This window comes from Maylandia zebra, linkage group LG9 (assembly GCF_041146795.1).
Source record: "Maylandia zebra isolate NMK-2024a linkage group LG9, Mzebra_GT3a, whole genome shotgun sequence".
Taxonomy (NCBI): domain Eukaryota; kingdom Metazoa; phylum Chordata; class Actinopteri; order Cichliformes; family Cichlidae; genus Maylandia; species Maylandia zebra.
The window spans coordinates 21120006-21260792 of NC_135175.1; the positions used below are offsets into that span (position 1 = coordinate 21120006).

The following is a 140787-nucleotide window of genomic DNA, read 5'->3' on the forward strand; positions in this document are numbered from 1 at the left end:
TCGTTTCAAAGTGTGCTGACTGAAGTGAAGAAGAGAATTCCAGAGTGAGCACAGGGGGGGGTTCGAGCTGTGATCACTGTAGTATGAGAGTGAGTGTGTGTGTGTGTGAGTGCTGCACAGACCTGACTACACTTGTCCCGTCCACAACAACACAACAACAGCACAGCACTTACACAGCTGCACTGGAGGGCCTACAGGCCTCAATGGACGGGGGTCAATACAAACCCTGTGGGGACCGAGGCATAGCAAATCAGGGGGAACAGAGCAGGAGGAGGGGGAGGGGGCGCACTTTCCTCCTAAAGAACACCAAAGTTTAAAGAAAACTTCATTTTTAAAAAATATTTTCTATTCACAGTTATCTCCATCTGCATTTTAAAAACACCCCTACACATTTTACTTTTAAGCACAATCTCTGCAAAGTCCTCATACGCTGTGCATACGCTCTGTAGGGGCAAACGGCGGTGCAGTACCTACCCAGCTCTGGGAGTTTGGGAGCCAGTCCCTATTGTTCAGATCCCTCCTCCTGCTTGGGAAGTGGGAGGACCCGAAAAGGCGTCGCAAAAGGGAGAATTGTTTGAGAGCTCAGTCATCCAAAAACGGCCTTTCAATGTGAGAACTTGGGGGAGCCGAAGAAAATGTCGGTGGCATCGCAGTAAATTACTAAAGCAGCAAAGGCTTTAGAGGGAAAAGAGAAGCGAAAACTGTTGTGTTTTTTTTTCCTTGGGGGACTTAAACGCAGGAGAGACGCGAAGAGAAGATCGCCTGGTTAAAACGAGGTGCGAGCGCCGAGCAGTGCAGTTTTGGTAAGTTTGACCGCTTCGTGCGCTCCGTGTTTTTTACGCTGTTGTTACAGTTTTATACATGAACGTATCGGCTATGTTGCGTGTTTTCCGACTCTTGTGGGCACTTCACCGGCTCATCCGTGACTCTGTTTCAGAGAAATGTGCGACTCTTGGTGTTTGATCACTAGTTCGTTCATGCTGGCGTCTCTGCTTCGATAGCCGCATTTGTTTTGCTTTTTTCCTCCGCTTTCTCCAGCCTTATGATCCACAAAAACTCTGCTACAAAGTTCCCGTGACACAGACGTGCATTATTGGGACGCACCTCGAGGTCAGATTTTGGATTTGAAGTTGCTTTTTATATAAAAAAGGAAAAATTTGACTTTGGTTTCGGACTTAGCCTGCGCCCTGATTGGTCTCGCGTCCGTATTTTCCCCCAAAGTTTTCCCCCACTTTTCTGGCGACTATTTCACCACGATGCGTGTTTATGAAGAGCTACGGACCTCTCGTAACACGTCGCGGAGATTCACGGCTGTGTGTTTAGGTATACTTGCGTTTTTCTTTGGGAAAACGTGTCTACGTTTTGCAGGCCGCAGCCTATAGTCGCTCCCATAGGGTAACAGGAGACAGACATGGTGAGCGCTGCCAGATTTACCCCATATCATCAACATCACCCTCATGCTCAGCATCGTTGTGGTGAGGTATAGAAAAGCGGGTGAGCAGTGACCTCCGATGAGTAGATTTGTAAGGAAGTAGAAAGAACGAGAGCCAATTCTCAGAGTTCTTATAAATAATTAATTTCTTTTTTTACGGTGCTGCTTAGCCATCTTTAAAAATCCTGCCCCTTCCCTCCCCCTGAAGTTTATGTAGTGCTATCAAAGTTGTTGGATCTTAACATAACAGTTTGGTTACGTTTACGCATTAGACCGCAATCTTCTATTTTTTTCCCACAACCCTCCTCCAAGTGCTCAAAAAAAGCCCCGACCAGATTGTATGTTTCTGCTGTCATCAACAAACCCAAACACTGCTACCTGAGTGGAGTCCCACTCACTCCCTCTCACCCCCAAACCAAAGTCCTGGTGTCAGACTAACCTCATTAAAGCCTCCAGTAAACTGGCACCTCTGTTGGTGAGAAACCCTGCATCCTGCCTCGCTGTCAGGAGAGTCTCCCCTGATGCCTTCCCCTCATCCAGGTCTGATTTAATGACTAAATGTTCGTCTTGATCCCCCCACCCGAGTTTTGAGCGCTGGCCAAAGGCTGCATCACCGTGAAGGCTCCCAGGGTGGAGGGAAAGGAGGTAAGGGGTGGAGAGGAGGCGGATGGAGGCCTGCAGAAACAGCCGCAGGGGCTCGAGTTTCCAACCCCAGGTGTCGTTTTGTTATTTGGATTAGTCTACATTTAGCCTCCACTGCCTTGCATGGAGGACGGCTTCGCGATTCAGTGACAGACATGGCATCAGACAAGAGGGCCCGATTGTTCCCGCTGAATCAATGTCACTTGGATTAAAAGTCGAAACGAATGGCCTGGCCTCCTCCAATTAGGCGCACAGCTTCTGGGCGAATTAATTGGTCTCAGTAAAAAAGGAGCCTCTTGTTTGGTAGCAGGGTTTGTTGTTTTTGTTGATCATCTCTGGCAGGCGGGTGGATCAAAGCTGAACTAAATGATTCCTGTCTGATTATCTGCCTGTTTCTCACAGGGCTTTGGCCCCTTTGATTGCTGATGTGGGGAATGGGGGGGGGGGGCAATTATGGGAGTTGCTAATCAATCTTGTGCAATACTAAGCAAAAATATTGGAGCTGCTGCTACTGTGGGCAGAAACTATCATTTTCAAACAGTTTATTTCCCCATAAAAGTTTAAATACCATCATACCATTATTGACTTGTGAACACGAACCACGTGTTAAAGATGGGAGAACACATTTTTGAGCAAACATTTCAGATATTTCTCACAGAAATACGAAATAAGTTCTTAGAAATAAGTCTTCTGATACCAAACTACATTTTCAAAAGTTTTTGGTTATGTTTCTCAAGGCGGTGCCATTTCTCGTTTGTAGATGGTTCGTAAATGAAGACTAACATGCTTTCATACAGTAAAGCAGACTCAATGTATTATGCTGCACCACAGGCATGTTTCAAGCCTCTATAATATGTGTATTACACTGTAATTAATGTTAAAAAAACCATACAATGTTCCTATTAAGTTGCTTTTCTTCTTCTTTTTTTTTTTTTTTTACATTTTTAGGACTGCGAATGAAGACTATATGGACAGGAAGCTTGCTTTATTGTCTTTCGGTTACAGTTTCATGTGGCTGTTACCGGCAGAACCTTCTTTTTCTTCAGTGAAATTAAATTTCATTGATCTTGGTTACCTGCCAGACAGACAGTTTTCCCCTATTTTGCCTGTTGCTGGATAGTTTTCATCCATCCTATAGGAGCTGAGCTTTCGTATGTGTTATAGCCTGTGAGGAAAAGTTACTGTGTGGATTTGGGTCTGCCGCCAACAGAAATAGAGTTTCTCACTCGTATCTTAGCTTTGCTTCCAAATTGACTTTGCCATGTTGAGGTATGATGTAAGATATGAAGGCAAAGAGGACAGGCTTTAACTAACCCCTCATGCAGCCGGGAGTGTTTTCACATCTGGGTTTAAATCAAAGTCTGCAGACATAAATGGATTTTAAAGATGCATTTCAAGATTGCGAATAGCCAGCAGATCCATAAGGACCGCTGTGCGCTCGCACTCGGGTTTTGGGAGCCAAAAGTTTCTCACTGTGGTTCTGAAAAGCACCCATTGTTGTAGTGGGCCATTGTTGTAGTGGGTGTAACATCCGTGTTAATTGACAAAGGTGAAGAAGAAAAAGCTCCATCCTGGGGGCACGCTTTCATCTCTGACAGCAGGTACGCTCATGCAGTCATAACAGCCTGCAGAGAGAATCTGTAGGCCTTTGCTTGTGTGTGTGTGTGTGTGTGTGTGTGTGTGTGTGTGTGTGTGTGTGTGTGTGTGTGTGTGTGTGGTAGCTACCCTCCCATCAAGATCATCTCCTTGCACTGGAATGTATTACTTGTCACCTGCGTGGTGGTTTTGAGATTAGTGCATTAGAAAAAGGGTTACTAAAGACTTGAGAGAGAGAGAAGTGTGACTAGTTTACTTGATAATTTCAGCAGATGTTTTTCTGGGTTAATGTACTTTTCATAAACGAGCGAGGAACACACTCATTGCCAAATAAGGCTGCCTCATTTTCCACTGCCAGACATTATTGGCCTGTTGACATACGGTGCATTAGTCCTCCCGCACTGACAGATTGGAAGCTTGGACTTGAGCCTCGTTCCCTCAGGAGGGTTTCTGTGTCCAGTCAGACATCAGATAACCAAAGAGGGACACCTGGACTGGCAGGTGGCCGGGGTCTAGGCACCTCCCCTGGGGCTGCATACCTCTGTTCTCTTGATCCTGTCAGCCAGGACCACAGAGTGAGAGGGAGAGAGGAATGTGAGGAGGGAGGTGGGCGAAAAAAAGAAAAGGGGGGAACTAGAAAGTTTTGACAGTGTTGGAGATGCTAATTTGGCTGTGATCAAGCAGATTATTGAAGAAGGAATGAAGATAAATTAGATGCAATGAAAGAAAGGGAAAAAGTCTGTTGAACAAGAGATGGTTGTTCAGCTTTTTCCATTACAGAAGCCCGCTTTTAGGCTACGTTTGCAAAACCATATCTGCACGTCTGTGTTCAGTTTATACACATATATGTATATTAAAAACAGCCAGTGTCTTAACAGCTTTATAGAGATTATCCAAAGCCTTTAAACTAGTTGAGTTGATCTGCTTAAAGTAAAAGTTCTTGATTGGATAATGAAGTTACCCAGGGCGTACTCTCATTCTCGCTCTCTTACACAAACACACACACACAAATGCACATTGAGAGTGCGGTATGAGTGTTGTTAGATCATTGATCAACTCCAGACTCTGGTAAGAAAGCTGTGTGTGTGTGCAGACAAATAGTCCTGTGTGTGCAAAGCAGATATTTGGACAAAGATTAGGGGGGTGTTATTACGAGCCAAAAGCAACCCAGACGCTCTAATAGATCATTCACACACATGCTTAAGATTGCATTCTGACTGGAACCGCTCGGTTTAAGCCTCGCAGTCACGTTCCTGCTCTTTCTGCTCTCTTTCATGCACTCAGTTGGAAAAGTTTCCTCCCTTTCGTTGGTTTCCTTAAGTTTCTCACCTTTTGCGTGCGGGCTCGCTGAGTGTGGCGCGCTGAGCCTGCACGCACGCTGGAATAATAAGTGCGTTGTATTCTTTTCTCCAGCTTGTGTTATAGGTCAATAAAAGCGGCAACAACAAAAAAAAAAGCTGGAATCTGGGTTGTATCCCAGAGCTACAACCAATAATCAGATTTAAAGTGTTGCCCCAGAGAGCAAGAACTCATCATCGAAGAATGTCAGACTGGCAGGAGAAGACATGATTCAACAGAATAAATCACTGGGCACCAGATTAGTGAGGTATTGGGCCCCTGAGGTTATCAGTGCTGGAATTTTCCATCGACAGCGCGGCTCTGTCTGCTGTCCAAATTGTATCTGTATGAGGTTTTTATTTTATGCAGGATAATGCACATCCGTGGCCTTGAGTGACAGGACAAATGGTAGCTCTGCTTTACTGCGTCTCACAAATCCTGCTCCTGAAACTGAGAGCTCTCCTTGAAAAGAGCCTCCTCCAGCTGTTTCCCTTCCCAAGAATGTCTTTGAGATGCAGCAGCTTTCACTCGATAACCATGAGCTAGGCGCTATTGCACCATCTCAAACTCAGTTGACGCAGCCGAACCCATCGCCTTCTCTTCACGTTCCTGCCTCTTATCCATTTCCCAATTCATCCTCATGTCTGTTTTTTCCTATAACCTTCTCATTTGGCCTGCTCCTTCTAACTTTACAGTCTTTCTCCATTCCCTCATCTCTCTTTCTGTCACCCCCCCACCTTATCTCAATTTCCTAATGCCTCCTCGTATCTGTTTTTCATATAATATTTCACCCGCTCTGCTTTTCTCTTCCTTCCTTCATCTCCCACTGAGAGTTGTAGGGCCAGTCCCCCCCCCCTCCCGGTTCCTGCTGAATAATGGGGAGAAATTGCTCTTGATTTATAATTGGTTCCATTCACTCTGATGCATGAGCTGCCAAAAGAGTTGGGGGGCCCCCTTTAACCCACCCCGTATCCCTCCTCTCTCCCTCCCCTCTCTCCCAGCGCCGCAGGGACACACAAAGAGCAGGCTGCATATACGTACAGCTATGAAAGTCTATATTGGCATGCGTGAATGCCGCGGCGTGCGTGCGTTTTATTTCTCGGGCTTGGGATAAGTGGTAGCCTGTTTTTTAGCGTGTTGACATTTGGTGTTGGAAAAACTTCCTGAGGTCTGCATATTTATGTGCCTCTGTGAGTATACTTTTACCATGTAATAGGAGTTTGTGTGATTGCTTGCTTATGTGTCACTGAGTGTGTGTGCTTCTTGTGCAAGGAGAGAATGGTTGTGGGTAAATGAAATATGTAACTGCATGCACGCGCGTGTGTGTTTGTGCGATGAGTACTGTGAAATCCTGGGTATTATCCTTTTTTCTATCGGTCCTCCTTTCCTTCTTGGCATCCTTCTATTCTTTTTAAAAAAAATTATTTCTATCATCCTTTTTTATATCCATCCTTCTGTCCTTGTATCCTGCCGTCTATCTTTCTAACATTTTTGCTATGCTTCTATTTGCTTTTGTATCCTTAATTCTATCATCTGTTTCTATCCATCTTTCTGTTCTTCTAGCTTTCTATCTTAATCATTCTCCATATCCTTATTCCATAACAATAATGGATACTATTCCTTATTAATATGGAGTAAGAATATGGAATGGTCTCAGTGTCCTTCTTCCTGTTCTTCTGTACATCTTTCTCTATTCTTTTGTCTTCCTAACCCTGGTATTCTATCTTTTCTACTCCTTTCTTCCTCGCTCCCATCCTTCCAGGTCTAACTAACTCCCCAGGAAGCCTCTATGATCCAGCCCTGTTCCCATGGCCTTGGTGGGCACGCTGGCATCCCACACCAGGCAGAAGAATGTGGGTGGATGTGCTCACCATGGCACCATAATTAGCTCTCCGTGGTTAATTCGGCTTCGTTATCTAAATTATGCAAATGCTTCAGTGCCTAATTGATTAGAACGCCCCCTCCTCTACATGGCAGGCCTGTCCAGATCCCTCTCGTTAATCCCCGAGACGCACTGTAGCTCGTTAGTGTCGGTTTGGGGAGGGGGTGAAGGAGGGCTTGGACGGGCGTATAGCTCGTTAATACTTTGTGAAGCGTGCGTGTGTGTTTGAGAGAGCGTATTATGAAGGAGGAGGGGGTAGGTTCTCAACCTCGTTAGGGATGCTTTTGATGTGTAATTTTTGTGGCATGAGAACGAGTGATGTTTTGAGTGGAGGATTTGAGCTGGCCCCCTCTCCACCTGTTGGGCAGCATTTTTATGCCAAAGGGGACTCCATAATGTCCTCTTGTCTGCGGGGGAGTGGAAAGAGAGGTGGGAATCGATTTTTAGACTTAGACTCTGCCAAGTTTTGGTGTTGAGTTGGCAGAAGGGAAAACAACGGAGGTTGTCCGCTTCAGTTTTTGCATTATCTGCATTATAGTAGAGATGGGCAACATCCAGAGGTACACGCATTAATACTAAAGTAACTAACACAAAACCGCATGTATTTCTGCCCAGTTCTATTCAGATTATATGTACATATTTGAGTTTTGATGTTTTGGGTGACCAAAAAAAAATCCATGTGCAGAGTTAGTGCGGAAACAGCTAAGTGAATAATCTGCAAAACTAGCTGGTTTAACGCTGGCATCTCCAGTGTCAGCATGTGCTCCCTCTCTCCCTTTTATTATTGCAGAAAATGAAGTAAAAATATTTTTGCTTTCAAACTGCGAGTTTGACAAAACAAGACTTTTGATTCTGTCTTTTTGGGGGTTTAGGAAACTATAAATGACTTTCTAAAGTTGGTTAATCGGGTTAGTCAATAATCCATGTAGCTTTTGGGTGAAAATCTTTAGGTGTTGGACTCTAGGTTTAACAGAACAAGGAAGTCATTGACCAGCAGCTAACATGTGACGCCTGTCTCAGTGTTTTCTTGAGAATTTGTTGGAATAAAAATCCCCTTCTCATCTTTTATGTAGTTGCCCTGTGTGATGGTCTAATGGTAAACCGGATGTGGTTGTGTTGGACCATGCGCGTCCTCCTCCTTTACTCAGCACCAAAACCCCGGCCAGGCTAAGAGGCCAGCCAACAGATTGACAGAATGAGGAGAAAATATGTTGAGACATTCAGCGACGCTCTCACACACGCTCCCTCGAACACAGCCGCTCATTGATGAGGCTCTGCTCTCTCCTCCTGCTCGCCTGCCAGTTGACATCCTCTCTATTAATTTGAGTCGCTGTTCAGCTTTCTCAGTCAACCTCTCCACCCACCCACCTACCCCTGCATCCATAAAACCCCCTTCACCCAGCTCACATCAGTCTTTAAAGGCACCGAACTCTCTCTCCTCCTCTCTGCCTCCACAAACTCTCCACACACCACTACAGAAACCTCTTGGTCATTGAGCACCCCCCCACCCCACCCTCCCTCTTCTCTTTGGTCATTGAGCAGGGCCCATCAGCTCTTCCCCGGACCCTTCAGAGTAGCGTCTCCCCTTTCTCCAGGGGTCTGCGGGGTCTTTGTCTGTGCACCGGCTCACTGCTTTACAATGACTCTCCACTCTATTAAGGTGCGTTCTGCCTGTTAGCGTCGCCAGGGGCAACCGGCCTCCCGCATGACAGCTATGCGGCGTGGCATTGTGGGCTGCGGGCCCGAGCGGGGCAGTTGAACCCCCGGCACTCCTAACACTTGACACCGCATGTGTTTATCTAAAGGGGGGGCTTTGTGGTGTTTGGAGAACCTTAAGGGAGGATAGGGTGGGGTGGAGGGGAGCGCACGGGTTGTAAAAAGACGTAAAAACTGGGGGAGGAGGAGGGAGCGCAAGAGGGGACTTTGGGGAGGTGATAAATATTCAACAGCTCAGCTCCTCACGAGAAGTTACTACCCTGATACCCCTTCACTGCCTCCTCTCTCTCCTGTTCGTCTTCTCCGTGCTAGAAAGCAGATGGAATGTGAGAGCTCGGGGAGGAGGCTCCAGTCGGGTTTTATCCAATTAGCAGGGTTGTCAAAATGAATTTATCCACAGAGGCAGGGGCACAATGGGACCGGCAGTGGCCCAGGAGAACGGGGGCCCCGGTGTCTTTACTTAGCACGCTCACAATGAACTTCTGTCAAGTGTCTCTGCCCCACAACGGCATATGAGACACCGGCATACCTACAGCTCGTGATGCATGCCTGCACACCACCGCCACAACCTCTCACTGCCTGCTGTTTGTGCTTTCTCCTCGCCCTCTCCAAACAGGTGTTGGAGTAAGAACCCGCACAGAGTAGCTTCTTCTTCTGGTTTCAGAGTATGCAAAATGGGCCAACATCCGTTTTAATTCAAGTGACGCTTATTTAGGTATCCGAGGGCGAACACGTGACTCTGAGCAGACATCCGTGTGCTTGCCAATTTTTCGTGACCTTGCAGATGCTGCACAACAAGGACACAAAGAATGGATGCCTATTCAAGGCGGACACCATGAGGACACAAAAATGGTATATTGCTAGTTTGGCTGTCCACAGCTATCTGTGTCCAGTAACCAATGGTGTTGGTCCACCGCATGGTAACTCTACTGGAGGGATGGAATGTAATTCTTCCAAAACATATTCCCTCATTTGTGATATGATGAAAGCACTTTGTAAAAGGTTGGCCATCATACAATTACATTCATAATTTTTTCATATGTTTCTGCCCCTGAGGACACTCCCACCTGGATAGAAATGTTTAATCGTACTATTAAGATGATCACTCCTTAGTCCTGAAGGCAAGTTATTAAGTGTTCACAGCAAATTGCAAGTCAAGACACCTTTAAGATCTCCCTGAGATGACCATTAAAATACCACAGCAGTCGAAGATAATCCCTTAAAAACTCCTCCCATGAAAATGAACTTTTTAATCACGATAAACCAAGATGAGTTTAAAGGGTTTGAACAGAACTGTCTGGAAAGGATTTTTTGTGCAATACATGGATATGTGCCATTAAAACATTTTCTCTATTGACACCTTTATAGATGTAATAAGCATCAAAGTCTTTTTTTTTTCTCCCTAAATTTCAAAGGGAACATGAAGGCACTGAGTAGGAAAATCTAAACCTGCTGAAACCACAAGAATGGATCTGATAGAAGAAATCCTGCAGAAACTCTGTTTAATATGGATCTGTAGCAGTGTATATGCACAATTATGCTTATAAAAAGTTGATTTTTCACATTTTATTTAATGCATATGTTGCATGGAGGCCCACCTGTTGCAGGGGTAGGTTGAAAATCTTTCAATAATGTCAGCAAGTTTAGACTTTTTTTATTTCAATACTTAAATGAACAAAATCCTTAATTGAACTAAAAAATAGCTATATTACCCAAAAGATAAATATTAAAACAGCTACCCAAAATCTAAAAATCACAGCGCTGTCATCGTTTGCTGTCTCTTTTACTGGTCTACATCAAAACTGTAGCGAGTCGAGTTTCAGGTCCTTACTGTGACTACAGAAATGGTTCCACTCTAGTCATACTTGTTCAGTGGGACTGGCAGATTTGAACAGTTCACAGAGTTCCCTCTCTTGCACTGTCACTAAAGTATGTCTCATATACCGCAAAGCTGTTCGCACAATGTGTTTGCCATGCGGCGTCGTTCCTCATGGGGTAGGGCTGTAACAAAACAGTCACAGGCATATGTGCGCACAAACAGACACACCAGTGCACATGCACACTGCTTTTAATTTAGGGGAGCTGTCTGTGTGTGTGTGCTCTGTTTTTTATCAGTGTCGCTGATGCGTGGGAGGCTCCTCTTTCCCTCTCTGGCTTCTCTGGGAAGGAGTGATGGAAAAAGTTGGACATGGATGTCAGGGCAACTCTTCATCTTGACGCAGGGTATCCGCTAAGCAAACACAGGACCCAGCTCGCTAATGAATCAGACCAACAGACACACTCAGAGAAGCATGGCTCTTTTTTTTTAAGGGAGTGATATTGTACGAGGTGCCTTTGCAACAAAGCTCTGTCCTTCGTCTGATTGCTAGTGCTTTTATTTTGAAAAGAATGAGAAATCGGACATGTGGGAGGGCTACGCGCTGAGGTAGCGTGTCCCGCTGTGCGTGTAGTTGGTTTATGGTTAGTGACTCTTACAGTCGGGACAGGTGCTCCACAGAGATGTAGGTGTTTTTTATGGGCAGCTGTACTGAGTTGTGTCCATATAGTGACCAGCCACAGAAGCCACAGGCCTTCAGCTCTGCTCCCTCCTGGTCCCCACAGTAGCATGCTGTTTGTTTACAGAGTGATCCCGCTACTGATGAGCCACTTTGTGTGGACGAGTGATTAAATGAAACTGTACATGTATGTAGGGCTGACACTAAGGGTTATCCTCATTCTTGAGGGCTTGTCACAATGAGAGATAAACAGAAGGTCTACACATGTGTGAATCTAGAGAAATCAGTGATTGGAGTTTTTGTCTAACAGGGTATTAATACAAATTTTGCATCAGTGCTAATAGCATTATGTAGAGTTACCACTCAAATCCAGTTCCCTTTTGCTTTTGCGGGGGTTGTAGCATCTTAAAATCCAACACCCAGCAGGAAGCATACAAAAACAACTGGAACACTGGAGCGTTTAGCAGCTTTAAAAAAAGAGAAAAAAGTTCTGTTTCTTGGTGTAAATAAACTCGATTCATTACGGGGCTGACTAATCATTACTGCGCCACGCTGTCTTTTCCACGCAGAGCGCTGCTTTGTTGCTGTTGATGGCATGAGAATTAGTCATCTGAAATTGTTTACACATTCATAATGTGCAATTAAAACGGAGCAGAGAGTGATGTGTGGCCTTGTGGAGCTGTTGCAGCTGCTTTTCCATCACCCTACCGCTCTGCTCGTTTTCATGTGCCAGGCAGCCAAACTTATATATATCTTTTTTTCTTCACTGCTACCATTAGATGATGAAGGTGCACTGTAAAAGTTTCCATTCTCTTACTGTCCTGCCTTGGGACCCTTCTCTGTGTGTGAGCGCGTTGGTGTGCAGGCAGGCTTCATTAATCATCCCCTTTGCCTTATTAAGCTCAGAACAAAAATGCATGTTCAAAGTTGCGTGCCGCTTCCACTTCTGCAGGTTCCTCACGGGACCGTTGTATGTTCGAGGACATGCGTGCATGTGAGGGAGAGAGCGAGTGAGTGGGGAGAAAGGGGAGATTTAGTTTTGCAGGACCACCCTCCTCATCCTGACGGGAAGTTGTTAGTTTAACCTGACAGGAAAGAATTTGGGAAACTTGGCAGCAAGGGGAGAGAGAGAAAAGCTCCCCTCTTTCTATATTAACCGTTAATAGACTAACCATTACCAGCAACTTCTCTATTTGTATTTTAAGTATCCATCTTATCCTCACTCCTTACTTCTAGGATATATATACATTTCCACCCTGTGCCTCCCTCCCTTCTACTACCTCTCATTAGTTGCTCTTTGTCCAAACTCTTGAAAGCAGCCTGTGTGTTTTAGTCTTCTCCTCTATCTTCTTCCCTCTCTTCATACCGCTCTACCTGTATCGGTTACACCTGAGCAGGAAGGTGGAGGGGTCGGGTTACGGCACGCAGAATGAGGGCGCCCCTTTGATGAGCGTGGGCTGGATGGGTGCGGGCGCAGCGGGAGGGGATGGGGTCAACGGTGAGATGGGGGCTGACAGAAAAGAAAGACTTTATTTGTGTCTGGAGTTTTTCTGCTGAGCGCGCCGCCTCGCCTGGCTTGTGTTTCGTTAGCGGCCGCCTGTTCGTGCACGTGTGTATACAAGTAAAATTCAATCAGAGGGAGCTGCGCGCTGTTTAGATGGAGGATGCGTGTCTCGGTGCAGTTCTGCCTGTTTGCTTCAGTCAGGTTTGACTGAAACAAACTGACTAAAGCCTGTTTTGCTCAGAGTCTGTACGTGACCTTTCTAACCACCTCCTGTTGTTGTGTGTTTCAGGGGGTAGTGTATGGAAGATGTCTGGAAAGCAAGACTGGACTCCGTGGATGAAAAAGAGAAGGGCTCCAGTGTTGTGCGCTCTTGGCGCAGTACTGCTGTGCTGCCTGCAGAGCGGCGCTTCACTCACCGGTGAGTAAACAACATTAGCTTGTGAAGTACTGGACCCCACTCTCACTGTAATCCCAGTGCCTATTTCCTCTCTCTGTGTATTAACAGTAAGCAACGTAATAATGAAAATGTTTCCTTTTTCCATCCATCTGTCTTCATGCCCTCAGTCACAATTTGCTGTGGCAGTTTTCTACCTCACTCTACCCTCAGTTACTGAGTGCCTTTACACACCTGATGCACAGTAAGTCCTTGCCAGGGACAAAATATTCTGGCTGAGGCACAGCGAGTGAGATGTTATGTGTCTGGCAGCAGGTACAGCAGTTTATTTGAAAGAAATTGGAAGGCGGGAATAGTGTGCATGAGCTGTTCTTGCCACTAAAAATAATGCAAGTATTGTATGTGGAGCCACGGCGATTAGCTCATTCACTGATTCAAGCAAAATTTGCAACCAAAGAAGCCAAACATTTGTCTGGGAATTTGCTGCTTTTCTTGGTCTGTTGTAGGAAATTTTGTGGTTTAATCACGTCAAACTTTGCTTTGGATTTCCAACTAATCAAGAAAAGAAATGATGGCAAACATACATATCAGTTCCCCGACGTGTAAATATCTTTTATACGCATGCTCACATGAAGAGTTTCTAATTTGCATCTGAATCCTTGTTGTTAATCGTTTCCTCAGACGAGGTGCCGGCGTTCAACGAAGAGCCCACATCCGTGGTGCAGAAGCTGGGAGGCAGCGTCACCCTGCATTGCAGTGCCCGTCCCGCCTCCGCCAACATCAGCTGGCGCCTCAACGGCCATGAGCTGGTAGACGGAGATTTGGGTGTAGTGCTGAGGCCCAGCAGCCTGTTCATCCCAGTTCTCTCCAATCAGACTCTTGGCAGATACCAGTGTGTGGCCAGCACCAGCGCCGGAGCCCTAGCCAGTGTGCCTGCTAACGTCACTGCTGCCAGTGAGTAGCCACCCACACGAAGCTGTGACAAATAAACACAAACAAAGGGGCCCCTTTTTGGTTTGTCAGAATATCCAAAGAACGCGTTGGACTTTTTTTCTTTCTCTCTCTCTAAGTAGAACAAAAGCAGTGAAGGGGCGGCATTTGTTTGCTTTAAACCTTTACCAGTACATCACTGTAAACCTCGTACTTTTCCACTACTTGTGGTTTTGGGGAGAAAAAAAATATAAACCTACTGCAGTTTTGGTCCTTCCAGTGAGAATCTGTTGCACATCAGTAATAAGTGGATTAACTCTGCACAGTCAGGCAGTTTTTCTTCTGTGTACTCAGACAAAAAACAGCTGCGTCAATTTAATAGTGTTAAAATAAATGATTCCCCATGCTGACGTTTTTAGTGCTTTGCTAGTGTACGGTGTTGTATTTGATATCCATTGTGGGACTGAAAAGGGGGCCTGAAACTGTGAAACCTGAGCTGGAGGAATGAAGGGGACCCAGGGGCCAGTCTGAGCAAGTGGGGGGGAGGAAAGGGGACCAGCAGGACTTAGCTTGGAGGCCCCCCTACCTTCATTGGCCCTTTGCTTTCCCCACAACACCACATTCCTCACTGCAGTGCCCGACAGCAGGACTCGCCAGAAGTTATGGCCCCGTAATTGTGCTGAGGGCTGAGTGGAGATAAGAGTGGACAGAGGATATAGGTATACGCCCCAGCAGAGCACACCATTAGCTAGGGGGGTGGGGAGGGTGCTTTTACCAGTATTGTTTTACGCGTAGGGATGTGATGTATGCGGCTGCAGAAACTGGAAGCTGTTTTTAGGCCAGTCGAGACAAGATCCTGACACGAGACGAGACGTGGTGTCACATTCTCTGCCTCCTCGGATCCCTCCACAATCATCTTCACACGCATTTCCCCTCGCACGTTTTTCACTCTTCACCCTGTCACTTTCTCTCAGCTCGCCTCCTTTCATTATCGCCGTCTCCCTCTCTCTCTTTCTCCTCCTCATCCTCCTCTTTTTGTCATCTTCACCTCTCTCGCTCTTATTTTTCTTTGGGTTTTCTCCAGAGGCTGTAGCTACAAAGGCATTAAAAGTTATTGATTGCTCCAATAGTGGATGAATCACACTGGGACAACCACATGTGGAGCCAGTCTGTTCGCCCCGCCTTCCCAAAAAAGCCTCTTTAATTTAATAACTGCTTCTCCTCGGCCACCCCCAAACCGCCTAAGGAACTGCTCCGTGGGGAGTGTGTACGTGCTTGCCTTTCCTTGTGAGCCCTCTTAGTTGTACGCACATGTTTTTTTTGTGATCAGGATACGTTGGCTCCAGACCCTCCACACTATCCGACTCCGAAAAATCTGCGTCTTCTTGGCATCACTTAAAAGCTCCCCCGCTTGAATTCTTGTGCAGACAATCACCCTCCTCCTTTTTTTTTTTTTTTTTTTTTTTTTTTTGCCGTAGAAACATGTATCTGCACAACGTGAACGCACAACACGTTGCTATAACGTGTTATAATTCAGAGACGTGCGCGCGGGACTCCTGTTGCTGCTGCACATAAAGATGATGAATGTACTGTCTCTCTCTCGCTCCTTCTCGCCCTGCCAAGCAGCCGTGGTGCGGGAGGTCTGCTTCACTTTATGAATGCCATCAATCCTCCATCCATGCAGGATGCACTCACAAGAAACATCACATGCGCGCGCTCGCGTGCACACCTGAGAGGCACCCGTGAGGGGATTTTTCTTTTTCCTGTGAAGAATGCGGGGCAGTAGAGTTGTGAGAGGGGGCGTTAAAAGGTGTATATGAAGGAATTTGGGAGAAACAGCCAAGAGAAGGAGGAGGAAGGTGGAGTGGGGAGATATGAGGTGGGGGAAGGGGTGTCTGTAAAAACAGCACCTGATTGATTTTGCAAATGGAGCGCCACACTGCCTATCCTTGAGGTTTTTTCCCCTTCAACACACCCCGCTAAGCTTGACATGTCCTGGCTGGGATTCTCATCTTTCAGAATAAGAGCTGACACAGGCATAGGGTTGTGTTGTGTGTTTGTTGTTAATGTGTGCGTGCGTGTTAGACAATCTCCCCCATTACGCCTATTAAAGCTCCCCCAGGCGCCTGCAGAGGGGGCAGATCCAGCGTGCGTGGTGGATAAATCGACTGCCCGCAGTGCTTTTAGTAAATCACTTTAAAGCCCCTATCAATAGATACTGTTAACTAAACTTTGCTTATTGAATTAATAATAATAATAATAATGGATACTTTATTGATCCCCATGGGGAAATTACTTGTTTTTCTCTGCATTTGACCCATTCACTCAGTGAAGCAGTGGGCAGCCCACTAAGCAGGCGCCCGGGGAGCAGTGTGTAGGGACGGTACCTTGCTCAGGGGTACCTCAGGGTAGCCGTTAAGTGGATTCGAACCGCCGACCTTCCGATCATGGGGCGACCACTTTACCTACTGAGCTATCCCTGCCCCCTTTTAGAGACGTGCGCGCGGGACTCCTGTTGCTGCTGCACAGAGGTGTACAAAGACTCATCAGCTGACTGTGTGTGCATACGGGCAGCTCGGTGTGCCGGGTCCAAGAAAAACACCCCAGTTATAGCAGCTCTGGAAAGAATGGAGAGGCTGTGTTTGTTAAGAATAAATCAACAAAGGCTGGCAGACGTTTAATTACGTTCCTGGAGAAGTTTTATTTATCTTTCATTTCACTGTTGGACGCCTTAATGACAAATTTCTTTGGGTGTTATTTTCCCCTCCTGTGCTGTTCTCTTTGCTCCTGTTTCTTCTCTCTGTCTCATGTTAGGTTCTCTCTGCTTCAAATCTATAAAATGGCAATGAAACCCTATAGGATGGCGCTTTCTCCCCTTTGACCCCTCCCCCCAATGCCAGGCCTCCAGGCCGCTCAGGCAGGGGCTTAGAAGGTCAGGGGGCCAGATAAGTGTCTATGCTGTGCAGACCGTGTGTCTGTGGGACACAGTCACAGCACATGGCCCCGGTAATCCCCACTCCCACCATTTCCCACAGAATCTGACCCGGCTCCAGTCCCCCGGTATAATGTTTGACAAGATTAATGTGGCCTACTCAAATGTTACTGACACCAGAAAAATTAGCTTGAAGTGCTTTCCTAAAATTCCTGCGAATTTCAGCGGATCACGTAAAGACGAGCAGTGGGAAAGAAGTGGAGGTAGAAGTTTTTTTTCCAAAAAGAGGGAACATTAGAGAAGCTGTGGGAATGTGGTTACAACACAGCAAAGTCGGACTGACATGAGAGACACCCAACATGGGAACAGCACAGTTATTATTGCTCTGAATATTGCGGTTTTGTACATCTGAAGCCGAGGAATGACTGTATACATGTGCAGTTAGACGTGATTTACACTGCATATTAAGATGATGAAAGAAGGGTGAAATGTGTTGTAGCTATGAGACGGCGCTGACTTTTCTCCTCATGTCTTTGTTGTTTTTTAGAGCTGCGGGACTTTGAGCCCGATGACCAGCAGGAGATCGAAGTGGATGAAGGCAACACGGCTGTTATTGAATGTCACCTCCCCGAAAGCCAGCCCAAGGCTCAGGTTCGCTACAGCGTCAAACAGGAGTGGCTGGAAACATCCAAAGGTAACCAGCTGCTTTAATCCCTCAAGATCTTTTATAGCATTCACTCTCTCTCCTTAATTCCCATACTATCTTCGTAATTTACCGGAATGCTATAATCCTGCTATCTGACCCATCGTAAAACCACCGATAAGGGCATTATCTGGAGAATGTTGAAACATGGGAATGCAGTTGTTTATTTTTCAAACTATTTACTTCTAAGTTGCCTGGAAGAGAAGAAAAGCTCCAGTGGTTTGTAGCTGGTATGCTGATGATGCCTGGGAGCTGTAGGTACTGATATCTACCTTATCTGTGAGGAAATGAATACCACGTTGAAGAGCATTCACTTGGGTCAGACTCGACAGTGCCACTCTGTGGCTTCAGCTGGAAGTGCAGCTATGTATTGGAATGGCACACAGGGCTCATATTACCCACGCTGTTTCACAACATGGACTCGGTTTTTCTGTGGTTCCTCTTTGTCTCTGTGGTATTTCTGATTATTTTCTCTGCTTTTCTTCTGCACCCCTCTCACTCAGACTTATGTTTTTGTTTGGTCCTGCAGGGAACTACCTCATCATGCCATCAGGGAACCTGCAGATAGCCAATGCCACACGTGATGATGAGGGACCCTACAAGTGTGCTGCCTACAACCCCGTCACTCAGGAGGTTAAAACGTCCACCTCTGCTGATCGTCTGCGCATACGCCGTGAGTCACTATTGCTCATTCAGCATGGCATTCTGGTCTTGCGGGGACGCATTTTACTCGTAGGTGCTCACGCGCACAATGCCTCGATTCTTTCAGGCTCCACATCAGAAGCGGCTCGGATCATTTACCCGCCGGCACCCCGCTCCATCATGGTGACTAAAGGCCAGCGGCTGGTGCTGGAGTGTGTGGCCAGTGGCATCCCAACTCCCCAGGTCACGTGGGCAAAGGACGGGCAGGACCTGCGTCTCCACAACAACACGCGTTTCCTGCTTAGCAACCTGCTTATCGACGCAGTCGGCGAGGGAGACTCGGGCACTTACGCTTGCGGGGCAGACAACGGCATCGGCTCGGCCAGCTCTGCCGTGGTGCTCTATGACGTCCAAGTGTTTGGTGAGTAAAATGAAGTGTTTTTTGTTTGACTCTACAAGGTACTTTTGTTTTGTTTTAAGTTTTTTCCGTGTCATGGATTTAATAATTACATCGACTCCTGTTTGGTGGACTGGCAAGACGGGGTCTGTATGTACAGAGTGTGTGAGAGAGGAGCAGTGTGGGCGGTGTTTTGCAACACAGAGTTGGTGGAGACAGAGCTCTCTATTCTGCACCAGGACTTGATTGAGTGTGTCTAGGTTATGGATGACTGTTTTTACAGTGATTTTCTGTGTGTGTGTGCGTGCGTGCGTGCGTGCATGTTTGTGTATGAATGTATTGTGGGCTCGTCTCTCTGCAGCTGGCTCTAATTAAAGCCAGAGTGCTGCTGTAGCTGTAATGAGCTCTGTCTTTTCCCCCATTCACAAGCAGCCAACCATCAACTAGCTGGCCCAGCCTGGCTCCACACACACACACACACACACACACACACACACACACACACACACACACACACACACTACAACTGTGTTTTCAGAATCGATTAAGTCACTTATCAAGCAAGAACACGAACCATGTTGTTTCCAGCTCATAGTATTTCCACTATAGTTAGAACATTTTGGGGTTTGGATGTTTAGCAAGACAAAAATAGTTATATAAAAATGTAAATATTGGAGATTTTTGGCACTTGTAAAGCAATCTTAAGGAATCAGGAGATCAATTAAGTGTTTTGGTGAACGATTGTATTCACCGAAGCGCCGAAGTTTACCTCGATTAGTAGTTTGGTCTACAAATACCAGAAAATAGTCAAATGTTTCCTAGATCCACACAGATGCATATGCACAGAGTTTCAGGTCGGCCTCCTCACCTCTCTCCTTTGTGTGTTTCTTTTCCCTGCAGAGCCTCCTCAGGTGATGGTGGAGCTGCAGCAGCGGGAAGTCGTGTACGGCGACACGGTGCGCTTCATCTGCCAGGCCCGCGGTAAGCCCGCTCCCTCTGTGATGTGGCTCCACAACGCCCAGCCGCTCGCCCAGTCTTCTCGCCACCGCCTCACCTCCCGGGGGCTGCGCATCTCCAAAGTGGGCCCCCGGGATGACGGGCTGTACCAGTGCATGGCTGAGAACGGGGTGGGCAGCTCACAGGCCTCCGCTCGCCTCATCACCGTATCAACCGGTGAGTGGGTTCAGTTTGGTAATTTGTTGATGATTTTCTTTTATTTCACAGATGTTAGATGTCATCCTTCTTGTTTCGTTACAGGGACTTTATCCCGAGGGAGGCTGCCTTCCATTTACCGCCCGCTCAGCCCAGACAAGGTGCTGAGAGAGCAGCCGCCTGTGAGGCCGGGGGTTGCAGGTGCCATGTTGCCTCTAGACTGCTCAGAATTTCCAGGGTACATGCCTGCAGAAGCCCCCATCATCCTCAGTCAGCCACGCACAGGCAAGGCTGACTATTATGAGCTCACCTGGAAGCCGCGGCACGAGCATGGACCTCCTGTACTGGAGTATATGATAAAATACAGAAAGGTACTGCAAGAAGCTCATCGTCTAAACTTTTTAGAGTCACACATGTGTTCTTGTGTTAGTAACTGAGCCTGCTCTGCCTCTCAGGTGGGAGAACTTCTTGCAGACTGGACCTCCACCAGTATCCCGGGCTCTCTCCATAAGCTGACTCTATCCAAGCTGCAGCCGGACAGCTTGTATGAGGTCGAGATGACTGCCAAGAACTGTGCAGGGCTGGGACAACCAGCCATGATGACCTTCAGAACCGGCAAAGGTACAACAACAGCTGTTATCCTACTAGATTCCTTCAGTCGTCGCGCCAGGTGCTTTTTTTTTTTCATGCCGGGTACTTGTGGTCAGTTCACATCAGCGTGCTGCTGCATAATCTGCCTGTAAAAAAAATAGTCCCCAAGAAATTCCCTTATTTGTTCCGTTTTGAGTCATGTTTGCTAAACACTGAGGCACTTTAAGGTAATCATTATTTTGACAGCTTTAAACACATCTTAACTTTTGACTTCTCAGACTCAGGGAGTCAGAAAGTGACACCAGTCCTTTCCTTTAAAAATGACTTGGAGTATATTTCTTTAAGATGATGTGGTGCCTTATCTCTTTTGTCCACAGGTCGCAAAAATCTGGGAGTGTCAAATGATCCTCCAAAGACTCCCTCTGTCCCCTCACCAAGCCTCTCTCGTAAGCTCTCAACAGTCCTGTGTATTACTGAGACAAACTCCTCTCTGATTAACAATACTAATAAATCTATTACTTTGATTATGAACAGAGCTAGATACAGTTTCACCTTCTCCTTTCACTAACAAGTCTCACTTTCTCTTGCATTTCTGTTCCCTGAAGGATGAGCTCCCAGTAAGTCCTGAACGTGACCGTTGTTGAACTTTCTCTCACTAGTTTGAGTATATTGTCCCTGTTTGTAGCTTCCATTTGACACTCTTCCCTGCTTTTCTTCAGCTCCCGAAGCCCCCGACAAGCCCACGGTCTCCACAGCGACTGAGACGTCGGCGTACGTGACTTGGATTCCTCGCGGTAACCGCGGCTTCCCCATCCAGTCGTTTCGGGTGGAGTACAAGAAGGTGAAGAAGGCAGGAGAGGACTGGGTGACGGCGGTGGAGAACATCCCCCCGTCGCGACTCTCCGTGGAGATCACGGGCCTGGAGAAAGGTCAGCCATCTTCACACCCTCTTTTCAAAACCGTAGCGTTGTTGCTCAAAGCTGTTTACTCTGGCTCGGTGGGGGTGGGGGGAGCAGTAGGACATGTCGTACCATATCATTACAACAATGATGTCCACATAATTACATTCCCATGGTCTGCAAAATTTATCACCATAATGAGTGTTGTTTCAATCATCTCAGTAATTGTTGCCATCAGTCAAAAGCACAGCACAGCATCGCATTTGCTCAAAGAAAACAGACAGTAAAGTGAAAACAAGCCTCATTAATCAGCACAACAATGGGAAAGCGCCACTGGCTGGTTGTAATCCCAGAGATGAACAATGCCCGTTCCTCTCCCTGTAGGTACGTCCTATAAGTTCCGTGTGGTAGCGGTGAACGTGATTGGTTCCAGTCCTCCCAGCGCCCCTTCCAAGGCATACACGGTGGTTGGCGGGAGAACACACGAACGCCCCGTCGATGGACCCTACATTACCTATAATGAGGCCATCAACGAGACCACCATCATTCTCAAATGGACGGTGAGTGTCCAGAAGGAGATTGAGGATTTCAAAAACAAGCTTGCAGTGATTTATAATGTGATTTATTCTCCCCCTCGACAGTACACTCCAGTAAACAACACGCCCATCTACGGTTTCTACATCTACTACCGGCCGACAGACAGCGATAATGACAGCGACTATAAGAAGGATGTGGTGGAAGGGGACAGATACTGGCACTCGATTACGGACCTGCAGCCCGAGACCGCCTACGACATCAAGATGCAGAGCTTCAACGAGAAGGGAGAGAGCGAATTTGGCAATGTCGTCATCCTTGAAACAAAAGGTGAGGTGCTTTGTTGGCGAAAGCTTGTCGCAGTCAGTCGGTCTTGTCTTTTACAAAAGAGTTTCTTTGCTAATAGTTAAATTTTTTCCTCTTTCTCCTTTTTTCTACAGCTCGTCCTAACTCCCAAAAGCCTCTCCCATCAGAGACTCCCACTGACCCTCGGTATGAACCGCCCGGTGTAGGTGTGCCTCGCCCCGGCGACCTCCCCTACCTCATAGTTGGCGTTGTCCTGGGAGCCTTCGTCTTCATTATTGTCGCCTTCATCCCCTTCTGCCTGTGGCGGGCTTGGGCCAAACAGAGTGAGTGCACTTTGCCGTTCCTCGAGTCTTTACAGGGATTAACGTCTTCCCCGTCCACATCCGTGTAATTCCTGTTTTGTCCTCATTTCAGAGCAAACAACCGACATGTGCTTCCCCGCTGTGGCCGCCCCCATGTCGTCATGTCAGTACACCATGGTTCCTCTTCAGGGACTTGCATTAGTGGGCCACTGCCCGCTGGATACTCACATGACTGCTCCACATGGCGTGTACCCCGCCAACGGAGAATACACACCAAATGGCAAACCTAAGCACTGCCTGCCTGGCCTCCAGCAGGTAAAAAAACAAAACAAAAACAAAACTAGGTTTTATACTATCCACGAGTTTTTGTTTGAATATTTAATGTATGCTCGTCTGTCTGTGCAGGATAGTGTGGATTGTGATATGGAGTGTGACACGCTGCTGCAACAGCCCAATGGACACCTGCCTGTTTACCACTATTCTACCAGGTGTGTTTTCATTATAACACTTATTTACTTTTTAATGTACTGGACTAACACCGTAAAATAATTCTACCAATATGAACTAGTGACATTAAAAAAACCTTTTTGTCCTGATTTGATGAGCAAGAAAACTGAATTTTGACCAACAGGCTCAAGAATTTAAACTGAACACCTGGATAAATGTTGAAGAAATTTGTTGGCTGAACATCCCAAACGTCACAACTGGTATGGACAATAAAAAAAAGTCTAATAAATATGTTTTTCTTGTTTTCTTCAGTGGCCCTGATCATCCTGAGCACTCCTGCTATTCTCCAGATGACTCCACTCTCCAGCTCCTCAACTCCCCACATCAGCTTTTAAACTCACAGGACGCGGGAGGTGATGGCGGCTTCTGTGGTGGAGACAAAACGGAGGACATCGCTCCAAGTATGTGAGGATGTCTCCATTAATATCTGCTCATAATGTTCTTCTTTTATTATCAACCAAACGAGCATCTTTTAAGGATGGTGTTGTTGTTGAATCCTCCTGTCATCTTCTCACCATTCCTCTCTCTTTACCGCAGAGCCGGCATCTTTCCCGCTTCTCTCTCTGGAGGACGAAGGGATTTTCACCACATCCTCTTCAGCAGCCACAACGCCACAATCCCAAGATGCAGCTATACAGGAAGTGAACATCCTCCCAAATGAAGCGTCCCCCGAGGACGAGGGGACGGCCAGCGTGACAGATGCATGAGAGACTTAAATAAACCGTAAACAAAAAGAGAGAAAATATTTATTTTTGTATCACAGATATTTATATATTTATGCTTTTGTACATAAGTGTCCGATTATACTGTATATAAGGTTATTTTCATATTGAAAAGAAAGTGACTTTTTATTCATAGATCTCCTCACGCTATGTCACGGACAAAGGGAGTAGTATGTTGTCTTTTTGTCTGTCTGCATTTGAGACCTTTATTCCTTGTGTGAAGAAGAGTCTGGAGTCTCCAGGGACTTCCTCTCAGTTCAGCACTTCACAACTAAACCCTCCCCACCAATCATGTCTTTCCCAGCCTTCCTCCATCCTTAGTCTGGACCTTTTAGGTACTTAGCTTTAGACAGAAACACAATCGGACCCAGTCTGATGCTGTCACAAGGTGCTGTTTAGCTCTGCGATATCACGTTCTCGGTCATTTCTGTATAGCAGTAACACAAATGTATTATGCATTGTTCGTCATTAACAAACTATTAACAAGTGTATGCAACATAAATCATTGTTTCAGTAGTGTACAAGAGATTATATATTGTATAGTTTATTTATTTTGTTTTGGTATATTTTTTTTAAATCACTGAATGGGAGAGATTCTGGAAAATGTCTTTAACTCAGTCATTGATAAGCTGAACTTTATACTGCAACCATTTCTGTGTTTACTTGTTTGCTGGTTACCAAAAGACTGCCAGGTGAGGCTGCTGCGACAGGTGTGTCAGTATTATTCCTCCCTCACTGGTCGGTACATAAGTGTTAGTCTTTGACAGAGACATCTGCAATCAAAATGAAGGAGATCCTGAATCTACACTCCCTTTTTTTTTCTTTTTAAAGTGTAGCTGTTCTGTGGTTGCACATGCTGGAGCACTATTGCATGTAAATAAATGCTTATGAGATTGAGTCGAGTCGTTTGTGAATCTTGAGCATTAGTTCTTTAAGCTTTTTAAAAGTCTTTCAGAAAATTTCTTTGGAAATTGGCTGCTTTTTTACTCATTTTCAGAGAAATGTTTTTGTTTTGTTTTTTGCTTGTCAAGCCACTTAACACTCATAATGAATCATCCAAACATACAAATGGGTGAACCAGGATTGTCTACACACTTATAATTTTAGCAAAAACTCAATTTGTTCACATTTCTTTAGTTGAATCCGCAACAAACTTCACCGATAACAGTTGACGGGTATAAAAGTTTTTTTTTTCCATTAACAAAATGATTCCCAAAAAGCTGTTGACTGTAAAATGCATTCGCAAGACTCAGCAAGGTGTGCAGTGTTCTTCAAAAAAGTGAGGAAATTAGACAAGTGGAAAACGAGAAGTAACAGACCTAAAAACCTCACAGCAGATAAATATTTGGAAATCATATCCTGAAGAAAGAGGAAGAAATGCACAAAGACCTGATTCCTGACCTGAGAGAAGTCCAGTCCTTTCATCCACGGAGTGTTTGCTGAAGCCTCATCATATTGTGAAGGTGGAAGGGTTCCTGTCATGAAACCATTCTTAAGGAAGGGAAACAGAAAAGGCTGCAGTTTGCCACATTACAGGACTGAAAATTAGTGTCAACAGGTCTGATGAAATGATGAATCCAAATCTAAAACTTTTGGTTTAATTGATCATCACTATGTATAGATCAGAAGAGAGAGTCAGGAGTGAGCGGCGGGAGGCTGTCGTTTGAGCTAGAAAAATGTTTCAAATGCTGTCATGGACAAGAGAATAAAAAAAGCACACAGTTTTCCAGTTGGCAGCAAATACAAATGTCTCCTTATAAACTTTATTAATCAATCTTGTATTTACAAATACATACATAATCTAATAATTCTGATATTAAACATTGGTATTTACAAAATAGCTCTTGGAAAAACAATTCTGTACAGCACAACCTGATAAGTTAGTAAATTACATTAGTAGGTAACTGTGCAGAAGGTTTCTCAATGACCCAGGATACACTGAACTCAAGTTCTAAACCTAAAACTGATTTTGTTTTACTACCAGTCGGTTTAACCAACATTTTTACAACAAACTTTAAAGTGCCCCTGTTATGCTTTTAACTTTTTTCTTCATCATTCAATCCATTTCATAATTTGACATGTTTGAAAAATCCACACCAAAGAGAATTAGAAAGGTTTTATGCAAAGGTTTGCTTGCAATGCCTATTAACGTCTCCCTGCAGAACAGGAAGAAGTATGATAAGGACAACTCAACCGTGATGTCCACAGCTGTCCATTCTCTCCCACAGAACACATGACTATTATTATTCCACTTAAAACTTGACACCCATGTAAAAAACTGGAATAATTTTTCCCATCCTTGAGGAAGGACAGAACGAGCAGTGACCTCAACTCAAAGATGGGCGATAACTCTAAAATGTCTCTTATCAGCAAAATACTCCAAATGCTTTACTGTAAGTCTCCAAGAAGTGCAAAATCACCATTTCAACAAGTGCTTCGTCACCACTTTCTGAACTCATTGAACATTAAAAGCTGCTCTGCACTAACAGCAAACACGCATGGAAAAAACTCTCCAAGTTAAAAAAAAAACAAAAAACGAGGCTTTGCCGTGATTTCGATCAAATTCAAACGTAGGATGATGTTAAAGTTAGAAGCGATGGCATGTTTTTATAATGTGGCTACGGCTTTCTGTTTGCAGATGTCAGCTTTTGAAGGGCTACGCCAGTTACATGTGAATTTGGTGGAGCTAACCATCCAGACCAGAATGGGCTCGTGGGAGTGTAGCCTCAAAAAGACAGCAGTGCACAAAGAGGCACACCTTTGCTTGTAGACCTACAAAATAAAATTAGGAGCCTATAAGCATAAGAGGGACACTTTAAAGACACACATTTCCATGTTCCTGTAAAATTATAAGATTGTTCAGATATTACAAATGATAACATTGGCAAACGCCAAAGGGAACATATCTGAGACCAAAACTGTTTTGAACATGTAAACAACAAAAATCACCATTTCAACAAGTGCTTCATCACCACTTTCTGAACTCGTTGAACAATAAAAGCAACAACATTTAAAATTTTTGCTCTAAAGCTCCAGTTCACCATCACATTCACGCTGCAGCAGGAGGTCTCCTCACACGGCCGAGCTGCCGTCGTGGCCCAGAATGTGGCTGATGTTGTGAGCAGGACGATTCGGCTGCTTGCCCGAGTCGGCAGATGCGGTGTTAGAGAGAGACAGCAAGGGAGACATTGGCATCGCTGAGCCATCAGTGGGCATGCCGGTAGCGATTTCGGGAAACAGAGAGGTCAAGTTGAAGTTGGAGATGTGAGGGGTGATTCCAGACGAGTTGGCGATGGGCATCGGGGGCATTTCTGGAAGCAGCGGGAAGCTGGCCTGACCAAAACCCACAGGGCGTGGCGGGGACAGGATTGAGCCAAAGCGGTTGTTGAGTGGAGGAGCGCTCCCTTTGTCGGCACTCGGGCTCGTAAACATTTGGTTGGGAAAGTATTGGAGGGTGACATCACTGGAAAGGCTGGGGTGAGCAGCTGGAGAATAGGAAGGGTAGAAGGAGGTTAAAGTGTTCTGAGGCTCAACAGGGAGGAGGGACGGCGTACGGGAGGCGTTCGGCTGGCTCACTGGCGGGATGAACGTAGAGTTTGCATTGATGGGAGGTGGAGGATTCATCCCTCCCTCAGGAATAAAAGGGAAACCAAAGTTTTGTGTTAGGTGCTGATCAGGAACCAGGTTGTTGTCGCTAGGAACCTGAGCACTGTCTGACATGAAGCGCACAATGGCGCTACGCCGTGCCTCTCCTCCAGACTGCGGTCGGCTCAGCAGCACCCCACCTCCAGGGGGCAGAGGCAGATGGCCCTCAGGCTCAAACGGGTTGCTCGGTCTGAGCGTACCGGATCGAGGCCGGTCGCCAGGTCTCAGTTTGGTGGGCTGAGGATCTCTGGCAATGTGGCGAGAGTGTTGGCTAACAGCAGTGGGTGGACGGGAGGGGGCGGAGGAGCGGCCTGGCTCAGAGCTGCTGTGTGGGGGTGGAGGGTGAGGGAGTCCTGATCGCACACCTGGGCCTGGGTGCATGTTACTGCTGACCTGAGAAATGTGGCCCTTGTTTCCCTCTGCAAGTCGCATAGGCGGAGCCTTCTGGGTTTGGGGAACACTGGGACTGGAGGTCTTGGCCTGTATGTCTCCTGACGAGTTTCCAGGCACACAGCTGTACTCCATGCTGACCGGAGGACAGCACTGCACTGCTCGTTGGTGGTTGCTCTGCTCAGGAAGGTGGGGGGACAGGAGGCTTTGCATGAAACTCTGATGACATCCATCCTGTTCTCGAGGCAGTGCTGGTCCAACCTGGACCCCTTGTGATCCAGGATGAGCTCCACTGTAGCCCCCACGATTTCGGCCATCTGTTGCAGGGCCCATCCTGAAACCTGGCTGTTGCTGCCCCTGAGGCCCCCTCTGGGAGGGAGGCACTGGTTTAGATGTCATGTCACTCCCACGAGATACCTGAGCCTCAAAACCACTGAGCTGATGTGCTCCTCCTGCACCCCCCATTGCCTTAAAGGGCGGACACTCTGAGACCCGCTGAACATCAGCGGACCCCGGATGGTCAGATGGCAGACGGCTCTGTGGGTTATGTGCAATGTTGGCCTTCCCTCTTGACGTGTCCAGATAACCACGGAGGTCTGGCTGCTCCTGAGCGCCACTGTGACCAGGCTGAAGGTGGAGACCGATGCGCTGCTGCTCGCCACTAGTGGAGCTTTTACCGATGAGCGCCTCAGCAGAGTAGCTGGACACACGGTGACGTTCCTGCCGAGATGGAGTGCAGGCCAAGTCAGACGACCGTGACACAGGATTGGCGGGAGGAGAAATGAGCTGCTGCTGCTCCAGACTCCTAGAACTCATCATCCTCTGCATAGCATTATGGTCTTGACCAGACTGAGGGAGAAAAAGTGGAAATATTATCAGTGACACCCTCAAAATGAATCTTAACTATCATAAATCAATAAGAGCAATAAAAACAGATCAGAGTGGAGTCCAGTGGTGCCCCTTAGTAGTATTTTATGCAGCTTGTGAGGGCAACAAACATAAAATGCACTACTGAACATTTTCAACACCCACAACTCATGTCACGCTACAATATATCAGCCCAGAAAATGAACAAGGGAGATATTTATTCAATTTCAACATCTGTTCTTCCCATCATAGCAGACCAAACCTTTCTAACATTAACAAATAAGGCTGCTGTCCAGAAATTCAGAAAACTCAATCAACTTAAAGAAATCTATCAAGAAATGAATTAATCACATAAAAGACTATCCTCTGAACTGACGCAAGTTGTGACTTTGTAATGTGATGTAATGTAGTGTGCCTTTTTCTTGCATGGCCCTCAATCATATGTTAAGTCCCAAAAGTGGCACTCTGTCATCAAAACTTTGAGAACCCCTGGTGTACAGTGTCATCCAACCACAAAGCATGTGTTAACATTTTTATCCTGACAGCTCTCAGATGTTCATGAATAGATAGTAGAAATTAAAACAAAACACAATGATTGAACTACATTTCAATTACAAACAATCTTAAATTTACACTCCTCTGTCTACACTGTGGCTGTAAGGGCAGAGCTGCTATTTCACTGCAAAGTCCCCCACACACTATAAAGTGTCAATACTGTGATTGTTTTCTTTTCATGATTTTTTTTTCTTTCTGTAAATGAGAGTTTCTCTGTGGTAGACTGTTGCAGCAGCCAGGTGTTTGTATAAAGGACACTTAGGTAGTTAGGCAGAGTTACACTAACTTAAACTGTTTCAGATCTCTTGCACAGGAAAAAAAAAAGTCTCATGGGGTAATACTTAGTAAATGGTACATGGAGAACAAAAACATTCCAGTGGACTGGTTTTCAAATATGCTTTATGCTAAAAATGCAACTGTCACTTTTTATATCACATGACACCAACCTTGAGGTGGTCCTGCTGGGCCAGGTGATTACTGTGATGGCCCCTGGAACTGGCTGCCTGTGCTTCACAACTCTTTTCCTGGTGCCTAAAGTGCTGCTGCTGGATCTGCTGCTGCAGATGCTGCTGGTGTCTGGAGTGAGAGCTCTGCTGCTGCTGCTGCAACTGCTGCTGCTGTTGGTGTTGTTGATGCTGTCCCTGTGGAGGCTGTTGGTGTGTCTGTTGTTGGTGCTGCTGGGGATGAGACTGGTGCTGTGTTGGCTGTTGATGCTGCTGTGATTGTTGGTGTGACTGCTGTGGATGTTGCTGGGTCTGCTGCTGCGTGTGCTGTTGATGCTGTGCCTGTTGTTGTTGATGTGAAGGATGCTGCTGCTGCTGAACTCCAGACTTTTCCAGGTGATGCTGCTTCTGCTGCAGGCCAGCAGGTGAGCCTGTTTGACTGCCTCTGACGAGTGCCCGCTTCTTCTGGACATGCTGCTCTTGTTGCTGCAGCGCCCTCTGGTGTATTGAGTGGCGCTGTGCTGGGTCTGACTGTGTCAAGTGGTGCTGCAGATGATACAGATGGTGCCTCTGTTGCTCCTGCTGTTGCTGTTTCATGTAAAGGTTCCCTCCCAGATGTTGACCAGGCTGTGTTACAGCATGCTGCTGATGCCCCTGGGGCAGATGAAGTACCCCTGGCTGGTTCTGCTCAGGAGGTCCTTGTGGAGGGCAGTGCCCATCTGCAGGCCTAACTACCGGGCTCATAAAAGAGTTTGCAGAGAAGATAGGGCCTCCACCTTCTGAATTAATCCTTGTCATGACGGTTGAGGAAGACGACGGTAGCTGACCTACCATCATCTGGTTGTGGTCAGCGGCTTTCACATCCATGTGGTTGACAGGGTTACCAGATGGAGGGCAGGGCTTAGGTCGTTTACCAGTGTTTAACATCACCTCATCCTGAGCCTGCCGCTTGGAAATTAGCTTTACTTGTCGCTCGCCAATACCAACTCCTCCCTGAGCCCTCATTAGTGTAGTCTTTAAGGGGATGTACTCATTTGGCTGTGTAGCACCTGAACAGGGTGAGTGAGCATTATTTGAGGCTTGGGATATAAGAGATGAGGTCCCCGCAGGAGAGGGAGTTGAGGCCTGTTGGCCAGGCAGATTTGGGGAGCCAGGGTAGGGCTGGTGACTAGAGCTGGGCCTAATCAGGTTGTTGACACTGAGGCTTGCCACTGTCCCACTCTGGGATGAGTTCTGAGACTGGACCTGGGGAAGAGGCTGAGACTGGGAGTAAGAGATGTTTTGTGGATGTCTGCTTCCACCGGCTGCACTCACAGGCCCTTCCCCAACCTGTCCTCTGACAGACACCTCAACAGCAGGTTTAACTGTTCCTGGGTCAATAGGCTTATTCACTTTAGCCTGCTGCCCAGCTGAGCCTCGTTCTTTACTGGCTGACACTGGTGTGGTTTTTGTGGACTCCCACGTGGCTGTGGCGGGGTTAGTAGATGCAGTGTTTTCCCCAGAGCACCCTCCACTCCTCCTTCCAGGGCTGTCCTGCTCCAGCATGGCTAACGCCAGCATCTCTGCCTGCTCATTTGTGAATGTAAATGTTCCAAAGGACCCAGATGATGCACCGATAGTGTGGCCTTGGGGAAGCATGGACGCCACAGAAAACCCTCTACCACCCCCAGCTCCAGAAGACATGGGAGAATCAGTCTGCCTGCTAGAGGTCAAAGAGTGCTCCAGAGTTTGATCATCTAAGTTAGTGTACACCTGTTGAGACAACGAAAAGTCCTTTCTAGGAGGAATGTCAGGAGCCACTACTAAGCTCTCTTTGGCTGCTGGTGTGGACTGCATCTCCTCCTGAGCCTCACTGTTTGGTCTAGGGGCCTGAGGCGGTTTGCCCTCAGTAGGATGGCAGGAGGACAGATTGGGTGTGCTCACATCAGTCTGCTGTGTTGTAACTCTGGGAGCAGTGTTCCTTTTACTAATATCTGAACTTGTTGTAGGGGTTGTTGCAGAGCTGTGCATAGCAGAAAATGCAGGTGCAGATGATGACAGAGTTGTGGACACAGAAGATGAAGGAGTGGCTTGAGACTCCTGTTTATTACAAGGCAGAGAATCTTGTGAAGCAGATCCCTGGGAACCACAAGGTGATGTTTGTTGGGTAGTCTTATTAAAAGGTAACGGTGCAGTTGCTGTGGTACTGCTGGTGCAGACTGGAGTCAAACATACAGTAGAAACAGAGGAAGAAGTGTACAGAGTTTCAGAGGCAGCTGCTGAGGTCACCACAGGTCGGTTTTGTCCAGAAGCAGCAGTGCTGGCAGTGCACTTAGTTTGTGTTATGCTAGTTTCTGTACTGGTGATAGGATGTTTAGCCTCAGCAGTTGAGAGCTTGGTTACAGCTGAGTCGCTGCCAGAAAGTGGAGATACTTTACTCTTGTCAACCAAGTCTGAACTAACCGATGGCTCGATCGATGTGGCAGTGACTGTTGTAACTGCAGTTGTGATGCTGCTAGTGTTAGAATGACTGAATGTCGAATCACTCTGAGATGCACTGACAGAGGTTTTATCCCGTGGATGGGATTGACTAAACACAGCTGGCCCGCTGGATGAACTGCTTACAATCATTTTCTGTGTGTTCTGTTGTGTAGTGACACTACCTATAGCTTTATCTATAGCTGTGACAGCTGTGGTACATGTGGAGTTAATGTCTGTGACTTTAACAGATGCAGACTGTAAAATTTGAGATCCTGTAACCTGAACTGTCTGGCTCTCTCCTGTAGCAGTTATTGGCTTGGCACAAAGAGCTACAGCAGGTTGTGGGGGACTGGTTTCCTTTTTCTTTGCAGCTTTAGTCCTTTTTGCTGCTGCTCTCTTCATATTCAAGGCTGTGCGAAGCCTCTTTGCTGAAGGCTTAGAGGTACTAACCACCAGCCCTGATGTGACTGGGACCTGTAGCTGTCGGGCAGGTAGTGCAAGTGTGGCTCCAGAGATGGATGCTGGAGCAGGAGGCTGCTGCTGCAACACTGATAATGGAGCAGGTGGAGGCTGACCATTGTTCTGACTAGAAATGTTAAGAGGAAGACCCTGAGAGATGCTCTGATTGAGACTGCTGAGGGCCCCTAAGCTGTTGAGAGCCACATTAGTAGTCGGTTCCTCACTGGTAGTGGGCTGGACTAGCTGCAATGTACTCTGGCCACCCTGGGAACTGGCCTTATCAGAAGTCTTCACAGGCTGCAAGGCAAACACCTGTCCATTCACAGTGATAGTCTGCGGGGTTGTAGGAACTGGTGGAGAAGATGATGTCTGGGTGGCCTGCGGAGGATGGCTCGCTTGAGGCTGAACAGGGCGAGGAAGAATGTGCACCAGCTGCTTTCCCCCTACACTTTGCAAGGATGGTGCAGACACCGAGGTGCTGGTCATGGGTATCTGAGTGGAAACAGTAGGGATAGCAGCAGGCACCATGCCAACTTGGGGATTCTGAGCAGAAGTTGCAGCCTGATTGGGTGCCTGGATGATTACAAAATGCTGACATGGTGTTTGACTTGTTATTTCCTCCCTCACAACTGGCTGGGTAGGGCAAGCACTGGCCTGCTGCAGGATTACAACACTTGGATTGTTTGTGTTCTGTGGTACTGTAACACCTGAAGCAGTTGCTCCACCTGGGTTGACTTGCAACACCTGCATGGTCTGAAGGAGAGGAAGCACGGTGGCCTGTGGCTGGGGTACCAGGGCTGGCTGAGGGAGGGGTTGAGGTTGTGGGATTATGGCTGGTTGAAGAAGAGTAGGCTGGGGCTGAGACACGACTGCAGGGTGGGCCACCACAGGTGGCTGCTGCACTATGGCTGATTGAGGAAGAACAGCACACTGAGGTTGGCATGCTAGGATAGGCTGAGGCTGTGTCTGGTTTAGGACTGCTGGCCGTATCTGGGGTGCTCTTTGAAACGGCTGCGCTTGAATGTGACCTGTAAGAGGTGCCTGCTGTACAGGCACCTGTGGTTGCATCTGTATTTGAATTGGGTGAACAGATGGTTTGCTGCCCATTGGACATACAGTCACCTGCTGGATAGGCTGGGTGGTGTTGCTGACTTCTGGAGTGGAAAGACTTTGGCAGACTGGCTGCACTGTGTTCCCTGCCATCTGCAGTGTTGTCCAGGTAGTCTGTGTGCTGCCTGCTGCCCCAGCCCTGAGAAGGGCTTGGCTGGTTGGGATAGCAGTGTAACTTGCAGTCCTTATGGTAGCGTCCTGCGTTACCCATGAGCAACCCTCTGAAGCTTTTGTAGGGTGGGTGGATGCAGGCAGAGCAGAGCCTTCAGTGGGGAGCTGTGAGGCTGAAGTAGCTGCTAAGGTGAGGGGCTGAGCTTGCTGAGGCATTGACGTGGATGCTGCAGGAATCTGGAGGGTGATGTAAGACACAGAAGGTGGCAGAGTGGGTGCCACAGTTGGTGCTTCAACCACACACTGCTCTATCATTCTCAGGCTGGGTGTAGACTGAGTGGGTGCTGCTGCTGACCCAGGGAGAAGTGCAGGGGTAGAAGAAGAGTTGTTAACATGCAGCAGGGCTCCATTAACCCTTAATCTGGCACTGGCCTCAGATGATGGCTGAATAATTAATGTTTCAGATGACTGTTTTCCTGGGCTAGTCTCCTTTCCTGCAGGGAATTTCCCATTGCCATTAGAACAAACAATTATCCCCTTTGGGAGCTGGTGAGTAGGGGGAACTTTTGCCACTTTAGCACAGCGTTGTTTGCCCTTCCAGTGGATAGTGGGATCTTCCAGAGGGTTAATGTCATTGGCTTTGAGGAGCTCAATATAGTGAGCACTCTCTCGCCTCAATTCCTCCAGCTGACGCCGCAGCCGACGGATTTCCTCTGCTGCAATGAGGTGTAGAGTTCATGACTTTAACCACACATAATCCATATTCACACTTAACTTGTAGGATACTCCAACTAAATTAGGAAGCTGGTGTGTACAATATTACAATTTACCTTGGACTTTATCTCCTCCTTCCAGAAGCATTGTATCATTTTGTTTCTTCAGTTCAGTGATGTAACGAAAGGCCTGGTCCAGTATCATGTTCTTACTCTAAAAATAAAATCACATTTTTTTCTATTAAAATATTTTGCTCTAATTTCACTATATTTAGGCAAACAGAAACACCAGATTGTCTCTTACCTGTTTAAGTGCTTGGGAACATGGCAAAAGATTACCAATGCGGTTAATCCCGGCATTAATCTTTTCTTTTCTGTGTCTTTCAACTAAAACAACAAAAAGACACAAAGTCATCAGAATTCATGTACATTTAAAGTAAACCCTACACAATAAATCTATGGTCATCTATGGTTTTTTTACCTGCATTGTGAGATTCTTTGTTTTTCTTCTTTCTGCAAACAATAAAATAACGTTAAAAAAAATTGAACAGTTCACATTTTAAACGACCACTTACGGAAATTATTTGACTGAACCGGAACAAACAGACTATATCTCAAAGATGTTTACTTGGGTTTACGGCCAGGTGTCTGAGTTTCAGTCATCTCTGGCATCCTGTCCTCACAGTTGCCTGTATGATAAGGTACCAGTCAACACATCAACAGCTGGACCTAAAATCCATTCCGTGCTCGTCCTGCTGCAAGCAAAACATAAAGCATCCGAACAGAGTATTGATTATAAATAAGAGCACTGTCAACACACCGCTGTGTATCAGCTGAGAAAAATAGTACAGATACACTAGTGATGAGCTCATACTGTTTCATACAATAGCAGATATAAAAGTATTAAATCTGTCAAGCTACACTCAGCCTCTACTACTACCAGATGCTAACAAGCTAGTGTAATTACCCTATCTTTACTCATTTAGATAAAAACACTTACCGACACGTTACAAAATAATTAGAGTGTTACACGAAGTGATTAAACAGATCTTTCTCCTGGGCTTGTGTATCAATATCGGCAGCGAGCGATGTTCATATATTTAAACCTGCAAAGAAACCTAAGAAATTACCTGTTCAGCTAGCTTTCTGATAGCTAGCAGGCTAACAGCTATCTTAGCTTATCGACACCGACATGATTATTAAGCAGAACAACGCCAGTCGCTTCTCGGCCGTGCTCACACAAATGCTGCTTACAGAGAGTAGTTTTCACGAACCTTTAGCCTCGACATTTTGGAGACCGCTGTTCCTGTAAGAACTTTAAAAATTGGAGGCTAACTATTAGCTAGCAAAGCTTTCAACTCATCTCCCAAAACAATCTGAATAACCTAACTTAGTGCTGAAAGGGGCGGGCCGCACGCAGTCCTGAAAGCCAATAGCATTCCAGAGGTAGGAGGTTATATCCAATCACAACACCTATAAGCATCCAAGGAAGAGTTTAAGGCAGAGGGAGACATAAATCATACACACACACACACACACACAAAACCCAATTTCTATACTAAATATTCATAATGTCAAAACATAACACAACTTTTACTGCAAATAGTAATTTATTCATTTAGACGTTAAAAAGTCTTACAATATAGAGCTCCAGAAAAGATAAAATTCTCCAAAGAAATGAAAACATGCGTATACTACAGTGGAGAGGACACAACTCTCCTTGCATGCAGAGGTGTCAGAGCTTCCTCTGGGTAATACACTGTTAAGAGATCATAGCAAAACTCCAAAACTTTCAGCTGAAAGTGTGTGTAATCACTGAAGCTCACTGTGGCAGGAAGTTTGAGAAGACCAATGTCATAAGATGGCTACATAAGGTGCCAAAGGTGTTTAAGGTATGTCTCAAAACACTTGTATATATTTAGAAACAAGCATCCACAAACACCTCCACCATACTACTGAAAATAATGCCCAAATCCAAATCGATCTGATGTTATTCATAACACATTCAATACATTTGTTTGGTTCTCTCGTTCCTTTATATTTTCACTCTTTGTGATAAACCCAGGAGAACCTCTGAACCATTTGCCATTTCAGTGTGGAAAATAAAAATAACAGACTAGTTGAAGGGGGATTTAAATAACAGCCTGGAAATATTTAAAAATTAAAAGTACTGAACGCATATTCCCACTGCCACAAAACCGTCAAGCTTTTCCCCTTTCTCCTGTACTGAGGGGACGCATTTCTGCCCCTCCGGACACAACAAACCGGTCAGACTCATTTCTCATGAGTCCAAAGATTCAGGTGGTGCAGGAATAGAGCTTTGTCTGTTCCACATATCTCAAGTATCACTCCAAGCTGACCACCTGGGACTGCATTTGTGTCGGGGGATGGTCTTTCAAGCACTTTTTCCCTTTACTTTTCCAAACCAACTGATTTCCTTTGATCAACAGCATAGATATGTCCCCTCCAGCTTTAATAACCGCATTTAAAAAACAAAACAAAAAAAAAAACAACAATGTGATTTGAAAACACCAACTCTTTCCCCCTCCACCATGTCAACTGTCAGAAGTTGGTAACTTTGTCAACAGGAGCACTATAGGATGCTTAGCTTTTTGTCATTGTCAATTAACAGTATGAAGAGAATTTGAAAAAAAAAGAAAAAAAAAAACAACAACAGGGGACCCTCTTGTGAAATAAATGCAGCAACTTTTATGCTTGAAATTTGTTTTCTCTTTTTAGCGTCCTTTGAAGAAAGTGTTGAATCCTGGGGCATTTGTCACAGTTCTGTTTCTGTGGAGGTGGCCACATTAGTGCCTTTTCCGAACGCTGTGCCCCTACTCTGACTTCTGAAGCTCTCCACTGGGCAGTGCACAAGGACTGCGCAGGCTCTTTTGCAACACATGGGCATCTGCAGGCTCTATCCTCTTGTAGTAATTCTTCTTTGTCTCAATAATCTCAAAGCCAAACTTCTGGTAAAAGTCAATGGCCGACTCATTGCTGATCTGCACATGACTGTAGAGTGGGAAAATACAAATGCATTAACAGGCAGCTCATCTGGAAAATCAGTCAAAAATAATTATTGTATGCAGATAAGTTTTCATGCAAATTCTGCAAACACTCACAGGTAAATATTATCAAAAGTTCCATCCTTCTCGCAGATGTTTAGCACATGATTAAGCATCTTTGTACCTGGCGTAAAGGTAAAAACAAAATCACCAATTGCACAACAGCCTCTTCTTGAGGTCCTCATAACTTTTAAGAAACAGTATCAAACAGTCTAGTCTATCATACATCTCATAGAGGATGACAATTGCTCCTTTTATTAATTTTGTTCTTTTGTAAGGTGAACTTGGCTTTTTGAAAGGTGCCCTCAAATAAAATGTATTATTATTGTAACTTCCGTTATCAAACTAATGACAGTAGAGCTTCTATTCACCTGAATCACACATAAGGATCATTAATGATAGTGGGGAAGAAAAAAAAAGTTTCTTCTTCAGGAATCAATAACAGAAACAATCTACTACTACTTACCAATTCCAAGTCTACGGTAGGGTGCTAGACAGCCAAGTGTCATGATGTACAGTCTCTTCTGGTTCTGAGAGTGGTCCACTCTGCAGCACACAGCACCCACTGCAATGTCATTGAAGTACGCTGCAAAAAACCAAAACAAAACATGATGCTGAAAGATCAAATACCTCTAAAAGCCACATTTCTACATTTCATTTCCCATGACTGAAAATCAAGCTGTTAAAGTGCATGCAAACTGAATTCCACCAGTCGCTTTCCTCTTTAACGCATCAATGTCATCACATACAGTCATAATCAGGTGTCACCCTAACTGAAGTTGTCTAGGTGTAAGTATTGTGATGTCTTACCTAGCTTTGCAAGCTCTCCAACTTCCAGCACATCTTTGTAAAACTTGTCGTTGTAGCTGACGGGGAAGATGACCTGGTTGAGGCGTTTCAGCTGCTTAATGTTGTGGGGCGTAACGTCCCCCAGCTCGATCCGGCTACTGGAACAAGAGCAAAACGGTCAAATGGCTGACAACAGGTAAACCATTTCATTTAACATTATATGAACCAAAATACAATAAAGACTAATAAACTGACATCTTACAAGCCTTCTATCCTTTATATTTGTTTATAAGCACAGTTCTTTCAGTCTATACACTCAATATTTGAGTAAACACTTTTACTATCAAAGCTCAAAGATGAATTTCACTTTTACTATCAAAGCTCAAAGATGAATTACACAGATAGTTGTCTACTTTGAGTACTGATTAAATCATCTCTCATGAACTGCGTGATTTCGTCCCAAAAGCTATAACACTGCTGAACTGAACCTGTTATCAACTCTTGTATAGCTTAAATCAACATGTCCCCTCTAATCACACACATACATTTACATAATCTACTACTAACAGTAATTCTTTGGACGAATGCCGCTTAGAAATAAATTTTAACAACACCTGCAGCTTGTGCTTTTTATAACTCTTTACTTAAAAATGAAACTTTTCTACCATCAAAATTGATTAATATTCTCCTTTAAATATCTATAGGATGACCAGGGGACATGGCTGGATTTGTGTAACTAGTAAATGACCCACACGTAGCAGTCCACTCGCCTCAGTGAGAGGTTCACTGTGGTATTTATAGGACGACTACACATCCAAGAACTGGTGGAGGTCACGTGTGTTGTCCTTAAGCATGTACAATGAGATCGGTGAAACCCTAAGTATACAATTAATACACTTCAGCCTTTATTGCCCTCGTGGAATAAGAGAATTTATTCAGAAATGTCCAGAAGCATCATTGATAGTGTGTTACTTTGGCAGATCAAGTTACACTGAGTCAGCTGGCACAAACGCTAAAGTTGCTGTCATGTGTGACATTAAAATGGTAACTTTTTTGCCCAACGTGAGATAGCTGCGTCTAAGACTTTCGACAAAACTGGTATGACTCTGTGCAGGTAGCTGAGGTTCGCGGCAAATACCAAAAATAATCAGAGCTATGATTAGCTTAGCTAAACTGGCTTTACTGACTCAGCTCTCCACTAGCAGCGAGCTAGTTAGCTTAGCTTGTTCGCGACCTACACAAACCGACAAGCGGCTAAAGTTAACGACAACAACTAAGACAGCACCACTTCAGTGACGGTGCTGTCCTTTATATAGTGGCCATGAACCTAAATAAAAGTCGTTTCGCAAGCTAGCTAGCCTCGCCGTCACCTCCCCGCCTCCTCCTGTAGGAAAAAAAACAGACATGAAAAACTTTACTTGTGCTAAGCTACGTATTCGTGACCCAAAAGTTCACACTCACCCTTTCATTTTAAAGAGATGATATCCCTTATTTTCGAAGAGTATGAACTCTGAAGTTGTTTCGGGTAAAAGGTGAGAAACTGGAAAGAGTTGGGGTCGGGGATGCCTCCCGTTTTACCCTCCACATGTAGCTAGTTACGATGGTTGCAGTTAGCTTAGCCGCCACACTCCTTCCACGACTGTGTGGAGACGGACTGTCAACCCTGACCTCCGCATGCGCACACGCGCCTCTAATGTTAGATATGAGACTTTTTGACCTGGATTTGGACTCTCAGGCTCTTTTCCAGCCAAATTAAGACATTTAAATAACGGTTTATGTGTTGAAAACATCCTGGTTCTCAGTCATAATTATATAGGGCTCGTATTCGTCTCGCATTATTTAAGGGGACCTTACTTCTGGTGTGACATTGAGGCGTGTGAAATGCATTTGTCTGACCTCCGAAAGCAAGCATTATATTTTTTGGGGGAAAAGCGCCTACGTCTTCGCCCCAGAACTGGATTACTACTACTCAATGAAATCTATCGTTTTAGTTTTCTAAATATATTACTGAAATTATTTTTTATATTTATCTACTCATAAAAAAGGAAATCCGAAATTAGTTTATATATGTAATACAGTGTTGGTCATATGGATGCTGAGATTTTCTGTTACACAACGAAAGCGAAAGAAAAACCCATGAGCCCTGTAGTTCTGTAAATTTGTAGTTTGGAGAAACTACCCCAATAAATACACCCCCCAATAAAAAAATAAAAAAACAAACAAACTGGGGGTATGTATACATATTTAAATAAATGTATTTTATCAAAATTACATTTTTATCGTTTACTCCTAAACCACCTGAAAGATAAACCGGGAGTTGTGAAAGCACCTCCATTTTGGCTCAACCGTTGCTGAAAAGATGTCAAACAACATGAGAGATAAGGTGCCGTGGCTCATTATGATCTATGTAATGTAGATAGGTTGTTTATCGTTGCATACCAACAGAACTTACATCACTGTGGGTTTACGCTCGCTCACATAAGGTGTACTTAAAAGTTTACGTAGTCTCCCATAAAACCAATTTACCACAAAGGTGAAAACATAATTTAAGACAAGGGTTTACAACAACAATATGAGAAGCTATGAGCTCGGAGTCGTGCTTTATGCTAAGTAGGTTAAATGACCACAAATATCCACCAGTTAGAGATCTTTCCGGTAGTCCAGGGGAGGATCCAAAATGGCGCCAGTTGCCGCTAGCCCGCAGTAAAAGCAAGCGGTGAGTGAATGAAGTCAGCTGATCTCGCTGTCACGCTCTGCAGCAGCCAGCGTTCCTCTCTCGAACCAAGACAGTAAACGGACACTTCACAGCCACACGGTAAATATCCCGTTTTTCATTTTAACGTCGTTTTAATATTACGAAGTATATTTGGATGCGTGTGTACAGTGAAACCGTTTAGCAATCCCTATGCAGCAGAATAGTAGAGACAGCATTTTTTTCCACCCAGGCCGACAAACCAGTCTTGCTATCGTTTTCACAACACCTAATCACACACACAGCTAGCTAACCTTGTTGTTAACGTAAGGACAAAATATGGCCGAGTGGAAATTACAAACATTATTTTTTCCGGCTTTATTATTCGGATTTCAGACTCTTCCTGTTGTGGCTAAACAACTGGCTAGTTTATAGTTTCGAATATTGTGCACTCGATCAGCAGCGTTACCTGCGTCCATGGGACTTTCATTTAACATCTGCATGTCAGGATGCTTTGCAGAATCACCTCACTTACATGTAATATTACTGAGCCTGTTTTTACCCAGACAACATCTCATACAGGTCAGAAGGGACACTCGGGTTAAACTCACTACAGACTCCTCAATTGCTGTCTGATAAGCTGTTTTATCGGTGTAACATTTGGTCCCAACAGGAGGCTTGCCGTCAATTGTTGCCCACATTAGTATATTAATGCTGTGGTAAATTGTCTTTAACCTCCTAGGACCTGGCGTCCACATATGTGGACATCACATTTTGGGCTATTTAGACCAAAATACGAAATTTGGCCTGATATCCACTTACAAGGACATTATACAGCTACTGTTTTATCAAAATTCTAAACGAATATCCTCATATGTGGCTCTTATTTTTCTTAAAAACAAAAATAAGGTTAAAAAAAATCTGGTAATTCTTTGTTTTTACATTCATCGCGCCCCAATATGCCCAAATATCAAAGAGAAATTAAATATGCATGCCGTGTAAGAGTTCGGGTCTTAGGAGGTTAATATATGAAGTATTGCAGTCAGGTGGGAGAAAATCTCCAGAGTTTCCACATAGACAGTTATGATTTTGACTTCCCAGTTTTTCACCATGCTGGTGTTCCACTTCCTTAAAGAGACTCATCGTCTGAGGGCAGCCAGTCATGTGCCAGGATCATATGACTTAGTGTCATGTAGAATACTTTTTCCATAGCTGTTGTATCTGGAAGTTATGAAAAAGTGCTACTCTGTGGGTTTATTACATACAGAAGTTAATTATTCCAATAAATATTATTGTGCCGCTTTAAAAGAAGACATATTTGATGTTTTATGTGTAATTCTTTTGTTATTTATTGTGATGTTATTAATCAAATGGGCAGAGGCTTGCCTCTGGTACACTAACAGGTTTTCCAGGTGAGCTCCCTGGATAATACCAGTATTATCCAGTTAAAACCAGTAAATTTAGTCTGGTGTTTTTGAGCAGTGAAGCCTTCCTATGTATATCTCTCTTGCAGTTCTTGCTTTAATCAATAGGTGGAGCTGCTTTATTCCAGCACAGATGGCCAAGCAGCCTAGCGTGAGCAGGAAGATCCGTGCATCAGTAGGAAGGGCAATAAAGGACATAGATGTAGAAAGATGGAAAGAAAGGGGGGAGCAGAAAAAGAAATCCACAATATAGGCATATTTTCTTGATGTAACTGCAAGTAATGAATATATTTAGCAGATAAAGCTGATCTTGAATGTGTGCAGAGCATCTGCAGGCAGCGCTTTGTGAGGATGGGTCTGTGTCACGACTCATGGCAGCTTGTGTTACAGCTGCATGTGGCTGAGTTGTGAGGTATAAATATAGCAGAAAAAGGAACAGCCTGATGTGGGAAAGATGCACCCTATTCTTCATATGAAAAAAAAAAAAAAAAAAAAAAAGAGGATGCAGTGGGATCCCCCACTAATGTTAGCCGGATGTGCCACACTGACTGACTGTAGTAGGCCAGTGGACTGGCTGGTGAGGTGGCCTACTTCTGCCTCTGATGCTGAGACTGCAGCAACACAAGGAGCCCTGAGCAGTGATGCTGTGCATTCTTCAAGGTTTCTATGGTTATTACAGGGGGAGACAATATAGAGTAGTCAGCATAATGCCAGGAAAAAATTTAAATGAACTCATAATGAAAATATAAATTTGTCCAATTCTGGTCAAAAGTCCACATTCATATATCCATTTGCTTACCCACTCAGCCTGTACAAGTTGCCAGTTCATCACAGAGGTATTCAAATTCATTTGAATACACAGAATGTCTATGTGTTATAAGAAAAACGAAACATTTTTTTGAGAGCTGCTGTGAGTTTTTGAATCAGCACATTAAAGGTGGCTTTTGTAATTACCGCCTTTGAACTTTCAGCACCGGTGGTCACCGTTTCACTAGTAATTATGTTGAAATGTTTTCAGATGTGTGCTGGTGTTCTTTTAACTTTCAGTATTTCTTTTTACCTCTCCTATTTCCTCATAAGGCTTTGGTTTTACCCATCCAGCCACTCTAAACATGAACGTTTCTTTTTACGTGGTTAAATAAGAGTTCGACTGGCCTGCAAAAATACTTCCCAGCTGAATTCCCATTTACTTGCTGCTGGGCGGGCACCATGGGCACCTAAGTTTGTGAATGCAATAACTTGAAAATGAGAAGTTTCAAATTGATACTTATAAAAATAATCAAACGCGGATTATCTTTGTCCTCAGATGGTAACCGGGGTGCTCTCCCTGAGGCTGGTTCTGCTGGAGGTTTCTTCCTGTTAAAAAGGAGTTTTTCCTTCCCACTGTTGCCAAAGTGCTTGCTCATAGGGGGTCATAGGATTGTTGGGGATTTCTCTTTATTATTGCAGAGTCTTTAGGTTACAGTATAAATTGCCTTGAGGCAACTGTTGTTGTGATTTGGTGCTATATAAGTAAAATTGAATTGAACTCTCGTAGGGGCTTTATGCTGAAAATGAACTAATTTGTCATTTTAAATTTGTCACAAAAAGGGAAGTTGTTGTCAGTAACAGCTGCTTATGTTTCTTTTCTTCCAGTCTGACTAATAAACGTGAAGATGGACATGTCCAAGCTGCCCAAGATCAGGGATGAGGAGAGGGAGAGCCAGTTTGGATACGTTCACGGAGTCTCTGGACCAGGTCGGTCACCACATACTCCTTATGAAACTCCTCTTTCATATTTAACACATTATTACCACTTTCCAGAAAAAACTGAGGAGGTGTAATGACACAAACACATTTAACCACATCTGTATTTCTCAGTCTTGGTCACAACAATAAGGTTTTGTGAGCACTATTTTATCCTACAAAGGCACAACAACTTTGCTTTTACAACAAACAGCGAAATTCATTTCAGTCAAACAAAAAGCAACCACTCTTATGATTACATCTCATCTGTGCTTCTAGTGGTGACAGCGACGGCCATGGCAGGAGCAGCCATGTATGAGCTGGTCCGTGTCGGCCACAGTGAGCTGGTGGGAGAGATTATCAGGCTGGAGGGAGACATGGCCACCATCCAGGTCTATGAAGAGACATGTATCCTTATTTTATTACGCTGCTGTTATGGGATATTATAAAAGTTGATCCTGAAACAAGAAGAAGATGTCCATATAAACAGTCAGATAGGGTTTGGTTGCAGGATTTCTCCATTTCATGCTACTCGGTCTCTTTCTTCCACCCTGGATTTGTGGTAGATTCACTAAAGTGGGTGCATCATTTGTTATGCTTCTTGCAGCAAGTTTGATAGAGCTGCAGGTGACATTGTTTAGGACAGTATTAATAACATCAGTGTAACTAAGCTACTGCTGTATTTACTATCTAATTGTCAGTATACTTCCATCCCTAACTGGTGGTAAGGATAATGATGCTCAAGCATTTCAAAGGCATCCTGTGTCTTTTACCCAGATTGTTTTGGGGTCATCACTGACCGTATTTAAGGACGTAGTCAATTAATTTGGAAAAAGCTACTGTACCCTTTACTATAAAAAATAATCTTTTATGTAACTGGATGGATTAAGTCACAGCCGTAAATTCCTAATGAGAGCGTGTGAATCTGGATATAACAGACATTCCATTTCTGTGTAGAAACCAAAACGATTTTGTATTTTTTAAAGCAGTCTTGAGCAAGCCTTGAGTTCTCCGTGTTTTCCGAAGGTCTTTCAAAGGACAAGGACTCTTCAATCTAGTCCTTGTAACTGACTATTTTCAAAGGAATGTATTTTTGTTTGTTGACTCATTCAAGCTTAAAAAAAGGCACGTAACTGGAGGGACAAACCAAATTTTTTTTGTTTATACATGACAGACAGCTTAGAAACGTTGTTACTAGAAGCCTGTCACAAAAACACGGCATGGCCTGAAGTGTGTCCTTAAGAAATTGGAGGAAACTGGACAAACGGAGGACAAAAACACCTAAAATCTGTTTACAGCAGATGAACAGTATCTTAAAGTCGTGTCTGTAGCTAAAACAGATTTTTGGCTAAGAGAGTTCAGGCTGTGTTGAAGAAGAAAGGTGGTCATGCCAAATATTGACTTTCGAGGTTGTAGTTTTGCCAAATACTGTTTTCCCTGCATGTTTGAAAATGTTTCAAATCTCTGCGTCCATTTCCCACTTACCAGCTAAAATATAAAGAAATGAGGGGGGGAGTTCAAGACTATTGAACACCTTGCTGCTTATAAAATAATCAAACTGGGGTTATCTTAGTCCTCAGGTGGTAACTAATTCACCCAAACCCTGATGATTTTTCTGAGCTTGAATTCAGCTGGTGTGTCTGTGGGCGATCCTGTGCTCCGCACGGGGAAACCTCTTTCAGTCGAGCTGGGTCCAGGAATCATGGGCTCGATCTTTGATGGTATCCAACGACCTCTGAAGGACATTAATGACCTCACACAAAGCATCTACATTCCCAGAGGTGTAAATATTGGAGCCCTCAACCGAGACCTCAAGTGGGATTTTTCTCCCAGCAAGAGTCTGCGGGTAGGAGTTTGTAGAGACTTCTTCTTGAAAAGTCTGAGATGTCGGGTGAATTAGATTTACTGTACATCTCTTTTCACTCTATTAGGTTGGCAGTCACATCACAGGCGGCGACATCTACGGTATGGTGTACGAGAACTCCCTCATTAAGCACAAGATCATGTTGCCTCCTAAAAACAGAGGCACCGTGACCTACGTGGCTCCGCCTGGAAACTATGATATCACTGTGAGTCTGACATGCCTTCAGCTGCGGTTGTAATTTACGAGCAGCTTGTGAGGCGTTGATTTGTGCTGATGTCGCGTGTGTTTCTGTGTCAGGATGTGGTGATGGAGCTGGAGTTTGAAGGCGTGAAGGAGAAGTTCACCATGGTGCAGGTGTGGCCTGTCAGACAAGTGCGGCCTGTCACAGAGAAGCTGCCCGCCAATCACCCGCTGCTGACCGGACAGAGAGTGCTGGACGCCCTTTTCCCGTGAGTCTCAAATTCTCCCTCAGACCTTTTACCCTTGATGATTTTTTTGTTTCAGAAAGGTTTTCCTAATCTCTTCTCTTCATGGTTTGAAGATGTGTGCAAGGAGGAACCACAGCTATCCCAGGAGCCTTTGGCTGTGGAAAGACTGTCATCTCCCAGTCCCTGTCCAAATACTCCAACAGTGATGTCATCATCTACGTAGGCTGTGGGGAGCGTGGAAATGAGATGTCAGAAGTATTGAGAGACTTCCCTGAAGTAAGTGGCAGTGTACTGGCACCCCTTTCTAAGGAAACTATTGTTCAGAGGTAACTGACAGTGTTGTTTGGGCGACAGCTGACGATGGAGGTGGATGGAAAGACGGAGAGCATCATGAAGAGAACAGCGCTGGTGGCCAACACCTCCAACATGCCCGTAGCTGCCAGAGAAGCCTCCATCTACACAGGTGACTGTTAACAGTACCCTAAAGTACTTTTTATCTCTCACCCTAACTGTGCGATCCTCTTATAATGAAGAACACTCACTCTTAAGGGATTGCTCACTCACTGTCCTCGTGTGATTCTTTTTAATTGGCTCACATGTGCTGTGCCTTCTAACTCAGTTTATTTTGGCAGGAATCACTCTGTCTGAGTACTTCAGAGACATGGGGTACAACGTGAGCATGATGGCCGACTCCACCTCTCGTTGGGCTGAGGCTCTCAGGGAGATTTCTGGACGTCTAGCTGAGATGCCTGCTGGTAAGTTTGAAGTCTCATGTGAGCAGAGCTTTTTAAAATTTTAGGGCGCAATGTTAGGGTCTAATATGGGGAAGAAAATATTCAAGGATCTCCTAATTATTGTAACACAGATTTAGCTGGTTACAGTCAGTCTTTTGAGGGTGGATTTAGTCCAATTTTCACCTAAGCTACGCAACAGCAGGAGGGGCTTGTGAGAAATGTTCAAAAGATTCATCACAATCATATCAGGTTTTCTAAAGATATACATGGGAGTAACAGGAACAGTACGCTTGCTTTATTTTCGTACATGGACCCTATTTTCACTTTTAAAAGCACAGCCATTTAAATAAAAACAACAGAGCAACTGAAACAAGCTGCCCGTTGAACAAAAGGCCTTCTCAAGCTTCTGCAGTGTATTTCTGGTTGATAGAAAAACAGCAACAATTGAAAATGTAAGTTTACTTTTGCAGCACGGTGGTGCAGTGGTTAGCACTGTTGCTTCACAACAAGAAGATTCTGGTTTGAGTCTGGCTAGGGCCCTACTGTATAGAGTTAACATGTTCTCCCATTACCTACATGGGTTCTCTGTGCGTCCTCCAGGAGTATAAAGACATGCATGCTAAATTAATTAGTAGTTATAAATTGCCCGTCGATGTGAGGTAGATGGAATACTTAACGTTTATAGAATAAAGTACCTCATGAATGTATGTATGAGTGCACTATATAAATAGCACTCCATATAGCATATATGCCATTCTCTTATCTTCATTTGACTTTATATAGATAGAACAAATATTGACCCATAAGTATGAATTAAACCATTTTGTGTTGTTTGAGGTAAAACTGCAAAAGCGACTGTATGAAAACAGCTGACAGCTTCGAATTTCATTAGAGTGGAGCTGGTGTGCTTTGGTGCTTCGGTCTTTGGTAAAATAAAAGCAGAGTGGTACTTGGCACAGCATAAAAAGCTATTTCCTGCATCTGCCCACAGACAGTGGTTATCCTGCGTATCTGGGTGCCCGACTCGCCTCCTTTTATGAGCGTGCCGGAAGAGTGAAGTGCCTGGGCAACCCAGAGAGGGAAGGCAGCGTCAGTATTGTAGGCGCGTGAGTACAGCTTTGCATCAGTAGAGGGAGACATTACTCTGCACATCTTTTTTTGAGAGGCAACAGAAAGTTGAATACAGCAATTTAATGAAAATGTTTGTGCTTTTTTTCCAGTGTATCGCCCCCTGGTGGTGACTTCTCTGATCCTGTTACCTCAGCCACACTTGGTATTGTTCAGGTAAAGGATCACCTTCTGATCCCACGCTGACTGGATGAGCTTTATAAAATCAGATGTGCTTTATTATTTCCCCCATTTTTCTCCCCTCTTAGGTGTTCTGGGGTTTGGATAAGAAGCTGGCTCAGAGGAAGCACTTCCCATCCGTCAACTGGCTCATCAGCTACAGCAAATACACCCGCGCCCTGGATGAATATTACGACAAGCACTTCCCTGAATTTGTACCTTTGCGTACCAAGGCGAAGGAGATTCTGCAGGAGGAAGAGGACCTGGCAGAGATTGTGCAGCTTGTCGGAAAGGTAATTTACCACAGAGACAAAGCCAGAAACAGATCCTAAAAAAAATTTGTTCACTGGTTCCATTTTGGCGTGTTTCAGAAATTCATTGAAGTCTTTTCACATGAATAAATTAAGGTGTCATTATCTCTGACAGGCTTCACTGGCAGAAACAGATAAAATCACACTGGAAGTGGCCAAACTGATCAAAGATGACTTCCTGCAGCAGAACGGTTACACTCCTTATGACAGGTAACATTTATAGCCTACATGACTTGAACCTTAACTGATGTTACTGGCTCAGATTTTGAAAAAAATGATGATTCACTGCTGGGTAATTTCTGTGTGGAGATCATTAGATTAATAGCAGCATATTTACTAAACGGGGCCAAAATAGTGTCCAGGTCCAAAAAATAAGATGCTTTTTTCTGCGTTAAATATCATTGCAATCGCGGTATCACAGTGTTAGCTGTAAATTGCATTTCATAAACATTAGTAAATCAGTTTGCACAAACAAACGGCGAAACCCAGGTTGTGCTGCTGCAAAGCAGTAAGTCTGGCCCTAGAGCTACTCTTTATAAATCATACGTTCCCCCGTTTCTTGACCTAATCTACAGTTAGCTCCTTTTTTTCCTGACTCTTTGCTGTCAATCTCCTCAGGTTCTGTCCTTTCTACAAGACAGTGGGCATTCTCTCCAACATGATAGCTTTCTATGACATGGCACGGCACGCGGTGGAAACCACAGCTCAGAGCGACAACAAAATCACCTGGGCCATAATCAGGGAGCACATGGGAGAAATCCTCTACAAGATCAGCTCGATGAAATTCAAGGTGTGTTCAGGTGTACATGCAAAAGCCACCGTATGTTTCTTCTGTTCTTCCATCATCTGTTTTTTTGGTTTTGTTTTTTTTGGTTTAGAAGTTTGTTTTTTTTTCTTCTGTGTTAGTTTTTAAGCAGCAAGATTTCAAGAAGTCAAAAGTTAACTTAGAACCTGTTTCTACCTGTTGGATTAAATAAGCCAACACAGATCGTTTTCTTTTCGAGCTTTGACACTTTATTCCTGTTTATTTCCGTGTAGGACCCGGTTAAGGATGGTGAAGCCAAGATCAAGGCCGAGTATGCACAGCTGGTGGAGGACATGCAGAACGCCTTCCGTACCTTGGAGGAATAGGCGCCCACCAGTCACAATCTTTCGAGTTTTCATCTCAGACCCCTCCACTGCAGAATCACATTCCACCTCCATGTATCCCTCAAACTATCTGTACTCAATTGTGCTCCTCTGTGAGTCACCGTGTGAGAGTGTGTGCATGTGAAATTTCATGTGGAGGGAAAAGAGAAAGATGTACTGTATTCATTATTACTCGTTGCCTCGTATCGGCACACTCTGGATCCTCTGCATGGTCATCGATCATGTGTGCGTGTATGTGAATTAGATGTGTGTATGAAACAGGGATCCCTTCACCTTGGTAATTCCTTTCTCTGTTTACATGAATCCTATGTGTTGTGTTGCTCTTCCTGAAGAGGATTGTTCAGTTGATGTATTGTAATTCACAGACCATCTGTACAGAAGAGTATTGAATATAAATTTAATGAGATCAGTCTATTTATTGCCAGCATTTTGACGTAAAGGCTTTGTTTCTTTTTGTTTTTATGGTTGTGTTTCACGCTGTGCAGTGCTGTGTACTTTGCTGTGTGAATGTGTAAGAGTCCAACGCTCTGCTGTCCAGTGCTTTCATCATGTTACTCCCAAAGAATTAAAACATGAGAAAAAAAACAGACATTGTGGTGTCGTCGCCTGTTTGACTTCATTGTTTCTGATGATACTGCTGGAGCTGTCAAACTGGTTTCCCCACATATCACACATACTGTGTAGTCTCCTGACCTCAGGATCGATTTGCCTAACATTTTAACTACCTTAATTACTACTGGTTAAAAGCAACAGCTGAATCTTAGTGCTTGTAATCTAATATAAAATAGTCTTAATCTCATGTGAATTTAGCAGTTAAACACAACATAAAAATAATTTAAATAAGTAGCATAAGTTGTACCTCAAAGTCAAAAAAGTATAAAGCGTAAAAGTGAGTTCATTGTCAAGTTCAAGGTAGCAGTTTGTAATGATTTCAGCTTTGAGACATGGTGTGTTATCCTGCTGGAAGCAGCAGTAAGAAGATGGGTACACTGGTCATAATGGGATGGACACGGTCAGCAATGATACTCAGGTAGGCTGTTGTCTTAAATCATGCTCAATTGACACTAAGGGGTCAAAAGTGTGCCAAGAAAATAGCCCCCACACTATTACACCAGCAGCAGCACCCTGAATGATTGAGCCAAGGCATGATGGGATACATCCTTTCATGCTGTTTATGCTCAAGTCTGATCTTACCATCCAAATGTCACAGCGCAAATCAAGACTCATCAGACAAGGAAACTTTTTTTTTTTTTCAGTCTTCTATCATCCAATTTTGGTGAAAATGTAAATTGTAGCTTCAGTTTCCTGCTCTCAGCTGACAAGACCTGCACCATGTGTGGTCTCCTGCTGCTGTAACCCATCTGCTTCAAGGTTTCACACGTGTGTGCTTAGAGATGTTCTTCTGCAAACCTTGAGTGTAACAGTGGTTTTGTAAAGTTACGGTCACCTGTCTGTCACCTCAAAGCAGTCTGGCCATTTTCTTCTTGCCTTTGGCATTAACAAAACATTTTTACTTGGATATTTTCTCTTTTTAGAATATTTTCTGTAAACTAGAGAGAGTTGGGCTGGAAAATCAGCAGTTTCTGAAATAGTCAGACCAAAAGGACTGCCACGTTTACAGTCACGTAAATAACCTTGCTTCTCTATTCTGATACTCAGATCATCCTGGGCATATCTACATGTGTAAATATATTACGCTGCTGCCTTGTGATTGGCTGAGGAACAGTAAACAGGTATATATGAAATACTTAAAAAAAAAATCACAATGCGCTACTCAGTCAAATGGCTATAATTGAAATCAACCTTTCATCTGGAGGATTACTAAAATAAAAGGAGGGAGGGGCCTTTTTTGAAGATTTAAGTAATTGAGTGAAGCCCAATGAGCGTCACCACCAATGAGATGACAACTCCCTTAAGGAATGCTCCCTGGGCCGGATAAGATGCACCTGCAGGAAGGCGTGCCAAGAGCACTTTAAACTCGGGAGAGCCTCGGAGTTGTGTGGGACAAACGGCTGCGTTTTTATTTATTTATTTATTTTAACCTCGGTCACGCATAGCAGAAATCCTGGGTCCACTACGTGACAGGTAAGTGCGCTCATTAGAGAGCACGTGGAGATGTAAACATAAGCTTGATAACAGAGTATCTGATCTTTGATAGTCTTTTATCAACTTGAGCTGTTTGACTTGGCTGCACATCAGCTGATAGCTCCCATCTCTCATCTCTATCTCGGCGAACGGGAAAAGGGGGAGGCTGCTTTAAAGTCCTGACTTTTTTTCTGCTGTCAACTTTTAACTTGTGGCCACAAAACCTGCCCTTTTACCGAAGGTAAGCTCGTGGTAAGCTTTCCAGTTTACCACGAGATCGTGCAGGTTTCTGTTCGGTGGCATGCCTGCACATCCTCACTAAGCTCTCTAGTCAAACCAGTTCCGTTGAAGCGATAATGACCTCCCCAGCGGACCTGATGTTTGTTGACATTTTGCAGGTTATTAGAGTTCAACCCTCCAAAAAGAGCTTTCCGCCTCGTCCTGACACCCGCTAATCAAAGTTTAAAGCGATAACGCTAAAGCACGAATGGTTTAAACATAGCATATTACAGCATAGCCAAATGTATAAACCCACATATATCAATGCACTTTTGCTTCTAAGCAGCGCAGCAGAGCAGATGGACCAGGTATCCAACCGGTCAGGAGTGGGCAGTGATGACATCACAGATGATACCTCACTGCCGGACCTGAGGTGGAGCTCAGATGAAGATGTAAGGAAAAAATACAACTAACATAAAGCTGCTGCTGCTCTCATCAGTGCCATAAACTGTGAAATGGAAAATCTTTCACTGCCCCCTTGTGGGAGGCCATGTTTCCTCCCAGCACAAAGGTGTGATTGCTGTTTCCTCCCTGAGGCTCATAAATCTGCTCATCATCTGGAGATGTTCTTTATTTTATCATGCCTGTCTACACATGTTAATCTCGGTTTTACAGATCTCATCGTTTTGTTGTTTCTTTCGCAAATTCTTGCTCTGCATTAAAGTCCTCGTGTCATTAATGTGAACTGTTCCTCTGTCAGAGCTCTGACGTTCAGACACAGTGCCTCGCGGCACCTCAGCCTCCTGTGCCAACCTACAAACAGAGGCTCGAGGAGTTTAAGAAGCTGTTCAAAGAGCTGCCTGAAACAGAGAGACTCCTAGTGGGTGAGTTGAAAAGGCTACCATTGTTGGGTCTTTCATTGTGTACATCAGTTCCATTCTTTATATCCAAATGCATCATAATATTTATTTTATTTGTGTCATGACATTCAATTCTCTATGGGCGTCTTTGCATCATTAAATTTCTGTAAACAGTGCACATCATTTATTATGTTAGAGCTGCTCAGGAACCTCCAGTCACATAAACAATGATCATTTCTCGAGCTTTTAGCAACAGCCAGAAACCCACAGTTGTAACAATTTAATGAGCACTGCATTTCAGCACCAGTTTGTTTGTATAAGTTCAATATTTTAAATGATAAAAAGGATCTGCTCACAAAAAGGTTTCTCTGTGAAAATGCTCATCTTTATTCCAAATGCAGTTGAAACCTAAAAACGGCAAACACAGGTCAGAGACATTTATTTATATGCATGGCATGTCTGCTTCAGCGCTCTTCTGTGTTTTTCCTCAGATTATCCGTGTGCCCTCCAGCGGGATATACTTCTACAGGGACGCATTTACCTCTCAGTGAACTGGGTCTGTTTCTACAGCAATGTGTTTCGTGGAACAAAGGTAATAACACTGAAGAGAAGGATGGAGAGCAGCAGGACGAGGGTGTAAACTATTTGCTGGCGTTTTCTTAAGTTGCAGTGTGTTTGACCTCTCAGTATCACTGTACCCAAGAGGTTAAACTCACTGATGATAGATATGTGGAGAAAATCCCAGCAGATAAGCAGTTTCTGACACTGTGACCAGTCCATCTGGAATAAACAACCAAAGTCATTTGTATCACCTTTCTCCCCCACTCACCTGACTGGAATTTCAGTAGATATGCTTAAATCTACTGTTGCTGCTATGTGATTTGCTGATTAGATATTTGCATTGGTGAACAGATGACACTGATGTTTGTTCTTCAAGCATTCACATTAACCTTTCACTATTATTATTATTATTTTCAAATAGATCACTCTGACACTTAAAAACATCACAAATATGACGAGAGAGAAAACTGCTCGATTCATTCCCAACGCCATCCAGATCTGCACGAGTACAGACAAGGTACCAAACTGCAATCATTCAGAGCTGGTTTAACATATGAAAAACACACATTTGCTTATATTCGGTTTCTCTCTTTGTATTTTCGCTCGCAGTTCTTCTTCACTTCCTTCTCAGCAAGAGAGAAAAGCTACCGGGAATTTTCTCGCATGTGGGAAAACACGCTGCTGGGTAAGGTAAGGCCCTGCTTCACCCACCTGTTGTTACCTGCAACAGCGCATTGTCCCAATCGGTACAGTACTCATGTCTATGTCCAACACTAGTTCATGATTTATAGTCATTTCCAAAAGCACTGCTGTGCGCAACTCCTCCAAAAACACCAGTGGTCCTGTGACTTTATGGAGCATTTATCTAATCAGTTCAGAGTACATATCATGCTCCACTACCCCAGCCACAAACGGTCTTCCTTTGAGGTAATCAGTCTTGTTTAGTTATTGCGTGTAGGGTTAACCATCTGCACACAGCACCGGTGTTTGTTCACGAGTCTAGCAGACACAAGGGTTTTATTTTATTTACATGTGTTAACCTGCATGTAAATGAGGGATGTACTTTTAAAATAAACCCACTGGAAGTCAGCTTTCACCTTTTACCCACTTCCTGTGTTCCTGTGTAGTAAAGGTAAACAAATAAGAATAAACAAGAACAGTTTTATTTGTATTGTCCGGATTTTTTTTTTTTTTCTTCATAGTAAAATGAACGATATCTCACTTGTGTTAAACCTGGACATGCAAAGTCATAACGTTTTTTTGTTTGTTTGTTTTAATTGAAACTATTGTCGTCATATCTATTTTTTTTTTTTCCTTTTCCTGAAAGTGATCAAATTAATTCAAATGTGAGATGAATGCGGAAAATTCCACTCAGGTTAAGGCAGTAGCTTTGTTTTGGGTATTGAGACTAAAATAACCAGCATGGTTATCATAGGGTTTAAGATGAGAACCATTCAAGGCTCTTTGGTATCGGCACTGATTAATTTGTTAATCGCTGAACTTTGGACTCTCCCGTCATCGGTCTTTAGCCTCTGCCTTGGCACTATGGCAGCCTCTTCTCGTGGGTGTGGGTCTCCTGGGATCTGCGGCGCAAACACCTGAATATAAAAGTTCATTGACCTCTGCAGGTGTGGCCAGGACGGCTGATTTGCATTGACGACTGGCCTCCAGTCGCACTTGACGCTTCGCTGGTGTTGACGTTGAAACTGTCAGAGGGTTTACTCTAACAAAAATAAAGAAGCTTCCTGTGGCTGTTTCACGAATAAGAGAACGGGAGGTACAAAAAGCTTTCTATTTACCTTTTTTCACTGGAGCAAATCTGGGCGGCGCGTCTTGGACTCGCTTGAGTTGTCTACTTCCTGAATGTGGGTGCGCTGTGCGTCCAGGTCACTGATCACTGCCTGGGAGCCAGTAAACGCTCGCAGCTGTGGGATTGTTGTCCTTTAACGCGTAAGTAAAACCTGCGTGTACGGATCTCAAACGTTTTTGTGGGTTTCACGTGAAACAATAATTCGTTCTCATTCGACAAAAACGCGTAAATTTCCAGTGGAATAAACGGGTCTACAATAATCTCGTTCATCTATTTTGAAGTGAAGATCTTGTTTGTGTAACACTGTTTTGTGTCTAAAAACTGAAGGTCCCGCTTATTAACACTGTATGGAAGCTTTTGAACCTTTGTCTGCCAAGGGTTAATGCCAAAGTGTAAGATGAGTATCTATGCAGGTCAGAGAGATAAGGTCAGCCAGTTTGTCGCCCATGGTGACAATACAGCAGGTTTGCTTGATCAGTTTGGGAGTTTTTTCTTCCTTTGTGTGTCTGTGTGCTTATCTCCTAGGTAAAGACCTCACGTGTCATTCATTTCAAGCAAAACGTCATGGTTGACTTGCCTTTTCCCATCTCTTTCAGTCTCTGACCAGCCACGAGTTATGGCAGACGGTTAGGCAGCATTATGGTTTTGATCTTGGCTTAAGCTATGAAGAGATGGATAGCTCACCGATAATAGCAGAATCAAACATGCAGACCAGGTAAACGCACCTACACCTCCATCTCCAGCCACACGCACCGCATGACATGTTTAGAATCTGATGTCGCCCATTTGTTTGCTTGCAGCCTGACAGCCAGGCCTGGCGGAGATGACGGTCCAGGGAGACTAGAGCGGCCCCCTTTCCTCCGCATCCCTGAAGTGGAAAATGGACCCTTGGACACCTCCACACCTCAAGGGGAAGAAATGCCTTCCCCTATTGGCTCACAGAGCTCTTCCAACTTGGTATTTAAGCAATCACGTTTTTAATACTGCAACTGTATATCCATCTTTTTTTTGCAAGAATTATGACAAAACTAGCCATAATTGCACCTCAGATCCAATTATGGTAACAGACCTCAAAGGAAAACAAAAATACGAAAAACTTGTCTTCTTGCAGGAGGACTTTCGTAACACCCCATCCCAAAGGCGCAGTCCGGCTCCCCAACTGGACCGCCTCGTCCCGGAGCGCGTCTCCAAGCGCTCCTCCCTTTCTCTTGACCTTAACGCCAACGAAAACGGCATGTCTGAGGAAAGCGGCTCGGAAAGCGAAGAAGAAGGTGACAAGATGCCGCTCAGGGCCTGGTGCATGCTTAAAAGGTGTGGTTTTGTTTTTTGTGGTTTAATATCTTTCTTCCTCTTTTCTCTCCTCAGTGGAGGACCGCGTTGGTCTGTCTCAGGTGTCCGGTCGACAGTATTTGAACCGGGTTTTCCACATCGGTGCAAAACATATGTTTGGAATTCTCTTCACCGACTCCACCTTCATGCGCAGGTTTATGGATGCCCGGAAGATAACCAGTAAGGCTTTTTATTTAAAAAAAAAAAAAGAGAAAAGTTTTCATTCAGATCTAGCAAATAAAAGCTCTTGTGTGCACAGTATTCAAGGTTGCCTTTTGTGTTCTCAGATATCACCTCTACTGCCTGGCAAAAAGACTCTTCTGGTAACATGAAGCGGAGTCTGAACTACACAATAACCATCAACAACCCTCTGATTGGGAAGTTCTCCACTGCTACGGAGTACCAGGTGTGTTTACATCAGCATGAATGACGCTTTCCAGCTCAAATTGATTAATTTATATGTTAATGTTGTTTGAACTACGCCTGGCTGCTTATTTGTACTTTATTATCTGTCAGACGCTGTACAAAGAATCTAGGGATGGTCAATATTACCTCATAAACTCGGAGGTGTACACACATGACGTTCCCTATCATGACTACTTCTACACTCAAACCCGCTACTACATCATGAGTAACTCTAAAAGGAAATGTCGACTAAGGTAAAGTGTCAACTTTTTTTCTGGGTCTGGTTTATTTGGCACTACACTTAGACAAAGCTAGGTGTACTTCATATTAAACTGTACAAAACTAGCAATTTTAACATTTATTAAGTGGTAAACGCACAGTTATATCCTAATTAGATACTGCGCCATGTAAAAACCTTCACCCACCTTTCATGTCTTTATATTATGAGTCAGTATCTCTACAGACTTTATACTCTACCTGATTGCATTTTTTTAGTCACTTAACAAAGACCTATAATTTCTTCAAGCTTGGGGGGGGCTGGGCTAACTCAGTGGATGAACCAGTGTTGTCTGCACATAACCATTTTACATTTAGGCACGGAGTAGTGCAGTGGTTAGGATGGTCACCTCACAGGGTTCTGGATTCTCCAGTTTCGTCCCAGAACATTAATGGTGTTAACTGGTGGTTAACTGTGGATGTGAGCATTAAAGGTCGTCCCTCTCTGTGTTAGTCCTGCATTACATTTGCAACTTGCTAAGATGTGATTTTGTGACTCCTTGGCAGGTGCTCAAATGTGATTGTTTGTTTGTTTTTTTTTATTTGTTTTTTTGGCTCATTCTTCTACAGTCTTTAAATCCTGGAGGTTGTGTTGGCCTCATCTATGAACTCTGACCTCCTAGTCCTTTCCGTAGATCTTTCAATTGAATTCAGGTCAGGTGATTGGCCGGGCCATTCTAGCAGCTGTATTTTCTTTCTCTGAAACCAACCTAGTTTCCCTGGCAGTGTGTTTGGATCTGTCTCATTTCATCGTCTTCATCCTGCTAGATGGCAGATCTTACTCAAGAATGTCTTTGCACATTTTTCTGTTCATCCTTCCTTTTTAATTATATGAAGCGTGCCAGTGCCACATGCTGGAAAAACAGCCCCACACCATGATGTTCCCACTTCCAAACTTCACTGCTAGTTTTGGGGTGATATGGAGTGCCTTTTGAACTCCAAACATGGCGTGTATTGTGCCATCCAAAGAGTTCAGATTTGGTCTCTTCTGAACACGCCATTATCTCCCAGTATTTCACGGGTTTGTCTAAATACTGGTTCCTGATTTGAGCACCGGGTCGAGCAAGCAAGGCTAATGCAGAGGCTTTGTTTAATTTGATGCAAAGTATATCTTCATCACACATTATTTGTGTAGTTAACCATGTTATCAGTGAGTCTGACTTTTACTTTTATTCTCCTTAACTGGATTTTACTCTGTCACATTATCAGGGTGTATACCGATGTAAAGTACAAGAAGCAGCCATGGGGCCTCGTGAAGTCCTTTATTACCAAAAACTCCTGGAGCGGCATAGAAGAGAATTTCCGGCATCTGGGTGAGTAGACGGCCTCATCTCCACGCTGTGGAGGGAGAAGAGGGCACTTGCCTGTCTCCTTTCTTCAGCCTGTGATTTTCTTTTCCCTGATCTGATATGAACGAAGGCTCCAACACGCACCATCTAAAGAAACTGATGAGAAACAAAGTCGCAGACATCTATCAGTCTGGAAACTATTATAAAGGCATTTCTAAGGCCTTGGGACTCCAGTGGACCACCCTTACCCACTAATAGAGAAAACTTGGACCAGTGGTGAACCTTCACAGGAGGGGCTGGCCTACCAAAGTTAATTAGATAACTTAAATCGGAGGCCTTTTTTTTGCACCACGGACCGGTTTATGTCCGACAATATTTTTGCAGACCGGCTTTTAAGGTGTCGTGGATAAATACAACAAAATAAGACCAGTACTGGTTCCAAAAAAGATTTATTTATAACACACGGAGAAAAAAGACCCAGGGAAACAGAGTTAATGATAAAAACTATTTAAAAAAAAAAAAAAAAAAGACAATTTAACTGACTTAAATTGACAACTCATCCAAGTCACACAAGAACCTGTAATATCATGTAAAAGAACAGCAGGCCTCACTCGTTTCAGTTAAGGTTAAGAGTTTATGATTTAACAATAAGGAGACTGGGGGCAGAATGGCATACATGAACGGCGTTCCAAGAAGAAAACCACTGCTGACCACAAATGACACATACGCACATCTCATACCTGCCAAAAAACATTTGGGAAAATACAGTGTTGAGATGTTTTGGCATGACCATAAACGGGCCAGGCCGTTCATGCTGATTACTTTTGCTTTTGCTGAGTTAACCCACCTGTTTCCTTTTATTTATATATATTTTTTGGTTTTGCCCTGTGATTACACAACACAGAAGCAGAACTGCTGGAGGAGGAAGCAGAGATGACCCAAGGAGGTGGAGAGGCGGGGAAGATGGGTGGGCTTCGCAGGAGGAGGCGGACTTACAGCCGGACTCTGGCAGAGCATTCAAAGCCCAAAAAGCAGTATAGGCACGACGCTGAGCAGCACAGAGAAGGCAACATGGGTACTGACGCCTTTTTAATAATGAAACTACAGTTTATGAAAATGGGGTGGTGGGATCATTATAACTGTGCTTGGCTTTGAATTAAACACTTAAAGTTGATATTTTCATTGTAATGGCCTAAACTGGATTCAAGTAATCCTTAATGTGGGCTTAGACATTTAATACACTTTTTACTGTACACTTTGAATAGGAAAGACTCAAACCTGTTATAACTGTGTCATCTTAAGTAGAGTTATGGTACAATCTTTTGACACGCTCAGAGAACAGCAACTTTTATACCTCAAGCAAAAAACTGCTTGTCATTAAGAGGAAATGTCTTGACAAATGCGACGTGCTCTGAGTGCAATATTATCCTCATAGGACTGCTAGTCAAAAACTGTTGTGTTGATGTTTGCTGCTGTATTTCAGGCCCTGTAGATATGAAAGGTCCGTATCGATGGAATGTCACAACGATAGTGGCTGGGATGAGTGTGGTGTAAGTTACCACACACACACACAGAAAGATAACTGTTTGTTTTGACTTACAAAAAAAAAAGTTTTAGTCACTTCCGCCTGCCTGCTCTGTTGGTCAGATTACTCAATACCTTCTGCCTTTTTTACAGTCTGCTGATCCTGACAATGCTGAATCTAGGCTTGTTTTTTAAGCTGTGGGCCATGGAGGATGTGGCCCAGCGCATGTATCTGACTACAAAGCATCGCCTGAGGGAGAGGAGCGAGGCCAGGTCAGTTGACTTCCCACTGCTTCTTTGTGACCTGCGTATAACCGAGGACTGTTCATAGATGGTACCTGTAATAGCTGTTGCCACAAGCTCTCAGAAAGCAGAAGTCTTAGTGTGGGTGGACGAGAGGAAGGGGTTCGTCTTCCTCCAGTTTTGTCTGGCCGTTTAAGCAACCCACATACAGCACAAGAGAGCTCTTGTTTTAATGACTCAGTGTTCAAACTGTCTGCTTCTGTGAATTTTTGGTGTTATGTAAGTGACATCAGTGGCCTTCTTTCACATTCTTCACTTCGTTTCCGTTTCTGGTTCTTCTGTAGCAAAAATACCTTACACATGAGAATGAATTCCTCCTTTTGTTATTTAACAGCTTAGCTGCTGAGTATGGATCCAAACTGGGAGCAGCGTTGAGGTCTCCAGAGGAGCTGCGCTTACTCAAAAATGTACTTCAGGACTCCATTAACCTCTTAGAACAGGTAGGTTGTTTAAAAGACCAGTTCATCACAAAATCAAATGTAAATATTTTTCCTTTGTTTAGATTTGTTCTGTTTTGGTTTGATTTGCTCATTTTTTGCATATTACGAAGGCCTTTTTTCCTGTCAGTGACTTACTCAAAATCCTGAGTGACAAGACTGAACTGCACATTTAACAGCTGACATTTATATAGTTCAATGAGTTTCTGTTGTGATGGGGTCTGTTTTAAATTGCAAAGCATGTGCTTGTGTTAAAGTGCAGAGCATCGTGGCATTGGCACGAGTAAGGAAAGAAAGGAATTATCTGTTTCTTAGTGTTGTCTTTCAGCCTGACTGCAGTTCTCCCGTATCTTTGCAAACAATACGGCACCAAAATCCTGAAAAATGGCAGACTGACATTTGGATTCATGTTTACTAAACATATGCTTTTTTTTTTTTTTTTTAATTTGTGAGAACTTCAAACATTTAAATAGCTATATATAGTGGTGGAGTTGAGATAAGAGTAATTAATTATGGCCATCTGTGAAGGCACCAATATTGCTAAATGAGCAGGATAAGCAAACCACTTTCTGCAGATATTCTAGCAGAGAGACTGCAGCTCTTTGCCTGCTCTCACTCCAGACGTCGAAAATATGTGGAGCATTATAAAATTAAAGAATCTGACAAGGATGGCCTGATCTCTTGAACATATCTTGTCCTGTATTAAGAAATGTAAATAAATGTTGTCTTTGTTCCTTCCATTAAATGCAGACTTACACAATATAGAACAGTTTTAATATCATGGCACTCTTGTGATTTACACAGCTTTTTAGAGTGATTCACATTTAGGCTCCATAAACCTAAAGAGTTGGAAGAAATATGAACACATCTGTTTTTTGTTTTTTTTAATTTGTTTTTTTGTTTTTTTTGGGGGGGCAGGCAGTCTGTTATGTTAGCTCAAAGCCTAACACAGGTGTTCATCTGGTCTTGTACGTGTTCTCCTTGCAGCTTCGTACTTCACTGGTGATGCTGCAACAGAATTTTGCAACAGCCAATCACACTGCAGCGCAGCAGTGACGCAGCCACGCCTGGTGACTACAAAGCACCTGTCCCTGTGGGTAAAACGACACTGAAGCACTGAACCTCTGCTATCCACAGATGTTGCCATGTGGGCATCCCCAGGCACATGCCGTGTTTTCTTCGTGGTTATGCATCCCGAAGCCTGTGGTGAGGTATCAGGTGCCAGGATGTTGTTTGTTTTCTAAGCTGCGGACTGACTGCTGGGAGGAGGATTATGTTTCACCAGTCTGGTTTAGATTTCTGCAGAGGACCACTCAGCTCCCGCAGCTTCCATGGTTATTTTAATGAGCCTTGTGCCACATGAACTGTTGTGAATACTTTAGTTTTATTTTTGGGATGTGAGTCAATATTATTTAAGCTTTTTGCACACATTTACGTTTTTGCATGAGTCTTATGAGTAAGGCTGACTTAAGCTCCTCTCCCCAACAAATCCCGCTAATCAGTGACTCAGACTTGAAGGATCATCTACACACTGTGGTCTCGAATCATTTTGTACATGTATACTTCAGTTATTCTGGCCTGCTGATATTTCAATGATTACACTGTGGTTCTCTCCTGGACCTTAAATGAAGCAGACCAGAACTGATCCTCATCACCTGTTCAGGTATAATCAGGGGTTTTTTTTTTTTTTTGTTTGTTTTTTTCCTCTCCTCTGCGCTGATCCAAATTTAGAGAACTGTACGATATTTGTAGTTTAAAATGCTTTTGATGAGGTGATCTTTCAGCGAAGGTGTTGGCTCGGACTATCTCAGTACTGTGAACTCACTCTGTCAACACTAGAGGAAAGCTTGTTCTATTTTATTTTATTTTATTTTTTTAATTCTTAAGGTTTACACATGTCATTCTTGAATTTGAAGACTCTCATTTTCCTGTACGTATAAATCAATTTCGTTGAGTTTGACTGTGTTTGGTCCTGATTGTTGTCGCTGTCTTGTCATTGATCATTTTAATAAATATTACTTTTGCCAGAAGTTTTGACTTTTCCTGGAAACCTTTAAAATATAAATAGTGTTTATATTTAAACTCTTAATGACGATTTTTCTAAATAATGTCTCAGTGTAAATAATGAGCTTAATTTCCAAGTTTGGTGCTTTCTCTTGTTGTGCCAGTGGAACAAACTGTTTCACCAGTGATTGATTTGGAACCTGGTATAAGGCTGATCTGTGTTGGCACAAAGTGATATTTATCTTTGGAAGAATCTGACTTAACTAAGACAGAACTGCCATATAGACTTTTTTTCTTTTAAAAACCCCCCCAAACAAAACCAAAACACACACAGATTGTGTTGGTAGGAGCTGCATAGATGCTCTGCTGGGGGAAGCAAAAGATTAAATGGGACTAAAGCCAAATGTGTCTCCATTATTTTGTCACAGGCGAAACATAATATGATCGAGAGTGTTTAATTATTGACCACAAGTCTGTCCTAATTCATCCTCAAAGGAAATTCTATTTCCTCTGTAGTATTCACTTACAGTAGTGATAGCGGGGACTAAACTGCAAGGAGACTCATTTATATTGCATATGGCAGGATTGCTGTTATCCTTATATGAGCATTAATAGTCAATTTGTAGTATTAAGTTATAGGAAAAAGAAATTACTACTTGAATGTTTCCATTTGCATGTTTGAATTCAGAATTTTATACCTGATGGCTTTCCTGAGGCATGCTAAAGAGATCAGTATATAAAACATTTATGTAAAAGCACAAATAGAACCCCACCAAACAAACATACAAATAAAAGCATTATTTGATGTTAAATTAGTTTTCTCTTTAAGTATTCAAAAAGCAGACTATGGACAGCGTGCATTGTTTTGGTTATATATTTCTGATATGACAATGAGCCATGATGCAATATGATACGTACACAGATGGCTAATATTTAAGGCTCAGGTAGGTGGGTCATTCCTAGTATTTGTTGCAATTTGAGTCCATGTGAAGGAACTGAGATTAATGTTAAAACATTAGCTTATCTGATGAGGCATTGATGGGACTAGTTCTTGAGATTTTGAGTCTACAAGACTGAGTCAATTTTCCTAAATCTTGCCTGTGACATATGCTCTCCATACAGTAATAATTAAAGACTAAAACTGGAACTTATAACAATTAAAACTAAACCGAAAAATTACACTATGGAAACTAAACTATATTAAAAGCAATCAGATGGCTATGTATCTAATATAATCACTTTTTAGCACACGTGTGCTAAACTGCCATGTCCACAATCATCAATTATGCCCGGATTTAAGTTATAAAAGTCCAAAAAAATGTTGGCATTATCTCTCTTGCATAACCAAATGTGCAAGAGTAAGATAAGCTACTTATAATTAATTTATAACGGGACGAAGCTTCTCACAAAGACCATTAAACTGACTGTTTGTTTTGATGGAGTGTTGGTACACAGCTTTTCCAGCACTTCACCTGAGCACAGCTGTGCATGCAGCAGTAGCAGCATCATGTGGGAGTAGGCTGGGCGGGGAAAAGCCACTTCATGTGACGTCAGTACAGAAACAGTTCAGCCAGTTTGGAGAGGAGGAAGCAGGACTTCTCTGTGTACCGAAACCTGGACGTCCACGCAGAAGACACCCCCCGGCTCCTGCAGGAAGCACCAGCCGAGCCGGATACTCAAACCCAGCCCCCGCCCCAGCAGTTGCCGCCGTTCCGCGGTCACTTCACGCGACTTGCATTTAGCGGCAGAAACACCGGATACGAGCTCTGCTGCCGGGACCGAGACTTCCGTTAAGAAGCACGGCGGGGGAAAATCGTTCCAGTCGATATTTCTAGAGGCTGGCATGTAGCAGCCCCGTGTGCAGGTATGTTTACCCGGGTTTGTCGGGTCGTGAAACCTGCTTTGACGCAGTGTGTCGCTCCGGTGAGACGGCGGCTTGTTGGCAGGTAAACGTCGGTTGAACGTCGGTTAACTGTGAGCTGCAGTCTGCAATTATGTTACCGACAAGCTGCAGGATTCATTGGGTTAAATGCCAGGGAAAACGGTGAAGTCCTAATATTTACATGCAGTCGAGTTTAAAGTCACAGCGTCTCCAATAAAAACTGATTTTTACTGAATGTGTCAGCACAGCATCCTGTTACTGGGACAAAAGTTTATTATGCAAGGTATAGTTTAGAGCAGGTGTGCTGCAGAAAAAAATAACTGATGATGTTAATTGATTATTCATAAGCAGGCGTGTATTTAGTTATTCTAATGCCATCTTGGCTCCCCATCTACCCTAAGTAAAATTTCATTGATAACACAAGTTGCAGCAATCAGCAGTTTTGTGAAGTAACACTTGTCTCAATGGTTTTCTATAGAATGTTCATGTTTATAACACTCGATAGTCTCTATATATGCTGACTAAATGTGGGGTAAGGAGTTTGCAGTAAGGCTACAAATAACCTGAAAGGTAGTTTTTTTATATGCCACTACAATTGTTGTAACTTTTGGTTATCTGTAATCGCAGCTGCTGTTCTGCGTGGTAATCATTTTTGGGTTTCTGTAGGGATGGTTCTGTGGATCAGCACATCTCTTTTACAGCCTTGTTTCTTGTGAGAAAGCAACATGTGGGACATTCCCTCAGTATGTAGTATTGGGAGGTGGGAGAAAGAATAGTAAAGTGGGAAATCTGGTCATCCTACCTATAAAGTATATATTAAGCTACAGCCAGCCGCTGTTAGGTCCTCCACCTGGAAGGTTTAGCATGGTGTCTTGGTTGGTCAGTTACCAGGTGTGTAGGTGTCTAAGAGGCTGACTTCCAAACGAGGTGTAGCTTCCTTGACCACTAGTGGTACATTCAGACCCGTTTTAGGAAGTATGAGAATATTATTGCTCTGGAAAAAAAAAAGCAAAGGTGGTCTTCTACCAGTAGGAAGCCATGGGAACATGCGTTGGACTGGATACATCCATGGGAGCTTAACTATGTAAATGTTAGGCATAGATAAAAGTGCTGTGATTGAGTGGTGATTGTGATAATGAGATGTGTAGTATCTTAACTTGAGTAGAAAGGTCCTATATAAGTACCAGTCCATTTACTATTTGAGTCTTTGCACATGTACAAAGACTGATGTTGTAAATCCTGCTTTCTGCCGAGCACTGAGTGGAGGTGAGGCCACTTTAAGTACTTTTTATGTCTTTACAATCTTCAGGAATTTAACTGTGTAGCTCTGCCTTTTAATGTACAGTCATTTGGACAGTGACATAATCTTCCTAATTTTGCTGCTGTACACCAGTTAAATGTATTTGTAATGAAATGGGAAAAATGTAATTAAAGTGTGGACTTTCGGAAAGGGTTTAGAATAAAAGTCTGCACTAAAACTGAGGATTTGCAGCCTTTTTTATGTAGTCCCTCCATTTTCATGAGCTTAAAAGTAAACAAACTAATGTTCCAAATGTTGGGATTATTTTAATAATTAGATGCAAATCCCATTTAGCTGATGACTCCCTAAACCCACAGAGCTCAACATGATCTGAATTTCCACCCTTATCCATCTGTACTCAGTGTTTTACAGTCATTTTTTAACATTTGACTGAAATTGTGCAGAAAGAAGCTCAGTAGCTTAGGAATTCAATCTGCTGCTGTTAGGAAAATGTGTAAACCACTACCCTATTAGCTGCTGTTGGCATGCTTTTGGTGCAAAATACTGATAGCGTAACAGTTGATATTACTACGTGATATTATCAATTTGCAGATCTCTCCGTATCAACATTTATAACAGCTGATAAATGAAAAAAGTAAAGAAGAAATGGGAGAAACACCATTCAGGCACGTTATCACTGTTGCTGTTGCATAGTTTGTCCACTAGAGGGCACTGCTGGTAACAAGGTAACAAACCTGGTAAGAAAGCAGTAACAAACCCTGATCCAAGCAGAGTGTGAACGAGTAAATACACATAAAAGTACACATAACAAGTGTTAGGTACATTGGTTTATGTTTTGTGTGTATGTGGAAAAAAAACCCCAATATATCAGCTAATATATCAGATACTGGAGTCCCCCAAATATCGGTTGGAGTGATTGTATATCGGTCTGTCTTCATTTCTTTGTCAGCAACGGGCATTGAGACACTGAGACATTGTTGGAGGTTTCCTTGTCACACTTCTTTGGCTCTGGTATATAGTCAAATGAGAATGTTATTTTATGCTGTTTATTTTCACATTCAAATTGAGAGTTTGGCCTAGGATGAGAATGAGCCTCGATTGTGTCAGACAAATATGGTGTTTACAGCAAAATTATATAAAGTAAGTAAAGCAAGCATCCTCGACAGTTGCAATCTGGAACTATTAACTATGAAAAATGTTGCTGATTTGCTTTCAGCTAATAATCAGAGTTGTAAAAGTGACGTCTTCCATCCTAAACGACAGCAATTCCTAGATATTGAAGCAAAATGATGTGCTTTGCCCTGAAAAGCTTTTTGGCCAAAGCATTAAACACCACAGCTGTAAAATTGCCGAGTGCAACAGTCACACTGTAAGCCCTTGCAGCAGTATTTTTCTTTATTTGTCAGGGAGCAGATGTGCTGTTTGGTGCTAGCACACACCCATTAATCAGTACATGTAACCCAATCTGTCCTCTCTTTAGGATCTTACAGATCCAAGGGTGCCTGGAAGGACCCTAATTAGATGCTGGTAACCTTTTCTGACCCAGAATGTCCTTTTTAACACATTAGCGTGATTGCTGGCTGAGCTTTAATAATAACACACAATTTCATTCTGTGATTTATTGCTAATCAGAGGCTCATTCATATTCCTCCCAAAGATAGAGGTTTAACTCAGCTGAAGGATTAACCCCACTTTGTCATGCCATGATTGAGAGGCCACCTAAGACCTGCCATTGCTATAACTGCTGACACCACCTCAACCCAAATCCATATCCATCTGTGCCACATAAACAAGCCAGTGTGCGGGGGGTGGGGGGACTGATCATTTGCTGTAAATCATTAAAGGGTGACAGATGTGTGACAGATGTGAGGACAGGAAGTGACGTGAAAGTGCTGTGGAAATCTGTTCAGAGCACTCCACCATCTAAAATGCATGCAAGTGTCTGGTAAGCTGCTGCATGAAAAGGTCAGTTCAGCAAAGTGGTATTTTCAAATGATTATTAGCTGAAAGCAAATCAGGTAAAGGTATTTTCACTTAATACGTTTCCCTTCCCTTTGATCATCTGCAACTTTTCACTTTCCTCGAACTCATTACCTGTTTTAAAACCTCTGACAGGCTGCAGGGCTCTCTGTAATGAAGAGGCAAGCCAAGAAGGTGCTGGAGGAGGAGGCGGTCTTGTGCTGCTGCGAATACATGAACAGACATGGACAGCGCAGCCATGTAGCAGCCTGCTGCTGTGACTGTGAGGACCTGGATGATGCCTGTGACAGGTGGGAAATGCGAGATTTAATTTTGTGCCCCAATTTAAGGCAAGATAGACAACTTGTTTTTGGTGTATTTCGATGAAAATCCATAATAGTCTTTAGGTGAATTGTAATTCGATTGATCTGAACTAGACTCCTGTCGCTCCTCTGAGCTGTTTTTGGCCAATCACAGGCTCTGCTAAAGATCATCAGTTTTTAGGAGAGAATGAAAAAAGTTAGTCGGCTAAGGATTAAAGTCCATGTTTCTTTAATGTTTTTTTTAGATTTTATAAATTTAGTAACAATTTAACATCACAGTTGAAATGTTACTGGTTCAGACTTTAGGAGATTTTTACAAAACTACATAACTACAACAAACACACAGACTGTAGTTAAATCAAGACAAAAAACGTATAATACTAATACTATAAATAAAAAGGAGCAACCTTTAAAGATCTGTTATACCAGCAGAAATAATATACAGAAAACAAAACACAAATCAGACAATTTGGTCAAATTCCTGGACTTGTCTGACCAGCGGTGCAAAATCCAAAGAGAATCACATCATTTTCATACCAAAGCTTCTAATATAGCAGTGCTGGGATCAGTGACTCTATGTGAAAGATCCTTGGTTTGACACTGGGAGGAGACATTAACCCAGTGTCATGGGGTCACATGTACACGTGTACTCCCAGTGCCCAGTCCAAAACCCGGATAAATGGAAGGGCTGTGTCACGAAGGCCATCTGGTTTAAACACTGTGCCAAATCATTTACAATCACATAACAGAACAGCTGAAAGTGCTGGTAATTCTCTGCTGCTGCTTGCATTATATGTGCAAAGGGCACAAACTGTCTTGCTTGTTCTTACAGAGACGCTTTAACAGAATTATAACCCAGAAAGTAAATTTAAAAATGTAACTACTGTCTTAGTTCTGTCTATCTAAAACAAAAGATATCAGATAATTTTATTTCTACCACATCAGTGATGGAAGTAAGGAGTTACTTTTTTCAGTAACGAGTAATCTAACTAATCACTATAACTATCGTTACAACGCCGTTACAGTTACTAACAAGGAAAACTATTTTTCAACAAACAGACGGTTGAAGCTGTCTTCAGCTTATTGCACCTTATATCAGTTGCACGGAAGCAGCTGTCTATGTAAGTAATCAGGTTCCCCCAAGATCTGGGCGCTACAGCGTTAAGCAGCTCCGCGCGCTCCCGCGGACGGCAATCACTTTCTCCCTGACGATCACTTTTTGGCACAACACCTGGAGCTAAGGGAGCAAAACAATCGCATGAGTGCTGCTGTTTGACTGAGGAAGAATGAAGTAGTCGCGGTAAGCCAATCACATGACCACTTTAAGATGACAAAGCAACAAGGTGATATATACCAGTTTTTAAATTGTGTTGATAGGCCACGTAAAACCAGAGTCATGATAAACAAAATATACGCGGTGTTTGTTCCTGAATAGTTTTGTCATGTTTAGGACAGAGCTAGCAAGCACTCTCTGCTTATGACCAAACAACAACAACAACAGCAAAAAACCTCTACCCTTTCATGTTGGTGGAAAAATGCACCATGTCGACCAATCAAAAAATGATATGGCAACATGACATTTGGTTGTTTAGGAAGAGGGGGAAGTTTTAGGAGTGATGGTGAGAGAGAGAAAGAGAGAGAGACAGCAGAAAAGTTAGTTAAGTAGTTAATGTGTTGTCTTGTGTAGTTAGTGTGTAGTGTTGTGGATAGTTTTGTGTTGTGTGTCAGAACAATGAGGCGACTGCTGTCTCCAGGTAGAGAATAGGAGTGATACACCTGCTGCTGTCAGACCTGCAGGTATCGGGCTGTGATGTTCTCCTTTATAGTGGACAGAAATATTTGGAGTGGCACAAATCATTTGTGCGCCATCTTATTGAATGCAGAACAGCTGATTGTTATGTAAATAGTTTGAAATTGTTATAAAAAAAAGGGGGTAAAAGGTAAACGGCTGCAAAAGCTGTGCATATGATTTTAAAATTGACAATTTATATTTGCATTTAAAGTTATGAAATATGATTCATTAAACACGTTTGTGGTTGTTACAGTAAAAAATCCAACTTTTTCTACTCTGATATTATGTTTTTTGTCTGATTTTAGATCAATTGTGTTAATACAGTATGTCAAAATGAAAACATAACTGTAAATTCATACACGCTGAAAAGAATGATGCCAAACAAGGCAAAGTAAATAGTTTTTAAAGGTGAAATGTAGAGGAAACATCAAAAGTAGTTAAAAATGGCCAAATCTACCCTGGACCCCAGAGGATTAAACTTTTTTTTTTAAAGTAATGCAATAGTTACTTTTCAAGTAATTAATTACTTTTAGAATCTTGTAACTCAGTTACTTTTTTGAAGAAGTAACTAGTAACTATAATTAATTACTTTTTCAAGGTAACTTGCCCAACACTGTACCCCATTAAAATCACATTTTCATTGAGGCCCACTTATTCTGAGATATTTCGTAATATGAAGCTTTTTTGTATTCCTGTTGGGAGCGTCGTAGAAGAGAGGGGAAGACCTATAATTTTCGGCCTCAGGTGTGATTTGTGTGTGCTTGTTGCAGCTTTATGGCCCAATAAGAAATGCTTCATTTGGGCTCTTGATAGTTCCATTAGTCGACTAATTTGGTAGTCAGAAGCATGAGTCCTGCTGATGACTGAATGCTTTATTGTATCATCAATATCAGGTTTTTCACATAGTGACACTCAGGGTATAAAAATCACATTGTAATTGCAATCTGCTGTTTATTATGAAAATATGATGAATGAATAACTTGTATTTGAGTTCTCTGTCTGTATTTTGGGTGCTTGAAACATGTTAGTAAGTTCCCTACATGGTTACTTTAATTAAAAAAAAGTATTACAGCTTTTCCGTTACCTCATCAGGTTTCTGAAGAGGGAACCTCAGAAGCCTGAATCCCTGTCACAGGTGGCTGCAGTCGTCACAGATCGGATTCGTGTGCCGTGGCTGTGGGGTGGAGCTCGCAAGGTGGACCTGTCCATCATTCCTCCTCTTCTTCTCCTTCCTGCCCTGCTGCACCTTGCTGCTCTCCACTTCCTGATTGGGATGGTGGTTCTGACAGCTCTGCCGGGCTTAGTGCTGTGGTACTACTATTTCACCCACCGTAAGAAAGGACGGACCCTCTTCTTCCTCAGCCTGGCCCTTTTCTCCTTGGCGTACATGTACTACTTGTTCATCACTGAGGTGTTTCCACGTGGGGATTTTGGACTGCTTCAGCTAGCGCTGGTAAGCGTCGGGGTTGTCCTCACCCTGCTGGCTCTTTTCCACACCAAGAGAGATCCGGGCATCCTGCGCCCAAACGAAGAGTCCGTTCACAGCAAGGTGGCGTATTGCAGAAACCCTTCCCTCAGTGGTGGGAGGCAGGATGTGACGATGACTGTAGCCAACCGGGCTGGGGTGTCGGAGCATGCGGAGGAGGAAATGAAGGAAAGCAACCGAAAGAACTGGTGTCAGGCATGCAGGATGGTGCGGCCCCCCAGGGCGGGGCATTGTCGCATCTGTGGTGTCTGCGTGCTGCGTCTCGACCACCACTGTGTCTGGTGGGTTCCATTCAAATTCCTCTCACTCGACCTGCCTGTCATCACTGCTTTCTTCTCCTTCAAACACTGAAGTTGTCTTGTTTGTGACCTGCTTCTTTTCTGCACAAAGACCACGCAGATCTAAAATAACACCTTTAATTTATAAGAGTTAAGTTACTCTGTCTTTGCAGGTAATGAGCTCAGAGAGAATGAATATCTTTGTCCTCTTGTGTCTAGCTCAACATATTTTTTTCTATGTTGTGTTAACGTCACAATTTCCTTGCTGCCATCCTTCTATACCATGCACGCTCCTGCATGTTTGTGTGTAGTGTAGTGTAACCCTGGAGTCTCAGTACAATGTTTTGTCTGCTTGTGTGTGTACACGTGTGTTTGTGCGTCCCCTCCTGTCTGTGTCGGGGCAGGATAAACAGCTGTGTGGGGCAGGCCAATCACCGCAGCTTTCTGCTCACGCTCGTCCTCTTCCTGTTGACGTCCCTGTACGGAATCAGCCTGGTGCTACAGAGTGTGTGTCCACGGCAAAATCTCCTCTTCGCCTTACTCTACTGCCCAGGAGTCTACAACCAGTACAGGTAGTGGAAACAGACATACAGTTCTGTCAAAAACTAAGTATACCCCATTAATCAAGAGCTTGTAGAACCACCATTAGTAGAACTTTGAAGTGGTATTTTCTGTTTGGCTTTATCATGTTGCTGTGAAGGAATTTTGGCACATTCTTCTTTACCACATTACTTCAGTTCATTGAGGTTTGCAGGAATTAATTAATGCAGAGCTCTGTGAAGGTCCCACCACAGCATTTCAGTCAGTTTGAGGTCTGGGTCATTGCAACACCTTTATTCTTTTATTTTTCAACTATTCTCTTGTAGATTTGTTGCAGTGTTTTGGATCATCATCCTGTTGCATGACCCAGTTTAAAACCAAGCTTTAGCTGCCAGAAAGATGGCTTCACATTTGTCTCTAGAATACTTTGGTACACAGAGGACTTCACGGTCAAATCAGTGACTGCAACATGTCCAGTTTCTGTGGCCACAAAACAAGCCCAAATCATTTTCCCTCCACCACTGCACTTTATAGTTAGCATAAAGCTTTTGTGCTGATATGATGTGTTTGGTTTTTCTGTGCATTATGGTCAAACATCTCCACCGAGCCAGGATACATGGGCATTACATCAGGAAGGACATCTGGTGTCAAATCTGTGCCAAGTTGTAACTTTCAGATTCATTCACTGTTTGAAATAAGGGAGCAGCCTTAAATGACTATGCATGTATGTGTGTATTGATTGGAAACTGTAAAGATTTCCAATTTTTATGCATAGCTAATTGAATTCTGGCACTAGCATCAGGGCTGTAACGGTTCTGAAACAGAGACCAAATCCAGAATGAAAACAAGGCATTGCCCCACAGACATCAGGAAACACTGGTGACAAATGGAAGGATAATACCACTACCATAAGCCACACTACACTAGTGGCGGTGTTATCTTTGGCGTCAGCTTTATTGTGAAATACACAGTTTAAATCAACTTTTTTGTTTTTTTGCAGAGAAGACTTGGTGTTGCTGTAAAAAAAAAAAAATCTGTGTAAATACAGGTTTATAATCAGCTCAGTAAGGTTTGTATATAATGACGTTCAGTGACCATGTGGACCTGTGGTGGTTAATGCTGAGATCTAAAATATGGAAGTGAACTAAAAATGAATGAGAAGAAGTGTTTGAGTTTACTTTTAATTCATTATTTCATCACAGGTGATCATACATGTAATTTATTTCCTCATTCGCCTTCTCATTGATCTCCAGTATGTTGTCCATATTCCAATATGATGGAATTAGTCTGTTATGGCGTCATTGTGATGTCGTAAAAAGTGTGTTGTACAGCTCTCATATAATCTGTTACTCGATATGGTTTGACTTTGTGTCCTAACGATGAATGTCAAGGTCAAATGCTTAGCAACCCTAGGTACCCAAACAAATGGAACAGATTATATACTCTGTACTAGTATTTATACTAGAAAGAGCATAATAAATAAATCAGGCTCTACAGGCAGGTTTCCTTAAAATGTAATGTAATCAACATATGTATTCACAGTGCCTTATTAATTAAAATTAGGAGCCTCTGTATTGTTACCCTGTGAACAAAATTAAACATCTTAACTGCACAGCGTCAGTACTTGTGCTTAAATAAACACCCACAGCTGAGATAGAGTCCACAGAAAATAGGGTTGACAGCCTTTTTCGCAGCAATTAAGATCCTCACTGACCCACTGCACAGCCATTTAATACTTTTCCCAGAACTACCAGAAGTAAGTGAGGACCTTCCATGAGCATATTGAGTGTCTGGCTTTTTTCGCTCTACTGAATCACTTTCAAGAGTACCTTGAAGCAGTGCCCATTAAGCTGTTGGAGAAAGATTCACAGTTTTTGCTCAGAGCAACGAGCATGCATGTGAAGTAGTTCAAATGACTAGTACTGGCACTGCTACTGAACTCAGAGTTAAAAACTGTGAATGAGTATCATGCCCTCAATATGTAAAAATACTGGTTCTTTTAACTGTGATCTGTCCATTTACACCCTTTTAAACTGGTTACACTAAATATTTTATCTTTGAAAGTGGCTGAGCATGAAAATAAAACCCTTTTGCTGGTAAAAAAGAAAAAAATTGACTACCTCCGTCCTTGTCTGTGTTCCAGCACTGCTCTTTGCTTCACCTGTGCGTGGTACAGCAGCATCGTGACGGGCGGGTTGCTTCACCTGCTGGCGATACAGCTCATCAACGTCAGCTACAACGTGACCGAGCGCGAAGCCCGCATCGCCCTGCGAGAGAAAACCGCTCGCAGCGCCTACTGGGGACTCGTCGTGAACACTGGCGCCTATTCCCGAGGTTTCCGTGGCAACTGGTCTGAGTTCATGAGCATGGGAGACAAAGTGATTCCCCCCTCTCCCACTGACTTGGTGTGAGAGACTTGTGATGCAATGCTGTTTAAAGTTTGGGAATTGTGGCTGCTGGTGTGTTAGTGTCCACTGGATGGCAGCATGACTCCTTTTAACTGATTGGACGTGCTGCTGGCAGCAAACCTCAGAGCTGCTACGTTTTTAACGTGCAACATATGGAGTTGCACTGACTTTGACACTTAGCAATAACAACTACTCACGCCCATAAGATGCACATACTGCCATAAATGTGAAGGACATGCAGGATCTCCTCTATGCAGCTGGTCATATACGTCACCTCTGCCAAACAAATATTACTAGTCCTTCACGCTGGATGTCTTCCTTGACTTGAAGGCTGACCTTATGTCTCCCCTCCTTCGTAGTGCCTTGATGCGAGACAATAACTCCAATCTGCTGATCCTGGTGGGGACATTTTGTCTGAACACAGCACAAGATGATGCCTCTGAGTGCACAGATAGGATATTCAAGGAGGCTCTCTAGGGCTCACTATAACCTTTTCATCATTCACAAACAGACTGCACTTGACCTTACTTGGCCTTGTGAAACGAATTCATGGATATTTATCACAACTAATTGAAACATTTTGGCACAGGCCAGATAGGCCAGCTAATTTGAAGTTCCACAGCAGCTGATTGCTTAGTTATTACCACACGGTTACTTTGACTCTTTTAATCCGTTTCAAAACTGACTCAGAAATGGAACAACTCTTAGATAAATGGAAAACGCAAATGAATCAATATGTTTTGGCATCAGTTAGAAATGAGTTTTTCACTGCTTTTGGTTCTCACAGGCATTAAAGGGGTTTTTTTGGGGGGTTTTTTGTTTGTTTTTTGTATTCCAATAATTGCTCTGGTTGATTTATGTGTTTCTGTGAAAATATTTTATAAAATAAATGTAAGAAGTGTGCAGTGTGTCATCTTCCAGAGTGATGCTGAGATGTTTGCGTGTCGCCTGCATCAGTATGCAGTACGTTGCCCGTTCTGTCGGTCTTCCCAGAGGCGTTACAGTGGATGGGAGCAGAAATCCGGGAGAACCTCAGTCACTTTGCGGCACAGCTTCTCCCTCCGCTCGTCCTTCTCTCTTTCCTTGCGCAGCAAACATGGAAGTTGCCTCCAGGCCAGGAAACATTGCCGCAGCACTCGTCTGATATGCAGGCAGATGGAGGGACAGACGGGAACAGAGCAAGTGAGCAATAACAAAATGGATTAAAGGGACCTCTAGCATGACAACAGCTAATAAGTTCTCACATGTAACTCTGTGCGAGTATATCATAATTAAAATAGCCAGGAAAAGAAGAATCTAAGCAGTATCTTGTCTGTGTAAATTCTGGCTTGCTACTTTAACAGATTTATGGCATGAACAGCAGCATGTTAGCATGCTGGCTCTAGGATTTAGGGAGACCATACAAGCACAGATGGTTTTATATAAGACCGCTATATCACAATTACCCCCCAGATTTATTGACTTTTGGGTATCTACAAAGGCTATTATTGCAGAAACGTGGCCCGTTTAGGAGCGCTACACACTGAGCTACAAAAGCATCCCAACAGACTCCATTAATCATGATATGAAAAGACATTTGCAGCTAACAGCAGATATGAGTTGGTGCACCGGAGTCAAGGAGATGGTGGTATAAATTTTCTGTCTAATGAAGAGGAAGTTACACTGGAAAAGGAAGATGGAAAAAAAAGATGCACTTCATATTTCATATTGGTGAATATCCAGAAACTGCTTCTGCAATGTGTATTATAGAATTACCATCTACACAACTTCCTAGTAAATCTATTTTTTCAGGGCTACTTGAGGTCTTGAGAGTCTCTTATTGAAAATGCCTAGAGGTCAAATGAATGTTTACATCTTCAAAGGCTTGCAGGCCCTGTCCTTTCTCTAAGAGCTGCAAAGACTGTTCTGATTCAGCAGTTTAACTTGTAATTAAAGTTCTTTCAAGTTGTTAAATATAATAACACCCACTTGGCTGGTTATATTACTGTGAACATATGGCAAAGTCAGGGGTAGCAGACCTCTCATTATGCTCCAGAGCCAGCTCCTGATGCTCCCACTCCACCAGCCTCTCCTGAGTCACGTGGTCCAGCAGCGCCAGCAGAAACCTCCTCAGAGTGCGTGTGCGATAGAAGCGCTCGGCTCGCTCTTCCTGAATTATCTGTATGTCTCTCATCTGGAATGAAAAACACTTGCTTACAAATAGGAATACAGTAAAAGTGAACAAAAATTATAAGATGAGATGCACAGTGCTGTGAAAAAGTATTTTTCCTTTTCTTGATTTCTTAGTTTTTTTGGTATTCATCACACTTACATGTTTCAGATCATCAAATATCATCTTGATGCATTGTGAAAAGGTTATTTTTCCATAAACCTAAAAACTGATTGTGCCACCTTTAGCAGCCACATTGAAGGCTGACCAGCCAGTTTAAGGTCACGCCAAAGCATCGCAGTCTGATTTGAGGCCAGAGTGTGATTAAGCCGCCCCAACAGCTTTATTTTTTATTTCTTTTTTAGCCATTCAGAGGTGGACTTGCTGGTGTGCTTTGGATCATTGTCCTACTGAATAACCTAAGTGCTCTTGAGCTTCAGGACAGAAAGTGATGGCCATAAATTCTCCTTCAGGATTTTCTGGTAGAGAGCAGAATTCATGGTTCTATCAATTATGGCAAATCGCCCATGTCCTGAAGTATTAAAGCAGCCTCGACACTGTTGGTATGGTGTTGGTGTTCTTTTTATGAAGTGCTGTATTAGTTTTTATTACTTTTTTGGGGGGGGAAGCAAGAAGGTCCTGATTTCATTTCCACCATCAGGGTCTTTCCGTGTGGAGTCGGCATGTTCTCCCCGAGTTTGTGTGGGTTCTCTACAGGTACTCTGGCTTCCTCCCACAGTCCAAAGACATGCATTTAGTGGGATTAGGTTAAGTGGTAACTATAAATTGCCCATAGGTGTGAATCTGAGTGCGAATGGCTGTCTGTTTCTATGTGTTAGCACTGTGAAAGACTGCTGACCTGTCCAGGGTGTGCCATGACATGACCTCTGTAATGAGTCAATCACCTCTTGGAGTCTACTTGACTTTGCCAGACAGGTTCTGTTTTGGTGATTTCTTGATTGAATAGGTCGGGTAATTAGACAACTGAATTATGAAAATGAACTCAGCTTTTCCAAAAATTGCTCTTATTATTTTTTTTCCGCATAGGGCCAGGTATTTAAAAAATGCATTTATCCATCCATCCATCCATTCGCTTCCGCTTATCCTTTTCAGGGTCGCGGGGGGCGCTGGAGCCTATCCCAGCTGTCATAGGGCGAGAGGCAGGGTACACCCTGGACAGGTCGCCAGTCTGTCACAGGGCCAACACACAGGGACAAACAACCATTCGAACTCACATTCACTCGCACATTCACACAATGGCAATTTGGATTTTCCAATTAACCTATCCCCTCAAGCTGCATGTCTTTGGATGGTGGGAGGAAGCCGGAGTACCCGGAGGGAACCCACGCAAACACGGGGAGAACATGCAAACTCCACACAGAAACCCCGGCCTGATGGTGGAATTGAACTCAGGACCTTCTTGCTGTGCGGCAACAGTGCTAACCACCGTGCCACCGTGCTGCCCCAAATAACTGATTAAATTTAGTATTTAATCAGTTATTTTTGTCTAATGTTAATTTTTTTTGACCTGAAACATGTAAGTGTGAAAAATATTTTTTAAAAAACACTAAGAAATCAGGATATAAAAGATGGTTGAAAAACTAAAGGAAAATCTAATATAAGTGTTGGTTGTCTCCTTATTTGATGTTTTTCTGATAGTGTGGGTGGTGACTGGGGAGCTGGTGACTCAGAAGGTCACAGCAGATGATTTCCATTATTTTCATACTCATCAAGCTGATCAGTGACCCATATCGCCCTGTGGATGGTTTATTATCAACTGGGAGAGAGAAGTCACATGAACACAGGAATGTCTCGTGGTAGGAAAGAACTTTGTTTTGATTTGCATTGATCCCTCTCGTGTACCCAAGTCATGCCAGCAAACACAGACAGCAAAACAGAGGCACAGGGCTGGCTTCTTTCCTTTAACCTGTCACTCATACAGACTGGAAAAATGAAAATATGACTGAGCAGGTAGAAGAGGAGATTAGGAAAAAGATATTTCTTTTAGTCAGCCCCGGATGGCGTCTGTATGTGTGCAGGTGTATACGCACCCTTTTCCAGCAGGTTAAGCTCCTCCGAAGCAAAAAGTGCTGGTGCAGTTGGTCAGCACAAGCTTCTTTGTCAGACACAGACTCTCTTGCTGATTGCTGCCAGTCTAATGTGCACTGCCTCAGGAGGATGAAAGTGTGATGACGCTCAGCCAGCTGGCAGGGAATGAAAAAGAGGGGGGGAAAAGCACCAGTGTGCACTCGTGAATGTAAACTCAATCATATGTGCCAGGTAGAAAAGCCATGTACTCGCATCCAAACAGAGAGGTTTTATAACAAGCTCTGAAACATGAATACAAAAGATTTTCTGTGTTCATTTGTTAAGCTTTGCTAAGACAGGAACATTTGGAGGATGAAATAGTGATGATGTCAAGGGAGTGCTGCTAGAAAGCTTTTGTTTGGACGTATTCCTTCTGCACTTTCACGTCCAAAGTGTGTCGTAGATTTGCCTTTGGCTCGGTTTTTGAGTGACAATAATTTATTTTTTAAAAAACCAGAGCAGTTTGTGTATTGCTCACAATTGTCAGTTATTGTGTACATTGCTCACAATTGCCACTTTAACACATTAATGGTGTTAAAGTCAAACAAATGTTTTTAGTTTACTCCTCACAGCCAGAAATACAATAGTACTTGCTGGCTCCCTGTGTCGCTGTAGACTGACAGCTGAAATGGACAGGACAGGTGATTTACCTCCACACTGGCTTGTCTGAGCTGAATGAGGCGTTTCCATGGCGCCAGGCCCCGCCGCAGCAACAACGTTCTGCAGTGGTGTTGGCGGGCCAGTGCCATCAGCTCCCGTTGCCTTTTCAGTTGTCTCTGTTTCTCCTCTTCTCTCTGTGCAGAAACACAAAGCGAGATTATTTTTAATATTCTGCAGGGAGTCACATGAGAGAACCGCTTCTTGTACTCAGACCCACGAAGTTCCGCTTTTTTGCGGACATCCATAAAATATCAAGTACACCTCACCTCTCTTTCCAGCCTTTTCTCCTCCCGACGTCTTTCTGCTGCTTTGCGTTTCTCCTCCTCCTCCTCCCTCAGCCTGAGCTCTTCAGCGGCTTTCATCTGAGCCTGAAAGTTGTGTTTGCCATTAAATTTGGATGTGTTTTTTTTAACGACAGCTGTTTTGGAGGTCCCAAAATAAAAATGGTAAGAGGTCTGCACTTATGGAGTGCATTTTAACCTTAGCTGGCTTCTACTGCTTTACTATCGGTTTCTCATTCACCTATTCACACACACTCCCGGCTTCACGTCTTTCCTGAGATCAGTTACAAACAATGAGGGGCAGGGAATCAAACCACCAACCCATGGGAAATCAGAGCCACCACTTGAACCACAGCTGCTGCTGCAAAAAAAACCCCCCACGTTTCCCCAGAAAACGACCTTTCAGCTTACCAGCTTTTCTTCTTCTTTCTTCCTCTTGAGTTCCTCAATTTCCTTCCTTCGCTCTGCTCGCTGACGTGCTCGGGCCTCCATGGCTTCAGAGAGACGGAGGGAAAGTGAGCGGATGACAAGCTTTTCTTCTGTGCAGTCCAGTGATTGGTCATGTACACGTTTCTTTCTTAGACTTTTCATTCTGAACACGAACACATCGGCCCAAATGTAAACTGCTCACAAGTGTGACTCGGAGTCACTTAATTTCCTGAATAAAAGAGCTACAGCAGTGCTTCACCACATCTTTGGGAGATGGAAATGAACTTTCTGTGCATGTGTGAACGTGCAAGTTCCCCTGCACAATGAGCTACTTTTAATACTGACCTGTGGTGAGTGGATGGGGGCATGTCTGCAGCGTGACAGCTTTGCTTGAAGGTGCACTCTGACTGTCAGGTTCTCCAGTCCCTCTCGGTGCCCTGCAACAGAAACAAAGGCCTGTCAGAAGTCTGTCTGATACTGTTCCTGGCAAGTGTTACTCAGAAAGGTAATGACCAAAGCCAAACTTGACTGACATACATTAGATTGTCTGTAAATCTGTAAATGAACTCCAATGTGCCGAGCTTTCTTCTGTTACTGTATACACTGCTTGGAGAGTGTATTCCCCCTGTAGCAGTCATAAACTTTTTCTTTCCTTTTACTCATTCTAAAGTTTAAACATCATCTGTTTCTTTTATTTTCTCCTCCATGATTTATATTAATAACAAAAGCTGTTATCGGGTAACAGATTGTACCGCAGTGCATCTTCATCTATATTATGGAAACCGTAATTATCTATACCATAGTACCAAACTACACATATGAAATATTGGTTCCTTTTAACTTTACCTAATGAGGTGTTCACACAAATAAACCTTTCCACTTGTTCTGCCATTAGTCTGCGCCGAGGAAAGAGAAGTGAACAAACAGTGATTACTCATCTTGAGAGGTTTCAGAGCTGTTAACAAATTCGGAGTGTGTGGAGTTAGTCTTACACAAGGCTGAGTGTGAAGCCAGGTTAAAAATAGTATGTGAAACAATTTAGTATACGGGATCAACCTAAACAGCACAGGCTCTAAATCTCTAAGCCTGAGGAACCAACCAAACATGGTTTCATTTCAACATCTGTCACACGAACATTTCCAAGTTTAAATAATGCACAGTGAAAGGTCATCCCTCCTTGGCTTCATCCAAACTGCACATGCAGGCTGTGACAAATATCTCTCAGTGGGCTCCGTCCTTCTTCATGTGGACCCGTTCCACAGCTGATTCATGAGAAAGCACAGCAGTACATTTGTACACACATTTACAAGCTACAGGTGGGCATGGTGGTGCAGTGTGTCTTCATACCAAGCAGGTTCTGGCTTTGAACCTTCAGCTCAGCTTGGGCCTTTTTGTGTGGAGTTTGTAAGTTGTATGTTTGTACAGGATTTTTAAGCATGAACAGATTGTTCAATGACGGTCCAGCATGTCACGATGCTCAGAATCTGCCTTTGCAAAGCTCACAGCTTTCACTGCACCTGAGCCAAATGTCTTTTCCTGCAGGGGGTCTTCAGGAGGGGACACCAGTTTCCCTGTTTATGAAGCAGCACTGGAGCTTATATACATCCAGTTCATCTGGGCTTTTTCCACCTTGCTTTGGGTTCCTAATCAGATTTTAAAGTTGTGACACCAGTTTAGCTTACTTGGATGAGCAGGCAGTCATAAGCTGAAAGGCTCAATCCAGTGTCCCGCATTCGAGTCTCAACCAGGACTCTTTGTTGCGTGTCCTTCCCCCAATCTCTATCCTATTTACATGTCTAGTCTTCACTGTTCTATCAAATAAAGTCCAGAAAAGCCCGCTCTCCCCCTCAAAACGGTTATACCCCTAGAAAAAACACCACATTCCTACACCACATTAAGGTCGAAAGAAGCCAGTGAGGTGGTTTGGGCAGTGACCAGGATCGTCTCCAGCACACCTCCACCTGACGCTTTTGTAGGGCACAACCAACAACGAGGACACCTTTTGTTAGACCCTGAACTCGCTGCAAAACTATATTTTTCAGCTGGCCTGAGAGTACCTCGGGCTTCACAAGGAAAAAGCGAAACAGGAAATGTAAATCTGGAACTATAAATGAGCAGAAGTTATAAAGGATGGACGGACACTAAGCATACTCATTATTCAAAACTTTGCAAAAATTATACTTTGCTTTAATTTGTTATGAAATTAGAAACATTTGGCATCAGCAGACTGGATAGACTAACAAAAGACAGAAACTAAAAGCATTTATTAATGACTTAATTATTTATAACTTAATAGCACAAACTGACAGCCCAGAAGTTGCTTTTTGGCTTATAATGGACCTGCAGAGCATTAGTTAATTATTTATCATTCAGTGAAAAAGCCAATAATTGTAGCTTTAAATCCTTTATAAAAGGTGCCTTATGGCAGGGTGGAACTATAAAAACTGCTGATGACACAGGGTTGGCTGTTTGGTGTCACAAACAAATAAACACTCAGTTTAATACGTATTACTTATAAAATGATTCACACTAATCTAGAGCTAACCGGTTCATACGATATGCACTGAACATACCTCTCCACCTTGGTGTCAATATTGCGAGTCTTTGGTCTCAAGCCTCCAAGCATTGTTGACTGGGTAACTTTTGCAGCTCTCTCCATTTCCAGCCTCAAGCCCCTCATGTTCTGCTCCTGCTTCAGCCGGGTAATTTGCTCTTGCTGCTCTTTCAGCAGCTTCCTCTGTTGTGCGATGATCTGCTTCTGGGCAGCATGTCTGTTTTCAAACCTGCTGCCTGGTGATACCAATACCGAACGGGTGCAGGCACCACCCTCCTCCTCTTTCTGCCATGCCCTGTGGAGCTCAGCAGCTGTGGGTGCTGCATGGCGTCGGGTCACCTGCCACGGTTGAGAGGGCCGGGCTGCAGTAATCATAGGGTTCTTTTCCTGAGGTAGTGCAGAGGTCTCGGGGGCTAAAGTGTCAGAGCTGTAGCGATCTTCCTGAGGAGAATAGAAAAGAGAAGGTGGGATTTTACATAGAAGCTAGGTTCACATAGAGCCTAAGGCGACAACACAGATGCAGTAAAAGTTTCTCTTGGTCTCTCAAGGCTGCTCAAACTTTACTAAGACTTTGTCCTTTTAGAATTCTGATACATTAACAGAAAAAGTCTCTGATAGGTAAGGATGGGTACCGGTATCCGGTGCCATGATGGCACCGGTTCTGACATAAACGGTAGTAACCAGACCGAAAAGCAGCGCACATTTCGGTGCTTTATTTCTGTGCTTTTTTTTCCTGAGCTGTGATACACTTTCTAGCCAATTATTTTACATTTCTGAGGATAGTAGGCAGGTCCAGGTACGTAGGTTCTTTTAGAGCAGAGCTACAGATTAAAAATGCCCAAGGCGAAGCGGTCAAAAGTCTGGCTGTACTTCACAGCAAAAGATGCAAACTCAGCAGCCTGCAACAAGTGCTTTAAGGTGATACTGTGATACTGTCAAAGGAGGTAACATTATAGTTCTTCATTCTCTATTGTTGATATTTGTCTTTCTTTATTTCTTAGTGTTTACGCGTTTGGTTTATTTCCTTACCCTTACGGGTTGCTTTCGTTTTATTTCGTGCCGTTAGTCCTGTGCTCCTGCACTAAAGGTTTTTGGGTTCATCCGGGGTTTAGCTCAATAGCCTTCTGTTTATGTTCAACGTTCCTGGTGTTTATTATGATTCTGTGCCTTTAGTCCCTTTTGTGTTTCTATTCTGTCCCTCCAGTGTTCTCAGTGTTTCTCTCTTTGTCAAGTTCCTGCCTCCCACATAGCCGACTGTGACAATTACATCACTTTCCTTTATAAGAGAGTCACGATAGAGACAGATAGTAAACACGAGGAAAGAAAACATCATCAAAACAACTCTCTGCTGTAATGGTTAAACCAGCCAACGCATCTCATGTGTTTCTCCAGCATTTCTTCCATCAGGTCTCTGCCCTCCTGTTCATCATCCCTGCTCTCTAAAGAGTTGTAAATATTTCAAAACCTTCTTTGGCTGAAGGGCTGAGTAAAGGTCAGGTTATTTCATGCAAAGAGGAACGTTAAAAGGGAAATTTTTTCATTCAGTTAAGCTCCGAAACTCAGTAATTGCCTCTGTAATTAGGCTTTCAGCACCGCCTATCAAAGCTGATGTTTTAGTCATGATTTCACTCGCTGTAATATTTTTCAGATTGTGTTCAGTGGGAATCATTAATGAAGAGAGTGCACCGTTGCTGATGACATGAGGATTTGTGAGTCTCACCTTCTCTGTGGTCCGGTTTGGTGCCTCCGGTGGGGCCATTATTGGCCGATAAGCCAGACTTTCTGTGGCCTTGAGTTTGCCTGCTGATGCAGCACTGATTAGAGCAGCCATCTTTTGTTTGATTTCCTGCTGCCGGGCCAAAAGCTCACGTTGTTCCTTCTCCGTCCGACACCATAGCTGCCACTCATTCAGACATCGCCGTAGCAACCGCCTTCGGTCACTTTCAGCAGCCAGCTGGCACTGTCTGGAGGAGGATACGGATGTGATCATATTTCTTGCCCTCAATTACTGCTGGGTCACTGCACCCTGGATATAAATGCTTCTCAGTCAATGAGTGACCTGTTGAGATACTCTCAATTAATAGTTTGATTTTAGATTTTGGTAGAAGGGGAGGGCATCGATGATACAATAAGAGCTACTTTAATGTTAACAATCTCTGGTTCTTGCCTGCTTTCGGTTCGCAGTGCTTCCTCTGTTCTTGCCACCTCGTGCTGCTTTCGTTCTGCCCACATCACTGCTCGCCACGCCCGCCATGCTTTTAGCTGCCTCTTCCAGTCATAGAGAGCCTTGGCCTTACCCATACGTAGCCTTCGGTCCAGCACGACTGAATACCACCCAGAGAAATGCCTTTGCAGACACTAAACCATATACACAAATTCATGCGAAACATAAATTCACATATATAGTAGCAACCTACAGTTGTGGTCAGAAGTTTATGAACAGTCATCATGGGCATAAATGTCATAGTAATTTTGGGCTTTTAATGATTCCTTGAACTGTCCTCCTCCTTCAATATTCCATCCACTTTGTGTAATGTACCAGTGACACTGGCAGCAAAGTAGTCTCAGAGCATGATGCTACTGCCACCATGCTCGACAGCTGGTACAGTGTTGTTAGGTTTGTTATTGGGGCCAACCAGCCTAATCTTTGCCTTGTCTGACCATAAAAGCTTTCTCCAGGCCAAGACACTGGCATTCCAGCACTTTCCAGTTCAGAGCAGGCTTGAGACTTGGTGGTCTCTGAATATCCTAACCAATTTCCTCTTATTTGAGGGTGACAGTTTGGGTCTTATTTCAGAAACTGGGGACACATCTGAATAACTTGTACGTATGTGCAACTGTATGAACTGATCTTGAAATCTGCAGTTGTTTAGAAATGGTTCCAAGTGACCTTTGCCAATTTATGTAAATATATTTTCTTCTTAGATTTTTCCTGAGTTCCTTGGCCAGTATTGGCCAGTTCAGTGAGTGTTGTCAAACAAATCCTTTTTACTCTGTGAAAAAGAAACTACCAGTTGTAGCCAATTATTATCACTAATGGAAAGTTAATAGGCTTTGGTCTTGTCAAGTTTACCAATAAAAATGTCTGCTGTACAGTCAATCCACCAAGACCAGTTCAAAGGAATCAGTGAAAGCCCAATACTACCATGACATTCACTCCCATGACGAGTGTATGCAAACTTCTTAACACAACTGAATCTACAGTATTTACACAAACATACTTAGCTTCCAGGTACCAACCTTAAGGTTGTTAATGTGAACCTTTCTTTGAATCATTTGTTCTTGATACAGTCGCTTAGCGTCCTCATGCTGTTGTTTAATGAGAGGTGTTGGAGCTGAATGGAGGTTTCTGGCTGTGATCTGCACTTCTGCTCTTCCTCTCTCTCTGTACATTAATATATAAAACATAATGGCAATTTTCTTTATGTGGCACATTTCATTATACATAAACCTAATGTGCATAACACAGAAGATACAAACATAAAAACCTGTGTGCCTTAAGGCACCCCGTGTAAATTTAAGAAATGGTACTGGTATGCTAAATATCACACTATAGTTTGCATCCAAACATTATGCCCCATTTGACCTCTGACCTCAAGAAAGCACTGTCATGAATGAGATACTGTAGTATCATTTTATGTAATAAGGTCAAATCTCATGTCCAAATCAATATCCAAATAAACATCCATGGTGCTGCCCTTATCTGATTTTGACTGCAATACAAACTTCTTAAAGTATATTTAAAAAGAACAAATAAAGCAAAAATGAATATATACAAAATATAACACCATTCCTCTAAAGGGGGTTCATGTTGTTTATGAAAAGGTCAGAAATAACTGAAAGATGCATGGACACCTGTCCAAGAAGATATCAGACTTCGTGCCTGTACATGGAGTGATCACTTTCTTACATGGATAGTTGCACACAAAAGGCCCAATCTGAGCCACACAGACCCAGACTACTAATCAACAACAACCTGTTCAATACTCAAACCTCTAAGTTCCATATAACCATTATTATATTTTTGGTTTCTGTACAAATACCTGAAACACTAATGGTGTTGCTATATAGGCTAATGTTTGGCTACTATATGTTTTATAGTAGCCAAACATTAGCCTTGCCAGCTAACATGAGACTGTTAGCACAATGATGCTAATTGGGATAAAATCTTCTATTTTTTGTGGTACTTTTTCTTAGTTTCATATATTGTGTCATTTTGTAGTTCATAGAGAATGTGTGGTCTCTTTCTAAACACTTCACCTCCCATAATCCTTCAAGTCTCAGCTCTCTTGTTAATTCCTTAAATGGCTTTTTAGTTTGTCAGTATTATTAACTGTAGACAAAAAAATCATTAATATGATATAGTGACAGCATCGCAGATATAAAGATTTCTGTTTATTTCCATGTTGTGACACTTGCTGACTGCTGTCCACGAGGAATATTTAAAGTTATGACACATTTCCTGTGGTAAAGAAAGGCCTTACACTCATAGTGAGAGCATGATTTACAACGCAGCTTTATCTTTGCTCACCAGACTGATATGGCTGATCACAGCTCTCCTTGTCAACAGGTTACCACTAATCCATTCTCTCCACCAGGAAGGAAGGTGAAGCAAACCAGATCACAAACAATGTGATCTGCTGGGTGATAAATCGGCTTGTTGTAATCTTTTCCTACCTCTGTCGAACAGTCTGTTCCAGGCCTCTCCTCTCTTCCATCTGCCGCCTCAGCCTCACCATCTCCTGCTGAACCATCTCCTCCTGCCTGCGTTTCTCCTGCCTTTTCCTCATCTCCTCCTCTTGTTCCCTCTTCTTCGCCTCCTCTCTGGCAGCTCGTAGGACATCCCTCTCTCTCTGCTGCCTCTGTCTCTCAGCCTCCCGTTGGGCCCTGTTTTCTCGCACCTGCATTGGAATTGAGCAGCATTTTGTACAATTGCAAACATCACACGAACACACGTCATTCCAGATGATTTGCTCAGCGACATGCATCACAACAGCAACAGCCAAACCTTCAGCATTCGCATCTCTTGATACGGACTACCTGTTGGTGTCGGGCTTCCATGGTAACGATCGGGTCTCTAAATCTTTTTCTGGTTTGATGAGCATCAAGTGCCAAATCCTCCATCATCCTGGAGTCCAACAGCTCCTGCTCCATGAGGTCTTGTAGGAAGCCTTTGACAGCTGACTGCTCTTCTTCCTCGACAAGGCAGTTATAGAGTTCTAAGTATTTTTGGAAAAGAAATATGACAACTGAAGTACTTGTAAAAGACTGTACTTCACATTATTGATGACCATTTTTCAACATTTCGAGCTTTAATATTAATTTCCTTCTATCTTGGAAACCAGTGATTTTAATTCCTTGCACAATACTTGTAAGATTAATGGTGTGATGCCCAAGTCAGGCAACATTTTGTCCAATGGTACTGTAATGCAGACTGAAATAGTACTGTGCAAAAGTCTTCAGCCACCTTTATATTGTCTTTATATTTTGCAGGAAATGTGAATTAATTTATCATAAAATGTGCATGCAGTATAAAATGCAAAAACAGTTTGTACAATCCTAATGAACTGAATGCTTGAAAGTCAATATTTGGTACGAACACCTTGATTCGTCAACACAGCCTGAACTCTGTTAGGCAGTTTTCTTCTAATTTCTTAAAGTAGTGTTCAGGAATAGCTCTCCGGGTTTCTTAAAAGACATTCAAAGCTCTTCTTTAGATGCTGGCTACCTTTTCTTCTGTTCTCTGTCAAGATGATCTCACACTGCCTCAATAATGTTGAGATCCATGCTCTGGGAAGGCCAATCCATGACTGACAATGTTCCATCGTGTGTTTTTCTTGTTGCCGGTCAAATGCATTCCAGATGGCGTTGCAATGGTGGATCAAAATTTGATCCTATTTTTCTGAGGTCATAATTCCATCGATTTTTACAAGACCCCTAACACCACTGGTAAAATACAGCCCCAAATCATGACAGAACATAAAACATGTTTAACACATAAATGTTGCACCTCTCTCCTGACCTACTCCATATATTTTGATGATTTGAACCAAAATTTTCAAACTTGGAATCATCACTCCATCAAACCTGTTGCCACTGATTTTCAGTCCAGTTCTAGTGTACTTTGATATACGTTTATATAGAAAAACATTGAGACCTGGAGAACTATTGGTCACTTTAAAAAACTACAAGAAAGTATGGTTCTTTGGAAGCTTAATAATAAAAATAAATGAGCGGTGGCCTGAGGCCTTTGCACAGTACTGCATACTGATTGTTTTGAATACTCTTATAAAGCCTAGCAGTCAGAGGCCATTTGAAGCAATATAAAACCCACACTGAATTTTGAATGAGCCTTTCATAATCATGAGTAAATCTTCTAGAGGTCACTGTTTCTTTAAAGGTGTTCTGTACCGCCTCGTCCATCAGGGCCACGGGTCTAATGGAGAAGGTCTTAATAAATAATGAGTTTTGGGTTATCTCATCAGGTAATATTTTATACCATCAAAGTTGTTGTAGTTTAAAGCAGCAGGCACAGCACTAGCTGATGCAGCTGTGCCTGTCCTCTCAGCAGAGCACATCAGGTCATCTTCATCCTCCAACTCCAACTCCAGCCGCAGCTTATTACTCAGCCAGTCACCTAAAAGGGCCTGAGCTGCAACAAACATCAGGCCATATATCATCATCCCTCTTGCTGTACTCTATGTGGTTATATAGATAGCATTTCTACACAGACAGGTTATTTATTATTATTTATTATAAGGCACCTACCTTCACTGTAAGCCTCATCATGATCTCTCAGCTGTTCAGTGCTTTGCAATGGTACAGCTAGGCTGCTGATTCCTGAATGAGGTTTTTTGTGTGAGAAGACTTCCGACACAGCAAACTCTGAGGCCATCTCCACTCGCTGAGGTCAGGGAAAGGACACACACATGCAAAGCTGAAGTTAACAATTTCGTCACACAATTCCCAAACCCCCAAAGACATTCAACTCAATAATAAATAAAAAATATATATAACTGAGCACACACATTTCTTACCTTCTTCCACTGATCAATATCACCTTTCTTTACGTGAATCTGAAAGAAAGATTAGTGTAAGCTAATATTCTCTGTAAGAAACACCAAAGAGCTCTCACACACAAAAAAATGCTGGCCTCATGGTCACCTTTGAGTGCTTAAAAATGCCTAGACAGGCTCAGAGACACTTTGAGCTGCGGTGGCAGTCTGCAAATTGGAGGCTGAGCCAAGGGCCTAAAGTCTGCGGATTATTTCACAGAAAAGCTTAGCCACTGCTTCAAATCAGCAGGTTAGTTCAAAATCATTTCTCACACGTCCAAAAGTCTGTGCCATTGCTAGCTTGCCTGCAAGCATGTGAGTATCAGAGATAGGGCCGGGTGACATTTCTGAACGGGCCCCTGACATGAGCCACGAGTTTATACACGGTAATAACACAGATGTGCTTTTCCTTCTTTATTATTCAAAGAGCATTTAGCCAAATTATTTCCCTCTCTCAGGGATATTACTGGGGAAAACAGATGCAGTATAGCGTTCAGTTTAGCACAGTCTATGAATTTACACGAATCCAAAGACTAGACTTACCTTGTTTGCCGAGCCAACTCTTCTCCACCTAAACAGGTCAGAATTGTGACCTGGAAATGCCATAATCACCTGATACAGCACTGCACCTTAATATGATGTAATCCCAGTTATCACGTTGGTGTCTTTTCTTTACTAAAATTGTGCGCGAAGCGCAACAGTCAACGTTTTTCAATTTCTATCGTCAAAATATGCTTAAACGTTATTAGAAAAAGTGCTCGAAAACCTAAAAGTGGTAAGCATAACTCTCGTCGAGTTACTGTTATGGTGGATTCTGGGTAATGGAGTAAATTGGCTTTCTTTTTTGGATGACTGTTCCACAAATTAAGATTTTCAGGACTACGTTTCCCACAAGACTGTAGCTGGGGGTTCAGCGTCTTGGGTCACCATAGCAACTTTGATAGGTCCTTCAGTGAGAACTGAAATTCATTAAAAGAATAATGATAACGAACATGTATTAATAAAGTAGTTAAATACTTTGCTTCTAATTAAAGTCTTTCAACAAATTAATGTAAAATGTTTAATTATTAGAATGTTTAATTCAATTTTTAAAAAAATATAATTATAATTTAAAGAGCTTTTTCTACATGGAGTGCCACCTATAACGCCACAATTGAATGTTTTGAGAAGAAAAAAAAAAGGTTCTTGAGATAACCCGAACTTTTTCTTTTAAGCGGTGCCTTCGCCGTTGATGACGACATATTCCTGCGACTTGTAGTTCCTGTCAGCCCATGAGGTTTTGTTGGTGAGCTGTTTGATTTTCAGCGTTTCTCACGTAAACAAGCATCCCTGTGAGTATGTAGGTTTCATCCAAGTGTCGGACTTAGAGCGGTAAATATTCCAAATACACGTGAGTGGGAAGGCTAGCTAGCTACGTGGCTAAGTCAAAACCAGTAACACTCGTACTATTTCAGCTGTTGGAGGGAGTCCTTTTAGCGCTTCGACTGGAGTTTTTGCTATGGCTGGGAGCAGGATGCAACTGGAGCTGTCCCGCGTGGTTCAGGGAAGAAGTCGGCTGGGTGTCCTGAAGGGACTGGACAGGACGGGGCAGCATTCACTGGAGATCCCGGGGTGTCTGCTGTACACACACTTTGGCACCGTTCCCCACCTCACTCAGGACACACTGCACACGCTGATCAGTCTCCCCTCTGTCACTCAGATCACTTTGTCCCACATGTAAGCTGTCCCATTATGGAAACGCCAAAGCACGCACAGTGATCTCCTTTTATTTTTCAAATCTAAACCACATCTCAACCATTCTCCTTCTAGAGCTGAGCACCAGGAGGTGCTGGAGGAGTTTAAGGATGGATTCAGAAAATTCGCAGGTAAAAATTTACATTTTTCATAATTTCCTCTTTCTCTCTTTCCTTTCAGCATGTTTATCTTACAGAGAGTAATGAGAGCAGAAGAAGAAGAGGACGACAGGTGTTCAAACAAGACACCATTAATTACGCTTAAATTATGATGACACCAGAGCTTATCCAATGTATTCATATGTATTGAGTATTGATTAATAGGTAATCTATCATCATTTCTTTTTCTTTTTTCTTTTTTTACCTAAATGGAGAATATGAAGTGTTGCAGAGGGGTTGACTGATTATCTGCCGTTCTGATTATTGGAGCTGATATTCAGACTTTTTCCATTTATCACTATTATTATTGTTGTTTGTTATTAGATTTATGGCACAATAAATTAATTTAGCACATCTGACGAGTCACACATTTAACCATACAGGAGACTACTGATCCACAGGTGGGTGTAGAGTAGTGGATTTGTGATTGGAGCAGCTCCAGAGTGGCATATTACACGTTAACAAAAGAAAAATAAATCCATATAGAGAAGAGAGGTCATGGTTAGCTTGAACAGATATCCAGATATTCTCCTTCAGGATGTTTTGGTAGGCAGCAGAATTCCTCTTTCTATTTACCACAGCAAGTCTTCCAGGTCCTGAAGCAGCAAAGCAGCCCCAGACCATCACATTACCACCACCATATTTTACTGTTGGTATGATCTTTCTTTTCTGAAATGCTGTCTTACTTTTACCTCAGATTTAATGGGACACACAATTTTCCAAAAAGTTCAACTTTTGTCTCATCACCCCACAGAGTGTTTTACAAAAAGTCTTGTTTATCATCAAGTTGTTTTTCGTCAACACTGAGATGAGCTTTTATGTTCCTTCTCCTGCTCAGCAGTGGTTTTTGTCTTGGAACTCTGCCATGAAGGCCATTTTTGCCCAGTTTCTTTCTTATGGTGGAGTGATGAACACTGACGCTAACTGAGACAAGTGAGGCCTTCAGTTCTTTGCAAGTTGTTCAGGGATACTTGTGACGTATTGGATGGGTCGTCGCTGCACTCTTGAGTTAATTTTGGTCAGCCGGCCACTTCTGGGAAGGTTCACCACTGTTCCATGATTTCAGCATTTGTGGATAATGTCGTCGCACTGTGGTTTGCTGGAGTCCAACAGCTTTAGAAATGACTTGATAACCTTTTGCAGGCTGATAGATTGCAGTTAAAATTAGTTTTTTATTTGTTTTCTTGGATCGTGGGATGATTTTGAGGATTTTTTTGTTCCACTCCACTTTCTCATACAGGTCCTATTTAAGTGATTTCTCGATTGAGTATGGGTGTGGCTAGAGAAATTGGGGGGAGGGGATAACGCTTCCTCCTTCATAATAAACACATTCATTTAGACATGTGTGGATAAATTCAGTCTGAGCTCCTCTAGAAGTACAGTAATGAAAGCAAATGTGCAGCATTTTGGTGAGTGTGCCATGCTTACCAACCATATAAACCTTTAAAAAATGGCAACTGCATTTTTATTTTAATACACTGAAAATTATTTAGTCTCCCGTTTAGGGAAGCTAAAATGCCAGAGTGGTGTGATGGGTAGGTGTAAATAAAGAAGCTGTAGATTTGAAAGCAAAAATGTGTTGCTGTGGACGTGGCCTGGGCTTCACCCAGCCTCAGGCAGCCACTTTAAGAAAATTAGACATGTTACCACGATATCATCACTTGGAATAAACTATCATTGATTACTACTGCCTCTGCCTCTGAAGCCCCTGAAGGGACAAGCAGTGATTGAATAGCCTTTGCTGCTATTAGACAGTTTTGTTTTCTCACCTTCTGATCCTCTGCAGCGGCTGGGTTTGCTGATAAGGACACAGCTCGTTCTTCTCTCAGTCGTCACATTAACATGCAGAGTCGAAGCGCCTCGCTCTGTCACCTGGCTTCACGCTCGACCCTCTTAACTCCTTTGCTGCTGTGTTCTCTGTGAGTGATGCAGTTACGTCTGGTTTCAGGTCTTCATGATACTGTGCTCTACTGCTCCCTTCACGACCCTGCCACGCACAGCCCGACGGGTTACACCACCAACAAGGTGACATTGCTCACGCTGTGGTAAACTAAAGGCCCTGGTGACTTTACCGCTGGGTGCGATCACAGGTGAAATGGGTTTCTCACATATTTTTGCTTTGTTATTAGACGGTGTCAGTGTGGGGCAGCGGTGGGCGGATAGAACTAACGGTGGCCAAGTTCATGGCTCTTCAGAAGACCGTACAACCAGACTGGTACCAGAGCATGTGCGACGGAGAGACCTGGCAGAACAGCGCTTCTCGCAAACGGGTCAGAAAGTCGGTGGATCGGACTCTCGCTCATTTGGACGAGTGTTTGCTGGTGCACCAAAAATCAAAGGTACACAGTGAACACACACTTTATCAGCCGCTGAGCACGCTTGCATCTGCGAGTGAGTCATGCATCGCACAGACACACAAGACAAAGATTGACGTTAGTGCAGTTGTGACAGGGGCTGCTGTGCATCTGTACTACAGCTGGAAGCTCAGTGAGATTAGGATGAATTCATTATCAGTGGGTATCTACACTATCAGCAGGTGTGTGATGGTGCAGCATTAAGCATGACTAATAGAATAGTCTGCTTTGCTTTCTTTTGATTGCAGTCAAAGAGTGGCTCATTCCATGAGAGGGTGGACTGAGTAAAAAGGATTAATATGAAGAGGTGCGGGGGAACTGTCGTGACTCGTGCATATGACATCTTTGCTCTTTTACGCCTCAGTGGATAATAGATTAAAAAAAAGCAATGTTCTCCTCTAGCCTTAGGACATATTAGTGTTTTTTTTTTCTATGCTTATATATGTTCTCTAAGTCTTTGCTAATTGCTTGTAAATTTATAAGCTGTTTCCTCACCTGAACACAAACCAAATGTTCCTTGAGACAATAAACTGAGAGTTTGGAGTCACATTAAGCAGAGAGGACTGACAGCATTCTGCAGGTAATTCATGACATGGGTGCTACGGGGACTGTCTTAGCTCCTCGTGACTTGCAGTCAAATTTGTGCCTTGAATGTACAAACTTGCAGATGGGCTCTGGCAAGATTAAAGCCTTTAATTTATTTATTTTTGCAGCTGCAAATCTTGTCAAGGACCGTGCGTGCCCATGAAAATCTAGATTTTGATCTCTTGGCTCCTTCTTTCTTTTGTCATTTTGGAGTGTTTTGGCAGTTTCTAGTCCCCTCGCTGTCTGTTATTTCTAGGAATTGGAGGGAGTTGAGGTGTTTGGTGTGGTGGAAGGAGGCGACATCCTGGAAGAGAGAGTACGCTCTGCCAGAGAGACCGCCAAGAGGCCCGTGGCAGGATTCTGTCTGGACGGCCTCCAGACGGGCTCCATGGACCAAACTCTGAGGACCCAGCTCATCACTGCTATGATCAAGGAGCTGCCTGAGGACAAACCCAGGTTTGCCTTCTCGTGGCTACGTGACCTTTGTGAATTGATTACAGCTCAAACAGTTTTTACCATCATTGAATTGGAAAGCATTCACCGAACACAGTCAGGCAGGACCAAACAGAAAGAGCAATAGTGGGGCTAAACAAACGAGCCCTCTCTGCTGCTGTTTTTCATTTTGTGCCACCAGGACAATTTCTTCCACGCTGTGCATTTATCTAGCAGTTGGAGATCTGACTTTTGAAGCTTTGTGTCTACACAGAATCTCACTGCAGGGCAACAACTAGTCATTATTTTCAGCATCAATAATTGTTTTCATTACTACTGAAAAATGCACTCTGCTAAAGGCTTAAAAATGCCCATTACCAAATCAAATCAAATCAAATCAAATCAAATCACTTTTTATTGTCACATCACATGTGCAGGCACACTGGCACAGCACATGCGAGTGAAATTCTTGTGTGCGAGCCCCACAAGCAACAGAGATGTGCAAACACAACAACACAAACGAGCAAAATACAAGAATGGCCAACCTGAAACTAATAAATATATGTACAATATATAATAGTGTATGCATTTCTGGATGTGTATACTAAATATTTTCCTACGTGTGTGTGTGTGTGTGTGTGTGTGTGTGTGTGTGTGTGTGTGTGTGTATACACATTTTTACAAATTAAATAGTAAAAAAATAAAATAAAATAATAATAATAATAATAAAATATATAAAATATACAGAGTTGAATATGTGCAAAACAAGTGGCATTTATATACAGTGTGGAGTGCATAATGTTGAAGTTCCAGTAGTGAAGCTGAGGTGTCTATGACGTGTTCAGCAGTCTGATGGCCTGAATGAAGAAGCTGTCTCTCAGTCTGCTGGTACGGGACCGGATGCTGCAGAACCTCCTTCCTGATGGAAGCAGTCTGAACAGTTTATGGCTGGGGTGACTGGAGTCCTTGATGATCCTCCCCGCTTTCCTCAGGCACCGCTTCCTGTAGATGTCTTGGAGGGAGGGAAGCTCACCTCCAATTATCCGTTCAGAGCACCGCACTACTCGCTGGAGAGCTTTGCAGTTGTAGGCGGTGCTGTTGCCATACCAGGTGGTGATGCATCCAGTGAGGATGCTCTCAATGGCACAGCGATAGAAGGTCCTGAGGATGCGGGGGCTCATGCCGAATCTTTTCAGTCTCCTGAGAAAGAAGAGGCGCTGCTGCGCCTTCTTCACTGTTTTGTTTGTGTGTACTGACCACGTAAGATCCTCAGCCAGGTGTACGCCAAGGAACCGGAAGCTGCTCACTCTCTCCACAGCAGCGCCGTTGATGGTGATGGGGGTGTGTACTTCTCTGCACCTCCGGAAGTCCACTATCAACTCCTTTGTCTTTGCGACGTTGAGGGTGAGATGGTTGTCTTGACACCAGTGGGTCAGGGCGCTGACCTCCTCCCTGTAAGCCGTCTCATCACCGTTGGTGATAAGACCCACCACTGTAGTGTCGTCCGCAAACTTCACAATGATGTTGGAGTTGTTAGTGGCTGTGCAGTCGTAGGTGTAGAGTGAGTACAGGAGAGGGCTCAGTACACACCCCTGTGGAGCACCAGTGTTCAGTGTGATGGGGGATGAGGTGATGCTGCCCAGTCTGACCACCTGGCGTCTGTCAGACAGGAAGCTAAGGATCCAGCTGCAGAGGGAGCTGCTCAGTCCTAGATCCTGCAGTTTCCTGTCCAGCTTCGAGGGAACGATGGTATTGAATGCTGAGCTGTAATCTACAAACAGCATCCTCACATACGTGTCTCTCTTCTCCAGGTGTGACAGGGCAGTGTGTAGTGTCAGGGCTATGGCATCATCAGTGGACCTGTTGTGGCGGTATGCGAACTGTAGAGGGTCCAGTGAGTCGGGTAGTGCAGAGCAGATGAAGTCCCTGACCAGCTTCTCGAAGCATTTGCTTACGATGGGGGTCAGGGCTACAGGTCGCCAGTCGTTCAATGAGGAGATGGTGGAGGATTTGGGTACAGGGACGATGGTGGCCATTTTGAAGCAGGCTGGGACTACAGACAGAGAGAGGGAAAGGTTGAAGATGTGCGTGAACACTCCAGCCAGCTGAGCCGCGCATGACCTGAGGACGCGGCCGGGAATCCCGTCCGGACCAGTAGCTTTGCGTGCGTTCACCTTCCTGAAGCACTTCCGCACATCCTCCTCAGACACAGTGTGCGCACTGACGTCATCCGCGGTGCGCACACTGTCCGGTCTCATGGTGTTCGCTGCGTCGAATCTAGCACGGAATAGTCATGTTTACTCGGTCAAATATTTAATTTAGGATTTCCACTGGCAACGGTTTAATGTGCAGATTACTCAATTAATTATTTGGTTAAAACATCAGAAAATAAAAATGTTAAAATGTCCGTTTCCAGCTGTTCCAGTTCAGGAGGATATAGACGTCATGGCAACAGATATTTTGAACTTTCTGTTCATTTTTTCGAAAAAAAATTGTTCTCATGAATTTTTCCCCTCATTTCTTTCATCTATTAATTTACCTGTTTGTTCAGCCATGATAAAACTAAATAGAAGAGTGGAAATGGACAACAACAACCGACTGTACTGATTTTATTTGTGAACGTATTGAAGAGGCAATCCACGTTTTTGTCACAGTGGAACACATTAAGTCTTATTTAACTGACAGATCGATTAGCTGCTCATTCATTTCTGATAAATGTAGCAATTAATGTGTAAAGACGTTATAATTCAGAGGCTGAGAAGCCGCATTTGATGTATTCTGCAAAATCAATTAATTGTCCTGCTTGATTAATTATAAGTGAAAACCCAGCAGCTATGCCTCGCCCCCACCCCCTCCGCAATCTTCAAGCGCTCATTATCTCAGCTCGACCTTAAAGTGCTGGTGTCATTTAATTTTCATCCATTGCGTTGCTCTTTATTACATTTCTTCTTTGCTGGGACAGTTTTTTTTGGGTCACTTTTATAAGACAAAATGTGCACATTCAAAAAGGAAAAAGTAGAAAAGTATTTTTTAGGTTGGAAAATCCACGTCCGCATTTCCTTTTACAATTCTAAGAGCATGATACACAGTCACTGCCACTTTATTAGATACATCATTAATTTAATTAAAGGGGAAAAGGTTAAAAACTCATCAGCAGCTATTTTGATAAGGAGTTTATTGTGACCTCGGTTGAAGATTTGCTCCTAAATACAATGTACGTTTTGTCCTGTTGGATAATTAATTTAGATCAGTTTGGACAGATAATCATTTGTCTCAGACACATCTTTCTATGCAGCTTAAAACATGGCAGACTACAGTCCCTTTAGAGACTTTGGGGGGGTGTTCCTCCACACTGAATCATCCTTTAGGAGTTTACTCTCTGGAGATCATGTCACATGAGCCCACCTCTCTGGGAGGGGATGGAGGAGCTCTGCTCGTGGCTTAAAGAGTGGAGCTACACAGAGCTACTGTAATCAGAAATGAGAGGTCTGTGATCAGGAGCTTCCCTAAGTTGGCTTGTTAACAGGCTCATCTGGAACACCATAGGGCAGCATCCCCGCTGGTTTTTCTGGCTGTTAGAGAAGCAGCTTCCTACCAGAAAGTGGAGATGAGTCATTATCGAATGCTAAATTCGCCTTGACCTTGATGCCTGGAGGCAGAGAGTCAGGAGGAGCCCGGGAAATGGGGAAGGCACCAACGAGCCAACCAACACTCCAGAGAAGAAGCGTGCTGCTGGTGTTTGTGAAAGGCTTTTGTCTGCCAGTAATATGTTGTTGACATTTTGCATCAACGTTTCATTTATTGAGTGTTCAGGCTATTGATTTTTGGTGTCTTTGTGCGCGTTTGTGTGTGACTCTCAGACTCCTGCACGGTGTGGGACGACCTGATGAGGTGCTGGCGTGCGTCGAGGCCGGCGTGGACCTGTTTGAGAGTTTTTTCCCCTTCCTGGCGACAGAGCGAGGCTGCGCTCTCTCCTTCGGCTTTGACATTTCCACGGACCCAGAGCGCGCAGGTAGAGCGCCCCCTGCAGGTGTGGTGAAGAGCTGTGCTGAGACGTAGTTAGCACTTTTAGACCTCCTCACATTTATCAGCTGAAGTTGTGTCATTACAGCCAGTAAAAGTAAACTGAAGTGAAAAGAAAGTTCACTTCATTGGTAGTTTTTGTGCACACATATAAATCTATAAGCTCTTTATGTTTCATGCATGCAGCCCCTCAGGACCGAACTCCATGAATAAAACATCTTATTTTATTGTTAATAATTCCATAGTTTTGCCTTTCACTTGTATTCCAGCATGAACCCTGAATACACATGAGTGATAAACAGAATAGTGGATTAAAGAGGTATGACCAGAGCAGTGTGAAAAGATTAAAAGGATATAAATATAGTGGATTTCATGTATGAAAAAGTATTAGTGTTAATTCTTTAGAAAGGGGAACAGACGCTACTTTGATGTCTTAAATGGCACCGAGTCTGAGTTAACTGATAAAACAGAAGTGATGATTAAATATGCTCTAGCAGATTTGTTAATTTCCATAGGAGGAGCCTTTGATGGTGAGTTAAAAAAGGATGGAGTTAATGTTCCTGGTTCTTAAACAAACGGACGAAGGGCTTTCATCTCACAGCGATGCCGTTATCTAGTTTTAATTTGGTGAGAAACGAGGCTGACGGCTGCTGCGGCCGGTTTTCAAGTAATGAATAGAAATTAAGTGTTACTTGTGATCATTGACATCTGATGTGCGCATGATGGCTTGTAACTTATGCTTTTGTTTGTGTTTGTGTGTATTGTAGAAGCACAAAATCACTTACGAGCAGAAATGCAGTTCATGGTGGGTGAAATGGTATCAAACTGATAGCAGAGTTACAGCCATCCTGATCGCTATCCCCAGTGAGAATCTACAGGAGCCTTGGCGCTCCTTGTACCCTAGTAAGAAGTTGTATTAAACTCATCTGACAGAGGGGAGTTTGGGATCTGGCGCTATGCAGTGCCAGACAGCATTAATCAATTCTGCACATGGAGCATAATGGAGTTCAGTGAAGGTGTCGGACCCTTAGAGAAATTCTAATTCACCATTCAGCCAATTACACAGCCCCGTGGGAGGTATGTCAACACCCTCGCTTCCCAGTTAAGGTTCTTTTAGACGTGTCAGAGCATATGCTAATTCACCCGTTCCCCCCTTGTCACCCACTTAAAGTATTCATCTGTCACACGGTTTCTTTCTCTATTTTTAGAAGCCCCTCCAATCTTTTTATGTGTCCTCACTGCTATTTCTGCCACTTTAAGGCAGGATAACTGCTTATCTGAGACAAAGCTAAGGAGATTTTAGCGTATGAAAACGATCACGCCATAGAAATGTGTAATTTAAGGTAAAAACAGCTTGCACAGCTTGTGTGTCTGCTAATTGCAGCTAAATTTGTTTGGCTCTAAGCTGTTCCTTGTAAAAGCTAACTAGCGCAGCTTATCAGCTTGGCGGTAATGACGTCGCTGCTGCCTCTGACTTATAGTGCTTAAACTAACTTCAGATCATATAAATTTAAATGTTTGTAAAGATGAACTCATTGACCTGGCTCATTAGTTCAAATAGATGAGAGTACACATTTTAGATGTGTTTTACACGCAGCAGTGTGAGATGCAGTTCTGCGTTTCCTCTCTTATGGTTTTATGAAGGGCCTGTGACAATGATAGCCTTCGAACTCCAGTCTCTTTCTTCTTAGATCCAGTTTGTGTTGTTGCTGCTTTTTTTCTTTGTGCAAAATTTAATCTCCAGTGAAAGTTACTTCTCGCTTCTTGATGTTTTATTAGCTTTGGTCAAGCTTCATTCCATTTATTCTGAAGCTTATCACCTCCCCTTTTAAGCTCCACACAGACACCATGATAATTTCCGTTTTCTGCTTTGTTTATGCACTTTGTTGCTCTCTGCATCACCTCTCTTGGGTTCCACTAAACCCATTATGCTCTTCTCTTACCGTTTAATCTCTATCTTTAATAACAGACATTGCTATGGATCACTTTTTTTTCTTCTTCTTCTCCAGCAAACCCTCCAGTCTTCCTTGTATCTTTTGTCTGTTTCTGGCTAGAGATCTGGTCCTCCTTTAAACAACAGCCCTCTTATTAAAAACCGCTCTTCTTCAACAAGAGTTACCATTCAAAGCCTATGAAACTACAGTACTGTGCGGAAGTGCCCCTCATTTTCTATGTTTTGTTTGGAAAATGTGAAATGGGTGGAAATATTTATTGAGACGTGAAATAAACTGAACGGGTGGAAATAAAGTATAAAGAGCACAACTGATAGTATTGCATTGTGAGTTCTCCTATCTACGTTTTCCAGACGGTATTCCATGGCAGATTTAAAGCTGATGGTACTTTTCAGCTTTCATTTTTCCAGCAATTTTGACAAGAGCCCCAACAGCAATGGTTGAAATAGAGCCGTAAACCTTGACAGAGCCTGAAACGTGTTTCAAAGATGAATGTAGACACTCAATATTGTCTGCCGAGCTCCTCCATACATACATATGGATGACAAATTTTGATTCATCACTCCATAAGTCCTGTGCTCACTGATTTTCAGTCTAACTCTTGTGTAATTTGGCATACCTCTGTCTCTTCTCCATGTTTCCCTTCCTTAATGATGGCTTCTTGATAGCCACTCTGCCACTGAGACATTTCTGATGAGGCAATTTTTGAAGGAGACACCACACAGCATACTGAGATTTGAGGTTGAGTTAATAGGTCTTTGGGAATCACTTCACTAATGCCCAAAGAAAAACCCTAAAAGACCCTCAGAAAGCCTCGAGAACTATTGCTAAAGACCATTTAAAAAAATACAAGAAAGTCCGGGTCCGTGGAAGACTGAGTACTCTAGATTGTGCAGGTTGCCAATGAAGGTTTTGTTTTATGATTTGGTAAAGGCTGTCTCAGTTAGCTCTAGCTCTGCCTCTGTTACTCTGCTGTATGTTGGGTGTTTGTTGTTTGTTAGCAGCTACACACATAAATGCCTCAGTTTGTCTGTTAGTTCTGCTTCTCACTTTGCTATTGTTGATAATATCAGTATAGGTAATATTATGCATCTGGATGGCCAATATTGTAAAAAAATTGCATCTTAATGTTTGAGTCAGCTGTGTATTTATCCTACACCCCCACCCCCCTTTGCATTAATGACTTCAATCACTCATGCTGCAGCCACAATTGGAGCCAATGCCATTTTCAACAGTGACTGTGGATGTTATATTCAAATAGTGGGGAAAAAAAAGGATGTATAAGTGTTAGCTGCGGTGATACGTGTTTGATTATTGCTGTCATACTGCAATGGGACATGCCATTTGGCCAGGGATCTGTGCTGGGATTTATACGATGCATGCATGTTTTGGCAGTGTTGGAGTTGAACGAAGAGAAGGCGACAGCAGGGGAGAGCCAGCAGAATGGCGATCTTAATCGTCATGATCAAACACAGATGACACCCTTTGAGATGAACCTCAAAGAGAAAAGGTTCGTAGCAGCTATTGTAATACCCCAGTGGGTTTTCTAAGTAGCAGTGTTTGCAAGTTCTTTTCTTTCATGTGTTTGCTGAAGACCTAATTTACATTTATAATGCCTGTTCATGAATTCTACTTAAACTCAAACTGTGTTTGAACTTCTGCCCAGGTATCAGGACGACTTTAGGCCGCTGGTGGAGGGGTGTGGCTGTTACTGCTGTAAGAACCACCAGAGGGCGTACCTGCACCACCTGCTGGTGACCAATGAGCTGCTGGCTGGAGTTCTACTCATGATCCACAACACAGCCCACTATCACGGCTTCTTCGGGGCCTTAAGAGAAGCGTTGGCCACCGATAAACTGGATGTACTCAAGAAACGAGTACTTGGGGATGGAGGCCTGCAGAGAGAGAGAAAAGAGTAAGATGGATGGAAGCCAATAGATGCGAGAGGGAATGAGCTGAGGGACTAAGGGGGAGAGATCTTCTTCAGTGGAGTGACATGGCCAGAGGCAATCATAAGTACTATCTTGTTCTGCCAAGTCCGGTCACACGACGAACTGAACTGTCCTTGAGAATGACACACTCCATATGCTGCCATCTCTTTGCTTTAAAGAAGAAGATGAAAGGAGAAAGGAGCACACAGAAAACTTTTTGATGTTTGTGCCTTGGGTTTGTGTCCTAGTCTATTGATCTGAGCAGAGGAGACTGTGTCAGGGTTCAGCGGCTGAGGGAAGAAAAGGCGCTTAATATGAGGTCAGAAGGAACCTGCATAAAACATATGGTGAGGATGGATGGTGGTGGACTATTGATGACGACTGAAACCTTAATGTGGTCTGATTGTAGGTCGGCAGATGACTAATGTCCTCTGAACTCAGTGACATAGAAGCACAGACCAGAGGGAGAACCAAACGAGTGTGATCAATTGTTAGCGGGGAGACATTAATAAATGCCACTGTTTCTCCTGTTATATGTGAACAGGTCATGTGTAAAATATGATTCCAGGAAGGCTTTGTTTTTGTCATTTCATACCTTACTGATCAGTCCTAATCAAACATTTTCCATTTGTTTACGTGCATCATGAATATTTATAATGTTGCAGTTGGATACCTCCTCTCAAACGTGTGGAGATTGACTTCTTGTCGTTTTCAACCTCACTGCCTAACCAGCGTCTATGTTGAGATGATGCTTTGCATTAAAGAGGACTCTGGCGAGCTCTGGCTAGCTGGAGTTTTAGACTGACAGCTCCCCCCATTCGTGCTGCTGAGAGAGGATAAAGATCAGATAAAGATACGGGGCTCTGCTGCCTCCCCTGCCATGGTGGAGGGGGCTTTTTTTTCTTCTTTTTTTGTGAAGGTGAAGGGATGTAATTGACTGCCAGACCATGCACACGTCTGTTGGGGGGGGGCAGACTTGCAGAGAGGAGACTGTGACAGATTTATGTAACAGTAATGAGGATTTTATTTACATTGTGGATTACCTTAACTGCATCCAGCGTTATGAACGAGTGGGCCGAAGGATTTGCTGTCGTCAGTTGGTGGGCATAAATACTAAAGGCCCAAAGACATAAAAGGGGCTGAAAAAAGATGAAAAGATGGGTGAAAGCCAAAACAAGCAATGACCTTCAGCCTAGGTTTATTTTGAGGCTTAATGGGATGGCAGCAGACAAACTATTGAAGAGAAGGTTGTAAAGTCAATTCCCCTGGTTAGTTGGTAAAAATAGGAAATGAATTAAATGGCTGTTGCCCTCATTTCCCTGGAAAACTGCTGTATAGATATTGATATCTTGTATTCAAACAATCACAGTAGAAGTAGAAGGAAGCTAACAAAACAGCAGTTTACTTATGTAATGTGCTTTTTTTTTTCTCCCGCGCAACAAATCAACCCTTGCTTAATACGCACTAATTACAAACCCAAAATTTCATCTGCACTAATTAAGCCCTATTGAGGCTGTTACCGTTGATTGTTGAATGAATTTTCCTTTAATGAATCCAGACCCCAGCCGATCTTTCATTTTCTTGCCCTGGTTTACTTATTAAGCTTGTGACCTCCAGAAGTGGAACATAAGTGATTGCAGTAATGATAAGATGCAGCACAATAAATAGGAATATAAATAGGAGCGTAGCAGTCGAGTTTAAACATAACAGCTTGAATGTGTTAAGAGGAGAAAATGAAGGTGTAAAAGTGGGAACGGTTTGTGAATTTGGAGCATGTTTAATATCATTTACATTAACACGGGTTCACACAAGGCTGCACTCTGTCCTTCAGAATATGCATAAGAAATGAGTAATACAGTCCTTGTGAAAAAATGGAGTGTTCATAGGGATTTTTTTACAGTCCTGTGAATGAACTAAAGTACACCTCATGATTTAGTAGCTGGTAGAAGCACCGTTAGCAGTAATAACTTGAATTGTTTTCTGTTTGGCTTTATCAGTTTCCCGCATCTTTGTGGAGGAATTTTGGCCGGCTCTTTTTTTCCTTTTCTTTTTTTTCTTTTGCTTTTTACAACGTTGCTTCAGTTCGTTGAGGTTTGCAGGCTTTTATTTACACACAACTTTGTTCATTTCTCACCACAGCATTTCAGTCACGTTGAGGTATGGACCGCAGCACTTTTTATTCTTTTACTTTTAAGCCATTCTGTTGTAGATTCGTGCTGTGTTTGGGATCATTGTCCTGTTCTATGACCCACTTTCAGCCACAGTTTAGATGTCTGACCGACAGCCTCACACTGTATTATTTTGATATGCAGAGGAGTTAATGATCGAGTCTGCAAGGTGCCCGGGTTTTTTCCCCCAAACACATTGGTCTGAATACTCCAGATCAGCAAACTGCCAAGACTTCTCCTTTTATAGAGGCGCTCACACTTGCTGATGATCAGTTAAGAAAATGATCTCAATTATTAACACCTGGCTGCTACTGACCCTCTTAATTCCTATAGAAGCAGTAAAGATGTGTATTAAAGTTGGTAATTCAGTTGCAGTGGCTTGTTATTAACTACAGGATCTGCTGTATGATTCTGATTTTGTCTCTGCATGGATGAGCACCAGCGATCATCAGTGAACTTTTACATCCATACATCCCCAGCAGGTCTCTGGGGTCATGTGATCAGGCTCTGCTGGCTGTGGGAACGTTTTGCATCAGTGTGCTCCCCAGACTCTGGAGCTTTCTCCCTCTGAGCCTGAGATCTTCAATAAGCAGCTGAAAACTACTCGCCTTTTTAAACTTGCTTTTGGGTAACTATTTGTTGTCGTGTTTTTAAAAAAATGTTATAAATTAAAGTTTTACTTTACTTACTGTGGGTCTTTTTTAGTGGAAAATATGGTGCTGCATAGTCAAACACTGAGGGATGAGCTGGTGTTTGGGCATGTTGCTTTAAAGCGAGGTTTTGGTTTTCGCCAACTCTTGGGAAAGTTATTACAATTTATGTAAATTTATTACAGCTTATCTTAAATGTTGACTGGTGCTGTTTTAAACTGGCTATGCTGCAAAGAAGCTGCACAACATAACAATCGCTTTAATTTTAAATTTGCACTTATCTAAATAGCCGTTATCTCAGTCGAATGCAGTTTAAACATTCGCTGTGGATATTTAGTTACATAAAGTAAGAGCCAAGATAATCCAACCACAATATAATCGATCTCGTAATGCACAGGAGTTAATTTCCTCCGAGGAATTTTACAGAGCAGGGCTGATGGTAACGTTCCCTGTGTGCCTCTTTCTCTGACACTGGGCACAGTTTCCATGTAAAAGAGCTCTGAATGACAGTCAGCAGGTGGTCCTCATAGCTCATTTCAACCAATTACACAGATGGAGAGAACCATTCAGGCTTGATCGCTACAAGTATCTTTCTTCCTCTCCGCTCTTCTGGACAAGGCTGCAGCGTGAGCAGAGCATTTATCTCACACTTCACACGGCAGCTGGATTGTTAGCTGCTGTCATGACAGCGCAACGTTTAAAAAAAAAAAAAAAGAAGAAAAAGGAGTGAGCTCAGCTGCCCTTGCGAAACAACATGGCTTTATGACAAAGTCTCATAAAGCCAGTGGTGTGGGGGGTGTTATTGTGGTTGAAATGATGGCCAGCAGAGGGGTTTATGTGTGGGGGATTGTGTTGTTAGAGTCTTTTCAGTGACTGCATTTGTCACTTATATAAACCAGTGTCCGCAATGAAATGGGAGCTTAAATCTTTGGTTTGAAAAAAAGAGCTTTGGTTGTCTGAGCCATGGGTGGATTACTGAAAAAGCCCACTGGCCACATGCCCAGGAGCCACCTGAACCAGTTAAAAAGCTCTGAATGTTTCCTGTAGGAAAGTCAAGCAACTTTCAAAGGGATGCAAAATGACTACAAAGAGACACAAAATGACTACAGAGAGATGCAAAATAGGCACAAGGGGATTCAGAATGATTACAAAAAGATATTTTTTTTCCTGCTTAGCTTCTGTGTAAAGAGAGGTGGGTGGCCTACATTTCAGTGCCCAGGAGCCCGTTATCTCGATTTGTTCAGAGCTCCAGTTCGTTTTTCAAGAACAAGGCTGGTGATTTTCTCTATTTTCTTTATTAATTCTTAAAACAACAAGCCTGTATTGTCTGACTCACTGTCCAAAACCTGATGTAGCTTAATAATCTTTTGCCAAAGAGCTCCAGTAATCTCTCTGTTTAAACATGTTACTAAACCACACTGTTGCAGTGGGTGGTATGAATTCTCATTACAGAAAACAAAGCCTAGCTCCACAGGCTAATAGCACAACTTTGCTGTAACAGCGTTAGACTCTGTTTTCTCTTCTGAGCATTTTTAGAAATAAGGTTAAATGAATCCATGTCCGGCACATTCTTACTGATTAATTATTGATTAATGCTTATTGTTCAAAGTCAACAGATAGTCATTAAGCGACAGCCTCTTGGGCTGAAAAATTAGACCAGTGTAGAAGAGTGAAAACTGCTGCTTGAATGGCCTCTAGAGGCTGGCTTGAAAAGCGAGTCAGTGCCCATGATTTTCATGTTAAAATATCTAGGTTTACAGCAGAGCTAAGTTTAGAGCCTTGCACAATAAAAATGTTTTAGTCTCTGTAGCTACTTATATCCTTCATGGCTAATAAATGAGTGAGCTCTGTAAACATTTATATTGTTTTCATCCTTAATGTTGTGCATTTTTGTGGTCTCCAGCTGACAGCTAGCTCCTGAGACAATTGGCTAGCTCTGACCTCAGATAATTGGAGTCGCTGACCTTGGTCCTAGACCTCTCAGTCATGTTTGTGGTGTTGGTGCCTTTTGGAGCATTTCAAATACAAATTCAGTAATCACATTACAGTTACAGTTATGATGTTACTTGTGATATGCAAGTTCTTCATCATGATGGCAGGATGGAACTAAAACAGCAAACATGCCCTTTTTCCTACTGCACGTGTGCAGGGATGAGGTGGATGGGGTTCATGCAAACATCTGCACAGACAGCATGCTAGTACAAAGTTAGCAGAAAGATAAGTATATGCTGACCCCAGCCCAGCAGCCAGAGCCTGGTCTTATGAAGTCATGTTTCTGCCAATAACAGGAGAAATCGTCTCTTTAAGATTTTCAATTTTGCTTTGTGTTTTCAGCTTTGTATTCAAACTTAAACACTAAAAAATAGATCATATTCGTGTTTCTGATTAGAACAGGGATTGAGACTGTAGACTGTTGTTTGGTCTTCCTCCCCTCATCTCCAACCAGTTGCAGCAGGTGGCTGCCCCTACTTTGCCTTAGGTTTGTATTGTTAACTAGTAATTATGCCAGTAGAGTAACAAATTACTTTCACCAGCGAATAATTAAATAACGCTTTTAAAAAAAGTAATGTATAATATATGGCATTCTTTGAATAACAACTGCACCCATATAGTCTATGGATGCAATTTGCCAACCAGGTTTAGCTAGCTTTGGGTGAAATATGTTCACTTTTGGCCATTAAGCTAAAATGAAGGCTTCAAAATAGAAGTAAACAACAAATGTTGTTGATGCCACTTTCACTATGTCCAACTGTTCCATACCATCTATGATTTGAAATGATATAGATGTATAAAACACAGGCCGCTCGGTCTGAAAAGTGAAGGCAAAGAAGAAGTCCATCAAAACTATGTTCCTTTAATGGCCAACCCCCCAAATAAAAACAAAGCAACACCGGATAGAGGTCTATACATCCAGGATGATCTCAGTAAACACTTTGTGGCTGAGTTCATGGGCTCATCCTCTAGTTTTGAAAGTGAAGTTCATTTTGTAAATCATAATCACTGTTAGTGTTGCTCCATAGCTAGCTGCATGCGATTGTCATTAGACTGTAAGCCTGTAGTGTTGTGGCTTTAGGCTTCACAAAGGGTTTTCATTAACAAACACGTGACGTCACAGTGTCTCCCATCTTTATCTACAGTCTATGACCCCAGAGTCATTAGGATGTGATGTGTGAAACAAGTACAAGAGCTACTATCTAAAGGTTAGTATAAGTCAATGCTATTATGATACTGAAGAACACTTGTTTAAAAAAATAAAATAAGTTTGCAATTAAGAAACATGACAGCACATAGCAGTGGAGCTTTATGAGCTAAATATGAGATTTAGCAAACAAACATCTATTATTATGACAAATTCAACGTTGTTTTTTATGTTTGTTATTCTTTTTAAGAATAAGAAAAAGTGACCAGGCTTATTGTTGAAATGGACACAGGCACAGTATCACCACAGTGGCAGCTTATCTTCTCGGTTTTCCTTCAATCAAAAACAATCAGGACACCGTGAACCGAGACAGACGCGCCTTCATCGTCCCTTTTAACCCTCTTCTCCGTCCCCATGGTAACCCTTGACCAGGAGCAAGGAGCAGCCCTGCTCCTCACCCCTATATTGCTATAAGGGATTGCTCATCAAACAGGGAGCCAAATTCTTTACCTGCTCCCTGAAGTATTTCAGGATTAGTTTACACACAAGTCATCAGCCAGCATGTTCTAAATTAACCAGGACCTTCTCCTGCTGTCGGATGCCCCGAGTGAATATTTTATCAGGGCTACAACTCTGCACATCATAATGTATAAGTGTTAGGCTGAAACATTGAAAGAAGGTCATAACACATTATTGCTCCAGACTTATTGCTTTAGTCACCTCATGACTGTCTGTCCTGATGCCTTGTGTAAATTTAATGGGATGTGATACAAAAGAAAGACTAACTCTCGTTTTGGAGAAGTGTGGAATCTGTTTTCTGTCTGCTTGTATCCGAAAATGGTTTATGTTCAGCTTATTACCACACATGCAGCATTGTACTGTTTGGCTGATATTGCAATACTTTGCAGGCCTGACTGCATGTCACGCTTCATTATTAGGATTTTTACACTGTATAAATCTTCTGTATTTCCTTGTCCACAGGAATGGTTTTGGCACCATTCCTACTACCAAGACACAAATAAGTGTATTTCTATTGTTGTAAACCCCAGATTAGGACTGGGTATCGTCACTGATTTCTATAATCAATTCGATTCTGATTCACAAGGTCCCGATTCAATTTGATTCAGTTTTGACTCAGACAGTCAGAAATATTATAATTCTGATTATTTATCAGTACTGACACTTGGAATAAGCATCACAGCAGATGCCTTTGTGTCAATGTAACTGAGGATAAAACAGAAAAACGTGAAGCCAGAGACAGAATACACAAGTTCCACCTGAATCTAGCAGAAAATACTGAGATTATTTAATATATCATAATGAATGACAGTTAATCTCTATTTTAGAAAGATAAATTAATGGGCGAGTTACATTTTTTTTGCCCCCAACATGCACGTTTAATTTGGTCGTCAATCCTTTGCCTGTGCTCGCACACATCCACAGGCGCTGTGGAATATACAGTCGTCACGTTGACTGGAGAGGTTTGCTGGGTCGGCACAAAGTCATATTTCTTTGGAAAAGTGTTTGTTGTTTTGGGGTTTTTTTTTAAAAAGCAACCCAAAACTATTTTCTCTGAGTCAGCAAAAAAGAAATTCACAATAAGAAAAATGGATGGAATTTTTTCCAGCGATATAAAAATATGATTTTTTATGACGCGCATATGAATCAAAGGCGAAAAACAATACACCTAGGACAGGAGGGTAAAAGGCATTTTTTATTTCTTGGCAGCTTTAAATTTGTTGAGAGTAATGACATGTCTGCATTATTGATGTGGCAGTTGTTACTATCCGGGGTTCTGCTTGATCGCAGCTCAGACCTTCTGCATGCACAGTTTCTGCTGTGAGTGTTTATTTAACCAAATCACACAGAGTGCTTCAGGAGGCCGGGTGATGATTCTCTTATGTTTTTGTGTTTCATTAAAGCAGTCACAGGAGCCAAAGGAAAGGTTTACTAGGAGGGGATGGGAAGACAAGGCCATGAAAGATTTGACCTTTACTGATGAGTGTAATTTGTTTGTATGGGAAAATGAAGGAAGGAAAGTCTCAATGTGCAAAATTTCTATTTACAGCACTGGAAGGAAGAAGTGATGTATTAAGGAAATAAGGGTTATTGACGCTAAAACATTAATACTCCAAGTTACCTGTCACTTACTGCCACCTGAAGTGGTGTACCTCAAGTGTTCTTCTCCAAGGAGACAGTATTTCTAGATATGCATTAATTTGCAACCGTCTTACATAATGAGGGATGAAGAGGATTAATTTTAAAATGCACCTTCAAACCAAGTTACATTTGATTCCAAATGTTTCTCGTGTGTTATGTAAAAAGAGCAAATTTATGTGATCACCCTGCCGTCGTATGCAGCTATTACACGGCTCTCCACAGCAAGCAACCGATTCACTACTGTGCAAAAAATAAAATGTAAGCACTTTGAGTGTTTCAGATTTCTATCCAGCATGTTTGTGATTATATAGATGCTCAGCTGCTTCATGCTGCACACATCACCAGCGTCACTGGTCCACTCTAACAATATCTTTTAAAAGACGTCAAGATGACTCTCATTTGTGCTTTATGCTCTAAAATGACTGCACTGCAGAGAACCTGTGTCATTTTATTAGCATACTGCAGCCATCATATAAAACGTTTACTATGTGCTATAGACGCAGAGATGTCTAGCAGTGCCTGCAGATGAGAGAAAAAGCTGTTTTCACCCTAATCTAAACCTAAAGAGACTTCAGGCATTCATTTATGACTACAGTAAACACTCACACTGTCTGATTCAATATACTAGCTAGTGACAGCCGCTAGCAGCGAGCTAACACTATCAGAGGCTCAATGTGGTGAGAAAGATTTCTCTTGAGGGTTTGCTTTGTGAAATAATTACACCAACTCCTGCTCACATTGATGCCTCAGGATAAATAGTTTTAAGAATCAGATTGAGCTCAGCAGCAAATAAAATCCAGTCTTTTCTTGTTACAGTATGGCTGGGAGAAGTGGGGAGAAGCCTCTGTCCAACTTAGCTTTCATGTTTTATTTAGAGATGGCACGATACCACTTTTTTATGTCCGATACCGATATCATAAATTTGGATATCTGCCGATACCGATATGAATCCGATATAGTGTTTTTTAATCAACAAAACTGTTTTTTTAAATATCTTGCTGCATTTTGTATAAGTTCATACTCAAGTTTAAAACAACAACTACACTAAAGCTATTCTGTTATACCTGTATGCAAAAAAAAATATTTCATAGTTCAGCAATACTGATCAATCTAATAAACTTAAACCTACACCATCCTCCCTATTCTGGTATTTTAAAGAGTACTTAGCGTAAATATTAAGCAACCTAACTAATAGGGTTCCAACTCCCAGCAACAACAAAAATAAATAAATAAAAAATAGGGAACCACCCCTCACGCTCCACCTCATGATGCTTAATCGACGTAATCAACCTTAATTTGATGCAGTGTGAAAAAAAATGCACAGAAATCAATTATTTTTCAAGAAATATTAAATAGATTCAACATCTTTCTTCAACAAAATGGCAGACTGCACAGATGGTACCTTCCCAAAGGAAAAAGTACTATAGCTTACTAGGGTATATATATTAGACTTAATAGTCACTATATACAGTAATTGACTTCTATTCATTTTACATCAGATTAAAACTTTGGGTGTCAGATAATTATTTATTAAAAGCTCGACATTTTAAATGAGAATAAGAAAGAAAAGTATGTCTTTGTGCCCTCTTTTCCCTGTTCATGCCCTATCGGCCCCCCTGGCTAAACTTTGCTAGATCCGCCCCTGCACAGTTACCAGCCGTCAGCTACGTAGAAAAAGATCCTGGTGTAGAAAGTAATATTAAATAAATTCTAACAACAGCTTATCAAGCTTAAACGTGCTGCTGTTGTTTCTGGTTTCCTCTTTCTGGTGCAAAGTGGGCCAAAAGCAAACTAGAGAGACGGACTCGCGACAGAAAAGCCGATCAGCTGATCATTAAGCAGTTTCATGATTGAAGTAGCAGCAAGAAGAGGCAGTCGCTTGTTAAGCTTAACGCAGGAATGCTTTACAAACATTCAGAGATGGACTTACACACTTGCTTTACTTCTCTCGGGGTAACTTTGTCGGAGATGAAATGCCGGGTTGCTAGCGAAGCTCCAAATGCTATCCAGACCACCACAGGTCCCCATGCCCCATTGTTATTTTCTCACCGATATACTATTAGACTTAATCTTTTATTCAGTATGACCCAAAATGAGTGAACCCTTAAACTCAGCAGGAAAGTGTTTATGAACATCAGGAACAAACCTGTTTTCTCACAGACTATAGGGCTCCATTTCATTGGCTAATGGCTAAAAATGATCACTAACAAACTAACATGTGTGACATAAATTTGGCTAACATCTAACCTAGCTTGATAGTATATTTATTATATTGTATAAATTAATAAAGAAAAATTTTATAATAATGCAGGAACAACATATATACGGAGATATCAGATAAACTCTTCTATAGGACTGGAAGTTGTTTTGCAACCACATCTATCGCCATCTGGTGGCCTTCAGATAGAATGCAGGTTTTTAGGTATTTTGCACTGATTTCATTTTTCTAATCCAGAAGCTACATCCATTTGTTTTATACTGTCTGTAGATGATATACAAAATACTAGTACATCTACAGCTTCAGCTGAGATTTCAGGTAAACGACTAAATACAAAAATCAGCCTTCTCCCCAAGATAAATCTTCGAAAAATAACCTTTCTAAAACCAAACCTTTTGTGTGACTTGTATTGAAGACATTTTTCAGGAAGTTCTGGATTTTTTGGCTCACAAATGAGCCGTGTGATTGATGCTACTTCAGTGACAGATACACTGACATGCATTGAGTTTGAAGGCAATTTCCTTGTGTCTTGATTGAATCAAGAGATAGATGTCCTGGTGGCTCAGTCGTGGATGAGATGTGTTCAGCCAATAGAACCTCTGTCAGATGTCATCTCCTTCACCCCAGTCCTAAACTTGTCTTGGGCGCACATGATCTGTGAGCAGAATGCTTCGCCTCATTGCTCCAGTGTGTGTGAGTGTGTGAGTCTGTGAATGATGGAGTCCGTACACTCCAAACTCTGGCATTAGTCCACTGTTGCGATGTTGTTGATGAAAAGCCTGTCAGACGGCAACGCGTCCACACAAATCTTGGCTGTAGTCCACATCTCCACATCTCCACACCACAAATCTAAAGCACGTCTCAGCTACTCATCCCCCACTAAACACTTAGCAGAGAAATGAGCCCAGCGTTGCAATCAGTAGAGCAGATAAAAGTGCACCAGTCTACACTGGGACAGTGACTTTTTAAACAAATTTGCACATCTATGCAGCCAAAGTCATTTGAAATGCATAAGATGGGGCTGCAGGGTGCCCGTGTCCAATCAGCAGTACCCCACCTGCTTCACGAATCATTACACCAGTGAGGTGGTTTTTGTGCTGTTGCTGTAGCTTTGTTAAATTTACTCACTGAAAAATAATCTGGGTTTTTGAAAGGTTAGCTGTTGTAGTTGTCTCTGAAATGCTTTGCACAGCCAATACACCCAGAGAACTGCCTGAACCCTGAAATAATTGGCAGAAAATTAATTTTTTTCTGACAATTAAAAAGAAAAGAATTTGTGTGTATGTGTTTTAATTTGCATCTATAATTCGTAATTTAGAGCAAAATACTTAACAAAGATGAATAACAGGGGCAGAATATTATTATTTAGTCGATAGATCCCTGATGGCTTTAGACAGTGTTGCTGTCATAACACAGGTGTTTATTCAGAATAATACTGTTTATTTAATTTTTATTTTTATTCCAGTGTGCATTTGCAATGCCACATTTTCAATGCAGTTTAACAAACAGGACAATTACTAATTAACCCCCAAACGACCCAAACTATCTATTTTAGAGACTAAAGACGAGTGGGGACATGTATAACATCAGCATATGTTATGCAGGAACATTTTTAATGTTTGAATTTATCAGACCTGGTTTTTAATAATTTTATGCAAAAGTAGACATACCAGCTCATATCTGCAGTTTGAGCCATTTTCATCATCACTTTGGGCTTTAAGTATGTCTGCCTGAGGCTTCTGCAGCAATCATTCTTCTAGGTCTATTAGTCAAAGTTCACTGTAAAACATTAGTGTAGTTCTGAAAAGTGTAAAACTGCAATAAATTAAAGTCTATTAAATTTAAAACCATACATATATTTCTGGGGTGATAAATCACCCCATACAGCTTTCTATTATCCTTTCCACATCAGTGGGTCAGTTCCTATAAAAACTTTTAAAAGGTGTAGGAGAAGCATCTCTTCCTTTGTGTGATGGGAATCTCCTGTTTCACCACAAAGAGCTGCTCTTTTGGATTGAGGTTCGGTGACTGTGGACCCCATTTGAGTAATGTTCAAGAAAATCAAACAAACACGCAATAGTTTGAGATGTTTTGATCTTTGTGAGATGAGCTGTTTTCCTGCTAGAAGCAGCCATCTGAAGATGGATAAACTGTGGTCATATAAGTTTGGATGTGGTCAGCAACAATACTCCATGTTGTATCCCCTACACCATTACATTGCCACCACTGGGATGAACTGTTAATACGAGGCAGGATGGATCCATCCTTTCATGCTCTTTATATCAAATATTGACTCAACCATCTGAAGCTTCCAGCAGAAATTTAGATTCCTCAGACCAGAAAAGTTTTACCAATCTTATGTCTTATGAAGTGTAGCCTCAGTTTCCTGGTCTTAGCTGATAGAAGCGACACCCAGTGTGGTCTTCTGCTGTAGCTTATCTCCTTCAAGGTTTAATGTACTCTCTTTTTTTGTGTGGTTGGCTGACTGGTTAAGAAGCAATTGAAGAGGTATACCTACTCAAAGCCACACTAATGGCAATGCCTTTAATACGTTGACCCAGTCGTGAATGTCTTAAAAACTGTTGGATGGATTGCTTTAAATTTAGTTTGGATGTTTATGATACCCAGAGGAAATCTATGAAGTAGATAATCCGCGTGATATTTCCCCTTTGTGACATTTGTGGTTTTTATTTTGCCAAAAGTTAAGACTTCCATTAAATTTCCTGCCCACACTTCAGTTTGTAATTTGTAGTTTACAAAATGCCAATAAGCTGCAAATAATAATTTTCAGCTTATCGCAAAAAACAAAATGTTAGAAATAAAAGAAAAAGTTTAGCGAAAAAGGGAAACCAGTCAAAACTGAAAGATAAATCACAAAAATGAGGTCAGATTGAGTGGGAGTAAGAAATAACAGACATAGCTGTTGGACTAATTTTGCTGTGGCTTGTTAAAAGGAAATAAATATAGAAATGGCCAAATGAGCTCTTTGTGCTCGGCTCTGCTCGTGACCAGGCATCAAAGTGGAAAACTTTAGCCAGAACATTTTTTATGGGGACAAGTAAAGCTTTGTTTTTAAAGAGTCTCATCTGAAGTCTTCCTCAAGGGTATCCTGCATATGACCTCTTCATGTCACGCCAAACATCGCTGCCTGAAAATGGCATGACACTGACTATCACTTGTCACCTGCTATCACTGATGGCTGCCTTCAACCCGACTAAAATCTAAGGATAAAACGATGACCTATGTAAAACGCATTTTTATGAAGCGGCACACTAAAGCTTGTTGGTTGGCTATTTTAAGAGAAATTGCTGCAGCTGTGGTGATTCATGCCAGTGTTTTCCCCCGTGACTTTGCATTTTTTGTGTTGTTGCTGATGTTTGAGGCAGCTGGGCTGGGTTGCTGTTGCTGAAGATGTGGAGGTCAGACACAGAATTAGCCACAGGGGCAAAAGAACAGCTGGGCGAATCGGGGATACTGCCTGCAGCTGTAGACGGGCCTTGCACCCCTCTATCTTACCACTGAGTCCACTTAGCATGTGAATGCACATGTGTTCATGCCAAATTTAATGCATGAATATTTGACTTCCTTTGTACATGGTTAGGCACAGGTTTAGTGCAATTTGCATATTCTGAGTCTTGTCACTTGCCAGTGACATCAGTCTGCCATTGGGAGAGAGATGACAGCTGTTAGAGTAAACCTCTGCTACATATCAGATAATCTTTAAATCTCCCGATTTAGATAAGGGCAGAAAAGGGGAGCAATTGTGTGGAATGAAAGTCATCTATTTGTGCGCATCGATTAAACATTGTTCCCACGGGGGTCTTTCAATCGGCAGATTTAATTAATAAGTTTCACAGGACTAACAGGCAGCAGGGGCCTGCAGCTGGGTGAGCGTGAGTCGGTTAGAGTGGTGGGGAACAGCAGAATGAAAGAAGGGAGCAGTGGTGGGGGAGAAAGGGAGAGTTGGTATGAGGAACGGACGAGGCCTCGGGCAACAGGAAGGAGAGGAAGCCGACTTTATGGAGATGAACAAGTAAAAGTCAGCTGTGCACTTTGAGGAAGAATCTGCTTGATGAGAAGATTCAACTCTATTAGTAAAATAGAGTTGCTGTACAACTAATTTCTGACAGCAGATTTGAGTCCAAATTTAAACAAACATGTGCATCACATTTAGTTGCTTTTTTTTTAGAAATTACCAAGAAGCCGTTGAAAAATATATTTTGAGCATCACTGACCTGCTTGTACCACAGTTTTGCTTAACCTTGTTAAAAATTAGGCTGTGATTAAAAAAAGAAGCTAAATTAATGGGATAAAGACTGAAAACAGCTAAACTGGCCTGCAGAATTTACCCTATAACAGCGTGTTCTGTTCATAATTTAATTTGAACTTAAAACGTCACTTGTTGATTTTATTTCCTTTGCCAGCTAAATGCTTAATTCCAGTTTTCAGTGCTGAATAGCTTCTCTCTAGTTTCATGACTACACTTAAAACTTTCCTTTTTGATAAAGCCTGTAGCTAGGGCTGGATTAAATGACTCTTTACCATCCTTTTGTTAATCTGCTGTAGACTCAGGCTACTGGGGCATTTCCCATGATGCACTGAGCACTTCTTCTCCAGTACCCTCTTTTCACTATTGCCACTGCTGCATCAGTTAACTTTTGTCTACTCCCACTGGTGGTTTGTTTTGTCCTTTTCCTTCATCTTGCTTTTTATCCTCTTTCCACTGCTCCACTTGTTGTGGGAAATGGCTGCCAGTCATTGAACCTAGTTCTGGTAGAGGTTTCTACTTATTGGGGTTTTGCAGTCACATGACTATTAAACATGTGACATTAACTTGTTTGGACAATCATTGTGACAGCGTAGGATCAAGTGATTAAGACAACTAGCGACTAGTCTGTGCCCATCTGGCAACCACCTGCCATGAGGAGAGTATTACCTTACCAGTTGTGAGTAGTTACTGGGGGTTGATGGCAGTGTTTGCTAAACTCCAGTGACACAGACCTATAGATTGATCAATAACCCCCTGCACCTTCTTTGTAACCGACTTCACCCAGTGAAAACCAACAAACTCAAGGAACCAGGTGGGAATTCTCCATAAGTGGTGGTTATATCATGTCCAGTATAGCAGATAAGTCTCAAGCACTATGCACATGATGTCACGTGAGAGACCTCAGTAAGAAGAAAGTTTTTTCCTCACCACTGTTGCCACCTTCTGATATTGGAGTGTCTTAACACAAAACATCGAGTCACTGTTGAATCGCTATATATATAAAACTGAACTGAATTGAGGTAGATAACTCACCCTGATGTTGTTCTGTTGGTTTATTCCTGATTAAAACAACATAAACTGCAGGAAAGGCACACAGCTGCAAAGTGGTCAAAGCAGCCTCACAATAACAACCACCTGTACGTCATCGCTGAACAATCAGCACCCAAGAGCCTGACAGATGCGAACAAAGCACACATGTGACTGTGAAGCAGAATGAGCTGGAGATGAAATGATTCAGAAATGGTGACAAAAGAGAAGGAGGATGGGAGCGTGTGTGGCCTGTTTTTAGCATGGCTTTGAGGCTCAGTAGCTTGGTGATATAGGGATAAGGAGCATGAGAAAACTGAAGAGAAGCAGGGAGATGCGGTGTATACTTACTCAGTAAGCTTATCTCTGCTGGTAAGAGTGTGATTTAAAAAACTAGAAGTAACACTGAGCATGAGAAAGGTTTAATTAGAGAATCAAGGTGTTAGATTTCTACTTTAACTTCTATGGGAATAAAATAGAATCTTCAACCCTGTATGTGACCATACTTCTGCACATGCAACCACGCATAAGCAGCTTAACACACGAGTACACGTTTCCCTGGAAAAGCCACTTCCCATCACTCCTGCCAAGGTGGCAGGGAGGGCTCACTCTAATTGCTGAACAGATTGACAGAATAAGGGGATTCCAGGTGTGCAGGGCCCAGAGAGAGAAGGGTGTGACTGTGCACAGAATGCATTATCATGCATGTCAACTCCCAGTTCATTATAGGAATGTGCCTCTATTTAAGGAGCACACCTAATCTGCTGCTAATTACAAATTGCAAGATAGAGAAAATCCTTCCATCTGGGTAAAATAACCATATCATGGACATAATTTCCTCCAAATCTCCTGGGAAATACAGGAGGCTCTGTATTGATGGATATTCCCTCTGCTGAGCTCTCACCTGGGAAAATGTGAGAGCAAATCGTCCCCAAGATGAATGCTGATAGGTTTCGAGGGGTTGCTCTGCCTCTGTCTTTATCTTCCACCACTTCCCTTCTGATCATTAACTCCAAAAGTAGCTCCCCAGTCGAGACCTGGCCTGGAAATAATCACACGACCACCTTGTGGTGGTAATTCTCAGGGCCTTTAATCTCCTCGACAGAAGAGGTTCTGAAAAGACGATGCACTGACCCTGAAGAGCGAGAGTACATCTGATATTATGCAAACTTTTTTTAATGGATACATGTGCGCTAATGTGTGTGTACTCAGTTTGTGAGCAAGTGTATGTGCCATGAACTGTGCGTGAAGGTTTCTCAGGACTTATCAGGTGATCCTCTCTGGCCGGATTCTTAATTGACTGTTCACATGGCACATAAAGTAACCTATCATCCTCATTTTGTCTGATCTTACAAACATCAGGACACTTTTCCAAAGGGCTTCTCACTTATAGTTTCACGTCCAAGAGCAGGTCCACTCTGTGCATCTTAACTAAAGCATCTTATTGAAGTAATGCACTTTGAAAAGTCCTTTGAAACATCCCTTATTTACCAACACTTTGCACCGTCAACCATCTAGAACTAATTCCATCTAATCGCACTAAGTTACTTCAAATCCTTAGTGTCACTTATGAATGTTAATCGTGAAATGCACAAAGAACACAGCCCTCCTGAGGCCTCCATTTCTCCTCGTGTACGTCTTCTTCGTTATCACAGGAGTGAGATAAATTAAGCCTGTAACATGAAGGAGACGCGAGGCATGTGGGGCAAGGTGCAGTGTTCACAGGCCTGTTTGCAAAAGACTGAAGACACCAGGAGTATACAGGTTTGGATGTTATCCCATGTTCCCTGAATAATTCAGTAAATTCAATTCAGTTTTATTTATATAGCGCCAAATAACAACTGCCTAATATTGTAAGGTAAAGACCCTACAATAGTACAGAGAAATCAACAATCAAACAACACTGTATGAGCAAGCACTTGGAGACAGTGGGAAAAAAACTCCCGTTTAACAGGAAGAAACCTCCAGCAGAACCAGGCTCAGGGAGGGGCGGCCATCTGCCACAACCAGGTGAAGGTGAGGAGAGGAAGACAGGACAAAAGACACACTATGGAAGAGTTTCAGTGAGCGATAATAACTAATGATTAAATGCAGTCTGGTGTATAAACACATATTGAGTGAAAACAGGTGTGTGAAGAAGAAACACTCATTGCATCATGGGAAGCGCCAGGCAGCCTAGACCTATTGCAGTACAACTAAGGGAAGGTTCAGGGTCACCTGATCCAGATCTAACTATTAGTTTTATCACAAAGAAAAGTGTTAAGTTTTAAGCTTAATCTTAAAAGTAGAGAGGGTATCTGTCTCCCAAATCCAATCTGGGAGCTGATTCAAAGATCTGGAAGCTGAAGGCTCTGCTTCCCATTCTACTTTTAAATATCCTCAGAAGCACAAGTTAACCAGACGTCTGAGAGTGAGATGCTGTGTCAGGGTGATGCGGTACTATGAGGTCTTTAAGATAATTATTGAAGACTTTGGACGTGAACAGAAACATTTTAAATGGGATTCTGGATTAAATAGGGAGCTAATGAAGAGAAGCGAATGTGGAAGAAATAACAATGAAGACGAAAAAAACACTCCCGCCTTCTGGTTTTCAAACTCAGGGGATCAAATGAAGTGATGCTTATGAAGCTGAATGACTCTAAAACAAAACATATATTCAAACGAAATTAAAATTATAATTCAAGGGCGCATTAGTTAGGATTGTTGGATGAGAAGGCCCTGGTTTTAAACCGCTGGTCAGTGTGGAGTCTGCCCGTGCTTGTGTGGGTTCTCCAGGTACTCCGGCTTTCTCCCACAGTCCAAACAATTGTTAATTGGCAATTCTAGCAGTTCTAAATTGGATGTAGGCGTGAGTGGCTGTCTGTCTCTCTGTGTTAACTCTGTGATAGACTGACCACCTGTTTAGGGTGCACCCCACATTTTGCTCTGTGACAGCTGGGTTAGGCTTCCACTTGACCCCACAGTGACCAGATTTGGTGGCTCTGTTTATGCTGTAAAGGGCATTAACTCATTCACTGCCATTGACGTCTATAGACGTCAATTGAAAAACTTACGTTGACTGCCATTGACGTCTATAGACGTCAATTACGTTTTTCAATGGGAGGGGCCAGAATACAACCTCGGGCAGCTTGTCAGTGAATTTTATTTTTTCATATATTTGTAAATAAATTGTTTTGATAAAACATAACCTTTCTCAGTGTTATTTCTGTTTTATAGAAGTGAAAAACTATTTTATATGTTAGAGGTGTCACAAAGCAAGAAATATTAGTGTCAAAGGCACTTTTCTGCTTGAAATGTATTTTTCACAAAAAGCTCGTTTTCTCCCTTTTTTTGGTCAAAACAGGCATTTTTGGTGGAACCCACCTCTCTTCTACAGCTGATTACTAAAGAATGGAAAATGGTAGAAACAAGCTTTTTTTTTGGATGCAAGAAGAGAGTCTGTTCTTCATTTTGGTAGGTTCAGCGTTTATATGATCATAACACACAGTTTTCTGTGGCTCTTCAAAAATGAGTAAAAATGCTCAAAAACCCTGGCAATGGGGAGTTACCTGATTTGAAAATGGCTGGCAGTGAATGAGTTAATTGGGTCTTTTTTCTCCAGTGATCACCTTTGGGATTAAAATATCTGTTCTAATCCGAATGTCTTTTCCAGGCTGACAGTGCTGCCTTCCATAGGGAATGCTGAGTCACTGAATAATTTAATGAGTATTACAATTATATGAACCTTTATATAAATTATATTTGTATTGATATCAAAATTAGTATTATTTGCAGACGACACAAATATTTTTTGTTCTGGGGGGAATCTAAAAGAGCTGCTGGATACAATTACATCAGAAATGTGCAAAATTAAAAAATAGTTTGACAGGAATAAACTATCGCTTAATCTAAGTAAACTAAAATAGTCTTATTTGGGAATTCCCAAAAGTGCAGATTCATATAGATGGTGTGGAAATTGTGCTTTTTTGTTTGTTTGTCTCTTTTTTACTTCTCTCTTGTTGTACTTTTTTAAGATGTTCAAAATAGAGATTTGATTCAATTCAATTCAATTAGACTCAACTATTACATGGTATGGCTTTTGCAGTCTTCAGATCAAAATGTAGGAGATTTTGAACCAACTTGTCAGACAGACATTAAAATGACAAATGATGAAATACCTTTTGGAATTTTTTCACAGCAGACCAAGCATCTTACTAAAACATTGTATTTTGATGTTGCCTTAGTTTCCCCCTTGTCCATATATCCAAATTGCAACTATTGAGAACAATTAACGAAAACCAAAGAATTGCAGCTGAAAGCACAGAAATAACTTTTTGTAAGCTAGCAAAACCTCTATTAACTCTTTGTGACATCTACAGGAAGCGCTGCCTGAGGAAAGCGGGGAGGATCATCAAGGACTCCAGTCACCCCAGCCATAAACTGTTCAGACTACTTCCATCAGGAAGGAGGTTCTGCAGCATCCGGTCCCGTACCAGCAGTCTGAGAGACAGCTTCTTCCACCAGGCCATCAGACTGCTGAACACTTCATAGACACCTCAGCTTCACTACTGGAACTTTAACATTATGCACTCCATACTGTACAGTAATGCCACTGTTTTGCACATGTCTCAACTTTGTATATTTTTATATATTTTATTTATTGTTTACTCTATTTAATTTGTAAAATATGTGTACACACACACACACACACACACACACACACACACACACGTAGAAAAAATATTTAGTATACACATCCAGAAATGCATATACTATTATATATTGTACATATATTTATTTTTTCAGATGTAGCCATTCTTGTATTTTGCTTGTTTACATTATTGTATTTTGCACAACTCTGTTGCTTGTGAAGCTCGCACACAAGAATTTCACTCACATGTGCTGTACCAATGTACCTGCACATGTGATGTGACAATAAAAGTGATTTGATTTGATTTTGGTTTGATTTGTGATGCTAGCAGGACACTATATGAAAAAGCATCGTGATTAGGTTTAATACAGTCCAAACTTCCCCCCAGTATGTGTTTTTACAAAACTTGATGCTTAGCGCTAATCTTTGAGCCACCTCTCATTTGTTTATACTGTCAGCCAGACTTGTTGTAATGTTTCAAAAGTGGTCTTGAGCGATAGTTTTCCAGGCTTTTTGAAGGTCTTTCAGATTTTTCTGTTGGACACTGGCTACTTTTTTTTTTGTTGCTTGTTTTCAATCCCGACCTTTACCTAAAGGAATGTTTTTTTGTTTATTTGTTTAGCCACTTAACAAGGACAAAAAGTCAGTGGTGTGTCTCCACATAACAATAGGCGCTTTATTACAAGCAGCCTGTCACAAAAATTATTAATTGGTTCCCATTTCTTTACTTGAATCTACAAAAATGCCAAAGATAACACAGTTTCACAGACATATAATGGTATTTTTGGATAAAAAAGATGATTTCCAAAAATATATTAGCTGAAAACTTGGCATATCTTGACATGATGTGTAGTGTGTCCTTATTTTGATTTGAGGAAAGTGAACAAATGGAGAACAAAAGAAAAAGGACAAGGACAACTGAGAACAAAAAAACACTGTCAGTACAGTAAAAGCATACCTGGATCGAAAAACACACAATGGAGCACTATCAGTCAAGGACTGGCATCCCCGGAGCCTGAACCTCAACATTATTGAAGCCGTGTGGAATCATCTTTACAGAGAACAGAACAAAAGACAGCCAGCATGCAAAGAAGAGCTTTGAATGTCCTTCAAGAAGCCTGGAGAAGCTTTTCTGAAGATTACTTCAGGAAATTACAAGAAAGAAAGCTGCCTTAGAGAGTTCACACTGTGTTGAAGAATAAAAGTGGTCATACCAAATAGTGACTCAAGCTGCTTTTGTCTCGTATGTTGCCGTGTATGAATAAATCCCTGCACCTGATTTCCCAGCAAATGAACTTTTAGTGAGCATAAATTATGTCAAACACCTCCTTTACCCTTGTAGAAAGTGCCCAGACTGCAGTTGAGCCCTTGTAATGTGCCCTTTTTTCAGGTGTAAGTGTGTCACTAAAGGGATTGTGAAATGGTATGGCCTAATCAAAAGGAGCTGAAAAACCACTGCGTTATTACATCTTGACCAGTCAAACAGAGAAACAGAACTCATTTCCTCATCACACACGACTCCTTAACCTCAAAATGGTGTCAAATTAACAGTAAAGGCAGCATTCAACTGACATGGAGAGACAGTGAGGGGAGGATAATTATCATGCCGCTTTGACACACTGGTGTGAGGAAAAAAACCTCAGAGGCTGTGGTGAAAGAAGACAGGGACAGACCCAAGACGTGTAGCCACTGTAATCAGCATCTTTATCCATCATCATTAGCCACTGTTAAATGCGGCAACTGCCGATCACATCCATTTACACGCCCACAGAAATGCACAAAGCCTCTCAAATCCATTAGGAGAGGAGGAAGGAGCAGGAAGAGTCTTTCTGTTAGTAAAGCAACCGAAGGCATCAACTTATTTATGTCCTTTCACCTCCTCAGTGGCAATGCAGCAGGCAGTATTGAGAGTCAGATTTGGAGTTTTGACAGGATTAACAGGAGTCCAACCACGTCAGAGTAATTAGAAACTGAGCAGCCATCAATCAAGCAAGCATCCTCTTCCCTCTGAGACTTACTGATAAACATGCCAAAAGCTGCACAGCATTCATCTTTTCATGAGCAGCGCAGCTCAACTCTTCCTCCGTCTTTTACTTATGGATGGCTCCTTCATCTGTGGCCCTCCCAACTCACTTATGTTCTGTCGTGTGCATCACATAAATGCATGCAGACAGAAAGAAATCGAGCACTGGTTAGTGCTTTCAAAGACATTCAAAACTCCCCAAAACCCCTGTATGTGTCCACCCAGGCATAATTATGCATGCAGCTGTGAAGCATACATACAGGGATCATGTTTGCGCATGCAGCATGAAGTGGAGAGTGAACCCAGTAACAGTTAGTTTGCATAACAGGTCTAGGGTGGAACTGCTGTTTTTCCACACTTGCAGCAGGACTCTGAGGAGACGTGCATATTTGCTGGCTGTTCATTCAGTCGGGACATTTAGTTAAAATTTTTGCATAATTACAAAAAAGAAAAAAAACTTTTTGCAAGTGTTTTTGCTCCACAAGACTGTCTCTATATTACTTTTCTGTTTTGTCAATTAGCACTGCCTGCTTTTTCCTTTCCTTCTTGCCAAAAATGTAAATGCAGTTTAAGATATTACCCAAATCTACCGTGAAATCTCTCATCTTTGATGAGATTGATTCCACTATGGCTTTGCTCCATTTCCTCCACCTCTCTTTGCCCTCTGCAGTGCCAGTTTTTTGGGGTTAATCTTAAAGGAAAACTACAAAGAAAGCTGACAGAGAAGTCTTTACATTAGATGGTGTGGAGCTTCACCAGGCTGGTTCAGTGCTCACCGTGAAGTATACGAATTAAGTAAAGGCTCCACGAGGCAGCTCACACGATCCAGAACGAAAGCAGCAGCGAGGACTTTGAACGCTGTCAGCACTTCAAGTAGCCATCTCTCTCTCTCTCTCTCTCTCTCTCTCTTTCTCTCTCTCACTTTTATTTCATTTAAATAAATAAAACAATCACTAACTATTGATAAATAAAACCACACAGAGCAATTGAGCCAAAGCACAGCAACATTTGCAGTATTACAGATGTGGCTGCATGAAGTTACTACTAATGCAAACATTTCCATCTTTGGAGCTTCACTTTACATCGAGTTTTATTCACAGGAGTTCACAGGAAATGCATCGTGTTTGTCAGTAAGCCTAGCACTTAGAATCCATATTTACAGACTTTACTCTGCACTTTTTGACAGATGATCAGTCTGAAATAATGCTGAGAGTGCTTTGGAGTCAGGAGACCTCCGAATGCTTAGTCAACTACTCTCACTGGGTCCTACTATTCCACACTGATGCCATTCACATAAAATCACATTACAGAGTGATGGGAGCAGCAACTGCCTGACTGTTAAAACAATAGTTTATGTTGTTGATGGTAATATTACTATTAGCCAAATCTTTATGAGTGTCACTTTAGAAGCTGGGTTTGTTTTTATAAAAGCTAGTTCAGCATGTGCAGGCGGCCACATGATTCGATAATCTAGGTCTTTCCCCACTAATCTGGTAAGCATTTTCAGTGCTTTCTTTATTAATTTCTTCAAAATAATAAATATCTTATTAGATTATGTTTGCTGTTAGCGTTACTCATGTTGGTTGGCTTGTGATATTTTTAGCTAACTTCTTAGCTAATGCTAACTGAATGATCACCATGCTTCATAATCGTCTTCACTAACCAATGGGTGACATCATCCTGGTTATTTCCATCTTTTATTCTCTGTATGGTATATAAAATAAAAAATATTTTACTGGTCTATTTTTTAAATAATTTAATATCAAGTTGTTTCCTGGGACTAAAAAAGCAATTTTTTCCTAATTATTGAGAACATTTGTAACAAATTACAAATTTTCTTTTAATGTTTAGAATTTGGCGGGTTTTTTGGCAGAAATATTCTAATTAGAGCATCTGGATCCTCCACATAATTGTAGATACTCAGTGAGCTCTTCATGAGCTTACTTTGACCTCAGGGAAAAAAAAGTCAGCTCACACCGACATCTTTCAAAGTAAAATCAGATTACCATGAAATTGGATGAGCACGTACAATACCCCAAAGTGGTAGACTCTTGTTTTCTGTGACCCTGTAACCTTTCCTCTGGCTGCATTTTAAGGGACAACATCAATATTTTTAGCATCACTACAGATAAAGATAAAAACCCATTAGCTTAATATATTTCATCCCTCCAGGAGTTTCACATTGTTACATGTAATGAACGTTAAGCCTCTAGAGTAGCGTCAGGCCTTTGGGGCTTTAGGTTTATTTGCAGAAGTCTGTTTTTTGTTAATTGTCACTGAATTACAAGGAATAATCTGGAGGTACATGCACGCAGCTGGGCAGCCTTTACAGCATAACCTTTAATTAAATTCAAATTCAATTAAAGAACAGAAGAGCAAATCCCTCATCTGATCACAGAGGAATCACAGCCTGTTTTAAATCCTGACAACAGCTCAACAAATGTCTCAGCACCAAATTATGTACTTTTTTAACAGAAGGAAGGAATGCCATGAGCTATTGATGTTTGCATTATGATGATTACAAACTGTATGTTCCGCTCATGTCCCAGCGTACATCTATAAATAAAAACATGCACACACACTCACGCGCCCGTTTACACACCTTGTGCGTCATCATCATAACCGGTTTCAGCGGAACGACTCGATGGCACAAAGCGTCAGGGGAGCAGGTGTTTATGCCTGTCAGAGGAGTAGAGAGAGCCTGAGATGTGGGCTGAGAAACACCGACCCCCTTCTCCTTCCTGCAGCTTTCCATCCATCTTCTTTTTCTCCCCTCTATTCCTCCTCCTACAGTCATCTTTGATCCCTGTTCTCTCACTTCATTTCTTTCATTTTTGGCTTCACTCATTCCCACTCAGCCCCCCCTTCATCATCCCTTATCTCTGTTTTGCTCCTCAGACTCATCCTCTCTCTGTTTCTTAAATCTTCAAAGTATCATGGTCACTCAGCTTGGCTCCTCCACGGTCCTCTGCAGAACTCTTTTATGCACCAAACTCTAATGGCATCTTTCATGACAAGTAACATTTAGATGTATGCACGCATACATGAGCCTCAAAAATGTTTCATCTATTTTTTTTTAATTTTATTGACAACATAATGCAGTAAATATTCAGTTGCGCAGCCAATCAGAGCAGCCAAGCAGGCAGCTCTGATGAAGTCATAGGGAGGGTTGCGGATAAATAGACAGTCGCTTTAAAAAACAAACAAACAAACAAAAAAACTGAATGTCTCCACTCTGCATCACATTAAAACATCACACATTTCTAATGAATGGATGAATCCACACTGAGCACAATGTCTCCAGACCAGGACAATCTTCAGGGACCGGCGTGATGACAGAGAGCTGAGAGGAGTTAGTCCACACAGTGCGGTGGCATTTGCCCCCAGACAACTGAGGCCTGCATCTTTGCGATCAATTTTTCAGCTTTAAGGATCCTTTTTTTTTTTTTTTTTTACCCCAGAGCCTTCACAGCTACATCGAATTGAAAGAGCGTGAGCGGAGCACACGAGTACCATCAATTAGTCAACACATTACGTTAGCAGCAGGCTTCTGAACGAAGCGGCCTGCAGCTCTACAGTCAGTTTTTCAGTCTCTCACACTTCCATCAATCTGAAAGTACTGAATGGATGAAGCGTGCCAATGAGCAGTACACATAATGCACAACCCACATCCACAAGAAAGCCCAAAGCTTGTGCTATAAATAAGACTGTATGCATGTTTAAGTGTCATTTGAGGAGTCATACTGTTCAAATACAATCCCAGCCATGTTGAGAAATGAAAGCTTTAGCCCTCGTCGGAGTCCGAAAAGTAAACTTCCATCTGTATTTGCATTTATTGTACCCTGCAGTGTTTGTCCATTTCTGTGCTTCACCTTGGTGCCGCTGTGTAACTTATGCAGCACACAAAGCATGCACCTCTCTGGCCACTGTTTACTAAATGCTCCGCGCCGGACTTGTAGCGCGGCTGCGCAGCCTCATTTCCATTTAAATTTCCTGACGTGGCTCCTTCCTCAGCAGCTGAGGATCTTGATGAAGGCCCGTCTGAACTCGATGTTGAAGGTGGTGTAGATAACAGGGTTGAGGGCGCTGTTGACATACCCGAGCCAGGTGAAAGCACTGTAAAGTTCAGGAGGCACGTAGCATGTCCTGCAGTGAGTGTTCAGAATGTGAGTCACAAAGAAAGGCAGCCAGCAGATGAGAAACACCCCTGGAGCGGGCAGACAGCAGAGAGGTATGGAGAAAGGACAAAACGGAATTGAAGGTGTACGCCGGACAGAGTGGTGGGTATAGTAATAACATTTAAAATAAAAAGGAAGAGAAAAGGAGAGAAAGAAAACAGAATTCGTGTTAATCATGGTCACAGCACATGCTGGCTAAAACCTCCCTCAAACAGTTGTTGTGCCTGAAAATGAACAAATAAATGAATGAAATGAATGAAATGAATGAAATGAAATGTTATCTACCAAAGCCTTCTTAACAACCCTATAATAACTACACTGGGTTGAAACCTGCATCTGCAGGAACAGTAATGGTTTGTTCACAACAAACACAAAGCGAGGTTACGCTTTGTGACGCAGATTTACGATAACAATTTAAATTTATTTCCCTCTTTGCACAGATGGGTGGGCACGGTGGCGGTTAGCACCACTACCTCGCAGCAACAAGGTCCTTGCTTTAACGCCCTCATCACCCGGGGCCTTTCTATGTGGAGTTTGCATATTCTCCATGTGCCTCGGTTGGTTTCCTCCAGGTACTCCAGCTTCCTCCCAAAGTCCAAAGATATGCATGTTGGCCATAGATATGAGCTACATAAATGTGGCGTGCAGCCTAAAGTGCTTTGATTTGTCATTAAATGAAAAAGTGGAATATAAAACCCAGTCCATTTGCACTTTCTATGCAGTTAAGCTGCATTAAAGTGTCCCTTCATGTTTGGTGTGAACACAAAGTAGTGTTTCTCTGACAGTTTTGAAAAAAAAAGAAGAATAAAATAAAATAAAGAACGGATTAAGCCCTACTTTTGTCTGCTCTAACGTAAGCTTCAAATGTTACAGTGTCTAACTACATAGTTTACCACCTGCAGATAAATACAGACATGGATAAATCTTCCACTATTGCCCTTTTGCTAGTGAGCAGACCTATGAGGACACTTTTAATGGGCCAATTAGACCAGTTTTAACCTGTGGTTTGTGCGGTAGTCATATTGAAGTCTTACCCATCAGCGGCCGTCAGGATACATTTTATTGTGTATAAACAAGACTGTAAATGCTGCATTGTAGCTTGAGCAATCATTAAATTCAAGCGCTATAATTGGTGTCTTGACATTGCGGTAAAGTTGTGGTCAGTTTGGATGAAAAAGCAAGGCTGGGATTGTCTTCTGTGCATGCGCCACTGGCTTTCACTGACACCAGTGTAATGTAATCGGGCACCTCTGATTACATTTTGTCAGTGAGATCTATGCTGTGTCAGAGCTAACTGGACCAGGCCTAAATAAGCAACCTGGCTGATAATTGGAGCGTGTGAAAGCTGTGTCAGGAGCTACAGTGTGTGCGTTGTCTGGGCCGACACAGTGAACCCGAGGCCTGACATTTCAGCTTGATTTATTGTAGTATAGATAAGAAAAATATGCAGGAAATGCACACAGTGAGAAAAAAACGTGTTGGTACTGTCGTGGGTATATGTGGCAGAAGAGTTAATCCTACAAATGTGAAAGAAGTCGAAGCAGAATAAGCAACTCGGTCATATATCGCCTCTCTAAAAGCTGCCTGTGTTATAGAGTGTGTTACTGTGACATTTACACTTTCATTTCCTCAGCTTATCTCAGTCTCCACTCACCGAGCACAATGGCCAGCATCTGAGTGGCTTTTTTCTCCCTCGCGTGCATGCTCCTGAATCGGGGATTGCTGATGTGAGACATCGGCCGCAGTGATGTGTGCGTCTGCCCGTTGGACAGATCTTTCACCTCACAGCTCATCCTGACAGGAGGACGTTGGATCTGGCTGTTCTCGTCGGGGTCCCGTTCCCCCCGCTCCTCCTCTACATCCATCTCGGTGCGGCCACACGAGGCATGGCTGATGCTACAGTAGTTCTGCATGTCCACCGGGGGCAGCACTGAGTTCTCCACCGGCCCAGTCTTTGGGCGTTTGCCCCACAGGCATCCTGAGAGCAGGTTAGGCTTGGAAGGACCCGAGGGTTCTTCACTCTGCTGACACGAGACACGACACAGTTATTGACAGCTTGAAATCAATAGAGGCTTAATGCTGGGTTGGTGTGCTGGACGTATCAGGACAACAGTTTCGAGCCTGAAATTAATTTTTCAAGTGCTTCCACACCAATGCTTCCAACAGACAAACTGATGTGATTTTTCAAGGGGTTTACATACTGTCACCGGTCCCTTTTTCAGGGACACCGAAACAGCTGAACTGCTCCTTAATGTAAATATTGAATCAGCCAGTCACATGACTACAACTGCTTTAGAGGATGGAGACATGGCCAAAACAAACCTGCTGAACTTCAAAGTGAGCATCGCGGGTGATTAAAGTTACTTTGTGTAACAGTTCCTGGTGAAACTGGACATTTGTTTCATGGATGTGTTTTCAGCACCTCATTGAGTCTATTCCACTATTAATTAAGGAAGCTTTAAAGGCAAAAAGGAGTCCATGACAATATTAGCAAGGTGTATTTTAGATTATGTGATGTTTTATTGTGTGACTGGCACCAGGGAATTGAGAAAAGACATTTATTAACTCTGTGCTTTTTACAAATTTGGATTTAATTGTGTGATGGAAACTTTGCTAAATAAAACAATAATTAATTTATCTTATTATGGCCACAACGATTCCTAAATTTTGAACAATTTGAACAATTCCACAGCAGAATAGTAACAGTAAATAACCAGACATCCTAATAGTGTGTTCACAGATAGGAGGGCACGCTGCGGTACATTCAAGACCAGTAAAGACGCATGTAGGAGATCAGAGACAAACCAAAATCATATAAAATGGAATAAAAACAAGCGGTCACCTCAGCAGATGGATCTACAGATTTTATGCCAGATGCACTCCCCGACACAACCCTCCCATTTATCTGTACTTGGGACCAGCTGCCAGAGTGCAGTATGACCCTGATGCTGGGTTTGTGTCTTCTCCCAGGATCAAGCTGGGGATATTTTACATGTAAGGCAAATGTGCTAACCACTGCACCACAGAGCCACTAGTATCTGAGCATCAGCTGGCAGACAAAGTTTCCATCTGGTGAACATATTCAACCATTTATTTGCAACAGAGACAGATGAAACAAAACCAGCTAGGCAGGATGAAGGCTCAGTGGTTAGCACTGTAGCCAGACAGCAAGAGGGCCTGGTTTGTCCTGCCATTGAGATATATATTAATACTTCTTATCTCATTCTAGGACACTGTTGTAAAGGAGATTTTTCATCACAAAAGTTTCACTACCTGGTTTAAAAAAGGATTAAAAAAAGACATTTTCCTCTGTAGAGGGTAAAAACCAAAACAGAGGTTAAAGATCCACAATAAACACCCCCAAGCAGCAGATGGCTGCCCCTCCCTGAGCCTGGATAGGCCAGAGATTTCTTCCTGTTTAAAGGCAGTTTTCCTTCCCACTGTCACCAAGTGATTGCTCTAATTTATTGAATGGCTTTCTCTTGTAGGGTCTTTATCTTACAATATACAGTGCTTTGGGGTGACTGCTGTTGGGATTTGGTGCTATATAAATCAAACTGAATTGAAATACAAGTTTAAACGTTTCCGTGTGCCTGCTGAATGCCTAAATATCTATTTGTTTGCTTCACCTGTCTTGACTAAGGTGACTATGTGCCAATTTTGTGTTTTCAGCTTGTGTTGCCACCCCAGAGTATTGAAAACAACATTATTCCGGTTTTAATGTTTAAATTAAGTCATCACACTTCACTGCTCTACCTTCTATTTCCCCTCACCCCTCGTAATATCTATTGAGAAATTGCCTTTAGCTTATCCTCCTTAACCTCATGCGGAAAATATGTGGAGCTGAGAGCTGGGCTGCTCTGCTAAGCCAACAAAGTGGCAAATAAGACTCAGAAAAATGTAAAGTTATGGTCAATACATATCTGAAGGGCTCTTCAGATGGACTAAAAGTGTGCCCGACTCCAAGTTCAATAGTTGACATTCAGCACACGCCAGGAAATCCTGCTACATTTTAGGAGCTGTTTCATTTATCTCTTGTGCCAGCAATTACTTTAACTTTCCAAACCTGTGACAAATTCAATCTCAATTTTCCCTCTCCAGCAATAACACGTTTTTAAGCACTGTACAATTTGCAGTAAGACCACAAACATGAATTTGCATGATATTCTCAGCCCATCGCGCTTTTTTATTTCGTTGCTGATATGAATCCTCTGCCGTTGAATGCTGTGTGAATTTTGCAGGTGCTGAATTTTGCAAGTGCATCTCACGCAGTCTTTGCTGAGCCACGCTTCACAATCACAATTCCTGGCTCCTTCTGTGACCCCCCCAGGCTGCGACCACACAGCCAAATGAGAAAAAAAATCGAATTTATCTGAATACGTCATAGAGACACCGAGATGAAAAGCTAAAATTCATGCAACCACATTACAAAACTCCAACACAGTCAATATAAGTTACCTAAGCATTAAACAGTGATATATAAGTTAAAAAACAAAAGTAGAGCAATAGAAAAAAATAAAATCTGGTTTAACATAACACCCACCACTTTAATCCTTATAGGTGACAAGTCGTGCTTCGCCTTTGGAGTCTCTTCTTGCAGACAGGTCTCCTACGGGGATCAGAGGAAAGTTCAACAGAGAAAATGGTTTCCAGAGAAATGAACAAAACCCCGTCACCTCAACCCCATCAGTCCACAAGTGGAACATATTTGTGCTGTTCACTTCAAACTCATTGATCCATCTCTTTTCATCTCCAGAATGCTTTCATTAAAATTCAACCAATTCTCATTGAGCGTCCCCGACGCGGACTAAAAATCAAAAGAATTAGGATTTACGCCTGTTGTGCCTTCAGTCACTCCCTCCCGAGCCGAACGCTGTGCAGTCCAATTAAAGCTTGCTGCGAAAATAGAGATAGGTGCCTTTGAAACACACAAAAAAGACATACTCCCCCTTCATAGGAAACGTTTATTCTCTTGACTCAGTAAGAGTCCTATTATCTTGTTTAAAAACATCATTCCACCGTAGTTCTCTCAACCTGAAGCCCTGCAGAGCTGGCATCTTACAGCTGGAGGCCTCCACTCCTGGATGAGATTCCAAAATGGGACTGCACTGTTATCTAGTGTAAAAACGGAGGGAACAAAGGGAAACAAAGGGTGCAATGAACACAGCCAGAATACTCAGGAAGCTTCTAGGTGTGGCAAAGCTATTCAAGTCACTGGGTTGACTTGTCTTTTTATAGACCATATTTTAATAATAGGGTGCAGATGTATTAAACGTGACCTAATGTATCCTTGCCTGTGGTTATTGACATCCATCATCTGTATGATAGATGTAACTGGGACACGATTGAAAAACTGACAGCTTGTTGAGAGAAAGAAATTGTCTCATAATAGAGATTAAAGAACAATGTGACCCTTGTGCCGACATTATTATTATGAGGACTAAAATATAACTTAAGCTTGCTTTGTTTGTCAGATCCATCCATCCATCCATCCATCCAATTTTACTTGAATAAAGGTCACATGACCCCATCAGCGCACATTAATCAAAGTAAAACATTTTCACTGAAGTTACTTTAACTTCTTATTAATTCTCAGCTGGTTTTGCTATGCAACAAAACATGGAAATGTCCACATGTGTCAACAATGATGTCTATTTGCAGTCCTGTGAAAAACTAAATAGACCCTCACTGTCTTTATAGAAATTAAGCAGCAGCCAGGTGATGCTAATCAAATGCACTTGATTAAAGTGTTCCTCTATAAAAGCAGGGGTAGTGATAAGCTGATGGTGTGGTGAAAACATGATCTTACAATCTTCCTAGGAGTGGACATCCAACCATATTTCCCATTCAAGCTCAAGACCAACATGTCAGGCTCTATAGGCCTCAGTTAGCTTATTAAACCTTAAAGGTCATCACAGTGCAATTAGAAAATGACTAAACCGGTATGGGTTGTTTGGAAGAATTGCCAGGAAAAAGTCTTCAAAAAGAACACGCGGCAGAGCTTAGCTTTGCAAATTTGCATCTAAACAAACCACAAAACATCTGGAGCGATCTCCTTTGGATAGATGACGCCAAATTGGAGATGTTGGGTCATAATGCAAAGTGCCAAATTTGGTGAAAAAAACCACCATACGCCAACTGTCAAGCACGGTGGTGGCGGGACGATGATTTGTCTTGTTTTGCAGACACAGACCAGGGCACCTTACAATCATTGAGTCATCTATGAGCTCCTCTGTATACCAAAGTATTCTAGAGTCAAATGTGAGGGCATCTGTCTAACAGCTGTGCAGCAGGACAATGATCCCAAGCACAGGAGCAAACCCACAACAGAGTGGCTGAAAAAGAAGAATCAAAGTGTTGTAATTGCAGAGTCAAAATCCAGACCTCAACCTGATTGAAATGCAGTGGTGGGACCTTAAGAGAGCTGTAAAGAAATGAATGTCTGGAAATGAAGTGGAGCAACATCGTAAGGCAGAATGGGCCAAAACTCCTTGACAATGACACAAGAGACTGATAAAAGCATTGTCATGGTCCCTGTGCCTCCCCGGCCAGCCCAGTGTGGCCACAAGTGTTTGTTGTTTTACTCTCTCTGCTTCCCTCGCCTTGCTCTCTCTCTCTCTCCTACCTGTCTGCGTGGGCGGAGCTCTGATTGGGCTCTCGCCCTTGGCCCACGCACCTGCAGCTGATCTCCGGTGATTTGCAGCTCTTCTTAGGTCAGGGGCTCTGAGCTACTCGTTGCTGGAATATTGAGTAACTCTCGTTAGTATTGCCTGGCTTCATTGCGATTCTGTTGTTCCCGTGCTTGCCTTCGACTTACCCTCGTCTGTGTTAATAGGTTTACCTGGATCAGCCCTTTTGTGACCCCTGGACCCCGTGAGTGTGAGTGGGCAGCTTGTGTGGAGATTGTTTGGACAAGGAGCGGAGCAAGTGCGAAGAAGTGTGTTTCCCCAGTGTACATAGCGCACCAGTGTGATTAATAAAGTATTGTTGAACCGTGCTTTCTCAGTCTGCGCCTGAGTCCGTTCCACCTCCGTGACAGTCATAGAGAAAAGCAACACCTCAAGTTATTGCTACTAAAGGTGGTTTCACAAACTACTGAATCATTGAAGTACTTGGATTTTTACAGCACTTCAGGGAGTCCAGTGAAAACCTTTTTTCTGACTGTCAACAAATAATTATGCATTTTTTTTGTTTTTGTTTATTTACTTTTTCATTCAGATTTTTTTAATATATTCAGCATATCATAATATAATATTCAGCATATCAGAAGAAGACACCTTTTCCCGGGCACTTTTACAGTATTTCTGGCAGCGGTTTTCTTGTTGATCACTTTGTCTACATTTTGTACTCTAAAATTAAACAATTATTAGAGTCTAATAGAGTTTTTTCCCCCCCTGTGCACACCGGGAATCTATCTAATTGTAAAAGGGTCCAAAATAAAGGTGAGTTGTAATTCATTATCGGTGCATAAAATTGGTGAATGCAAATAAGTGAGTGAGACAGAATCTGAGAAAGATGAATTTGCTGTGAGGAAAATACACTTACAATAAATCAGGAGCTAAATAACAGTTTTTCAGAAATGGAGCACAGTGAATGTGAAAGGTGGTATAATAGTATAATAACTGGTCTAGCTGCCCAGTTATTATTTTTGACATCTTAGGTTTGATATATGAAAGAAAAATAAAAAGAAAGGATGATGTGTTTATTTTGCCCTCAGCAAAAATAATTCGGGCACCACCGTGGCCCCTTTATACTCTGACGTCTGTCAGAATATCTGTTCTTTAATGTGACATTTATAGAATAATTAAATGATTTTGTGGAAGCAGGAACACGTAGACCAGAGAAGCGGAATCCCTCACAACCCCATCGGCAAATCACACCCTGGTCAGATGATTATTAAATCATTATAACAGCACATCTACAGTTCTAAACATCATGAGCTCATTATAAAAGAGTCATGGCAATCTCAGTGTAAGTAATCAAGTGAATCTTATTGTTATTCATAAATGTTTGGAAGATTTTGTGGCTTTTTATGACAAGGTCAAAAACTTCTTCATGATGACCCCCAAAGCTGCTCCTCTAAATAGATTTTTAGAATCAATAGATAATTATTGTTAAACTAACTATCTCATAAAGCATCTTTTACTATACCGTGCACCACTAAAAAAACTAATAATGGAAACCGACTCACCACAGACGGTGGGGTGGAGCCTGGCTGCACCTTCCCACTGGCCTGTCCAAAAGTGATCCTCTTCCGCCTCATCCTGAGGAAGACGTAGATGCGGATGTAAACCAGCAGAGTGACAATAAACGGCAAATAGAAGGACACCACAGAAGAGTAGATCACAAAGTCAGGGTTGGAGATGGAGCACACCAAAGGGTCGTCTGCAATAAAAGGAAAATATCATTATGGAAAACAGCCTTAAAATTATAGGATAATAAAAGAGACAAACATCATCATTTAAAGCTGGCTCTCTGACCCCAGAGTATGCTGTCAATCTTGAAAATAGCCTTGATCGTTTGTCCTCTTTTCATATAATGCCTATATATCGAACACATGCTATACCCCAACAGAGATCACTGCACGATAGAGACATAACTGATCTGACAAGAACTGAGCAATAAATTCAGGATAAGAGACCACTTCATATAATAAAGGCTGACAAATTCCTCATCCAAAATCATGTCACACAGAGAGTGGGATGAAGGATGGATAGATACAATCTATTTGGTGCCACTCTCCAAACTACCTTCAGCTGCTAGACTCAGAGTACTGATTATTTCTTTTTTGTTTGGGAACAAAACAGATTTGTCTGTTTGAGCTGATCCGTGTCAGTCGATTACTTCAAAAGAAAGACGAAGGATTTCAGACCTAACAGGACCCCCCCCACCCCACCCCGGTCTCCGCCCCTGAGTGGTCAGATTCCTGCAATAAACAGCCGTTGTTTCACTCTGGCTATAGGTAGACTAAACTTAGTGCTTGCACGTCTGTGATTTGCTTTACATTGTGTTTCACTAATGGTCTTAATTGTGTGTGTTCACTCATGCATCTGTGTTGCTGCTGGCTATTGAAATTAAAATAGCTGCTGGTGACATTGTTCATATTTCGTTATTTAGCTTCAAACTATATGTGATTTGGCTTTACAGCACATCTTCAGTGTTGGAAAACACAAATGATTTTTAACAATAAACAAGACGGCATCTGTTTTCCACTTGACGTAACCTCATCCAATCAGACTGCAATGCAAACAATATTTTGAAAGGACAAAAGAAATATTTGCTTTACTTTTCTTGTTAACTAGAAAAATGTGTGACAGAGCAAACAAAGTTGCAAAGTTTTTTCTTTGAAGGACTTCCTACAATAATTAAAAACAACAAAAGAACAAAAATAAAAACCAACCATAAAAGGAGCACGGATCATGAATAAATCAATACAAAAATCTAAAAGGATCAAAAGCAAAGAAGATAGGGATAAATAAACAAGTATTAAATATATAAAACAGCCACTTACCAAAGATACAAAAAAGGCCTCCAATGAAACAGTGTATTAAGAGGAGGTTTAATGGACATAAATGATTCAATCAATCAAGTGCAATCTTTGAAGTAGAGAAGAAAGTGTTGAAATAAGAAAGTGATTTCAGTGACTTTGATTGTGGCGTGGTATTGCAGAAAGTGCTGATCTGCTGTGCTAGTGTACTACCATCTCTAGGGTTTCCTGAGAATGGGCCGAAAAAGAGAAAATATCAGTGAGCTGCAGTTCTCAGGGTGAAAATGCCTTGTTTATCCCAGAGGTCAGAGGAGAATGGCCAGACTGCTTTGAGTTGATAGCAAGGCAACAGTAACTCAAATAATTGCTCATATAACTGCGGCAGATGGCCGCCCCTCCCTGAACCTGCTGTGCTGGAGGTGTCATCCTGTTAAAAGGGAGTTTTTCCTTCCCTCTGTTGCCAAAGCACTTACTCACAGGGGGTCATATGATTGTTAGGGTTTTCTCTGTTGTATTGTTGTAGGGTCTACCACACAATATAAAGCGCCTTGAGACGACAATTCACATCGGGTCACCAAAATTGAACAGCAGAAGATTTGAAAAATGTTGCCTGCTCTGATGAGTTTCAACCACCTGAAAGCATCCAAACAATGGTGGTGTAATATTCTTGTCCCATTTTTATTTATTTATTTATTTTACCAAATATCGATTCATATGTACTCCACATTCACCAGATCTCAATCTCTCCAGTAGAGCACCTTTGGGATTTGCTCGAACAGGAGTTTGACATCATGGATGTGATGCCGAATCTGAATCTGTGCCATGATGACTTAAAGCACTTCTGAAGGCAGAAGGAGGAACCAACCCAGTACTAGCAATGTGTAACTAATGAAGAAGCAAGTGAGTGTGTCAGTGAGCACCCAGGCATGATCGGGGTTAATGAGTGCTTATAGTAATTTAGAACATGTCTAATTAATGCTTTAATAGCAACATTTTAAAATGAGGAAAATAGCAAGCGGCAATTTATTGTAAGTGTAATTTTAACTGGAAGAAGTAAAAATATGAAATTTAAAGGCATCTATGACCTAATCAGGGGCAGACAGAAATGCACACAAGCACATGAGTGACAAATAAGGCTCAGCATAAAAACAACTGTCTATCCAACAGGCAGATAGAAATTTGGGGGCTGATGATTTAAAGTTTTGACAATAAAGAAGGCTCTATGTGAAAATCCAGTGTTGAGTGCACAAAGGTAAACAGAACCACTTTTGCAAATATCAGGAAAAAGTCCACAATTTATTCTGGACAAGCCAACAAACTTGCTAACGTGCCATCTCTGCATCTTCTCAGGGGAAAGCATTTTGAACTATAATCATCATTCACTCCAAAGGACATAACAGTGGAGCCATTTTTGGCCTCATGACAGTGTTTGGCTCCATGTTCCTTGAGCGGATAGCTGTTTTATGCTCTGAAATTCATTGTGTGAATGCTCTCTTTGTTTGCTCAATATAAGCTTGTCTATTTCAGAGGCAGGGCCGTAGCAGATGTAATGCCACGCTACAACACATTTGTAAACAAGCAATAA

At 42.6% G+C, this 140787-nt stretch overlaps 9 protein-coding genes across 18 annotated transcripts in view; 5 read left to right on the top strand and 4 right to left on the bottom strand.

The window, feature by feature from the left end:
* The first annotated feature begins 540 nt into the window (after nt 1-540).
* Nucleotides 541-24513, top strand: boc (BOC cell adhesion associated, oncogene regulated). Of its 2 annotated transcripts, none has more exons than XM_004546706.3 (18): nt 541-803; nt 12895-13023; nt 13681-13953; nt 17409-17555; nt 18094-18237; nt 18334-18627; nt 19504-19776; nt 19861-20126; nt 20211-20376; nt 20724-20792; nt 21066-21275; nt 21630-21805; nt 21887-22109; nt 22220-22408; nt 22500-22702; nt 22793-22875; nt 23147-23295; nt 23432-24513. In XM_004546706.3, the coding sequence occupies exons 2-18, from the start codon at nt 12912-12914 to the stop codon at nt 23599-23601; spliced, it is 3147 nt and encodes a 1048-aa protein (XP_004546763.2). In that variant the 5' UTR covers nt 541-803; nt 12895-12911; the 3' UTR covers nt 23602-24513. The 2 variants fall into 2 exon arrangements, with proteins under 2 accessions (XP_004546763.2, XP_012773433.2); XM_012917979.3 differs by lacking the exon at nt 541-803 and adding an exon at nt 6064-6198.
* A 903-nt stretch (nt 24514-25416) lies between these two features.
* usf3 (upstream transcription factor family member 3) lies at nt 25417-35859 on the bottom strand. 2 transcript variants are annotated; one of them, XM_076888162.1, is made up of 7 exons: nt 35644-35859; nt 34998-35121; nt 34851-34882; nt 34674-34756; nt 34487-34583; nt 29520-34372; nt 25417-28500 (listed from the first exon to the last, which is right to left on the bottom strand). In XM_076888162.1, exons 2-7 carry the CDS (start codon nt 35039-35041, stop codon nt 26689-26691), a joined length of 6921 nt encoding a protein of 2306 aa, XP_076744277.1. In that variant the 5' UTR covers nt 35042-35121; nt 35644-35859; the 3' UTR covers nt 25417-26688. The 2 variants fall into 2 exon arrangements, with proteins under 2 accessions (XP_076744277.1, XP_004546764.3); XM_004546707.3 differs by having other exon boundaries at nt 34998-35124.
* A 101-nt stretch (nt 35860-35960) lies between these two features.
* On the bottom strand, nt 35961-39917 carry naa50 (N-alpha-acetyltransferase 50, NatE catalytic subunit). 2 transcript variants are annotated; one of them, XM_004546710.4, is made up of 5 exons: nt 39685-39917; nt 38245-38378; nt 37901-38020; nt 37492-37558; nt 35961-37381 (listed from the first exon to the last, which is right to left on the bottom strand). In XM_004546710.4, the coding sequence occupies exons 1-5, from the start codon at nt 39690-39692 to the stop codon at nt 37204-37206; spliced, it is 507 nt and encodes a 168-aa protein (XP_004546767.1). In that variant the 5' UTR covers nt 39693-39917; the 3' UTR covers nt 35961-37203. The 2 variants fall into 2 exon arrangements, with proteins under 2 accessions (XP_004546767.1, XP_004546766.1); XM_004546709.4 differs by having other exon boundaries at nt 38245-38381; nt 39685-39916.
* Nucleotides 39918-40878: 961 nt separating this feature from the next.
* Nucleotides 40879-50426, top strand: atp6v1ab (ATPase H+ transporting V1 subunit Ab). Its single transcript, XM_004546711.2, has 15 exons — nt 40879-41038; nt 43975-44076; nt 44344-44472; nt 45696-45910; nt 45996-46133; nt 46226-46377; nt 46470-46632; nt 46711-46819; nt 46989-47111; nt 48082-48196; nt 48311-48374; nt 48467-48670; nt 48804-48898; nt 49307-49478; nt 49727-50426. The coding sequence occupies exons 2-15, from the start codon at nt 43995-43997 to the stop codon at nt 49817-49819; spliced, it is 1854 nt and encodes a 617-aa protein (XP_004546768.1). The 5' UTR covers nt 40879-41038; nt 43975-43994; the 3' UTR covers nt 49820-50426.
* Nucleotides 50427-51769: 1343 nt separating this feature from the next.
* gramd1c (GRAM domain containing 1c) lies at nt 51770-62636 on the top strand. 2 transcript variants are annotated; one of them, XM_023155481.3, is made up of 18 exons: nt 51770-51922; nt 52488-52593; nt 52902-53025; nt 53493-53593; nt 53984-54079; nt 54172-54252; nt 55969-56087; nt 56173-56329; nt 56484-56643; nt 56738-56881; nt 56989-57107; nt 57218-57360; nt 58592-58695; nt 59576-59746; nt 60155-60221; nt 60349-60468; nt 60833-60938; nt 61923-62636. In XM_023155481.3, the coding sequence occupies exons 2-18, from the start codon at nt 52501-52503 to the stop codon at nt 61989-61991; spliced, it is 1974 nt and encodes a 657-aa protein (XP_023011249.2). In that variant the 5' UTR covers nt 51770-51922; nt 52488-52500; the 3' UTR covers nt 61992-62636. The 2 variants fall into 2 exon arrangements, with proteins under 2 accessions (XP_023011249.2, XP_004546769.2); XM_004546712.5 differs by having other exon boundaries at nt 51774-51922; nt 52485-52593.
* A 1804-nt stretch (nt 62637-64440) lies between these two features.
* Nucleotides 64441-75771, top strand: zdhhc23b (zDHHC palmitoyltransferase 23b). 2 transcript variants are annotated; one of them, XM_012917962.3, is made up of 5 exons: nt 64441-64885; nt 68198-68352; nt 71249-71923; nt 72325-72492; nt 74604-75771. In XM_012917962.3, the coding sequence occupies exons 2-5, from the start codon at nt 68216-68218 to the stop codon at nt 74869-74871; spliced, it is 1248 nt and encodes a 415-aa protein (XP_012773416.3). In that variant the 5' UTR covers nt 64441-64885; nt 68198-68215; the 3' UTR covers nt 74872-75771. The 2 variants fall into 2 exon arrangements, with proteins under 2 accessions (XP_012773416.3, XP_004546775.3); XM_004546718.4 differs by having other exon boundaries at nt 64443-64803.
* Nucleotides 75772-75857: 86 nt separating this feature from the next.
* ccdc191 (coiled-coil domain containing 191) lies at nt 75858-90993 on the bottom strand. The gene is made up of 17 exons (XM_004546717.5): nt 90628-90993; nt 90067-90105; nt 89798-89933; nt 89529-89681; nt 88070-88248; nt 87707-87930; nt 86270-86414; nt 85197-85387; nt 84750-84993; nt 83049-83470; nt 80821-80912; nt 80458-80540; nt 80032-80133; nt 79756-79899; nt 79069-79221; nt 76887-77041; nt 75858-76008 (listed from the first exon to the last, which is right to left on the bottom strand). The coding sequence occupies exons 1-17, from the start codon at nt 90688-90690 to the stop codon at nt 75867-75869; spliced, it is 2667 nt and encodes an 888-aa protein (XP_004546774.3). The 5' UTR covers nt 90691-90993; the 3' UTR covers nt 75858-75866.
* Nucleotides 90994-91220: 227 nt separating this feature from the next.
* On the top strand, nt 91221-106109 carry qtrt2 (queuine tRNA-ribosyltransferase accessory subunit 2). 4 transcript variants are annotated; one of them, XM_004546715.3, is made up of 9 exons: nt 91221-91369; nt 91539-91800; nt 91894-91949; nt 93925-94001; nt 94106-94315; nt 95172-95371; nt 99208-99377; nt 102718-102832; nt 102989-106109. In XM_004546715.3, the coding sequence occupies exons 2-9, from the start codon at nt 91583-91585 to the stop codon at nt 103239-103241; spliced, it is 1299 nt and encodes a 432-aa protein (XP_004546772.1). In that variant the 5' UTR covers nt 91221-91369; nt 91539-91582; the 3' UTR covers nt 103242-106109. The 4 variants fall into 4 exon arrangements, with proteins under 4 accessions (XP_004546772.1, XP_004546771.1, XP_004546770.1 ...); XM_004546714.3 differs by having other exon boundaries at nt 91316-91455; XM_004546713.3 differs by having other exon boundaries at nt 91335-91800.
* Nucleotides 106110-128406: 22297 nt separating this feature from the next.
* Nucleotides 128407-140787, bottom strand: part of drd3 (dopamine receptor D3) — a 30930-nt gene continuing 18549 nt past the window's right edge. Inside the window, exons 5-8 of one of the 2 annotated variants that reach the window (XM_076888164.1) lie at nt 137907-138100; nt 134259-134324; nt 131370-131739; nt 128407-129744 (exon numbers count right to left, since the gene is read on the bottom strand). In XM_076888164.1, coding sequence (XP_076744279.1) covers nt 129548-129744; nt 131370-131739; nt 134259-134324; nt 137907-138100 — 827 coding nt within the window. In that variant the 3' untranslated portion in view covers nt 128407-129547. The remainder of the gene's footprint in view (nt 129745-131369; nt 131740-134258; nt 134325-137906; nt 138101-140787) is intronic. The other variant, XM_004546719.5, reaches the window with a different exon arrangement.

Coding starts and splice junctions, on each gene's coding strand:
- ccdc191 (XM_004546717.5), bottom strand. CDS start 90,690: ATGGCATTTCCAGGTCACAATTCTGACCTGTTTAGGTGGAGAAGAGTT. Junction 83,471..84,749: donor CAAACCGGACCACAGAGAAG/GTGAGACTCACA, acceptor TATTCTCCTCAG/GAAGATCGCTACAGCTCTGA. Junction 77,042..79,068: donor GCTTAACCTGCTGGAAAAGG/GTGCGTATACAC, acceptor TTTTCATTCCAG/ATGAGAGACATACAGATAAT.
- usf3 (XM_076888162.1), bottom strand. CDS start 35,041: ATGCCAGAGATGACTGAAACTCAGACACCTGGCCGTAAACCCAA. Junction 34,883..34,997: donor ACACCTGGCCGTAAACCCAA/GTAAACATCTTT, acceptor TATTGTTTGCAG/AAAGAAGAAAAACAAAGAAT. Junction 34,373..34,486: donor AGGAGGAGATAAAGTCCAAG/GTAAATTGTAAT, acceptor ACCTCATTGCAG/CAGAGGAAATCCGTCGGCTG.
- gramd1c (XM_023155481.3), top strand. CDS start 52,501: ATGGACCAGGTATCCAACCGGTCAGGAGTGGGCAGTGATGACATCACA. Junction 52,594..52,901: donor GGTGGAGCTCAGATGAAGAT/GTAAGGAAAAAA, acceptor TTCCTCTGTCAG/AGCTCTGACGTTCAGACACA. Junction 53,594..53,983: donor ATGTGTTTCGTGGAACAAAG/GTAATAACACTG, acceptor ATTTTCAAATAG/ATCACTCTGACACTTAAAAA.
- zdhhc23b (XM_012917962.3), top strand. CDS start 68,216: ATGAAGAGGCAAGCCAAGAAGGTGCTGGAGGAGGAGGCGGTCTTGTGC. Junction 68,353..71,248: donor CTGGATGATGCCTGTGACAG/GTGGGAAATGCG, acceptor TTACCTCATCAG/GTTTCTGAAGAGGGAACCTC. Junction 72,493..74,603: donor GGAGTCTACAACCAGTACAG/GTAGTGGAAACA, acceptor TCTGTGTTCCAG/CACTGCTCTTTGCTTCACCT.
- naa50 (XM_004546709.4), bottom strand. Junction 38,021..38,244: donor TGGAGAGCTTGCAAAGCTAG/GTAAGACATCAC, acceptor GGTTTTTTGCAG/CGTACTTCAATGACATTGCA. Junction 37,382..37,491: donor ACTTTTGATAATATTTACCT/GTGAGTGTTTGC, acceptor CCCACTCTACAG/TCATGTGCAGATCAGCAATG.
- boc (XM_012917979.3), top strand. Junction 18,628..19,503: donor CTATGACGTCCAAGTGTTTG/GTGAGTAAAATG, acceptor TTTTCCCTGCAG/AGCCTCCTCAGGTGATGGTG. Junction 22,110..22,219: donor CGTCATCCTTGAAACAAAAG/GTGAGGTGCTTT, acceptor TTTTTTCTACAG/CTCGTCCTAACTCCCAAAAG.
- atp6v1ab (XM_004546711.2), top strand. CDS start 43,995: ATGGACATGTCCAAGCTGCCCAAGATCAGGGATGAGGAGAGGGAGAGC. Junction 45,911..45,995: donor CTCCCAGCAAGAGTCTGCGG/GTAGGAGTTTGT, acceptor TCACTCTATTAG/GTTGGCAGTCACATCACAGG. Junction 48,197..48,310: donor AGCGTCAGTATTGTAGGCGC/GTGAGTACAGCT, acceptor CTTTTTTTCCAG/TGTATCGCCCCCTGGTGGTG.
- qtrt2 (XM_004546715.3), top strand. CDS start 91,583: ATGGCTGGGAGCAGGATGCAACTGGAGCTGTCCCGCGTGGTTCAGGGA. Junction 91,950..93,924: donor TGGATTCAGAAAATTCGCAG/GTAAAAATTTAC, acceptor GTCTGGTTTCAG/GTCTTCATGATACTGTGCTC. Junction 95,372..99,207: donor CTGCCTGAGGACAAACCCAG/GTTTGCCTTCTC, acceptor TGTGACTCTCAG/ACTCCTGCACGGTGTGGGAC.